The 119,672-nt window shown below is 44.7% G+C and overlaps 2 protein-coding genes and 1 long non-coding RNA gene across 11 annotated transcripts; 2 read left to right on the forward strand and 1 right to left on the reverse strand.

Annotated features, from left to right (window-relative positions):
* Positions 1 to 1,198: 1,198 nt before the first annotated feature.
* On the forward strand, positions 1,199 to 89,659 carry AMN1 (antagonist of mitotic exit network 1 homolog). Of its 9 annotated transcripts, none has more exons than XM_065566395.1 (9): positions 1,199 to 1,507; positions 7,035 to 7,154; positions 9,487 to 9,585; positions 39,665 to 39,797; positions 45,189 to 45,333; positions 57,845 to 58,062; positions 77,960 to 78,016; positions 85,893 to 86,004; positions 89,363 to 89,659. In XM_065566395.1, the coding sequence occupies exons 4-9, from the start codon at positions 39,756 to 39,758 to the stop codon at positions 89,434 to 89,436; spliced, it is 648 nt and encodes a 215-aa protein (XP_065422467.1). In that variant the 5' UTR covers positions 1,199 to 1,507; positions 7,035 to 7,154; positions 9,487 to 9,585; positions 39,665 to 39,755; the 3' UTR covers positions 89,437 to 89,659. The 9 variants fall into 9 exon arrangements, 8 of the variants coding, with proteins under 8 accessions (XP_065422467.1, XP_042702500.2, XP_065422445.1 ...); XM_065566373.1 differs by having other exon boundaries at positions 1,200 to 1,507; positions 9,487 to 9,745; XM_042846566.2 differs by lacking the exon at positions 7,035 to 7,154.
* Positions 16,771 to 27,369, forward strand: LOC122173029 (uncharacterized). The gene is made up of 2 exons (XR_010592415.1): positions 16,771 to 20,233; positions 24,921 to 27,369. It is a non-coding gene; the product is annotated as an uncharacterized LOC122173029 (long non-coding RNA).
* A 9,405-nt stretch (positions 89,660 to 99,064) lies between the features above and the next one.
* Positions 99,065 to 116,682, reverse strand: ETFBKMT (electron transfer flavoprotein subunit beta lysine methyltransferase). The gene is made up of 4 exons (XM_005313030.5): positions 116,455 to 116,682; positions 110,455 to 110,908; positions 104,384 to 104,514; positions 99,065 to 101,334 (listed from the first exon to the last, which is right to left on the reverse strand). The coding sequence occupies exons 1-4, from the start codon at positions 116,645 to 116,647 to the stop codon at positions 100,991 to 100,993; spliced, it is 1,122 nt and encodes a 373-aa protein (XP_005313087.2). The 5' UTR covers positions 116,648 to 116,682; the 3' UTR covers positions 99,065 to 100,990.
* Between the last annotated feature and the right edge of the window lie 2,990 nt (positions 116,683 to 119,672).

Below are 119,672 nucleotides of genomic sequence, written 5' to 3' on the forward strand. Positions count from 1 at the left end.
ATATATGAACATATAGCAAGACAATCAATCAAAGAGGCTCAACAAATGTATCCTATTTACGGCCCCAACAGATGTATTCTATTTACCCCTAAAAAGGAATTTAAAAATTCCATAGGTCAGCAGAATGTATGCACGTTAAGTCATTTGTTACTGGGTATAAAAAGGCTTGCTCTACGCTTGTAAGGTGTGTTCCTCCCTCTGGCATGAGTCGAGGGGGACACCCGCTCAGCTGACTGATCAATAAAGAACTTGAAGCCGTCTTCTAGACTCCCGTGCCTCCTTGGGGTAATTGGGCAGCTCCAGGGGGAAACGAGCCCATTTGGCTAACAATGTGCCGCCCCTTTCCGGATTGGCCGCCCCAAGCACCTGCTTGCCATGCTGATGCCTGGAGCCGGCTCTGCTGTGGGCTGGTCTAGACATAGTTTTGGCACTGATTCAACTAAATTAATATAGCAACCAATGTAGTTAAATTAATGAAATCCCCTGATGTGGATGCAGTTATCTTCTTTTCTGATTTATTTAAGTGTTTATATTAGTTTATACTGCATTAATACATTTAGTTAAATTAAGGCAAAAACAATGTATAGACCAGTCTTAACCCTCAGTGGAGTCAGACTTCGGGGATGGGGAGGACATTCTTGCCAAATCTCATGAGTTTCACAATATTTACTCTTTTTCTTGAAGCACCAACTCTTGCAGCTGAGAATCTTAGCTTCCCCCCCCCTTTTTTTTTAAAGCAAGTTTCTAATCCTCACGATTGTGGAGAAAAGCGTTGAAAGGTGACCTGCATGAACCTTAGAAACTAAGACAACAAAAGGAACCCGAAACTATTTATTATTTATTATGGAATCCCTGTTGCATGGAGGTTTTTAGGAACCGGTTAGACAGACACCTGGCAGGGATGGTCCAGGTTTCTGAGCCTACATTAGCGCAGGGGCCTGGATTTGATGACCTCTCAAAGGTCCCTTCCAGAGCCACATTTCTATGACTCTATTATTTCTACAAAGCTCATTATTACTAAACCAATCTCATGATTTTGGGGGGCTTGGCTCATTGTTTTTGACCCCTGGGGGTTGGCAATATTGGGCTGAGCCGCAGCTGCGGGTCTGAGTCTGGCTTTCCCCGGGGCTCTGGGAAAACCCCTGCCATTCAGGGAAGAAGCAGCTCCCTGACAAGACTACATTTCCCATCATCCCTCAGCCCCACTCAGGGGATCGCTACAAACTCGTCGCCTTCTTGAAAAATGCGGCGCCGCGATTTCACAGCGAGGCAGTGACCGCACGGAAAGCTCCGCGCGTTGGGGGCCTCGGTAGCCCGACAACCGCTGGACACGTGAGGGGCGGGAGTGAAAAGCGGCCCGGTTCGGCACTGTGCGTCCTACGGAAATGGCGGATGGTCCCTAAAGAGCAGCTGGGCTGCAGGGCCGGGAGCGAGCGGCCTGGGCCATGAATGCTCCGGGCGGGGGCTGGGACGGGGCCTGCGGGGGCGTCCGGCTCCTCCTGGACCTGTGAGTGGCTCGGATCGCGCCCCCTCCCCCGCCTGTTATACCTTCCACCTCCTCACTGCCCCTGGACCCGTGTGTTATATCCCCCTTATTGCACTTGCCCCCCCCCCGCGTTATAACCTCCTCCCCTTATTGCCCCCTGTGCGTTATAACCACCCCCAGCTCTTATTGCCCCTCCCCCCTGCCTGTTATACCTCCCACCTCCTCACTGCCCCTGGACCTGTGTGTTATACCGCCTCCCTTATTGTCCTCCCTCCCCCCCCCCGGCGTTATACCCTCCTCCCCTTATTGCCCCTGTGTGTTATAACCACCCCCAGCTCTTATTGCCCCTCCCCCCTGCCTGTTATACCTCCCACCTCCTCACTGCCCTGGGACCCGTGTGTTATACCGCCTCCCTTATTGTCCTCCCCCCCCCCCCCCAGGCGTTATACCCTCCTCCCCTTATTGCCCCTGTGCATTATACCCTCCTCCCCTTAATTCCCTCTGCACTTTATATCCCCTGCCCCTTATTGCCCCCCATGCTATAACCCCCCAGCCTCTTCATGTCCCCTGCACTTTATACCCCCAGATCCTTAATGCTCTCCCGCATGTTATATCTACCCCCAGCTCTTATTGCCCCAGACCTCCTTCATGTTATATCTCCCCTAGCCCCTTATTGCCCTCCCCCATGTTATATTCCTCAGCCCTTATTGTCTTCCAGTGACCTAGCATTGGCCACACCCAGGTTTAGGTCGGTTTAACTGTGTTGCTCGGGGGGTGGATTTTCATACCCCAGAGCGACATAGTTATATCAACCTAGTTTCCCAGTGTAGACCAACCCTTAGTTACATACCATACCTTATCCAGTTATGCTTGTAGTGATAGCAACAAATCAGTTTACATATTTTTTCTTACTACATCTGTTTGCAAGAGCCAATCGCACAGCTCTTCATACCATTCCCTTTCTTACATGTAAAACGACCACTGCCAGGTCTGCATTATATCTAACTGTGGCTTCCCAAGCAGTAATTTACCACTTCACCTTTGACCTAGCCAAAGAGCCTTATGAGACTCTGATTCCGTTTGGTCAGCTTGCTGAGTGAACATAGCATAACATCTTGTGCTTCCTCAATATGTTAGCATCATTACCAGTTCAGCATACTGAGCACTGGTCTACTCTAGAATTTGCCAGTACAGTAATGTTTCTTAGGGGTGTGATATATATTTGTCCTGGTAAAAGCCTAATTTAGATACAGTTATACCATCAAAAAAGTGTTTTTGCTGGTATATTATATTTTGTTTGGGGAACTGATATAAGCACACTCTTGCGGGTGTGACATTGTGCAGTCTATATGGTTTTATAAAAACATGATAATAAGTGAATATAATGTAACTGGGATAGTTTTAGAAAAATATGGTAATAAGTGAATATAACGAAACTGGGATATGCTTCATGCAAAAGGTCTCTTGTAAGGTATCATTACAAAGCTTATAATCTACTGAGTGTGATCATCCTATTTGTATAAATGTACCACTCTTGTATCTAAAACTAGAAATATGAAATATAACTCTGAGGGCCTATTGTAATTATGTGAAGTGTGGGCCATTAATGGTGGTTTGGAATCTTGATGACTCCCATTAACAAGGACCATTATCCGTAGATGGCTGTGTTTACCTGTGAGTCTTCCTGTACATGTGTGTGCTGGCAAGTGGGTAATGAAGTCTTGCAATGACATGTGATCATGTCACCTGACCTGGAATCCATCTTTAACCTGGTGCTTTTCCAGTGAGGGGGGTGGAAACCCTGAGGGACAAAGGGTTCCCGCCTTATGCAAAAGATCTATAAAGGGGTGGAAGAGAACAAGGGGGAGAGGCGCCATCATGAAGAATCCCCTAGCTATCACCTGAGCTGGAACAAGAGCTGTACTAGGGGAAAGCATTGTGCCCAGGCCTGGAAGGTGTCCAGCCTGAGAAAAAACTTACTGAAGCATCTCTGAGGGTGAGATTATCTGTATTCAGTTTGATTAGACATAGATTTGCGCATTTTATTTTATTTTGCTTGGTGACTTGCTTTGTTCTGTCTGTTACTACTTGGAACCACGTAAATCCTACTTTCTGTATTTAATAAAATAACTTTTTATTTAGTAATTTACTCAGCGTATGTATTAATACCTGGGGGAGCAAACAACTGTGCATATCTCTCTATCAGTGTTATAGAGGGCGAACAATTTGAGTTTGTCCTGCATAAGCTTTATGCAGGGTAAAACGGATTTATTTGGGTTTAGACCCCATTGGGAGTTGGGCATCTGAGTGCTAAAGACAAGCAAACTTCTGTGAGCTGTTCTCAGGTAAACTTGCAGTTTGGGACAAGTGATTCAGACCTGGGTCTGTGTTGGAGCAGACGGGAGTGTCTGGCTCAGCAAGACAGGGTGCTGGAGTCCTGAGCTGGCAGGGAAAACAGAAGCAGGGGTAGTCTTTGCACATCGGGTGGCAGCTCCCAAAGGGGTTTCTGTGATCCAACCCGTCACAGCGGGTATAAGCTATGTCCATGCTATGAGGACTTGCTGGTACAGCTCTTCCAACAAGGCCTGTCTAGTATAGGCAAAGGCTTAGGCCTGGTCTACGCTACACAGTTTTGTTAGCAAAAGGCAGCTTTTGTCATCAAAACAGCAGAGGTATCCACACTACAACGCTCCTCCTGCTGACAAAACTCTCCTGCTTTGCTGACAAAAGAAAACCACGTCGACAAGAGGCATAGAGCTTTTTGCGGCAAAGTTAGACCCACAAAGCATCAGTGTAGATGCTGCGTTCGTTACACTGCAGTAACTGACCTCCAGGAGATATCTCAAAATACCCACTGTGACCTCTCTGCTCACTGTTTTGAACTCCGCTGCCCTGCATCCAGCTACATGGTCATGCACCCGTCCCATTTCAAAGCCTCAGGAAGTTCTGAAACTGCTCAGCATGGAAAGCTCACATAGGACCACAGCAGCAGGCAGGGCAGACTGCTGTTACAGGGGTTGGGGGGAAGACTGTTGTGCAGAGCGTAGCTGGGGCGGGAGGCTAATGTCAGGATTTCCCCCTCCCACTGCCGGTGTACCGATCTCTGCTGAGCTGGGATGGGGGACAGGGGAACACCAGCTATCTGTGCACCAGCTTCTGCCTCAGGATTGGTTACTTCTGGTTGCAGTCTGAACTTAGAGACGGCATGCCGGCATAGTCACTCTCCCCCAACATACTCACTCTTTCTTTCTCTCTCATGTACACACTCCCCCTCTACAGTCTCTCACACTCCCCCAACACTCTCTCTCTCTCTCTCTCACAGACTCTCTCTCTCTCACACACGCACACGCTCACTTCAGTGGGCTTCTTGTGTTACTGTTCAGTTATATTACCGAGTGCTACTTTAAAATGTGTTACTTTTTGGGTGCACACAGCAATCATTACAAGCTTCATAGTGTTAGCCAAATGGGCTCGTTTCCCCCTGGAGCTATCCAAGGAGGCACGGGAGTCTAGAAGACGGCTTCAAGTTCTTTGTTGATCAGTCAGCTGAGTGGGTGCTTCCCTTGACTAATGCCAGAGGGAGAAGCACACCTTACAAGCGCAGAGCAGGCCTTTATATACCCAGTAACAAACAACTTAGCGTGCATACATTCTGCTAACCTATGGAATTTTTAAATTCCTTTCTAGGGGTAAACAGGATACATCTGTTGGACTTCCTTGATTGATTATCCTTCTGGGGGTCGTCAGGATACATATGTCTGACTTCCTTGACTGATTGTTTTGTATATGTGTATGCGGAAAGCAGCTTCGTGCATGTGGGGAGCAGCTGGGATAATAGGCAAATAGTTGACCTTTGCTCTAACAAGGTTTTCCCCCCTTAAAAGCATTTTGAGAGCTCTATGGCCCCCAATCCTCAGTTTTCACCGGCTGGTATAGTGCCATCATTTGTCGATATATAATTTTGATTGGTCATTTGTCAGACTAACGCAACTAAACAGGGAGCAAAGCAAGCTAGGATTAGTAGGGTTGTAATAAAGAGTACAAAGAAGAGGAAACCTTTTCGGAGCCATCCTAGTTGCGGTAACCAGGAAGTAAACCAGTCCATATCCCACCCTCCCCATGTCTGAACTGGGACATGGGCTAATTTCCTCATTTCTTTCGTTAACTGTTTTACCGCTTTTCCATTATCATCGATTTGTAAACAGCAATTAAGACTCATTTAATTTTGCACAGACTCCTCCTTCCTCCGCCAGTAAATAATCGAGGACTATATGATGCTGATAGATTGCATTCCTCATCTGGGTTGATTGATCGGCCAAAAGGTCAAGAGCCGCGGCTGTTTGGTTGGTTAAGATTTCCAAGTCAGCCTGTAACCTAATTATTCGATTTAGGTTATAAATAGGTTCTCTGGCCCCGGATATTAATTCATTGGGATTCCAAGTGGCCGCTCCATAGTGTTGGATTATCCTCTTGGGGGGCCACTCCTGAGCTCCCCATGTTTGGGAGCTTCCGGCGGCCAAGGTGGAGTCCACGAACCGCCTTTCTCTGATCAAATCGTCATATACTTTAACTCCCAACTTATTTCCCTGAATCTGGGGTAATAGAAAGAACAAGGGTCTAATATAGCCAACGTAACATACCCCTGACCAATTTGGAGGCAATCTGCGGTAGGCATAGGATCCGCAGATCCAATAATGGCCTTTCAGGGCCCAGGTTCCATTAGCAAAGGGACCATCCCAGGCCTCAGAGTCCTCTGGTTGTTCGAAATATAAATAATTATCGGTCCCTAAAGGTCCCCCAACGGTTGAGTCACCGTACGAATCGCAGTAACTACACTTCCACGCCCCAGCTCCTGCCTTCCAGACACAATCGCAGCCCCATCTTCGCTGATTGGTGCTAGACCAGAACTGGCTGAAACCCCATACTCGAGTTCCATTATGATGCTGCTATGCCCATTGAAACCACCATACCACGTGGTCCTTTCTAGTGGTATTATCTCGCTGGCAAGTTAAAGATAGGGCATCAAAGAACCTATCCTGTCCTACCGCCTTGCAACCTTTAGGTTGTTGGTAGGAACATTTTACCCAACTATTATTGGTAAATTTCACATGGGTGTGGTTCCATCGCCCTTGATATTTAAAACAGTCATACGGGCGACAGTGGGGATCCCAGCAATCAAATCCTGGGGATAGAGTCCAATCACATTTGCTTTCTTCCACATACACTCCCTCCCGCCTTGTCCGATTAAGGCAAAGAATCCCCATTCCAGAAGAATAAAGTCGCCAGGGACTACTATCCTCAGTCCAAACTCCCGTTCCATCGTGCACTATGCTTAAATTACTGAGCCACCATTTGGGCTGTACCGGCTGGGCTACCCAAGGCCATTCATTCAGTTCTCCTGGGCCTCCACACACCCAACAGTTACTGAGATTAAAGGAGTTTGCTATTGTCTCCCCCAGTTGTAAAAACCTATTTTCCCAACCACAATTGTGATGGAAGTACATAAGCAGAAATATTAACAATAATTTCATTATCTTTTTCTAAACAGTCCCTTTAGTCCGTCCAGCTGCTGGTATTCCCAGGTGGAGTCTTCATCTGTGCCATCCCGGGCGTCCGGAGCCAGGGCAGGCAGAGGGCTGGTGTCCTCTTCCGCTGATTCAGTCTCCAGGTTAGGGCTCAGAAACCGCTTTACCCGCATATGGTGCGTCCATTTGTCACTCCCAAGAATTTTAACTGCAGCTTGGCTGATGAGCGAAACAGTATATGGGCCGTCCCACCGTGGTTTGAGGAGGTCCCGTTTCCACTTCTTGACAAGGACCTGATCACCGATCTGGAACGGGTGCACGGGCTGATCCAAGGGAGGGGCCTGAAAAGGCACCGCGTATCGATGTAACTGTAACAAGACAGATTGCAGTCCAGAGACCTGTTTCCATAAGGAGTCCTTCCCCATTTCCCAGTTTACATCCTCCTGGAACCCCGGGATAAGGATTCGGGGAGGGAACCCGAAGACCAGTTCAAAGGGTGAAAGCTTAAGACCCTTACGCGGGGCCCTTCGAATGCGGGTAAGGGCGAGCGGTAGCGCATCAAGCCACTTTAAACTAGATTCTGTGCATAGTTTAGTGAGGGTATCCTTAAGAGTTCTATTCATTCTTTCTACCTGACCCGAGCTCTGCGGCCTCCAGGGTGTATGCAACTTGCATTGTAAACCGAGTGCCTGGGACACCTGTTGGACCACTTGTGAAGTAAAGTGACTTCCTTGATCAGACTCAGTCGTTTCGGGGAGATGGAATCGGGGAAGTATTTCATGCAACAGGGCCTTAGTAACAGCCCGGGCCTGACAATGCCGGGTGGGGTAACACTCTACCCATCCAGTAAGCTGATCCATAAATACAAGTAGGTATTTATAGCCCCTGCAAGGGGGCATTTCTGCAAAGTCAACTTGCCATTTTTGGAAAGGGAATGTGGCCCAGGGCTGGCCTCCCATTGGGGCGGGAGGGCCACATCCCTTTCGATTGGTTCGTTGACACACAGGGCAATTACTAACAATTCTCTGGGCTTCCATGTGCATGCCCAGCCCCTTAAGGGATCGGGTGGCCAAATCAACCATTGCCCCCGACCCCATATGTCCCTCTTTGTGCATGAACCGAAGAATTTCCTAAAGCACTGGTCGAGGGACAAAAATCTACACCCCCCCAGTAATTTCCACCATCCAGAGGGAACCTGCCGGGCTCCCGCAGCCTGTGCATGGCATACTTCCTCAGCTGTGTATTGGGGGGGGGGGGTGGTTTAACTTCTGTATCTTGAACCAAGAGGAGCCATGAGGCCTCTTCTCATGCGGCCTCCTTTGCGGCCTGATCAGCCAATTGATTATACCTACGCTGTTCGGCCTCCGGGGCCCTTCCATGGGCACGCACATGTATTACGGCAACCCGGAGGGGAAGCATCAGGGCCTCAAGAAGTGTTTTGATGAGGCTCCCATGTGCGATTCTTTGGCCTGAAGCTGTGATAAAATCCCCTTTCTTTCCACAGGGTCCCGTGAGCCTGTACCCCATGTAGGCATAGCGACTATCAGTATACAGGTTAATAGTTTTCCCGGTCCCCAACCGGAGAGCCTCAATAAGAGCCACTAGCTCCACTGCTTGGGCGGACAAATTAGGGCTAAGTTTAAACTTGTGTACTCCTTTGTTCTTAATTATTACCGCTGCTCCGGTAAACCGCTTGCCATCTATCACATAGCTGGACCCGTCAACGTACCCTTCAATTTCAGGGTTGGGCCAAGGCAAGTCCGAGAGGTCAGGGCGGGGTTTGGTTTCCTGTTGCAAGACTTCAATACAGTCATGAGTGGGGCTGGTCTTATGGGAGACCCGAGGATCGGGCAATAGGGTAGCTGGGTTGAGGGAGCTAACTGTCCTAAAGGTTAGGTTGGGGGCTAGCAAGAGCCCCACTTCATATCTGGTATGTCGACTGGGATTTAGGTGCTTTTCCCCGGCGCCTGTCCCCAGTATTTGAGGCACCCTGTGGGGGACCACAACCTCAGTGTCCCCTCCCAAGGTCAACTTTTCGGCCTCCTGGAAAAGGAGAGCGGTTGCTGCAACGGCCCGTAAAGAGGCAGGCCACCCCTTGGCGACAGGGTCCAACACCTTTGAGTAATATCCAATGAGTCGCCAGGTTGGTCCCGACCTTTGGCACAGAACTCCAGCAGCCATCCCTCCCCTCTCGTGAACGTATAGGGTGAATGGTCTCCGGGGGCCTGGGAGGGGTAGAGCGGGAGGCTGAACCAAGGCTTCTTTTAGCTCTCAAAATGCTTTTTCCATCTCTCTGGTCCACGTCCAGTGGAGCAGATCTTCTTTAGTTAAGGACTCATATAATGGTTTGGCTCTTCCCCCGTAGTCAGGGATCCAGAGCCGACAAAAGCCAGTCAATCCCAGAAAAGCCCTTAATTCTCGGCGGTTCCGGGGTTGGGGGCTATCAAGTATAACCTGGATTCTTTCTTTACCCAGACTACGACTTCCCTGGCAAAGATGATATCCAAGAAAAGTGACCTGCTGCTTAACCAGCTGAGCTTTCTCCTTTGAGACTTTATACCCCTGTGCCCCAAGGTAATTAAGGAGCTCTATAGTTTGCTCTTTACAGGCTGCCTCTGTTTCAGTACTTAAGAGCAAATCATCGCAATACTGGACTATGTTGCATGAAGAGTGTCTCGCCAGGAATGGGGCGAGGTCTCTTTTTAACTGGCTGCCAAAGATCTCGGGTGCACAGGTAAGTCCTTGTGGGACAACGGTTCAAAGGTATTGAGCTTCGTAGTGGGTATCTGGGTCCTCCCATTCAAAGGCAAACAGTCTTTGAGACTCCAGATCAAGGGGGATGGAAAAGAAGGCATCTTTTAAATCTACAACAGAGAACCAACTGTGGTTCTTGGGAACCTGACCCAGAATAGTATGAGGATTCGGGACAACTGGATAGGGGGCTTCTATTAACTTGTAATTTTCCAAAACTGTAGTTTGTCCCTCAATCCCCTGGACTATGGCACATCCCTGAGCTCTACCTCGGGGAGCCTTATTAAGGGGGAGCAAACTAAGAGTGGCCCCAGTATCAATAAGGGCTTCAATTGGGCAGCCCTCCACTTTATTTTTTACCGTGGGATCCAGGCTGGCAGCTTGCGCTGCCAGGAGGGGCCGCTGGGTCCCCCGGCCCCCCTATGGGGAAGATCCCTCCCCCAAAAGTCCTGTACTGTTGTAGAGGATGGGAAGGGAAGGGTTCCATTTTTACATTCCTTTCCCATGGCCTGTCGCCGGGGGCATTCATTCTTCCAGTGTCCCTCTTCCCTACAGATGGCGCACTGATTTCGACCCAGGCGGGGGCCCCGCCCCTTCCTCGGTGGCCCTGGCCGTCCCTTAACTTTGTCCCCCCTTTCTTCATATCCTTCCCTTAGGGCCATGGCTAAAACGCGGGCCCCTTTCTTCCGCTCCTCATCGTCCCTCCGATCATAAACCTTCATGGCAATTTCTAAAAGTTCCTCAATATTCTTGCCCGACGCCCCCTCCAACTTCTGCAACTTCTTCCTAATGTGCTCATAGGACTGTCCAATGAAAAGGGGGATTAGTACCCGTTTCCCGTTGGTGTCCTCAGGATTGAGGTCTGTGTATCTTTTACGGGTATTACAAAGCCGCTCATAAAAAGCAGCTGGGTTTTCATTTCTTTCCTGTCTTATATTATATAACTTAGCCCAATTTGGGGTTTTTCTAATGCAGCGTTTCATCCCCTGTACTATAGCCGTGGCATATCGGCCGTGGCGGGCTCGGCCGGCCGTGTCATGTGACCAGTTGGGAGGGCTTTCAGGCATCTGCTCAGCCACCACGTTTGGGTCTCTCTCTGTTTCAGCTGGGATAATAGGCAAATAGTTGACCTTTGCTCTAACACATAGCATGGTGCAAACAAATAATAACAGGCTCAGCACACTACAGCCACACACATAACTGTGGCTCAGTGTTAATATGCTCCTTTAAGGCATCCCCGAGCCGCATAGAGCCCCCCAGTTGGGTTCCTCTTACAGCTTTGTGTTCATAATGCACAGCACAATACTGAACAGCAGTGCAGGATACATGCTTTCTGACCGAGATGGTTGGGTTGCAGGTTACCAGGGCAGTTGAAAAGTGGCTGGCAATCTAGTAGGATGCCCATGGAATGATGGGATTGAGAAACCTTCATCATGTGATGCTGTACCTGCCCCCATGAGGCATTGCAAACCCTTTCCAAAGAACCCTGCGGCCAGTTGCACAGTGGTATAGTTACCCACAGTGCACTGCTCTCTGTGTCAATGCAAGAGCTGCTCTTGTGGGTGGAGCTCCACTGACACAAGGAGCATAGTGTGGACATGCTACGGTGGTGGTTGTATGTCAACGTAACTTGCGTCGACAAAGCTCTGTAGTGTAGATGAGGCCTAAGTGTGGACGCTCAGGCTATGTCTGCACTTAAAATGCTAGTGGCATGGCTTCAGGATAGATACTTACTACAGTGACAGGAAGGGTTCTCCCATTGCTGTAGTAAATCCATCTCCCTGAGAGGCAATAGCTATATCGGTGGAAGAATTCTTCCGTTGATGTACCGCTGTGTACATTAGGACTTAGGTCAACTTAACTACATCGCTCCGGGGTATCGATTTCTTTTTTTTCTCCAGGCTGTTCCTGGAGCTCCACTGTTCCCTGTACCACCATAGATTGTTGATTCAGTAGACCTTGATGTTCAGAATAAAGAAAGACCGCAGCTTGGTTTGGTGGCAAAGGCTTGGCTAGGTTTATTGTCAACAAAGCACCATCTCAGCATCCCGTATAGCAGGGTTACGAGTATGCTGACACATGTATGCTAGTGATAAGGTATCAGCTCAATCAACATAGTATTATCCCTTAGGAGGAGTAGCTTTGTATTAGCCTGTTACTCTCCTGTTATGCATTGATACAAACAAGTTACATATTACGTTCCAGATGTTATTAGTTACCATCCTTGTACGCGATAATTTGAACAAAATCTCCTCATCCATTATCCCAGTGGTTCTCAAACTTATTTGGTCGTGGCTCCCTTCTTTGTGTCTTTAGTAGCTTACGTCTCTCCGCCCCTCCCCCCGGCATCCGGCCAACAGCCGTTGCTCTCTGGCTATCCAGCTCTGAATGAGTGCAGTAAGCTTTCCCTCTTCCCCCCTCCCCCCACAAGCTTCTCATGCTCCCCCAGAATACATTCCGCGCCACCCATTTTGAAAACCTCTGCATTATCCTGTCATTCCATTCTTATCTTACAAGGGGTCTGTGTGTTTCTGTACCATCCTCTTAGGAATGTATTTGTGGTTACCTGATTAATTACCATTCTCTTAGGAATGTAGTCATGTGGTTAGCTGGTACTTAGTGCTATTATTCTAAAAAGGCCTACTTTGGTTCACACCTTACTTTGTTTCATACTTTTAGCCATGCCTAGGGCCCCAGCAAGGCGTATAGGTCGAAGTAATTTTCTAGTGTAGACCAGCTTTGCCCACAGGTATGTGTCTATCTGGGTATGCTTGCACAGTCTTTGAGTCAACTCTCCTGGCACACTATAGACACCCTTTACCAGACCCATTACATTAGTTAATGGGTTTTGTTTAAAGTGTTTTGAAGATGAAAAATGCTATAGAAATGCTGGATATTACTACTGGCCACATCTAGTAAAAAAAAAAAAAAACACCTTTGCCATTGGCAGCTCTGACTATTGTTGTCATGCTTCTTCCCAGTCTAGGGAAAGAGGGCTCCTTGTCCTACAGCATGAATGATTCAGTAATGTGGAAGATTAAAACATTTAAAGATTATAATGAAAGGTGTTTCATGATTCAGAGTTTGAGAGAAAAAAGTTCTTGCACCTTTGCTTCCTTTTCATGTTGTTGTTTATATCTTTTTATGCTGTCATCTAAAGGACTTGGTATAACAGATCAAAATGTTTTCATATATGAAAACAATTAAAAAACATGACTAGGTCCTGCCTCCTGTCCATGTTGCTCACTTTTTGTTTCTGGTAAGATTTCAGATGTAAATTGGACCCTGCTCTCACCACAGCCCACACCTTGTCGACTCCAAGAACCATACACATTGCAATTGTATTCCTCCCTTCTTCAAATAATCCAGCCTCCTTCAAAGAGGCTTCCCCCCCCCCCCCATTATTGTAGCTGATGTTTCACAAAACATGCAAGAAGAGCATTGTTTCACAAAACATGCAAGAAGTGTCATGTCATTGTGTATAACAAGTCTACAGGCCAAATTCTTTTTCTCAGCTATACAAATACTTCAGGGGAGTTAGCCTATATTTATATTGGCATACATGGGAGCATTATTTGGCCTTATTTGTTTACATCTTATGCTAAATATCTGCAAAGGCTTTGTTCATCAGTTCGCTTGTTAAGTAGCATCAGTGCCCAGCAAGTCCTACTGACCTTTGTCTAAAATTTCATATTTTGCACACCCTTTATGGTGCAGTACAAATTAAATATGGATAGAAATTGTAATATAATTGATGCTGCTTCAGATGTGTTTATTTGAATATGCAGTGTCTAGAAGGACTACTTAATGTATGTGTATTTGCTTGTGTATTCTCAAATTTCTGCCACCTGATTATGCAACTGTCACATCAGAACAGATCCAGTGAGATTTGCTTGTATGCAGAGGGTTTATAATGAAGCCCAGGGTTTTTTTTGTTGTTGTTCAGTTTTTTTTAAGAAAATTAAGTGCAGGAAACTATTAATTAATTCAGCTTTGCAAAAATCAATTTGCCCTTATCTTGTGCAAGAAAATATTTTTAATGGGGAGGTAAAATATCTTTTATTATTTTATTTATTATAACTTTTGCCTTACTTTAGGGAGCATGATGAGATTTTAATGTTGGGGCTGGTAATTTTCATGAAAGCTGAGTTAATACAGTCTTATTAAGGCTTCTGTCCTGTAAACACGTAAGACCTGATTCTACAGTTACTCCTGAGGGCATTTTGCGCCAAATAATTGAAAATTCTGCGCACAATATTTTAAAATTCTGCAAAATTTTCTTTGTCAAATAAATGTGGAGGCTCCAGCATGGCACTGGGGAGCAGAGGCCACTAGCTGCACAGAGGTGGGAGATCACTGCGTAGCTCCCCCCAGGACACAGACTCAGCGGTGAGGCTACACACAACCCTGACACACAAGGACCAGGCCTGCCCCAGAAACACCCCAGGGTCCTCCCCAACCCAGCTGGGGCTAGCAGCTGAGCCCAGCACAGGGTTAAGAGCCACCAGCTGGGTCTTTCCCAGCCCTGCCCCCTACCCCACAGTGATTTACCTCTCTGGATACCCAAAATGTACTGCTGGGAAGGGTCGTATGACCGCTCTTGTGAAAGTCATTTTTCTGCAGGGAAGCAAAGAAATCTTCAGGGGACATAAATTCTGCACATGTGCAGTGGCGCAGAATTCCCTCAGAAGTATACAGTGAGCTCTATCTGTACGTCTACACTACAAATAAAAACCTGCAACTGGTCCATGTCAGCTGACTCAAGCTCGCTGGGCTTGGGCTAAGGAACTGTTTAATTTCAATGTAGACATTCAGGCTTGGGCTGGAGCCTGGGTTTGAGCTGGAGCTGAGGATCTAGGACCCTGCAAGGTAGGAGGGTCCTAGATCTTAGACAGCAGCCTGAGCTGCAACGACTACACCACCGCTAAACAGCCCCTTTGCCCATGCCCCACTAGCCTGAGTCAGCTGGCACAGGCCAGCCATGGATTCTTAATTGCAGTGTAGACATGCCCTCCATTGGCAGACTCCTAGAGCCAAGGATCTTCACAGGTGCTGGCAGGGCCGGCTCTAGGTTTTTTGCCACCCCAAGCAAAAAAATTTTTGGCTTCCCCCCACCCCAGCCCTGGGCTTCCGCCCCCCTCCCCCCCGCCCACCAGTGCCCCCCATACCCACACCCCCTGCCACCCCAGCACTGGGATCTCTCTTCCCCCCCCCCCATACCTCCTGCCGCCCCAGCACTGGGCTCCCCCCACGCCCCAAACGTGGGATCCGCTACCAGCACACGACGTCCGAGCCCATGCCCAGCTGTGACTCCGTCCCCATGCAGGTGGAGCTGCTGGGCAGCGTGGAGCGGGAGTACTTCCAGGTGGCGGTGCAGCTGCGGGGCGGCACGGAGAACACGGCCCACTCCCTGGGTTTCGTGGCGCTGCTGGTGGCCGAGGTGGATCAGTTCGTGCTCACCGCCCCCATCCCTGACATGCTGGTGGCCGAGGACCTGGAGAGCCGCCCAGACCTGCTGCCCTTCAGCCACCGTGCCCTGGCCCAGCCCCAGCAGGCGGGAAGGCGAGGATCTCCTGCTGCGGGGCTACCTGCTCAGCACCGACGAGCCCAGCCTACCACTCACCTCCTCACACGCTCCGGGAGCCCCTCTTGCCGCTGCAGCCCGGGCTCGGCTCCAGGGGACCCCGCTTCCCTCTCTCCCCGCTCCTCACATGCTCCAGGAGCCCCTCGCCACCGCAGCACGGGCTCGGCTCCAGGGGACCCCGCTTCCCTCCCTCCCCGGCTCCTCACACACTCTGGGAGCCCCTCTTGCCACCGCAGCCCGGGCCCTGGAGCAGAGCCCGGGCTGCGGCGGCGAGAGGGGCTCCTGGAGTGCATGAGGAGCCGGGGAGGGAGGGAAGTGGGCCCCGGGATGCAGGGAGGGAGGAGGGGTCCTGCTGCTGCTGCCACTCCGAGTCTCCCCAGGGTGGCGCAGTGTTTCCTTGCCCGAATGGGCTGTGCAGGGTGCCGCCAGCCTGGGCAGGGGGCGCGGATCCCGGCTCGCGTGCTGACAGGGCAAGTGGCTTTTTGCCGCCCCAACCAAAAAAAAAGGGGGGGGGCTCGGAGTGCCGCCCCTTAGAAAGTGCCGCCCCAAGCACATGCTTGGAGGGCTGGTGCCTAGAGCCGGTGCTGGGGTCTGTCTGTGTGGCGCTTGTTGTAGGCTCAAAACCTTTAAAAGCTGATTAAGTTTACTCATGCATTAAGAAGTCTGAGGTAAGGTGTCTGAGTTAATTCAAGTGAATTTCATAGCCTGAGAGCCATGGAGACAGAAGTCTTCTATTAATCTGTAGAACAGGAATAGGTAATAGCAGAGCAATTTCCTCTCCATGGTCCTGTCTATGTCCCTCACTCCTGATCAGGGTAATATTGTCTCTCACTGTTGATGGCCCGTTGAAGCCTTAGCTTCTCTGCTGTGACTGCCAATAAGACTGTCAGTTAAGTTCCACATATGGTAGTGATATTTGTGTTGTGAAAAAATTTACCACACGTTGTGTTTGGATCAGAACAGCCTGAGGCTCCTTTATTACAAGCATGCAAGAAGAGACAGCCAGCCTGGCTGCTCTGCCCCCAAAAGGATCGCAGAAGCTCATATAGCTCAAAGGCAACATTAAATCAAGCCCACTTCCTTATTAATATTTTTCCCTTATTAGGAATACAGGAAAAACAAGCTTTCGTGTATATTAACAGGTTGTTCTTTTACAGTTAACGGCTTTACTAACATTTGCTGTTGCAACTACATGTTTCTTAAGATTGGCTGTTGCAATTACTTTGCTTCGCAATTTTCCTCACTCTCTCCTTCTGCCCTTTGACCACATACACCTCTACCGTGATATAATGCAACCCAACATAACACGAAATCAGATACAACGCGGTAAAGCAGCGCTCCGGGGAGGGACGGGGACTACGTGCTCCGGGGGATCAAAGCAAGTTCAATATAATGCGGTTTCACCTATAATGCGGTAAGATTTTTTGGCTCCCAAGGACAGCGTTATATTGGGGTAGAGGTGTATAAGTTTTCTTGACCAGAGATTAGGCCTACTCTTATTTTTCCTTTACGTTTGTAATGTGGACAGTTGTTCAATGGTAACCCAGACTGTAATCACCAAAAAACTATTAGAAGGTGACTTTTGATTGCTGCTACTAGAACCAGGGGGAGGGATAGCTCAGTGGTTTGAGCATTGGCCTGCTAAACCCAGGGTTGTGAGTTCAATCCTTAAGGGGGCCACTTGGGGATCTGGGGCAAAATCAGTACTTGGTCCTGCTAGTGAAGGCAGGGGGCTGGACTCGATGACCTTTCAAGGTCCTTTCCAGTTCTAGGAGATGGGATATCTCCATTAATTAATTAATTAATTAACGTGGGCTTGACAGCAATTGATGACCTAAGGATGACTGCTTGGAAAGAGGCAACAGAGTCTAGAGAGGAATGAATATAGGGATAAAAATCAAGTACCTCGGAGTTCTTTCTAACACTCGCTCTGGTTCCAAATGATAACAGAATTTCCTCACTGTTGATGTTAATAAATATGTTGCCTTGTCGTTTCATGTCCTTGGGCATTTGTCCTGCATAGCAACAATGGGTATATAATTGCACTCAACATGTATACTTATCTTGCCAGGGGCACTGATTACTTGTTTGAGACTGAAGATTGACTTGACAACAAAGTTTTTGGATAATATTCACTGAATTTTGAAAATTATATATTTAAACGTATCCTTCTGTTTCCAAGGAAATGTAATGTTTATTGTGCCTAGATATCACATTTTGTGTTACGGGAGCTGGCCATTTCCAGGGAGTCAGGGACTAGCCTACCTGTGACAGGCTCCGCTAAGGAGAATGAGCCAACCCAGATCCACCTGTCAGTAGTTAATTACCCAGGTGGCTGAGCTGCAGTTAATTAGCTATAGAACACCAGGGCCTCATAGAGACTTATGAGGGCTCAGGCAGGGAGCTCCACAATACTAAGGCCTTGGCTACACTTGCAGCTGTACAGCGCTGTAAGTTAAACCTGTCTTCGTACAGCTGAGTAGGGAAAAGCGCTGCAGTCTGTCCACACTGACAGCTGCAACTGTGGCCACACTTGCAACGTTTGCAGCTGTGTTGGGAGCGGTGCATTATGGGCAGCTATCCCAGCATTCATGTGGCTGCAACGTGCTTTTCAAAACGGGGGTGGGAGGGTGGATTGTGACAGGGAGTGTGGAGGGAGAGAGAGTGCTTTTTGGAGCATGTCAGCTCTCTATTTTGCAAGTTCCGAACTCCCGGCCCCCTGCTCATTCATTTACTCACTCAAAGCAAGCTGCAAACTGTTTGCTTTTCTCTGTGGTAAGAGCTTTGAAACCGGCACTTCCGCATTCCTGCAGCTGGTCACAACAATGGAGAGGATTGGCCACTTGACAAGGTGATTAGTACAGCGCTGCAAGCGTTTACACTCGCACCCGTGAGTCGTAGCCACTCCGCTGCAGCTGTTGTTCCTCTCGGGGAGGTAGAGTGCCTGCAGCGGTGTACCCAGGGAGATACAGCGCTGTAAGTGCCCTGCCAGTGTGAACGGGGAGTGAGTTACAGCACTGTAACTTGCAAGTGTAGCCAAGGCTTTAAAGAGGAAGCTCCTGAGGAAAGAGGCTTGTCAGGAGAGCTGGTTAGAGAGCTCAGCAGAAAAGGGAATCTAAGAGAGATGTTGCTGGGGCAGGGAGCAGATTCCAAAATATGCTACTCCAGAGAATAGCTGCAATAGTTTGACCCCTGCAGGGATGCTGAGACAAGTGAAGGAACCCTTCCCCTGGTGATGGCAGCAGGCCTGACTCCAGAAGGGGTGTCACAATAAAGAGGCAAAGAGCCTGGGCAGAGGAGACAGGTGGACTTAGATGGGGAATACAGACTAATATTAACTTGCTCCTTCCAGCTAGGATGCTGGATCTGAAGACTTGCTTGCATGTGTGTTGGGCCTTGGATTAAATAAATTACATCCCTGAAGGGGCACTGTTGGCTACAGACAAGCCTAATTGAATTGCGTTTTAGAAGCCTGGCTGGAATGGTGCAAGAAGAGATGAGGGAGCAGAACAGTTGAAAAAAATGTAATGAGGGATTTCATAACTTACCAGGTCATTGCAGTTGTAGATTGTGTCCTAGGAAAATGAGGGGAAAGGTTAATATTTTCCTTCAGAAAGTTGTACTGGGACAGAATTTTACACACACACACACACACACACACACACACACACACACACACACACACACACACACACACACACACACACACACACACACACACACACAGCGTTGGTTGTTGCCATGTTTACCGGTCCAAGTTTGTTTGGAAACAAAATACGGAGGAGGGGCAAATAAGTATGTCACACGTAGGCAATGTGTATCCAAAAAGCCACAACTCTTTTATCTTACTGACCATAACCACTGTTAGAGGAAGCGTTAGACAGCAACTCAGTGGAAGTAACAATAAGAAATTAGCAAAGAGGAGAAGATACTTGAATTTTGCAACCTCTCCATACAGAATAATAGTATTTTCACTCTTTATTAAGAAGTTTATGAAAACATGGCAAGTACTGAATGTATTATTGTATCAGAGCTGCCCTCACTCCAAAAGAGCAGAGCAAATTGGCTATCAAAGAGATAGGGGAGAGAGAGAAATGAGAGATAATGAAGTCATGGTAACAATATTCTCTGGCCTTGGCTACACTTGCAGCTGGACAGCGCTGTGAGGTAAACCTGTCTTCGTACAGCTGAGTAGGGAAAAGCGCTGCAGTCTGTCCACACTGACAGCGCAGTGGTGTGTTAGAACAAAGGCCAAATACTCGCCTATTATCCCAGCTGTTCCCCATGGCCATAGCCCCATTTCCCGTATATATGTATAGCAAGACAATCAATCAAGGAGGCCCAACAGATGTATCCCATTTACCCCTACCCCTAGAAAGTAATCAATCAAGGAGGCCCCAACAGATGTATCCTATTTACCCCTAGAAAGGAATTTAAAAATTCCATAGGTCAGCAGAATGTATGCACGCTAAGTCGTTTGTTACTGGGTATAAAAAGGCTTGCTCTACGCTTGTAAGGGGTGTTCCTCCCTCTGGCATGAGTCGAGGGGGACACCCGCTCAGCTGACTGATCAATAAAGAACTTGAAGCCGTCTTCTAGACTCCCGTGCCTCCTTGGGGTAATTGGGCAGCTCCAGGGGGAAACGAGCCCATTTGGCTAACAAATGGCACCCCAGATGGGACTTCTCTCCCTGTAGAGAGCACTGACCGACGGCCGAGGGCGATTCCGAGGAGTGGCCACCTCGAGCGGTTGGTTTGCTCGGGCCTCGGATCGTCACAATCGGCCGGGTCGGCTGCGTCCTCTCTAAAGAGAACTCTGAAAGACACGGAAGCAAGACGGCTTCAGAAGAAGGGGAAGTCTGACTGCCGGACGCGGCCACTTCGGGCGGTAAGTGCGTTTACCTCCTGGGTTTGAGGAACAACGCCCCCAAGGTGTGGGTTGGACGGTGGAAATCCCCTAGGCAGCCCATATAAGGGAAGGTATATTAGCACTGTCGTAGTATTATAAGTGTATTGTCGTCATGTTTGTGAGTAAAGGGAAAGCAACCAACGGCCAATGAGTAACGTCACTAACTCCACTAGTCCATGGGCCGTTCTTAACAACTATTGGGACTTGGAGCAGCCTCAGGGATTGCTCTTGTTTGTGGGAGGGGTAATCTTGTTTCTCCTCTTGATGGTGTGTTGGAAGCCAAGATTGTGACTGATTAAGGGATCTGTGTAGAATGAGTGAGTGCCGCTGACAGGTCTGAGGCTTAAGCTGACTTCAGCCGCCCCAAGACTCCTGCGAGGGGAAACCCGGTGACCAGGATATCTTGATTGCAAGGGGGGGTCAGCCGAACCTCGTGACCTAGCGGATATCTGGGTTAAAACTGAATCCCTAAAAGCCCCTTGATATCTCCGTCTTGAACAAACCCCTGGGTAAAGTGTAATGGGGTCCGGACAAAGTACCTTCTCCAGTACGCCCCTGGGGTGTATGCTGGATAACTGGAAGGCGTTTAGACGCCAGGCTGATTATGGAACTGTATTATGTAAAGACAATCTTGTAAGATTCTGTACTCTTGAATGGACAACCTTCGGGGTGGAATGGCCCGAGGGGGGGACACTCAAGCCAGAAATTGTACAAGCAGTACATAACATTGTGACCCGGGATGGGCATTGGGACCAATATCCCTATATAGATATTTGGCAGGGCCTCGTAGCCAATCCTCCCCCATGGTTACGGAAATGTAAAGTACAAACTATTAAGACCTTAATGGCCCGTGCCCGTATTAGGAAACCCTATCCCCCTGTTAAGAAATCTTGTCCTCCGACTGTGATTCCTTCAGCCCCTGATCCTATGCCCCCTCCCCCTTTGTATCCTGGCCTCCCAGTTCTGGCACCCTCAACTGAAAACCTCCCCCCCCTCTCTGAGGATAATGCCTCAGCTGGAAGGGGTGAGCCAAGCCACCAGGGCTCTTCCAAACCAGAGTCCCCTCCAACCTCTCTGAGCTCCTCAGAGTCTGATCGCACCAGGAGCACGACTGGCCCCACGACAGATCAGGACTCCGAAAAGCGGTGGAACGTGTCATCTGAATACCACCCTGGGGATACTAAGCTTACCCTTATTCGCTCATCAAACAAGGGTGGCCCGGTACTCCAAGGGCCCCTGCAACGGAATTATTTGTGTCCACTGCGGGAAACTATAGCCCCTGAGGGCAATCTCACTATGGTATATGTTCCCTTTACCACTAGTGATCTATATAATTGGAAACAACAGAATCCCCCGTTCTCGGAAGATCCCACCCCGCTGACAGCAGTGTTTGAGACCTTAATTACGGCCCACAACCCTACTTGGGGTGACATGAGGGTCGCTCTTAACACTCTATTAACCGCGGAAGAGAGGCGCTTAGTCCTCTCAAGGGCCCGCGAGTGGGTAGCTGAGACGGAGGGAGACTCGGCCGCGGTGGCTGCGCGGCTGCCTGAAAGCCCTCCCAACTGGTCGCATGATGCGGCTGGCCGGGCCCACCATAGCCAATACGCTACGGCTATAGTGCAGGGAATGAAACGCTGCATTAGGAAAACCCCAAATTGGGCCAAATTGTATAAGACAGGAAAGGAATGAGAACCCAGCTGCTTTTTATGAGCGGCTTTGTAATATTTGTAAAAGATACACAGACCTCGATCCTGAGGATATCAACGGAAAATGGGTGCTAATCCCCCTTTTCATTGGCCAGTCCTACGAGGACATTAGAAAGAAGTTGCAAAAATTGCAGGGGGCATCGGGCAAGAATATAGAGGAACTTTTAGAAATAGCCATGAAGGTTTATGATCGGAGGGATGATGAGGAGCGAAAGAAAGGGGCCCGCGTTCTGGCCATGGCCCTGAGAGAAGGATATGTAGAAACGGGGGACAAGGTTAAGGAGAGGCCAGGGCCACCAGGGAAGGGGCGGGGCCCCCGCCTGGGCCGGAACCAGTGCGCTATCTGTAGGGAAGAGGGGCACTGGAAGAATGAATGCCCCCGGCGACAGGCCATGGGAAAGGAACGTAAAAACAAAACCCCGTCCCTTCCCATCCTTTACAACAGCACGGGACGTTCAGGGGAGGGATCTTCCCCATAGGGAAGCCGGGGGACCCAACGGCCTCTCCTGGCGGCGCAAGCTGCCAGCCTGGATCCCACGGTAAAAATTAATGTGGAGGGCCGCCCAATTGAAGCCCTTATTGATACTGGGGCCACCCTTAGCTTGCTCCCCCTTAGTAAGGCTCCCCGAGATAGAGCTCGGGAACGTGCCATGGTACAGGGGATAGAGGGGCGAACTACAGCTTCGGAAAAAACTTTGCCTCTCCTAGTAAAAATAGGGGACCGTCAAATTTCCCTCCAATTCGTTTGCAGCCCCTCTTGCCCCATCGCACTGCTCGGACGAGATATTCTTACTAAACTGCAGGTAGAAATCTCGTTCGATGAAGGGACTATGGAAGTTAGACTCCCTAAGCAGCAGTCCTCCAATTACCAGATGGCCCTGATAAGCGCTGGAAATCACTTCCAGGAATGCCGGGGGAGGAATGAAGAGAACCAGCTGTCAGGTGTTAACCTTGAGGTTTGGGCAGAGGAGGGAGGCGTCGCTCGGGCCCGGAATGCTTCACCAGTCCATATTTCCCTTAATGAAGGAAGCAGCCCGGTCCGAATTCAACAATACCCTCTTAAGCTGACCACTAGAATCGGGTTAAAACCTCTAGCCCTCCCAGATTCCCGGAAACCATTCACCCTATATGTTCATGAAAGAGGAGGGGTGGCAGCTGGGGTCCTGTGCCAAAGGTCAGGACCAACCTGGCGACCCATTGGATACTATTCAAAGGTCTTGGACCCTGTCGCCAAGGGGTGGCCCGCCCGCTTACGGGCCGTAGCAGCGACCGCCCTCCTCGTTCAGGAAGCCGAAAAGTTAACCCTGGGTGGAGACACTGAAGTTGTGGTCCCCCACGGGGTGCCTCAGATACTGGGAACGGGCGCTGGGGAAAAGCATCTAAACCCCAGCCGACATACTAGATACGAAGTAGGGCTCTTGTTGGCCTCCAATCTGACCTTTAAGACAGTCAGTTCCCTTAACCCGGCCACCCTACTGCCTGACCCCCAGGTTTCCCCAGAGACTGGTCCTACTCATGACTGTATTGAAGTCTTGCAACAAGAAACCAAACCCCGACCTGATCTTTCAGATTTGCCCTGGCCCGACCCCGATGTTGAGGGGTATGTTGATGGGTCCAGCTATGTAGTGGATGGCAAGCGATATACTGGCGCGGCAGTAGTAATTAAGGATGAAGGGGCATACAAATTTAAACTCAGTCCCAATTTGTCCGCTCAGGCAGCGGAACTGGTGGCTCTTATTGAGGCTCTTCGCTTGGGGGCTGGGAAAACCCCTAACCTATATATGGACAGTCGTTATGCCTACATGGTGGTACGTGCACACGGGACCCTGTGGAAAGAAAGAGGATTCATTACGGCCTCAGGTCAAAAGATTGCACATGGGAGCCTCATTAAAGCCCTGCTTGAGGCCCTGATGCTTCCACTCCGGGTCACCGTGATACATGTGCGTGCCCATGGGAGGGCTCCCGAGGCCGAACAGCGAAAGTATAATCAACTGGCTGACCAGGCCGCGAAGGAGGCCGCCCGAGACGGGGCCTCGCGGCTTCTTATGGTTCAAGATACTGAGACTAAAACCCCTCCTCCCCAATACACAACCGAGGAAATGGGTCATGCCCAGGCTGCAGGAGGCCGGCAGGATTCCTCCGGATGGTGGAGATTGCCTGGGGGAGAGGTTTTTGTCCCCAGGCCAGTACTCCAGGAGATTTTCCAGCTCCAGCATAAAGGGGGACATCTGGGATCTGGGGCAATGGTTGATTTGGCTACCAGGTCCCTTAAAGGACTGGGTATGCACATGGAAGCCCAGAGAGTTGTTAATAATTGCTCCATTTGTCAACGAACGAACCAGAAGGGATGCGGCCCTCCTGCCCCGATGGGAGGCCGACCAGGGGCTATATTCCCTTTTCAAAGATGGCAAGTTGACTTTGCTGAGGTACCCCCTTGCAGGGGCTATAAATATCTGCTCGTGTTTGTTGATCAACTCACCGGGTGGGTGGAGTGTTACCCCAGCCGGCATTGCCAGGCCCGAGCGGTTACCAAAGCCCTGTTACATGAAATACTTCCTCGTTTCCAGCTCCCCGAGGTAATTGAGTCTGATAGGGGAAGCCACTTTGTCTCACAAGTGGTCCAGCAGGTATCCCAGGCCCTCAGTATACAATGGAAACTACATACACCCTAGAGGCTGCAAAGCTCGGGTCAAGTAGAAAGGATGAATAGAACTCTCAAAGATACTCTGACTAAAATATGCACAGAATCTAGCTTAAAGTGGCTTGATGCCTTACCACTCGCCCTCACCCGCATTCAAAGGGCCCCACGTAAGGGTCTTAAACTCTCACCCTTTGAACTAGTCTTTGGATTTCCACCCCGAATACTTATCCCAGGATTCCAGGAGGATGTAACCTGGGAAGTGGGAAATGACTTACTATGGAAACAGGTTTCCGGGTTGCAATCTGTCTTGTTGCAGCTTCATCGATACGCGGCGCCATTCCAGGCCCTTCCCTTGGACCAGACCGTGCATCCGTTCCGGATCGGTGACCAGGTCCTTGTCAAGAAGTGGAAACGCGACCCCCTTACGCCAAGGTGGGACGGTCCACACACCGTTTCGCTCATCAGCCAGGCCGCAGTTAAAATTCTCGGGAGCGACAAATCGACCCCCTGGGGCTGCCCAATTCCACGGAAGAGGACACCAGCCCTCTGCCCGCCCCGGCCCCGGAAGACCGGGGTGGCACGGGCAAAGACACCGCCTGGGAGTATCAAGGACTCGATGGACTAAAAGGACCGTTTAGGAAAAAACAATAATGAACTCATTATTGATATTTCTGTTCATAGGTGTCTATTACGGCTATGGTTGGGAGAATAGGTTTGTACAACTGAGAGAAACAATAGCGAGTTCCTTCAATCTTAGTAGCTGCTGGGTTTGTGGAGGTCCAGGGGATTGGAATGAGTGGCCTTGGGTAGCCCAGCCAGTGCAAGCTAAATGGTGGATCAGTAATTTAAGTATAGTCCACAAAGGAACAGAAGTTTGGACTGAGGATAGTAGCCCTTGGCGACTCTATTCCTCTGAAGTAGGGATCCTTTGTCTAAACCGAACAAAACAAGAAGGGGTATATGTGGGCAAAAGCCGATGTGACTGGACTCTATCTCTAGGCTTTGACTGCTATGATCACCCTAGTTGCCATACGTATGACTGTTCTAAATATCAAGGACGATGGAACCATACCCACGTGAAACTCACTAATCATAGCTGGGTAAGCTGTTCCTACCAACAGCATACCGGCGAAGGCTGTAAGGCAGTTGGACAAGATGGGTTCTTTGATGCCCTCTTTCTAAGTTGCCAGCGAGATAATACCGCCAGTAAGGATCACGTGGTACGCTGGTATCAGTGGGCATGGCAACATTCTAATGGAACTCAGGTAACCCATTTTAACCATTTTTGGTCTACTACCAATAGCCCTAAATTTGGTTGTAATTGTGCTTGGAGGGAAGGGGTTGGGGCATGGAAATGTGACTATTGTAATCCTGACGGTACATCTATTGTATTAGAGGGGCCCCTGGAGATGGGTAACTCTTTGTATTATGAAGAACCGGGCCCCGAGGACTACCCCGAAACCTGGGATGGCCCCTTTGCGAATGGACAATGGGCCCTAAAAGGCCATTACTGGATATGTGGGCAATACGCTTATCGAAGATTGCTTCCAAATTGGTCAGGAATATGTTATGTTGGGTACATTAGGCCCTTATTCTTTCTATTACCCCAAATTCAGGGAAATAAATTAGGAATTAAGGTATATGACGACTTGATTAGGGAGAGGCGGTCCGTTGATTCCACATTGACCGCTGGAAGCTCCCAAACGTGGGGAGCTCAAGAGTGGCCCCCTGAAAGAATTATAAAACATTATGGTCCAGCCACATGGAATCCTAATGAGTGGATCTCAGGGGCAAGGGAGCCCATTTACAACTTGAATCGGATAATTAGGCTGCAAGCCATTTTAGAAATAATAACTAATCAGACGGCTGCAGCTCTTGATCTTTTGGCCGATCAGTCCACTCAGATGAGGAATGTGCTCTACCAGCACCATCTAGTTCTTGATTATTTGCTGGCAGAAGAAGGGGGAATCTGTGCAAAATTAAACTAATCTAATTGCTGTTTACAAATAGATGATAATGGAAAGGCAGTAAAACAGCTAACAAAAGAAATGAGGAAGTTAGCCCATGTCCCGGTCCAAACATGGGGTGGGTGGAATATGGACTGGTTTATGTCCTGGTTACCGCAACTGGGATGGCTCCGAGAAGGCCTTCTTCTCTTTATACTCTTTACTACAACCCTATTAACCCTAGCTTGCTTTGCTCCCTGTGTAGTTGCATTAGTCCGACGAATGGCTAATCAAATTGTACGCCAACGCATGATGGCACTGTATCAGCCGGTGAAAGCTGAGGATTGGGGGCTGTAAAGCTCTCAAAATGCTTTTAAGGGGGGAGAACCTTGTTAGAACAAAGGCCAAATACTCGCCTATTATCCCAGCTGTTCCCCCATGGCCATAGCCCCGTTTCCCGTATATATGTATAGCAAGACAATCAATCAAGGAGGCCCAACAGCAAGGAGGCCCAACAGATGTATCCCATTTACCCCTACCCCTAGAAAGTAATCAATCAAGGAGGCCCCAACAGATGTATCCCATTTACCCCTACCCCTAGAAAGTAATCAATCAAGGAGGCCCCAACAGATGTATCCTATTTATCCCTAGAAAGGAATTTAAAAATTCCATAGGTCAGCAGAATGTATGCACGCTAAGTCGTTTGTTACTGGGTATAAAAAGGCTTGCTCTACGCTTGTAAGGGGTGTTCCTCCCTCTGGCATGAGTCGAGGGGGACACCCGCTCAGCTGACTGATCAATAAAGAACTTGAAGCCGTCTTCTAGACTCCCGTGCCTCCTTGGGGTAATTGGGCAGCTCCAGGGGGAAACGAGCCCATTTGGCTAACAGGTGTGGCCACACTTGTAACATTTGCAGCTGTGTTGGGAGCGGTGCATTATTGGCAGCTATCCCAGCATTCATGTGGCTGCAACGTGCTTTTCAAAATGGGGTGGGGGGAGAGGGAGTGGATTGTGACAGGGAGTGTAGCCAAGGAAACTCCATACTGTGTTTTTGTCTTTGTGGAGTTCCTCTTAGCTGAAGTAGAACACAACTATCCCTGTAAAACACTTCAGTTACAAAAAACAAACAAAGGCCTTGGCGACACTTGCAAGTTAAAGCGCTGTAAAGCCTCCCCCAGCGCTGTAACTCACTCCCCGTTCACACTGGCAGGGCATTTACAGTGCTGTATCTCCCTGGGTACACCGCTGCAGGTACTCCACATCTCCGAGAGGAATAACAGCTGCAGCGGAGTGGCTACGACTCACGGGTGTGAGTGTAAACGCTTGCAGCGCTGTACTAATCACCTTGTCAAGTGGCCAATCCTCTCCATTGTTGTGACCAGCTGCAGGAATGCGGAAGTGCCGGTTTCAAAGCTCGTACCACAGAGAAAAGCAAACAGTTTGCAGCTTGCTTTAAGTGAGTGAATGAATGAGCAGGGGGCCGGGAGTTCGGAGTTTGCAAAATAGAGAGCTGCCATGCTCCAAAAAGCACTCTCTCTCCCCCCACACTCCCTGTCACAATCCACCCCCCCACCCCACCCCCGTTTTGAAAAGCACGTTGCAGCCACATGAATGCTGGGATAGCTGCTCATAATGCACCACTCCCAACACAGCTGCAAATGTTGCAAGTGTGGCCACACCACTGCGCTGGCAGCTATCAGTGTGGACAGACTGCAGCGCTTTTCCCTACTCAGCTGTACAAAGACAGGTTTACCTCACAGCGCTGTACAGCTGCAAGTGTAGCCAAGGCCAAAGAAACTAGTATTTAGCAGGATAGAGCCCAAGGGAAGATCAAGAATTTGAAGAATGTACAGGATAGAATAAGGTGGTGATGTGCTGCCAAATTTTTTAACAAGGGTGAAGGAATATAGATAGTACAAAATGGAGCCTGATGTAAAAATAAGGAGGAAGGTAGTTGTTAGGTAAAATTGGTTATAATTAGCTTTGCTGTTGTTAGGCAAATTTAAAGTTGTTTTTATAAGATTAAAGGGAGAGAGATTTGTAGGCTTGTAACCAATGAGAGAGGATGTATCAGAGACAAGTGGAACACTGATTCATACATAGGTAGAGAATATGAAAGGGGGATTTGAACAATGAGTTTTCGCTTAGAGGGCCCATTTGACAGCCAAGACCATGGGACACGTCCTAAATGATGTGGTAGGTCCTCCTTCTAGCTCTGCAGTAAGTAACTAGCCGTAAAAATCTTATAGTCTTATTTTATAATCTTATATAGTAAAAATCTTAAATGAATCAAACTGTACCATTGAATCTCTATGGATAGAAATTCCATGCTTGAATAATGAGTATAGCAGAAGGAATATACTACCAGCTATCTGACCAGAATGGTGATTGTGAAATGCTCACAGAGATTAGAGAGGCTACAAAAATAGAAAAATCAATAACAATGGGGGATTTCAACCATACCCATATTGACTGGCTGCATGTCCCCTCAGGACAGGATGCTGAGACAAATTTCTAGACACCATAAATTACTGCTTCTTGGATCAGCTAGTCCTGGACTCCACCGGGGAGAGGCAATTCTTGATTTACCCCTAAATGGAGCACAGGATCTGGTCCAAGAGGTGAATATATCTGAATCAGCTTGTTAATAGCAACCATAATGTAATTAAATTTAACATCCTTGTTCGGGAGGAAATACCCAAGAAATCCACCACCGTTGCGTTTAACTTCAGAAAGGGAACTATACAAAAAGGCTGAGTCATGCAAGCATCCATGATGATAATTTATTTGCTCAGATAATGGAGAATAAAAATTAATTTGTAGGCCTGTGGCATGATTAAAAAAAAAGTGTGGGATTAAAAAAAATTAATTGTGCAATTAATCGCGTTGTTAAACAACAATAGAATACCATTTCTTTTAAATATTTCTGGATGTTTACTACATTTTCAAATATATTAATTTCAGTTACAACACAGAATACAAAGTGTGCAGTGCTCACTTTATATTTATTTTGTATTACAAATATTTGCACTGTAAAAAACAAAAAAAAAATTTTCAATTCAATTAGAAGTACTGTAGTGCAATCTCTTTATCATGAAATGTAAACTTACAAATGTAGAATTATGTGCAAAAAATAACTGCATTCAAAAATAAAACAATGTAAAACTTTAGAGCCTACAAGTCCACTCAGTCCTACTTCTTGGTCAGCCAATCACTCAGACAAACAAGGTTGGTTACAATTTGCTGGAGATAATGCTGCCTGCTTCTTGATTACAATGTCACCTGAAAGTGGGAACAGGTATTTACATGGCACTGTTGTAGGTGGCGACGCAAGATATTTACATGCCAGATGCGGTAAAGATTCATATGTCCCTTCATGCTTCAACCACCATTCCAGAGGACATGCATCCATGATGATGATGGGGGTCTGCTCGATAACAATCCAAAGCAGTGCGGACTGATGCATGTTCATTTTCATCATCTGAGTCAGATGCCATCAGCAGAAGGTTGATTTCTTTTTTGATGTTTCGGGTTCTGTAGTTTCCGCATCAAAATGTAGCTCTTTTAAGACTTCTGAAAGCCTGCTCCATACCTGTCAGATTTTGAAAGACACTTCAGATTCTTAAACCTTGAGTCGAGTGCTGTAGCTGTTTTTAGAAATCTCATGTTGGTACCTTTTTTGCGTTTTGTCAAATCTGCTGTGAAAGTGTTCTTAAAACGAACATGGGTCATTATCCGAGACTGCTATAATTCTATGCAGAGTGCAAGTAAAACAGAGCAGGAGACATACAATTCTCCCTGTCAAGGAGTACAGTCATAAATTTAATTGATGCATTATTTTTTTTTAATGAGCATCATCAGACTGGAAGCATGTCCTCAAGGAATGGTGGCCGAAGCATGAAGGGATATACGAATGTTTAGCATATCTGGCATGTAAATACCTTGCAACGCCGGCTACAAAAGTGCCATGCAAATGCCTGTTCTCACTTTCAGGTGACATTGTAAATAAGGGTATGTCTATACTACGAAATTAGGTCTAATTTATAGAAGTTGATTTTTTAGGAAGCGATTTTATACAGTCGATTGTGTGTGTCCTCACTAAGCGCATTAAGTCGAATTAAGTCGGCACACTACGAAGGCTAGCGTTGACTTTCAGAGCGTTGCACTGTGGGTAGCTATCCCGAAGTTCCCGCAGTCTCCACCACCCATTGGAATTCTGGGTTGAACTCCCACTGCCTGATGGGGCAAAAACATTGTCGCGGGTGGTTTTGGGTACATGTCGTCAGTCGCCCCTCCCTCTGTGACAGCAACGGCAGACAACTGTTTCACGCCATACCATGCCAAGCGTGCAGCCTGCTCAGCTCAGCTGCCGCTGTTGTGTCCTGGGTACTGCTGGCAGCAGACGGTACAATAGGACTGCAAACCATCGGCACGCTGCCACTCTGCTCTGGCAGCAGATGGTACAATAGGGCTGAAAACCATTGTCACGCTTCCGCTGCCACTCTGCTCTCCTGCAGACGCCATACCAAGGCAAGCATGGAGCCTGCTCAGATCACCATGGCAGTTATGAGCACTGTAAACACCTTGTGCATTATCCTGCAGTATATGCAGCACCAGAACCTGCAAAAGCAGGCGAGGAGGTGACGGCAGCACGGTGACGAGAGTGATGAGGACATGGACACAGACTTCTCTCAAAGTACAGGCCCTGGCAATTCAGACATCATGGTGGTAATGGGGCAGGTTCATACCATGGAACGCCGATTCTGGGCCCGGGAAACAAGCACAGACTGGTAGGACCGCATAACGTTGCAGGTCTGGGATGATTCCCAGTGGCGGTGAAACTTTTGCATGCATAAGGACACTTTCATGGAACTTTGTGACTTGCTTTCCCCTGCCCTGAAGCGCAAGAATACCAAGATGAGAGCAGCCCTCACAGTTGAGAAGCGAGTAGCGATAGCCCTGTGGAAGCTTGCAATGCCAGACAGCTACCGGTCAGTCAGGAATCAATTTGGAGTGGGTAAATCTACTGTGGGGGCTGCTGTGATCCAAGTAGCCAACGCGATCACTGAGCTGCTGCTATCAAGGATAGTGACTCTGGGAAATGTGCAGGTCAGAGTGGATGGCTTTGCTGCAATGGGATTCCCTAACTGTGGTGGGGCGATAGGGATATGCGGTCTATCTTGGGACCGGAGCACCAAGGCAGCCAGTACATGAACCGCAAGGGGTACTTTTCAAAGGTGCTGCAAGCACTGGTGGATCACAAGGGACGTTTCACCAACATCAACGTGGGATGGCTGGGAAAGGTACATGACGCTCGCATTTTCAGGAACTCTGGTCTGTCTGAACAGCTGCAGCAAGGGACTTACTTCTGTTGGGAAAAAAAACTAGGTGGCCTTCTTTATGGCAGCCAAAGTAACACCGAAGGCCCAAATTCAGGCCCTCTGACAGAGGCTGACTATATAGACGGCCTTTACATAGAACAGTACAGGCCAGGGCCTGAACAAAACTAAGCTGTACAATTCCCTGCCAAATACGGTCATGGGCTATGACCAGAGGAGGGAGGGGAAGGAAGCAATGCGAAAGGCAGCAATGCGAAAGGCAGCAATGCGAAAGGCCTTAACAACATGATGACCGCTTGTTGATGAAAAACATAACCACTTGTTGACAAAACATAATAACGGCTTATATGAAGAAATTGCTTCTAGTAAAGGCCAACTTCTCCTATAGTTCCAGCTATCTGCCAACCAGCTAATCATATATCATTTTTGGGCATCCCGTAATAAACCCCTATGACCCCGGAAAAAAACAATATGTACCCTGACGAGAACAACACTCCAACTGGTGCCAAGTACCACCCATGTCGGAAACCACCAAGAAACCCCCCACCCAATAGGCACCCAATTCTCATAAATAATGAGGAAGCTGCCAGGAAAAAGGGACAGACCCCACTCTTATTTTCGCATAAATGACTTATTATTTGTACTATGCTTGCGGTTTGACGGAATAAAAGCAGCCTGTGTGCTGTGCTAGGAAGGACAAGGCCACACTGCACTTCAAAACTTATTGAATCCAGCCTTCTGTTGCTTGGGCAGTCCTCTAGGGTGGAGTGGTTGGGTACCTGGAGCCCCCCACCCCCACATTCTTGGGCATCTGGGTGAGGAGGCTATGGACCTTGGGGAGGAGGGCAGTTGGTTACACAGGGGCTGCAGCAGCAGTCTGTGCTCCTGCTGCCTTTCCTGCACCTCAACCATACGCCGGAGCATATCAGTTTGATCCTCCAGTAGCCTCATCATTGCCTCCTGCCTCCTCTCATCACGCTACCACCACCGCTCCTCTTGCTCCCGCCACCTCTCCTCTTGATCCCGCCACCTCTCATCTCGCACGTCCCTCCTGTCCTCATGTTCATTTTGTGCTTTCCTGGACACTGACATTGTTTGCTTCCATGCATTCTGCTGGGCTCTTTCAGTGCAGGAGGACTGCATGAGCTCAGAGAACATTTCATTGCAAGTGCTTTTTTTTTAACCTTCTTATCTGTGCTAGCCTCTGGGACGGAGATGATAGTGGTAGCGTTGAAACATTTGCAGCTGCGGAAGGAAAAAAAGGGAGAGTTGGGTTGACCATTTAAAATGCGTTGGCCATTTAAAAGGAGGGGCTGCGGTTTTCGGGTTAATGTGCAGGACAAACCCAACTAAACCCCCTCTCACACCCAATTTTCTGGGATGATCACTTCACCCCTTCCCCCACCACGTGGCTAACAGCAGGGATGATTTCTTTTCAGCCACAGGCACACAGCCCAGCAGGAATGGCCACCTCTGAATGTCCCCTTAATAAAATTCCCCTATTTCAATCAGGTGACCATAAATGATATCATTCTCCTGAGGTTAACACGGAGAGATAAAGAATGGATGTTGCTTGACTGCATTCCAGTAGCTTTACTCGCCACGAATACATCCCAAGTCTTCAGGGCAAATTAATCATTGAACACGCTTGCTTTTAAACCATGTATTATATTTACAAAGGTAAACTCACCAGAGGTCCCTTCTCCGCCTTCAAGGTCCGGGAGCCCAGGTTGGGAGGGTGATAAACAGTTCCTGGATGTCAGGGAGAACGGTTTCTCCGCTTGCCTGCTGTGCGCTATCTTCGACTTCCTCGTCCCCAAATCCTCATCCCTGTTGTGTGAGACTCCCTTGCAGGAGTCCACATACAGGGCTGGGGTAGTTGTAGGGGCACCCCCTAGAATTGCATGCAGCTCATGATAGAAGCGGCAAGTCTGGGGGTCTGACCCAGAGTGGCCATTTGGCTCTTTGTTTTTTTGGTAGGCTTGCCTGAGCTCCTTAAGTTTCACGCGGCACTGCTGCAGGTCCCTGTTACAGCTTCTGTCCTTCATGCCCTTGGAGATTTTTTCAAATATTTTGGCATTTCATCTTTTGGAACGGAGTTCTGACAGCACGGATTCAGTAGGACTGAGTGGACTTGTAGGCGCTAAAGTTTTACACTGTTTTGTTTTTGAGTGCAGTTATGTAACAAAAATCTGCATTTTTAAGTTGCACTTTCACAATAAAAAGATTGCACTTCATTACTTGTTTGAGGTGAATTGAAAAATACAATTTGTTTTATCATTTTTACCGTACATATTTGTAATAAAAAATAAATATAAAGTGAGCACTGAGCACTTTGTATTCTGTGTTGTAATTGAAATCAATATTAAAAATGTAGAAAAACATCCAAAAATATTTAATAAATTTTAATTGATATTCTATTGTTAAGTGTGAATAATTGTTTAAATTAATCGTGTGAGTTGACTGCGATTAATTGACAGACCTATTAATTTGTAATACTTTGTCAGTGGATGTCAAATATTTAGGTTTCATTAGTTACTACTGTATTATGTTGTAATGGCTGGTGTTCTGTGTCTGAGTTAATGACTCAAGACTGTCAAAATAACAGGGTCAATTGGAATTTTTTAATCTAAAATTATCAGAGATTAATACACCACTATGCAGAAAGAATAGAATCATTGTTGTCGGACTAAGAGCTGGATGTGTGTCTCCTGCTTCTGGAAGGGACTCTGTTTTCATTCCCCCAACTAAGTTTCCATACCAGTATCGTTATATAGGGGTTCCGACAAAGGAAACCTCATTGCCAAGAATGTTCTCCCAGAAACATATGTTGTGATGTTCTTTCTATACATTCTCAGTTTACCTGGTTTGTGTGAAGGCATGATTATTTACAGCTGAGAGGACTAATAATTCTTCGAGATAATCTCTCAGTGGGTCCTTGTTACCGCACAATCATTCTTCCTTGTTGATTCCCCAACAGAAAACATCTGCTGTAACAATCATCCCTTATTAATTTCCCAAGGCTATATATGCACATAGTGTCTGGGCCTTAGAATTCAGACATACTCTTTGTTGAAGATAAAGAGTCTAAAGAATAGTTAATATATAAATGAATCAAATATACAGAAAGAAAGAACTAATACAGCATTAATATTTACTAACAGGTACTAACATTGGAGAACCAGGAACTCCTCCTAATAATAGAGCACCGCTCTTCTCCTTCCTTCCCCATATTCTTATGCCTCCATCTGTGGCCTGAGACAAGTTTGTTCTTCAGATACTTATCTATGAAATGGGGGTATTGACTTTGACTTCATGGTTTACTGTCATTACTGAGTTGATGTGGTTGAAAATCTTTGTTGGAACAGTTTTGTCGCTGATTGGCCAGCAGCTAAACATTTTCTGGGAGCATATTGATTTTGTCAGAATTGTAGACAGTAAATTAAGGGATTTGATAGGGTTGAAACGTTTAATTTTATCATTTTAACTTTTGGTAATTATAATAATCAAAATGGTAAAGTTGAAAAATGCTCTGATAAGATCAAAACAAATATTTCAAAATATTTCATGAACAACTCTGACATTTTGACTTTTTGGCTCAATTTGGCAATAAATGAAATTTCAAAATCGCAGAATTTCATGCGGGATGGAAATTCCTTTTTAATTTTTTTTTTTTTTTTTTTTGGCCAGTTGGATTCATCCCTGGTTTACAGTGACACACTGGACCTGAGAGAAGGAGTTGTGGTGATGCAAATTACTTACAACCTCTACTGGGGTCTGCAGTCACCTGCTACATTCCAAGCATTGGGTGCTGCTAGCTCTGGAGGAGGGCATGGCCAAGATGTTCCAGAGACACGGGCGGCTCTAGGCACCAGCTGGGAGGGTGGCCGTCAGGCGGCCTTTGGCGGCATGCCTGCAGGAGGTCCGCCAGTCCCACGGTTTCAGCGGCAATTCGGCAGCGGGTGCGGACCGCCCACAGGCGTGCCGCTGAAGGCCGCCTGACTGCAGTCCTTGGGGCGGCAAAAAACATAGAGCCGCCCCTGTCCAGAGATGTGCTAAATCTACACATGCCTAGACAGTCTCTGCTGAAGGGATTCCTAAAGGGCCTTGACTGCAATTTAAAATAACCTCTGAGGAAGTTGGTGTGCAAATGCTGCCTGAACTGAACCAGGTGTGAAGCACTCCCTGGACATGTGGTTGAAAGTCTCCATCTGCAAAATGAGGTTTTGTACAGTTTCATGTACAGTTGGTGTGGAACAGCATCACTGAAGTATTCCCTCTGGACACCATTCTAAAGGTATCTGGATAAGTGTCATCTGTTTGTTTCCTCTATGTGAGGGGACTGTTTTAAGAGAATTTTCCAGAAGATCCATCTCATTTGGAGTCAAGTATCAGGGGTTAGCCGTGTTAGTCTGTATCTACAAAAACAAGGAGTCTGGTGGCACCTTAAAGACTAACAGATTTATTTGGGCATAAGCTTTCGTGAGTAAAAACCTCACTTCTTCGGATGCATAGAGTGAAAGTTACAGATGCAGGCATTATATACTGACACATGGAGAGCAGGGAGTTACTTCGCAAGTGGAGAACCAGTGTTGACAGGGCCAATTCAATCAGGGTGGATGTAGTCCACTCCCAATAATAGATGAGGAGGTGTCAATTCCAGGAGAGGAAAAGCTGCTTCTGTAATGAGCCAGCCACTCCCAGTCCCTATTCAAGCCCAGATTAATGGTGTTGAATTTGCAAATGAATTTTAGTTCTGCTAAATCTCATTTGGAGACTCTTATTTTGCTGCATGTTTGAACTAAACTTGTCTTATTTAAAAGAGGGAGAAGCAATCCTGCCAAAATATAGGAGCATTTTGGGATTTAAAGCCTTCCTGATTTAAGACACTATTGAATTTTGTGCACTTGTAGCAGAATTAAATACTCAAGTGTACATTTATTAATAAAGATGTGTTACACATTTTTGGATTTGATTGTTCTCTGGTCCTTCTATTCCAAGTAAGTATTTACCGGTGTGAATGTATGGGATTAATTTGCACAAGCACCATTATTCCTCACCCAGCACTATTTCATAGATATTTCAAAAAGCAAATATAAGTCTACTCTGATTAAGACATGAATCTGGAGCAAGGTAAATTCATAAGTATTTGAGAAACGATGAAATTTATAACCGTAAATCTCTCAAAACAGAAAGCTATTGTGAGACGTGGGTGGTGGGAAAGATAGGGAGCAGTGAATTTGCAACATAGAGAAAAGTATCTCAAACAGGACGTGTTGATATTGTTACTAGTACAAATATGCACTACAATGTGCTGCCTTCAGATTAAGAACAACCAGCTGCAAGGACAAACTCTTTCTTCAGGCTTGAATAATAATTCTGAGAAGTATGCATCATGAATAATGCCCCCTTCGCACTTCTATCAAATGGAAAAGGACTATATCAAGAGCAACATCCGTTATATTTTCAGGCCTCAAACTGGGCATTGCAGAGTAGAAGTTTAAAAAAAAAAAAAAAGCTGTAAAAAGATTCCTTTTAATGTTTTTAATTAGTGCTGTCAAGAGATTAAAAAAATAAATCACAATTAATTGTGCAATTTAAAAAAATTAATCATGATTAATCATGTGATTAATCGCACTATTGAACAATAATAGAATACAATTTATTTCAATATTTTTGGATGTTTTCTACATTTTCAAATATATTGATTTCAATTATAACACAAAATACAAAGTGCACAGTGCTCACTTTATATTTATTTTTGATTAAAAATATTTGCACTATAAAAAAACAAAAGAAATAGTATTTTTCAATTCAACTAATAGAAGTACTGTAGTGCAATCTCTTTATCGTGAAATTTAAACTTGCAAATGTAGAATTATGTGCATAAAAACCTGCATTCAGAAATAAAACAATGCAAAACTTTAGAGCCTACAATTTTAGAGCCACTCAATCCTATTTCTTGTTCAGCCAATTGCTCAGACAAAAAAGTTTGTTTACATTTGCAGGAGATAATGCTGCCCACTTCTTGTGCACAATGTCACTTGAAAGTGAGAACAGGTGTTCTCATGGCACTGTTGTAGCTAGCGTTGCAAGATACTTAAGTGCCCGATGTGGTAAAGATTCATATGTCCCTTCATGCTTCAGTCACCATTCCAGAGGACATGCGTCCATGTTGATGACACGTTCTGCTTGATAACAATCCAAAGCAGTGCAGATTGACTCATGTTCATTTTCATCATCTGAGTCAGATGCCATCAGCAGAAGGTTGATTTTCTCTTTTGGTAGTTCAGGTTCTGTAGTTTCCGCATCGAAGTGTTGCTCTTTTAAGTCTTCTGAAAGCATGCACCATACCTCATGCCTATCAGATTTTGAAAGGCACATCAGATTCTTAAATCTTGGGTCGAGTGCTGTAACAATCTTTTGAAATCACACATTGGTACCTTCTTTGCATTTTGTCAAATCTACTGTGAAAGTGTTCTTACAATGAACATGTGCTGAGTCATCATCCGAGACTGCTATAACACGAAATGTATGGCAGAATGCGAGTAAAACAGAGCAGGAGACATACAATTTTCCCCCAAAGAGTTCAGTCACAAATGTAATGTATTATTTTTTAACGAGCATCATCAGAATGGAAGCATGTCCTCTGGAATGGTGGTCGAAGCATGAAGGGGCATGTTGTGGAAAATCGACCACATAATTGATTTTGGATCAGATCAGCCTGAGGCTCCTGTATTGATTAATCAAACATGCATGCATGGGGGAGTCAGCCAAGGCAGCCGAACCCCCCAAATAGACAAAATACAAAAGCTTATATAGGATAAAACCACAAAAAGTACATGTATTTCCTTAACGTTTAACATCCATATAAGGAATAAAACAAAATAAGTTTTCCTGTTTTTCTTAGTTTTGCCCTTTGTGGTTTCTTGCTCTGTCACCGAGCAGCTATTAATCACAAGCTGTTACAAATGGTTAGTTCTGCTTTTATAGTTTCTGCCCTTTTTCTACCTTCCCCCCCACCCCTTTCCTGCCTCCAGGCCATACACACAGTTTATTGGACCAAAGTTTAGGCCCCAGACCTTTTTCCCCCCTACAAGCATATGAATGTTTACCATATCTGCCACGTAAATACTTTGCAATACTGGCTACAACAGTGCCATGCAAACTCCTGTTGTCACTTTCAGGTGACATTGTAAGTAAAATGTGGGCAGCCTTATTTCCTGTAAATGTAAACAAACATGTTTGTCTTAGCGATTGGCTGAACAAGAAGTAGGACTGAGTAGACTTGTAGGCTATAAAGTTTTGCATTGTTTTGTTTTTGAGTGCAGTTATGTAACAAAAAATTTCTATATTTGTAAGTTGCACTTTCACGACAAAGAGATTGCACTACAGTACTTATGTGAGGTGAATTGAAAAATACTGTTTCTTTTATCATTTTACAGTGCAAATATTTGTAATAATAATTGTATAAAGTGAGCACTGTACACTTTGTATTCTCTGTTGTAATTGAAATCAATATATTTGAAAATGTAGAAAAGCATCCAAAATATTTAATAAATTTCAATGGGTATTCTATTGTTTAACAATGCGATTAAAACTGCGATTAATCACAATTAATATTTTTAATCGCAATTCATTTTTTTTAGTTAATTGCATGAGTTAACCGCGAGTAATCAACAGCCCTATTTTAAATTAATAATTGTATTTAATTCAGTGTAGTACCAGTACATTGTGCCTCTGTATAACTGAATTTTAACTTACATTTATTTCAGGTGTCTTCAGTGCTTGACAAAGAACATTTCCAGATATGTTGCAGATATTAAGCCTTTGCCTCCCAACATAAAAGATAAGCTGATAAAATTAATGAGTATGCAAGGGCGGATAACTGATTCAAATATCAGTGAGGTAAGAACCCATTCAAAATTCACTTCTGCCTGTCTCTCCACATTCATGCCAGTTTATTACACAGCAAAATATAAAATAATGAGCTCAACTAAAATTATGTATGCAGATCAAGAAGTGAGCCAAGGACCTCGTACTATGTAAACTTCCCCTCCTTCCTAATGCCGTTTCTTGCTATTTCATGTCATGCCATGCCTAACCTTGATTGAAGGGATTGTGTCTTTTATCTGTCTGTAAAGCTTCATAAATGCCTACAACCCTGCATAAAAATCAAGATGATGAATATGGACACAAGTCAATGAAAAAGTTTTCTAGTTGACTTGTATGTCATCCTGTTTTGGATAAGTTTAATCTGGGGGAATCCTGTTGTTCAGTGTACACACTTGAGTATAAGATCCTGTGCAATTTATGAAGCAATTCAGAAACAGTAGCACTTTGCACTTCATGTTGCTATCAGTTTCTAATTAAGTTGTCTAACTTACATAAATAAGTGTGTAACATGCACATTATTCGCCATTGCAAACTCAATGGCCTAATAGCCAAGCAGCATTTTTTTAAAACTTTTCTGCAGAATATCCCTAGCAGGAGTAGTGGATTGTGTCTGTTTCCTGAGGCTGCTGCACAGAATGCTTCCTTTACAATACAGCAGGATCAGCAGATTGACTCTAAGGCTACGTCTACACTATGGGGGGGATCGATTTCAGATAAGCAAATTCAGCTACACGAATAGCGTAGCTGAATTAGACGTATCTGATCCAACTTACCCCGCTGTGAGGACTGCGGCAAATCAACCGCCGCGGCTCCCCCGTCGACGGCGCTTACTCCTACTTGGGCTGGTGGAGTACGCGCGTCAATTCGGGGATCGATTATCGCGTCCCCATGAGACGCGATAAATCGATCCCCGAGAGATCGATTTTCTACCGCCGATCCGGGCGGGTAGTGAAGACCAGCCCTAAGTGTTGGACCACACTGCTGTTTCTTCTGGTAGCAATGGGAAAGCACTATGACAGGAGCAGTTGCCAAAATGGGCTTCTACCAGCTGGTATTTAAATAATGTAAGGTTCTCAAGGAAAATCTGAGATTCTTATAATCTTACGTGGGCTTTAGGTCTATGATTTATTCCATTAAATCCTGATTTTCTTTGAAATATGATGGTGAGGTGAGGTCTATGAGCTCAGTGATTCAAAATTCTCTCATCCCAATTGCTCATTAATGCTTGTCAGTGTTCCAGGATGAAATTTTTTATTGACTTGGCCTCAGTTGTAAATTGAGATGTTTTGACATTTGTATCCTTTTATATCAACTCAGTCTCGAAGGACGGTGTAAGAATTATGGAAAACTAAAGGTTGACCTTGGTGAAATAGGAGGAATGAACAACTCCCCAGTTTGTTCTTGCTTTGATCTGTGACTCATGACGGGCAAATACTATCAGTGCCTGAAAGTCAGAATAATGAGACCATGAGGTGAGGGGCAGCACACCAGAACTGTTGTGAAAAACTGAACAACAAAAACTTCACATTTAACACGCTACATTTATTGAACTGTAATAAAAAAGTGAGACAAAATTAAAATGGAGTCAATCTGATACATACAGTTTCTTTTAACGAGCCTGTTGAATTGCTTTGAGCCATGCAAGGGTCATTTTTGCAATGAACAAACATTTCTAAGCATCATAAGGGCTTTGCATAATTTTTTCATATGTGATCTGTGCATACATATGAGTAAAAGCAGTTTACAAAAATTCAAGCTCCCTCTTTTTTTTTACCCCCATATTCTCTAACAGAGTGTCTCCTCCTTTGCCTCTTTCTGTTCTCAGCCTTAATCTGCTTTCAATAGCTTATCACTGCCTTCTCTTGGAATCTCTTTTCTCCTTATACTTTCAGTACTACTGTTCTCTTCCTTCAGCAGTTCCTGTTTCCTTCTCCTGCTCTGTTAATGTCCCCAGGGTTCTGTCTTTGGTCCTACCCTCCTTGTCATGTAAAGTGCACATTAACCCTCAATGCTGACAGCTTCTGAATCTACCATTCCCTGTCTGTTGAGTGTTGTATCTTTGGTCTCTCTCTTCTTGGATATCCAAATGCCAGTTCAAATTCCCACAACCCCTCTCTCTCCATCCTCTATTTTTCTTCTCAAATCTTTCTCACTCTGATAATTCGAGTATTTTCTCTATTATTACCCAGAGTCTCAACTATGGCTTATATTTGACTCCTCTCATTTTCTCCTTCCCCCCACATCCAGGATGTCACAAAATCCTGCCTTTTCTTAATTTACAACATTTCTATGAGCTGGTCTCCTTTCTTTGTTTCTACTTCTACATTTTTTTGCCCATAACTTGATAACTTTTTTCTTCACTCCTATATCCCCCTTTCTGCCTGTTGCCTTGCTCCCCTATAGGACATCCAAAATGTTGCTGCTCAGCATCTTCTCCCACCTCCGCTCCAAGCATGTCATTATCCTTCCTCCTGTTCCAATCCTTCGCTGGCTTCTCATCTTCTACATCAAGTTTAGACTTCTTGTCCTGGCATTTAAAGCCCTTCAGTTTCACTTCTGTGAATTTTCTCTTTTCTCTCTGCTCTTCCTCAAGATTGGCTAAAACTGCCCTCATTGTGTCATCCTTCTGCTTTTGATTTAATCCATCCATGTTGCCGCCTGTGCTTGGAACAGTCTCCCAATCTCTTCTTTCAGTCCCACCTTTCCAGTACACTTCTGTGAAGCCTTTTAGTTGCTTTATAAAATTAAAAATCTGCATTGCCTCAAGAATGAATCTTCATCTAGTGTATTATGTAGCTGAACTATTTCTGTCTAGCTTAGACCAGAAACTGCCTGAAGGGAAAAGTGGTCCTCATGCATGGTATAGTGCTGAGCATACTGATATTCAGTAAATATTACTTAGTAAAGCTGAGTGGAAAGCAGAAACTAAAATAAAAAAACCCAGACAATTAAAAATAAGTGACTAGGGAAATGTTCTTTATTAGTGTGGGTAGCACTTTACTATATGAGTATTTGTTTTCTTTCAGATCTTCTTGAGTTTTACAGTTTTTTTTTTAAAAGTCTTGATGATCTATAGGATTTACTGTGTTGTTACAGAACTAGCAGCTTGTTGAAAACGCCATGTCGCTCTTTTTGTTTGTATAATACATTCTGGCCCCAGATCCCATCATAGTTATTTTTGAAGGAAAGCTAATGATCAAAGAGCAGTCATGATTTTGAATATACTGATATTATATGGTTAAATTTAAACATGCTTTACATGCAGAATTTTTCACAAAAATAACCCACAATGACTTTTTGGTTTTCATTATTTCTTATGTGAATTGAAATGTCGCCTATTGCATTTATCACTTCTCCAAAAATATGTCTATACATGTATGTACCTACAGTGCAGGTTTCTCAGAAAAAACTGTAGTTGTAGTGCAAAGCTATAACTTTTGTTTCAAGCAGCAAAATAAATAATGCAACCAAAGAGGGCAGGGAGTGGCAGGGGACTGAAAGAGGAGAGATACTTTGGGTATAATTGAGAAATATTAATGATACAAGACTTTAATGTGAGTTATGTTAAAGATTGTTCATACTGCTTATGTATGAAGAGCTGAAAAAGTAAATGAAAATTGTTACCAATTTGTTGCCACATTTAGTAAAGTTTGAACTTGGTAATCAAAGAGACCTGAGGATCAGTCAGCTTGATTGGATTTTTTAGATAATTAGTTAGCACATAACAGAGTAAATTACCACAGTCTGTGAGAACCAATCCAGTGACAGGTAGCTTGCGCTCTTTGTCTGCTTCTGAATTTGGATGAGGGCTTAGCATGCTTATAGAGGAGCTGGGTAGAGTTTCATTTTCAGTATTTCCATATTTTTATTTTATAGACAGACATTTTCAGCACATTTTCCAATCAGATATGTTATTTAAACTTGCATCTTTTTGGTCAATCCATCAAATTTTGCTAATGTAAGCACCTGTACTTCTTTTTTTAGTACAGTATGTTGCTAAAAGTACTTATTCCTTCTAAGAGGCTAACATTGTCTCATCTTAGCATGACTCCCAAGGCATCATGGGGAGATGTAGCTCAGAGACAAAATATAGGTCTTATAAAGTCTCTGGTTCAGAGGTCAACAAAACTACAGTAGTGGTATGATTATAGATGTTGTAATCTAATACCCAGTTTAGCATGGTGGCCTACTACTAAAGTGTATCCTGTCCATGTTTGGGGATCAGAATTCGCTTATACCAGAGTTATCATACATGTCTATGCCTTATCACTACAGATTGAAGAAAGAATAAGTTGATGGAAAAGGTGGGGTAATACCTTCTTTTTGTCTTTTCCCAGTTTGAGTATTGGTCTGGATGACATCTCAGCTTAGGTGCTGATTGTGTGTGTGTGTGGTGAGGACATTCTGATTGGAAGACCAGTGGTATATCTAGTTCAATAGAGATAAAAACCTCTCTTGTCTGGCACTCTCTGGTCCGGCAACATCCATGGTCCGGCATGATTTTATTTTATGTTTTTTATGCTTTATTCACTTATTTCCTTGTGCCAATACAGTAAAATTGTGTAACAACACTAACACTTTGTTATGGAGAGAGCCGGTAAGCTTCGGCAAGATAAAAATGAAAAGAGATCAGCTCATTACAATATTGACATCCCGTGGGTCGGCAAATTCTCTGGTTCGGCACCGGTCAGGTCCCAGGTGTGCCGGACTAGAGAGGTTCAACCAGTAGTGATTTTCTGGGGGGGGGGGGGGGGGGGGTGTGAAATTTAAAAAGGTGGTATATGTAATGCCCTCCCTCCCATGAAGTATCAGACCTTCCATTGCCTTGGATCTTATTTTTATAAGACCTCTGCTTGGGGCCCCACAAGAAAGCCAACCTACAGTCTTGTGGGATTGAGGAGGCTTAGTTAATAAGGAATGAATGCCTTTTGGTCACAAAAATGTTAGCAGTTGTGTGTGTTTCTGAATGCATGTGAGTCTGCGTGCAAGAGAGTAAGACAGTAAGATCAAATGGGGTCAAGTATTTTGAGATTTTATTGGCATCTGTTAAACAAAGGGACTTATGTGTTTGGGAGCCAAGGAGTGGAAATGTTGTAGCTGGTTGTTTCCAGAAGTGCCTGTAATGGGCTTTTGTGTGTGATTAGATTCATTTCTTATTGGCAGGATAAGAATTGATCATACATAGAAACTGGACTGCTCTCCAACCCCAAGAGGTAGTTCGTCATCTCAGAGTTGTGTACATTTGTAGAGAGAATTTCATTCCCTGGGCTGTTAACCTGGCACCTTTCAAAAGAACATTTTAAAAAGTCATATGTAATTTCTAATGCAATAATCACAGATTCAATGTGCATATTTGTGGTACACCATGTATAAATTGATGGAAATACTGTGCTTGCATTACAGGTGCTGCACCCAGCAGTGGAGACGCTAGATCTTAGAGATTGTGATATTTCAGATACTGCCCTGCTGCAACTTTGTAATTGCAAGCAACTGAAAAAAATTAACTTAAATTCCTGTAAAGAAAACAGACTAGCCATCACTTCAGAAGGTATGTTTCCTGTATGGATACAATTTGAATCTACCTTCTGTTTTCTTTCTTTTCGTTGGGAGAGTTGGAGTAAATTGTGAAAGCAATAGAGTAAATATTATATTAAATACACATGTTGGCAAAGTCATTTTAATCAATTACACACACACACTACATTCTTCAGGAATTTCCTGTTGCTTGGTTAATGTAAATCTTAGTAGAGCTAGTCAAAACATTTTTAGCAGACTGTTTCGATCAGAAATTGCAGTTTTGTCAAAATCCAAATATTTTGCGGGAAAGTGTCAATTTTAACAAACTTTTCCATAGCATTGAACTGTTTTGACTCATTTTATATTGATAACATCAAAATGTTTAATTTTGACTTTTTTTGTTTTATTTAAACTTTTATTTTATCATATTTATATTGGTTTGACATTATCAAAACAATTCAGTTTTTCCTACCAAAAAAAAATTGTTTTTTGCTGTAAATTTCAACCATTTATTATAATTTGAAATGAAAACATATTTTGAAATGTCAGAATTTCCTGCATAATTGAATTTCTGTTTTCTGACCAGCTCTGATATTTTAAAAAATGTATAAAGTGGTAAGGTGAAATTCTGGTTCCACCGAAGTCCATGGCAAAACCCCCATTGTCTTCAATGGAGTCAGGATTTCACCTGTATATTGTGTTAATAAAAACAGAATTTGAAGATAGATAAGAAATTATAGAAAGTAGAACAAAGATAGTTATATGATATGCTGACTGATGTTTTAAAGGCATTAATTTAACATACCTGGTTAAAATTTATCAAGAAATTGTACTTCAAATTGCAGTATACCAAAGTCATCCCAAATCATAGAGCGTATACAGTCATGGCTAACTTTTTCCTTTGATACAGCAGATACTTTATTTTGCCTATAGTCTCCCTCTGGTTCATATGACAGACAGTCCAGAAATCACAGCTGCCTGTTTTTCAGTTGATTTAGAAAATATGGTTGCCCCAAGTTGCTGCCAGATATGATTATTAGCAGTTTATTTTACTGCTTGTTTTCCTGGATTTCAGCTACAGAAGAATCTGGCATCCACCACATGGTTTTGTTTTGATAAGAGACTTTTATCAGAGGATGTGTTCCTGACCAGGTTGTTCTTCCCCTTTAAGATTCTTTGCTGTCCGAAAGCCCAGTATAAACTGTATAACATTTTAACATTTTGTTTAAGTTTAAAATATAGTATTAGGGTTTAAGTATTAAGTTTAAAATGTAGCCCTGAAATTGCTTCTGCATAATGGGTCCCTGTGCCTGTGTGGGCCCCAGCATCTATTGTGGCTAAGCCCTACCAAATAACATCACAATTTTGTACTTTGGTTGATGTATTGCAGGGTGACCCTGTAACAATTGAGGAATAAGTGATGTTTTCTTGAGTTTGAATTCATTCAGTAATTAGAGAGACCTCATATAACTCAACTAGATTGAGTTTATTAACAATTGTTAGTCATCGCATAACAGATATCCCTTATCAAAATCTGGAAGACTAATCCTTGTAGCCTATGACAGTCTGATTTTTTTGATACTGTCTGGTTCCATTATGTGCGTACAGCTTTGCATACTTGATAGTCTGCTCTTCAGCCTAGCAGAGAAAGGTATAACACGATTCAGTGGCTGGAAGCCAAAGCTAGACACATTCAGTCTGGTGTACATTTTTAACAGTGAGGATACTTAACCATTGCAACAATTTACCAAGGGTCGTGGTGGATTCTCCATCACTGGCAGTTTTTAAATCCAATACTGAATGTTTTCTAAAAGATCTGTTCTAGGGGGTTATTTTGAGGAAGGACTATGGCTAGTGTTACACAGATCAGACTACATGTTCACAATGGTCCCTTCTGGCTTTGGAATCTATGAATGTTATTTCTACCTTAGCTGTTTATATTCTTACTATTCCCACTTTTCAACATATACTTTCATTATATTTAGTAAATATACTGTTTACTTATGTCCTTTTGGTGGTCACATTACATTTTGCTAACTCAAACATTGGTTTGATTTGTGGTTTATACAATTTTTATAAAATTGATTACTAAAAATATTCTATTCTGCACATAACAATTCTTACAAAAATATTGTAAAGGCATAGACAACACATTGGGGGGGCGGCATGTGGAGATGCTCGGGGGGGGCTGGGAAGCCCAGAGGAGGCAATGGAGGCCTGGGGCAGTTGGAGGTGGGGTAGGGAGCCCAGGGGAGGAGGCAGCAGGGGCCAAGGATGATGGCCGGGGGGGCATCTGGGGGAAGCAGCAGGGGCGAGGTGGGAATACAAGTGCAGTTCCCCTGAAACTTTACAATGATATTTTATTTCATTTTTTATAAAGTGCCTACAGTGTTCTTAAGTCCAAGCACTCGAGCTGTTGCTTGAACATAGGAGCTGACTCCGTGGGTGCTCTGGGGCTGGAGCACCCAGGGGAAAAATTAGTGGCTGCTCTGAACCCACCGGCAGCCAAGCCACATACTGCCCCTCCTACAACTCCGCCGTCTCCTTCCTTGGGCCGCTTCCCCACAGCCCCAGCATCTCCTCTGCCCTGAAGAAGTGGGTTTTTTACCCATGAAAGCTTATGCCCAAATAAATCTGTTAGTCTTTAAGGTGCCACCAGACTCCTCGTTGTTTTTGTGGATACAGACTAACATGGCTACCCCCTGATACTTGGTCCTCTGCCCTTGTATCAGGACCCCAGTTTGGCAGCTGTCAGCCTGGAGCTTTCTCATACTCTGCTGATCCTGCCCAACACTGCTCTGTCCATGATGCTCCAGTCCTCTAAGCAGCCAATCCGCTTCCCCGAACTCCAGGGAGTGACTGTCTCTGCTCTGCTCAGCAGCCCCTTCTTATATGAGCCTGGCCCTGACTGGCTCTTCCAATAAACCTTCCCCTAATTGGTTGGCACGACAAGCCTTTTCCTTATCTGCTGCCTCCCGTGGAGCCTCCCCATGGTTGCTTTAACCCCTTACTTACTAGTGAGGGGCAAACGCCCCATCACAGTCTAGATTCCACATACATTCCTACTGTTTCAATATTAAGAGCAATGTTAGCCTTAACAAAATGAAAACCTATATAAAGAGCAGATATTAACAATATACAATTTAAAAACAAACAAAAAACCTGAACCAAATGGACTATAGATGGGGGGAAATGTATGTGAAGTTGGAAATGGGCATAGGGTGGTCAAAACTGGATTGTTGATTTTTTTAAAAATTATAAAGAATCTGGAGTTCCTGGGCAATGGATCCTGCTTTTTCGCGAGACCCCGGAAATTTAGTCCAGACTATGGTAGATTTTTGCATATATTTCATTCCCCCAAGCACACACTCTATTGCCACATTATTCCAAATTGCGAGAGGTGGAAAATGAAAGAGTTGCATGTTTCCAATTAAAGGTAAATTTTCCACACTCAGATGTCCAACGAGAGTCAAGGCAGGGACTAAGCAAAGAAGCAGAGGGCAATATTTAAAAAAAGAAAAAAGAAAAAGCTTTAGGACTTTTATATCGATTATCTTCATAAGTGTTTCGAACTGTTGAAAAAAAAGCATGGAAGCTGGGGGTTCAACCACCACAGTTGAGACAACAAGTCATCGTGACCACAGCAGTTAGGAGACAAGACTGGATTAACTGCATGAAGTCAATTCGGGGAAGACTGATATCCAGTACAAGGTTTTAATCGGGCTATCAGTAATAGAATTAGAAATAGAGCATGTCTTCCTAAATATTTTAAAAGAAATTGTATCTGTTTCAGTGACTATAATTGTGAGCTTTCAGATATAATACATGTATAATTGATTTATAGTACTAGTACTCTTCTGCCTTCACTTTCCCCAACATGTTCTGCTGTCAAGTGGCAATGGAATGGCCTTCTGCTCAAAGAAGCAGCCTCCTTAAATAAAGTCTCTTCACTTCAAACAAACCAAGAAATTGGTTATCTACAGCCAGGCACTCGGGTACCATGGAATATGATCCGAGGAGAAAGTCCAGGATACACACCTAAACGCACTTAAAAACTGCCTTCACCAAACAAGGACGCTCCACCAGAGAGGTAGATCACATCATGGAATGGGTCACCCAAATACCCCAAGAGAATCTGCTTCAGTACAGAAATAAATCTTCCTTCAACCGCACACCCCTAGTTGTCATCTACCACCCAGCACTGGAACCCAGACAAGGCATCATTAAAAAATTACAGCCCATACTCGATGGGGACCACAACCTGAAAGAAATCTTTCTTGAACCCCTTCTTCTGGCCTTCAGAAAACACCCTAGCTTACTACTCCATGTTCATTAGCAGAAGCAAGCTACCCACAAATGAGGATGCACCAATCAAAGCAGCACCAGACCTTGCCAGAATAACAGATACAAAACCAGTGTAGACAAATCTCCACTGCTAAGATGATCAACCCCCCTCCCACACCCAACACACTGTGCAAGATCCATGGGTCTTACATATGCCTGTCACAACATGTAGTGTACCTCATTCAGTGCACTAAATACTCCAGTAATAACTGTGGGTGAAACAAGACAATCAGTACATTCTTGAATGAACTCACGTAGCAAAATGATAAAGACAAAAACACCATCCTTCCTCTAGATGAACACTTTTCACTGTATATCCAACTGTAGAGAGGTTAGCTGGGACTTGTCTCCCTCCGGGGCAGCAGGGAACCACACCGTCTCACTAAATTGGGGAATAGATCTTGCGGGGAATTAGTCCAACCACAGAAGTCGTCCTTTGCGAAGGAAGAAATAACACAGGAAGCCCAGGCCCTAGGGCAGGGCAATGGTGAGTCAGGTGCGCAGGCCCTCAGGCAGGGGCTGAGCAGTAACTGGATATAATAGCAAGTCCAGGCCCTAGGTTCCAAAAGGTCTGGGAGAGGGGGAGACTTCCACCCACGAGTTGGGTGGCAGGGGGGACGCAGGCCCTCCCACTCCACTGCGTCCCAGCCCGGGGCCCTAGCAGTGGCAGAAGACCTGTTGCTGTGTCAGTGGGGATCCTGGCCGCAACACGCTGACATGGGTTCTGGCAGAGCTGCAGCCAGACTAGGGTTGGCTGCCCCCCGGGCCACTTCCAGACTCCCGCTCTTGCGGTACCTGGGTCAGAGTGGTGTCCTCGGGGGGATGTCCAGCACCATGGGTTCCTCGGGATAGCTGGAAAGAGCGAGGCTTGGCCACTCCTCTGGGTAGCTGGCGCGGGGCAGGCTCGGCCACTCCTTGGGTTTACTGCAGGCCGAAGGGGTTTCCCAATCATGAGCTAGGCCAGAGGCATCTGGCCTCCCCGGCAACTGCTCTCTCGGTGAGCCCTGCGGTCAGGTCTTTATACTTCTGGGGCAAAGCCTGACACTCTGGGGGGTGGGTTCAGAGAGTTTACTGGCTCGGCCCACTCTGGTGTTCGTCTTTCTCCGGGGTGGCGGGGAACCATGCCACCTCACTACACTGACCCATCAGTCCTCATTCTCAAAGGATATCTGCAAAAAATGAGCTTGGGAGCTTAAATTCATAACTTTGCTAGACACTAAAAATCATGGACTGAATAGACACACTGGCTTTATGGCTTATTTCAGCAATCTGTAACCTACTAACAACCCCCCTCCGCTGCCTTCCCACTCCCTGTCCCTACCTTTCCCCTCTATGACTTGAGGGATGTAAATGGGCCACTTCACCTTGAATAGTCCCTTGAAATATGTGTTAACTATTGATGCTAAACAATTTGTTCCACCTTGTATTTTAGCTCTGACATTTGAGTATGTTTCCCAGACCTGAAGAAGAGCTCTGTAAGCTCGAGGGCTTGTCTGTCTCACCAAGACAAAAATTTGGTTCAGTAAAAGATAATCTCACCCATTATTTCCCTCTCCTCTTCAATCAGGTTGTCAAATGTAGAATCTGCATCTCTCCCAGCCATATGCTTATGCGGGGGATGCTAGCCCACTCCTCCTTAGACTAGTTTCTGCATAAATTCCATTCAAAGTCATCTGTTAGTCTTTAAGGTGCCACCAGACTCCTTGTTGTTTTTGTAGATACAGACTAACACGGCTACCCCCTGATATTCAAAGTCAAAGCCTGTTGGTAGAAAACCCATTGTTCCAGTTGAGAAGAGTCATTTGGTATTGATGGGTGATAATGGCTTGCTCATTCTTAGCCTTCTCCTCCCATCCCTTAGCATGATCACACAGCATCCAGAATAGACTGACCCTCCCAACACCACCTAGATATTTTAACCCAAGATGGAGGTGACAATGCGAAGTGGAGGTTACAGTCACTTGATGACATTCTCAAAACAACATGTCCCAGACAACTCCCCTCCCCCAGCTGTGTCACTAAACTAATTGGATTATGTTACATTCAGTGAGATCGGCAAGGAGATCTTTTGCTCAGCCAGAGACTTTCTGTGATCATGCTAACTAAAGGGAGTGAATAGGGAGAGGCACTGGGGAAGATAGGTTTCAGAGTAGCAGCCGTGTTAGTCTGTATCTGCAAAAAGAACAAAGAACAGGAGTACTTGTTGCACCTTAGAGACTAACAATTTGGTCATAAATCAATTTGATAACAAACTGTCTGTACTGGGCTATCTTGATTATCACTTCAAAAGTTTTTTTTTCTCTTACTTAATTGGCCTCTCAGAGTTGGTAAGACAACTCCCACCTGTTCATGCTCTGTGTGTGTGTGTGTATATATCTCCTCAATATATGTTCCACTCTGTATGCATCCGAAGAAGTGGGCTGTAGCCCACGAAAGCTTATGCTCTAATAAATTTGTTAGTCTCTAAGGTGCCACAAGTACTCCTGTTCTTTAAACTAATAAGATTACAGCAGGGTTTGCAAAAATGAAGGTTGCAGCAAGCCCTTACAAAATGGAGTAAGCGTTTTAAAATGGGGTTTGAATTACAATATGGCAAACAGTGAACAGAAGTTACACTATAGGCAAGTGTAATAAATGGTGAACAGAAGTTACAATACTGAAACAAGAACAGGAGTACTTGTGGCACCTTAGAGACTAACAAATTTATTAGAGCATACTGAAACAGTGCAAGTCTCAGTGATTTAAGCAGGAATTGGATTGATAGTGAAACTTACAAAGGCAGCTGACCCACTGAACAGCTATGGCTCTTAACAAGCATCTTAACTGTTAATTAGCCAGTTATTGGGGTAACCGGTTTTAAGAATGAATATTGTTTCATTCATAAAACTTTACTTATGAAGTTACATTAATAAAGTGAACCATTAAAAACAATTTCATTCATCAGTTCTACAAAATTGAATGTTTTATACAGTGCTCTAGTAGTTTCCCAGGTGCTGAGGTCAGGTGGACTGGTCTTTAGTTCCCCAGCACCTCCTTTTCCCCTTTTTAAGAAGGGCATAAAAGTTAGCTCTTTTCTAGTCTTCTGAAACCTCATCAATCATCTATGAGTTTTCAGATATTATTGCCAGTGGTTCTGAGATTTCTTCAGCTAATTCCTCCAGCCCTTGGGATGAATAGCATCCGCCCCTGCTGATTGAATTCATTCAAATTAGTCAGAAGATCTCTGACACATTCTTTACTTACATGGTGTCAAGTATCAGGGGGTAGCCGTGTTAGTCTGTATCTACAAAAACAACAAGGAGTCTGGTGGCACCTTAAAGACTAACAGATTTATTTGGGCATAAGCTTTCGTGAGTAAAAACCTCACTTCTTCGGCATGCCCTGGTCCCCAGGCTTTAAGCCCTGCGATCGCTGTAAACGACCTATGCCCGTCAGCGATCCACATACCAGCTGCCTACGGTGCTTAGACGAGGGGCACATAAGTGACAAGTGCCATATCTGCAAATCCTTTAAATCTAGGACGAAGAAGGCACACAAAACTCATCAAAGGGTGCTCCTAATGGAGTCGGCACTCACTCCGGCACCGGAGCAGCGGTCCGACTCTGCACCGAGCACAATGGCCTCCATGCGCAGTGCTCCACTGGCGCCGTCCATGAGCTGGCTCCGGTCATGAAGGCAAAGAAGAACGTGAAGGGATCATCTCCTACATCCTGCAAGGGAAAGGATGAGCCATGACCTGTGCCAGGCAGCTCAACGCACCCCCCAGCTCAAGTCAAGCGGTGCAGCCCATCCTGTACTTCACCTGCAACTCCAGATAGCAGTGCAGGTAACGACCGGCTTCAGGTGCCATCAACGCTTGAAGCCCTTCAAGCAGCTCAGGAGATCCTGACACTTCTGGTGCCGCTCTCACCGGCTCCAGTGGTACCCCGGTCTTGGGAAAAACCCACTTTGGGACCTATGTGTGTGTCCCCACCTCAGTGGCACCATTTCCCATCGAGAGGGATGTCCCACCTACGCTTGCCTGCGCGAAGCCGTCAACCCATGGGACGAGAGAGGCAGGCTCAGCGGAGCCCCCTTCAGCACAACAGCATGGAAAAGATTGTTATCATTCCTCAGGCGATACTTACCTCTCTGCGATAGTGGACTGACCACAGGACAGTCCTGGAAGGGGTTCCGTTCAACTCGACAACCCCCCTCACTCCATTGAATTGGTGTTGGATGCCTCAGAGCTCATCTCGGCGACCTCCAGACACAGGGGACGTGGTCCCCGGAGGAGGTGAAGTTGCACATAAACATCAAAGAGCTCTGAGCAGTCCGGCTGGCGTACAGAGTCTTCCTGCCCCACCTGTCGGGCAAGGTGGTATGAGTCCTGACAGACAACACAGCCTCGATGTTCTACATCTGCAGGCAAAGGGGAGCGTGCTCGTTGGCTCTCTGTCAAGAGGAACTCAAAATCCATCTGGAAGCTTATCACCTTCCCGTTGTCAAGAATATGCTGGCAGACCAGCTCAGCAGGGATTTCTCTCACCACGAGTGGTCGTTCCATCCAGAGTTAGCCTGCATGATCTTCCAAAGGTGGGGAACTTCCCAAGTGGACCCGTTCGCCACCAGACAGAACAAGAAATGCCACCGGTTCTGTTCTTGGCAAGGTCTGAGCAAAGGCTCCCTCTCCGAAGCCTTTCTCCTGCATGTGACATTCCCCTCTGGTGTTGTCTAGACTGGTGATCTGCTAGGTCACTCCAGTCCTTGCTTATGTTTTATTTATTTTGGTAACTAACTCTGACTTTTTGCCTGTCACTTAAAATCTACCTTTTATAGTCAATACATTTGTTTAACTGTTTATCTTTACCAGTAAGGTAGTATGAAGTGTGTGGCAAATCTACTCAGGTTTCGCAAAGGCTGTTGTATATCCACTTTCCATTGATGAAGTGGTGAACCAATTGATAAATCTGCACTGCCTGTCTTGAGCAGTGCAAGATGGTATATTCCTGAGGTACAGTGCTAGGAGCTGGGGGGGATTGGGCTCTGGTGCCTTTCTCTGTGTGATTCATGGGTGGCTCTGGGAGCATTCATGCAATCTAGCTGAGTGTGGGGTCTCCACATGCTGTTGTGCTGAGTGATGATAGCACCTGGAGGGGTATGCTGCTGGTCACTAGCAAGGCATTGTGAGAGACAGCCCAGGACGGAGAGAGTTAAGGGGTGGTCCCACAGTCCCAGGCTGCACGCCAGGGATCCCATCAGAGGATGTCTAAAGCAATGGTTCTCAACTAGGGATACGCGTATCCTTGGGCGTACACAGAGGTCTTCCAGGGGGTACATCAACTCATCTAGATATTTGCCTAAAGAAGTCAGTTCAAACTAAAATTTTGTACAGACAATGACTTGTTCTATATAACATACATTGATATGTAAATACAATATTTGTATTCCAATTGATTTATTTTATAATTATGTGGTAAAAAGGAGAAAGTAAGCAATTTTTTCAGTAATAGTATGCTGTTACACTTGTATTTTTGTGTGTGGTTTTTAAGCAAGTAGTTTTTAAGTGAGGTGTAATTTGGGGGTATGCAAGACAAATCAGACTCCTGAAAGGGGTATAGTAGTCTGGAAAGCTTCAGAGCCACTGATCTAAAGCAAAATTGCAGTGATCATGATATCAGCAAGTCACACGCAATTAATAGAAACCAGACTTCTGGGTTCACTTTTAGCCATAAACTTAAACTGGGCTTTTTAAATGCATTAGCAGGGGAGATCTCCCCATCCCTGTATTTTTATATGAAGAAAAATAAACTTTTTCTACCTATTATTTTGGATTGGAATGCTTGCGTGGTTAAAGTATGGTTGCCTGAAGCAGACCATATTACTCTTTCTAGGTAACCCAGAGTCCTTGTTCATTTAATACGCTTATTGATTCCCCTAATTTTTTGGGAAACCAACCAGACTTGAGCTATCTGAAAAGAAGATCTTGTGCTTTGAGGAAAACAACATATCTTAGCTGGATATCTCAGCTCTACACAAAGTTATTATCTCCACCTATGTTTCCCATTTTTCTTTGAGACCAGGGCCGGCTCCAGGCACCAGCCGAGTAAGCTGGTGCTTGGGGCGGGAGATTGAACGAGGCGGCATTCCACCCAATCTTAGGACCAGCTGCACGGCCGCTTTTTTTTTTTTTAGTGTGTGTTCCGCTCTGGCTGCCCTGTAGGGGGCAGCGCAGAGGATAGGAGCGCCCTGCAGCAAGTCCGGCAGGGCAGCCCGCGTCCTTCCCTCCCAGCCTACGGGAGCAGCGCGGAGCCCCCGAGCAGGGGGCGGGGCCGGAGGGGCCAAGTGGCAGCGCCCCACATAAGCCCTGGCCGCCCCCCTTCTTTCTCTCCCTCCGCTCCCTCCCCCTCCCCCACATCTGCAGCGCAGGGAGTCCCCCTGCACCGAGTCTGCGGCCACGCCGCAGGGTTTTTTTTTTGTTTTTTGCTTTGCCGTTTTTTGTCGCCCCTGGGTTGTGGTGTTTTTTTGGTGTTTTTTTTTTTGCTGGGGCAGCAATAAAGCCAGAGCCGGTCCTGTTTGAGACCACAGTCAGATTTCTCACCCATACTCCAAAACGACAAATACTGTAATACACACTAACAAAAGAGAAAAGATCGCTGTAAACCTTAGGAAAATTGCATTATTGGCACTTCCTCAAGAAAAAGAAAAAACCTCTTTCATCTACAACCGAGGACATACCCACTGATTTTATTTATAGAGAGTAATTAATTTCTCTCTATAAATTAAAGAGTGAATTTGAAGACACAAGTTGATTGTGTGTTTGAATTTAATAATACATAACATAATGAATGTATTAGTCTAATAACTCAGTTGAAGTTTTATTTAGGTACAACAATCAAGCAGTTCTTAATAGTGCACTATACATAATATAGAAATGAAACATACGTTCCAATCTGAGGCTGGGAAAATGATGGGCTGCTCACTTCACTAATAACTAACTTCCCCACACTCATCTCTTATACAGTGGTTTAGAAAAGAGAAAGTCCTTTCTCATACTTTGATTTTATTTTGAATCAATAAGACAGTAACATTTATAACTAATTTATCACTACAGGGACCATCTGTGATCAGAATTACTTCTTAATTCTTAGACATTAATTAATACATTAATCATTTGCTGTTACATTGATTATAGAACACACTTGCTATACCAAATGTTCCTGGTTCATTTGATCAATTACTAATCTTATCAATTACATTGCATTTTGAACATCCCCTATCAATTACACCATTTTGTCCATTACAACACCCATCTTAATAACAGGCCTCCCTTTATATACAATGAGTATTTACAGAAAAGAGACAAAGAAAATAACCTATTGACTGTGAAGCTCTTTTCTTGTATCTACTTTACAGTTGATAAACTAAAGACTTCAACCATCCATTGTTTTATGAATTACAAAAATATCTGTAACTGAGTCATTATGACAGAAATAATCTGTTAGAGTAATTCCTGATAAGCTAAAAGCATCTCTTGATAGATCATTATCTTATTAATCTTAGAAAACAACTGCCACATATTGGTTAACAGTAGTCTCTTTCTGGGCATATGGACTAGATCATTTAAAGTTCTGTTTAGGTTCAGCTCGAATACAAAGAATTATAAATACAAGGCATGCTGGGACTTTGGTTCACCTACAAAGAATAAAAAGGGTTATGGTCATTTGGTTCATTTACTAAGAAGTTAAATCAGTATAACCAGTTTTAAACCAATATAAGAGAGTTCAAACTCAAAAGTTGCAGTGGTTTAGCCAAACTGATTTGCTAAACCAGTGCAACTTCTGTGTGTACACATGCCCTTAGCTAAACCAATTTAACCCCAGAGTTATCTGATTTAATTGTGTGTTCTGGGGGCTTGCAGAGATTTAACCACTTAAAAATCAGTTCAGTTAAATCAGTGCAACTTTGCGAATGTAGACTAAGCCAAAAGCCCACACAGACACTAAGGGAAATAGGTAAACCAACTGTATGCAAAGTAAATACATTGGAAAATATTCTCTATTTGTGTTGTTTGTAAAAATAGTATGTAAAAATAATTCAGGCAGACTGTGACTTTTGAATTGACAGACTCATTTTTATAAAGAAGTGTTACACAATAAAATATTTTTGTAGATGAAAGCTTATTTACACAAGAATGACTTGCTTTATTTCTTCAATAGGAGTCAGAGCTCTGGCCTTGTCTTGCCCTTATTTACGTGAAGCCTCATTTAAAAGATGCTGCAATGTATCAGACAGTGGAGTTCTGGCTCTGGCGCTCAATTGCCATCTTCTACAAATAGTGAACTTAGGCAGCTGCTCAGGCATCACCGATGCATCCCTGCACGCGCTTGGACAGAACTGCAGATTTCTACACAGTGTGGATTTTTCATCTACTCAGGTAACTAAACGGCACCAATCAAAATATAAATGACAGTGACATAAATAAAATGAAGAGGTGAGTTTTATTAACTGCATTTTTGTTTTGCTGTGTTTTAGCAGGTTTTTAAGATTCAAAACGCCAAAGGCACATCTAGGTCCAAACACTATTTCCCAATGGAATGATATTAAATATCTTCTGTCTTTTGATAATATAAACATATTTTCTCCAAATATGAGTTACTACTAATGATATTGAGCCTGGAGTACAGCTGCATATTTTTCATTAAAGCCTAGCAGGTTTTTTATCTGCTGTTGGTGTTACTCTGTGCCATAGGAATATAACAGGGGTGGCCAACCTGTGGCTCCAGAGCCGCATGCGGCTCTTCAGAAGTTAATATGCGGCTCCTTACCTAGGCACTGATTCCGGGGCTGGAGCTATAGATGCTAACTTCCAATGTGCGCGGAGGTGCTCACTGCTCAACCCCCTGCTTTGCCCCAAGCCCTGCCCCCACTCCACCCCTTCCCCCAAGGCCCCTACCCCTTCCCCTGAGTCTGCCATGCCCTCGCTCCTCTCCCCCCCCCCATAGCTTCCTGCGCATGTGAAACAGCTGATTGCGGTGGGAGGGGGGAGTAGGCACTGATTGGTTGGGGGATGCTGGTAGGTGGGAGGAGCTGGGGCTGGGGAGCGGATGGGGGGCTGCTGACGAATTACTGTGGCTCTTTGGCAATGTACATTGGTAAATTCTGGCTTTTTCTCAGGCTCAGGTTGGCCACCCCTGGAATATAATCTTACACCAGTTAATTAAATTCCTGTGGCTAGAAGGACTAATTGGCCTGTGTGGGGGATAACATGCTGTATTGTATGAGTCATACAACCCATAAAAGCATAAGACAAACTATAAACTCCTGATAACTAATTTTTCATCTCTCAAGGTTCAGTCACCCTTGAAAGAAAGCGTAGTGTGCAAAACCAAAGGTCTGAGTGGCATTGTACACTGAGTCATCTGCTCGGGGTTTATGCATTATTAATAATATGATCAAGACAACGCTTAATCCTTGCCAGAGCTCGGCACGTCTAGGTTTGGCAGTTCATAGCCCCAGCACCTCTGGACTTGCTGCATCAGTTATGAAAGTAAAAAAATTCCTTAAGCCTCGGCACCTCTTTCATTACAAATTAAGCACTGGATTAAGCTGGGATTTTGGTCCTGTTTTGTGACTTTTTTTCTTCAAAATAATAAGTGTCCTGGCATTTTATGTTCCATGTAAAGCTAGTTTTTTCTTTTTTTCTTTTTCCTTTTTGAGAAGCTTCTTAGTGTCCTGAATCGTACAAGGCGTAGAGGAAGGCACTGTCTCAGACCCATGGAATTAACTCTCTAATTTAGACAGACCTCACCGTTGAAATGGTTCCTTTGGTGATTTTTTTCATTTAAAGGCTTGTGAAAGAAGTATGTGTTAAGGACAGGATTTGAAGGAGAAGAGGGTATTTGTCTGCTGCACAAGGAGGAGGAAATTTCCAATCGGGGGGAGCATGGAAAAATGCATGAAAACCCGAGTGGGAGAAGGAGTGGTTGGGATGGTGCCTTGGATGGATTTGTGGGAGAGAAGTGGGGATGAGGAAGAAATAAGGGTAGAGCTGTATGCAGGAATAGTGGAGAGCAGAGGTTTGCAAACTACAATGGGGTTCAGCTCTCCTGTGCGGCAAGGGAAGTGTCAGTTCCCTGATTTCCTGTCCTTCACCCTCTGCTGGAGCGAAGGGGAGAGAGCATCTCCTGGTCTGGCAATCAGACCAGTCCACCTCGCGCCTTAATTTGGTGGGCATGGTGCAGCTGCCAATCAGGGGGGAGAGAGAAGGAGTGGGAATCCACTGCTTCCTCCCCTCCCTCCCTCTGAGAGAGTCACCACATGAAAATAATTGGGTGAAGGCAGGGGAATACACTGTGCTGTCTGGGGAGTCGGGTGGGAAGCCTACACTGGGGGCTGCCTCAGAGACCGGGGGGGAAGGAGAGTGGTGACAGTTGACCCCTAATCTAAACTTAACTATAATTCATATGCTAGTAGGGTGACCAGATGTCCCAATTTTATAGGGACAGTCCCGATTTTTGGGTCTTTTTCTTATATAGGCTCCTATTACCCCCCACCCCCATCCCGATTTTTTACACTTGCTGTCTGGTCACAATATATGCTAGCGTGCTTAAGATAGTGGTAATAATAAAAGCCATTAAAGCTGTAATGCAATTAGGGATACACAAAACATATTTTATTTGAATAGGTTTTGCAAAACAAGTCCAAAGTAGTAGGTTTGGGGGGATTTTTGGTCTGTGTAACAGCATTGACTTATCGAGACCATTGGGAAATGTATTGACGCAAATAGCTTATGTAAGAAATAGGAACACTAATTATGGCCCCTCTGGAATACCAGATACAGGCAGGGAGCTGAGAGCTAACACAGATATGGACCTGGCTGTGTGGGGGATGAAAGGAAAAGGTGTATAAAAAGGATGTTTGCCCAACCTTCACTGGGCACTTTGGGTTGACAGGATAGTGTAAACTGGATCCTCATATCCCACTTGTGATGTACTCCACTGGCTATTTCCTTCTGTCTTTGTTTTCAGTGGTCTCCGGGGGCTTGCGAGTATGACAACACTAGGGACTGTTGTGTTATATGTATCACTTTTTGTGCAACTGGGTTAATACTCTTGCTTATTTGGATTTTAAATCAAGTCTTCATGTCTCTATTTATGTGACTCACCAGTCTCACTCTTAAAAGTTTCATGTAGCTGTCTGAGAAAAGGACCTGTTAGTGATTTATGCAGTTTGCACCCAAATTAATCAAAAGGCTACAGGACCCTGCTCTGGGGGCTGCCTCAGAGAGGAAGGTGGAAGACCTGCCTCAAATCAGTGAAGAGGGACAGCTACCCCTGGGGGAAGGAGGGGAATGTAAACACTTTCGCATGAGCTGTAGTCCACGAAAGCTTATGCTCTAATAAATTTGTTAGTCTCTAAGGTGCCACAAGTACTCCTGTTCTTTTCACGGGCTTGTGTGCAGGATAGAGGGGTAGCCTGTACTAGTAGATGGGGCCAGGTGGGTTGCCTCTTTGCAGGAGAGGGAAGGAGCCTGCACTGAGAGCGGAGGACATTTGCCAGACCCGTGGGGAAAGGAGGTGGCGGCATGGGAGTCAGAAAACCCATGCTAGGTAAATCATGGGAGGCCTGGGCATGCTTCTGATAGAACAGTCCGGTCAGCCTGAGAGAGAAAGAGAACATGTAGCGAGGAGAAGGGGCTGGGAGGAGGGAGAGATTCTGCCAAGGCACCCTGCTGCCTCAGAGAGAGCAGTGGATGGAGGGATCCTGTGCTTTGGGGAGGGGGAATCATTTGCTAGATCTGAATAAGAGGTGAGGCAAGGAGCCTGCAGTGGTTTTACAGTACAAGTTGCCATGTGATTTCCATTCCAAGGGGAGGGTGGGGGAGCCTTGTTATATCCAGATCATATTATACAAGTCAGATTGGTGTCCTAGTTGGCTGCTCACATCTAGGTTTGGAAAGTGTGAATTTCAGTTTGTGTTGTCTTTAGTAAACTATGGGGAGGCACAATTGGTTTTTGTTTTTCCTTAGCTTAAGAAGACTCACTATGACAAAGTTTGAGAACGCCTAGTGTAGAGCAAAGCCATAGACCAGAGACTTGAAAGTAAGAGGAAGTCACTGAAGGATTTAAAATAGGGGAGTGACATAGTCTGGGCAATGAAAGGGAGAGAGCTGCTTTTTGCTGCAGCATTTAGTGTGCAGACTGAAGGTGAAAACTGGAAATCTGAGTATGAGAAGTTGCAAGAGATGAGCAAACAATGCACAGGGTTTTAGTGGAAAGAATGGACAAGAAAGGTTGAAGAGGTTGTGGAGGAAGAATCAACAGGGTTTGTCAAAAGCCTGGATTTGGAGGGAGAAGAAAAGAGAGGAGTCAGACATGACAGCAAGATTTCAAGCCTTAGTGACTGGGGGATAGTGGAATTATGGACTGTGATAGGGCATGGAGGGGGAGGGGAGGATGTTGGGGGCAGAGAAAGATATGGAGTTCAGTCAACACTAATGTAAGGATTTCTTTATGTTGAGTTTGAGCAAGTCATGGAGTTGAAATCTGGGGGTAGGTCTACGCTACAGGGCTAAGTTGACCTAAGTAATGCTGCTCCAGCTATATGAATAACTGGAGTCGGCGTAGCTTAGGTCAACTTATTGCAGTGTCTACACCACGCTGGATCAATGGAAGAAACTCTCCCGTCGACTTATCTTATGCTTCTTGTTCCGGTAGAGTACTGGAGTTGAGAGGAGAGCGATCAGCACTCAATTTAGCGGGTCTTCACTAGACCTGCTAAATCAACCCCCGGTGGATTGATCTCTCTGTGTCGATCCACCGGTAAGTGGAGATAAGCCCTGAGATTTGAGACTAATCACAACAGGTTTTTATTTTAAATACCATTCTTATCTCCTTCAGTTTCACCAGAAGTAGAAAATCAGAAATCCTTCTGAACGTCTCTTCTAGTATCTTTATTAATATTGTTAGTGCCTGTTAGTAGATATTAACCATTTTAGTCCCCTTTTCCTTTTTGTGTTTTTAATTCTTGACATATTAACTATTCTCCCAAAATCTTTATGGTGTTAGCAAAAAGTGTGTTTGAACAATAAGGCAAGAGTGTTGGTTTATAACCTGAGAGTGACCTGTGTTTAGGAATTTCACATGATTATTAGACTGTACTTCGTTAAGACTGGTGCCTCCAAGTATGTGGTAAAATAGATGTCCAGGGAAGAAGTACCCTCAAACTAGTAAAAGTGTCAGCAGAAATAGAGAAAGAGAGAAGGTGGGTGAGGTAATAATCTTTAATTGGACCAACTTCTGTTGGTGAGAGAGACCAGCTTTTCTTCAGGTCTGGGAAATGTTTCTCCTCATCTCTCTAATATCCTGGGACTGACATGGCTACAACTCCTCTTCCTCTTTAACGTTCATTGACTCAGTATAAGGAAACAATTAGCTTTCGTTTATCACAGGTCAAAACTGTTAAAGAGGATAGTTCTTGGGAATGGTTTCGATAACTTTTAAAATAATATAGACACTTTCAGATCTGAAATTCTTTCACAAGCTTTCAAAGTGCTGAATCATTTCTGGGTTTGTCTTCACATGTAGCTCTTTAGAAGAAGACTACTATACCAATGGGAGTCAGTGTAGTTAATCCACCTCCTCAAGAGGCAGTTGCTATGTTGATGAAAGAAGCTCTCCTGTTGACATAACCTCCCATGTACACAGTGCTAAGCTGGTATAACTAAATTGTTCAGTGATGTGGATTTTTCATACCCCTGAGCAACATAGTTATACTGATATATGTCTGAAGTGTAAACCTGGCCTCAATCTTGGGAAAGCTGTGACAGAAAAAAATGTGTCAGTGGAGCTCCCTCACAAATGCTGCTGCCATGAAAGCTAGGGATTTGTGCTTTCTCTGGCTTCTCTTCAAGTTTCTGCCAAGCAAAGGTAATTCAAAAAGGCTAACAAGCCTGCAGTTGCATGGGACCCTGAGTCAGAGACAAGTTGAAATATGAGACTGTTTGTGTTCCAGTGCTGTGTGATATTAAGTAGGAGCTGAGCCCTACTGATTGAGAGCTGTCTGAAGATAATAATTTGTCCCATCAGGTATAAGGAGAATTACCAGCAATTTTCCCACTATTTGTCTAGCATAAGTGCAGCTCCATTCATTTCTCAGTGATGGAAGCACTAACAAAGACTAGAACTACTAGTGCAGGAAGTGAAACCAGATATTCTAGGGGTAACAGAAACAGGGCGGAATAGTAACCGTGACTGGAGTATATAGGTATTGAAGGGTACGTGCTGTTCAGGAAAGACAGTGGTGAAGGTAAAGGCAGTGGTGAGCTGGAGCCGGTTCCCACCAGTTCGCAAGAACCGGTTGTTAAATTTAGAAGCCGGTGTAGAACCAGCTGTTAAAGGTGCGGGTGGGTGGGCAAACAACTCCGGTCCGTGGGCCACATCCAGCCTGCAGGACCGTCCTGTCCCCTGCCTGAGCTCCCAGCTGGGGAGGCCGACGCTCCCCTGGCCCCTCCCCCGCTTCCCCTTTTCCCCCCCCCCCCCGCCACAAAGCCTCAGAGTGCCGAGCCGCTGGTGCCAGCACTCTGGGCAGCTCAGCTCCTGCCGCTTTGAGCGGCAAGGTAAGGGGAGAGGGCTGCGAGCTCCAGCGGGCCGCGCGGCATGACCCAACATCCTTACATGCTGCCCTGAGCAGCATGGTAAGGGGGCAGGCCGGGGCTGGGAGGAGGGGTTGGATAAGGCAAGGGCCGGGCAGGGAGCAGTTGGAGAGGGCGGAGATTCTGTGGGGGCGGTCAGGGACTGGGGAAGGAGGGGGTTGGGTAGGCGTGGGAGTTCCGGGGGTCTGTCAGGGTGGTGGTGGATGGGGTCGGGGCAGTCAGGGGACAGGGAGCGGGGCGAGTTGGGTAGGGGCAGAGGTGAAAGTACGCCGGTACGCCCCGGTTCGGCGTACCGGCAAGAGCCAATGCGCCATACTGGGGTGGCCTGGCTTCCCAAGGGGGCAATTTAAAGGGCCTGGGGCTCCCAGCAGGGGCTGGAGCCCCAGGCCCTTTAAATTGCCACCAGAGTCCCACTGCTGGAGCCCTGGGGTAGGGCTGCGGGGCCCTGGGAGCTATTTAAAAAGTCCGGGGCTCCCACTGCTTCTACCGTCCTGGCCCTTTAAATAGCTGCCAGAGCCCCGCCGCCACTACTCCAGGGCTCCGGCGGCTATTTAAAGGGCTGGGGCTCCAGCTGCCTCTGCCGCCCCGGTCCTTTAAATAGCCGCTGGAGCCCCGCCGCTTCCCCAGGGCTCCGGCAGCTATTTAAAGGGCCGGGGCGGTAGAAAGGGGAGCCGCGGGCCCTTTAAATAGCCCCCAGAGCCCCGGGCTGCTGCTGCTACCCCAGTGGCGGAGGGGGAGGAGAAACTTGCGGGTTCTGAGGGGGGCAGTTGGGGGCAGGACGTGGGTTGGAGTCGGACAGGTGGGTGGGTGGGTGGGGAGACAAGTACGTGGGGCTTGTACTCACCACGCGGTTCCCTACCAGGTCTTCGGCGGCACTTTGGCGGCGAGTCCTTCATCCTGAGCGAGTGAAGGACCCGCCGCTGAAAACCCGAAGCGAGTGGACCCGGTAGGGAACCGGTTCTTAGGATTTTGGGAGCTCAGCACTGAGTAAAGATGATGCAGTAACTTTGTATATTAATGATGAGGTAGACTGTAAAGAAAGAAGAAGTGATGGAATGGATAAAAAGGAACTCTATTTGGATCAAAATTACTTTGGGGAGACAGGTAACAGAGGTTGCACTGGGATAGTGCTTGTGGTCTGCTAAAGGCCCCTAGGATCCAATTTGGATATGAAGAGAGACCTAGTTAATATTTTTATGAAATAAATACAGCTGGGAATTGTGTGATTATGGGAGATTAATTTCTCAGATATAGACTGGAGGGCAAGTGCTACTTCTAATGGTAGGGCCCAGATAGTCCTGCATGTGATAGTTGACAGATTTCTTCACCACATAGTCACTGAACCTATTTTAGATTTAGTATTGATAAGTAGTGAGGACTTCATAAAAGATGGGACACTAGATGGGAAAGGCTCCAAGTTACTACAGATAATTCTTTCCCAGGTGTCTGGCTGGTGGGTCTTGCCCATGTGCTCAGGGACTAATTGATCACCATATTTGGGATCAGAAAGGAATTTTCCCCCAGACTGCAGAGACCCTGGGGGTTTTTCACTTTCCTCTGCAGCACGTAGCATGGGTCACTTGCTGGTTTGAACTAGAGTAAATGGTGCATTCTCCGTACCTTGAATAGATTATGGGCCTATTGCAGGAGTGGGTGGGTGAGGTTCTGTGGCCTGCAATGTGAAGGAGGTCACACTAGATAATCATGATGGACCCTTCCAGCTTTAAAGTCTGAGTCTATTTGTTCTTGACAAATCCATTCTGGCTATTACTTATAACCCTATTATCCTGTAGGTGCTTACAGATTGATAGTTTAATACTTTGTTTATCTTTCCAGGAATCAAAGTTAGGTCTATAACTCCCCAGGTCCTCTTTGTTCCCCTTTGTAAAGACAGGTACTGTCTTTGCCCTTCTCCAGTCATCTCACTTGTCTTCCAGGAGTTCTCAAAGATAATTACTAATGGTTCCGAGATTGCTTCAGCTGGGTCCTTAAGAACCTTAGGATGAACTTCATCAGGCCCTGCTGACTTGATTATATCTAACCTATCTGAATATTCTTTAACCTCTTCTTTCCCTATTTTGGCAAGAGGCACACCTTCCCTCTTGTTGTTAATATTAATTGTGTTCGGTGCCTAGTCACCAATAACCTTTTTAGTGAGGACTGGAGCAGGACAGATATTAGCACCTCAGTGAAGTTCTGGAACAGCCTTCTCGGGGGAAGAGTGTGGGCAAAAAGCCTAATTGACTTCAAGACTGAGCTTGATAAGTTTATGGAGGGAAACTGCATATGATGAGACTGTCTACGATGGCACTTAGCGAATCTGTGACTGCTGGTGATGGGACACTAGATGGGGAGGGCTCTGAGTTACTACAGAGAATTTTCTCCCAGCTGTCTGGCTGGTGGGTCTTGCTCACATGTTCAGGGTCTAACTGATAGTCATATTTGGGGTCGGGAAGGAATTTTCCCCTGGGTTACTTGCAGGTTTAAACTAGTGTAAATGGTGGATTCTCTGTAACTTTAAGTCTTTAAACCATGATTTGAGAACTTCATGAACTCAGCCAGAGGTTGTGGGTCTTTTACAGGAGTGGGTGGGTGAGGTTCTGTCTGCCTGTAATGTGCAGGAGGTCAGACTAGATCAGGGGTTCTCAAACTTCATTGTACCATGACCCCCTTCTGACAACAAAAATTACTTCACTTATTAGTTTTTTATAAGCTTAATTCTTTTCCTTTGCTGTCCCCTCAGAGAACTAAAGATATTCTTCAGTCCTCATATTGTGTATTTGCTGCCTACCATGTTATACATTGTGGATAAGAGTGTTCAAGCCCTTATATGGGCGCATATAGGGAGGGAGAGCATACAAAGACCTTCCTCCCACCTACACGCAGCCTACTGGACGAGAGGAGCTGGGATAATCTTAAAGGATGGTTCAGGATGTAAAGTTCCCATGTATGTCATGCCACTTAGATTGGGGTGGGACTGTGTTTCCCTGAGCCTAACTCTGCATGGAGTGGGACATTTCTGAATCCTTCCTATGCAGGCCAGAGACTAAAGCCACAGTTTTGCCCTGTGTTATATGGGAAGTTTTTCTTTACTTCTGGTGGGTGGCTCACTCGTGGACTATCTGTGTTGCCCTTGTGCCTAATTGCTCGATTTCAGTTAGCTTTATATTTGTGTTGGTGTGTCTTCATTTATTATTTTAATCATAGAATCATAGGACTGGAAGGGACCTCGAGAGGTCATCTACTCCTGTCCCCTGCACACATGGCAGGACTAAGTATTATCTAGACCATCCCTGACAGGTGTTTATCTAACCTGCTCTTAAAAATCGCCAGTGATGGAGATTCCAGAACCTCCCCAGGAAATTTATTCCAGTGCTTAACTGCCCTGACAATTAGGAAGTTTTTTCTAATGTCCAACCTAAACCTCCCTGCTACAATTTAAACCCATTGCTTCTTGTCCTATCCTCAGAGGTTAAGGACAATTTTTCTCCCTCCTCCTTGTAACAACCTTTTATGTACTTGAAGACTATTATCATGTCCCCTCTCAGTCTTCTCTTTTCCAGACTAAACAGACCCAGTTTTTCCAATCTTCCTTCATAGGTCATGTTTTCTAGACCTTTAATCATTTTTGTTACTCTCATCTGGACTTTCTCCAGTTTGTCCACATCTTTCCTGAAATGTGGCACCCAGAACTGGATACAATACTCCAGTTGAGGCCTAATCAGCGCGGAGTAGAGTGGAAGAATTACTTCTTGTGTCTTGCTTACATCACTCCTTCTAATACATCCCAGAATGATGTTTGGGTTTTTTGCAACAGTGTTACACTGTTGATTCATATTTAGCTTGTGGTCCACTATGACCTCCAGATCCCTTTCCACAGTACTCCTTCCTAGGCAGTCATTTCCCATTTTGTATGTGTGCAACTGATTGTTTCTTCCTAAGTGGAGTACTTTGCATTTGGCCTTATTGAATTTCATCCTGTTTACTTCAAATCATTTCTCCAGTTTATCCAGATCATTTTGAATTATAATCCTATTCTCCAAAGCACTTGCAACCCATCCCAGCTTGGTATTGTCCACAAACTTTATAAGTGTACTGTCTATGCCATTATCTAAATAATTGATGAAGATATTGATCAGAACCGGACCCAGAACTGATCTCTGCGGGACCCCACTCGTTGTGCCCTTCCAGCATGACTGTGAACCACTGGTAACTACTCTCTGGGAACAGTTTTCAAACCAATTATGCACCCTCCTTATAGTAGCTCCATCTAGGTTGCATTTCTCTAGTTTGTTTATGAGAAGGTCATGCGAGACAGTATCAAAAGCCTTACTAAAGTCTAGATATACCACATCTTCCGCTTCGCCCTGTCCACACGGCTTGTTACCCTGTCAAAGAAAGCTATCAGGTTGGTTTGACAAGATTTGTTCTTGACAAATCCATCATCATCTTATTATTTTCTAGGTGTTTGCAAATTGATTGCTTAATTATTTGCTCCATTATCTTTCCGGGTACAGAAGTTAAGCTGACTGGTCTGCAGTTCCCCAGGTTGTCCTTATTTCCCTTTTTATAGATGGGCACTATATTTGCCCTTTTCCAGTCTTGTGGAATCTCTCCAGTCTTCCACGACTTTTCAAAGATAATCGCTAATGGCTCAGAGATTTCTTCAGTCATCTCCTTGAGTATTCTAGGATGCATTTCATCAGGCCCTGGTGACTTGAAGACATCTAACTTGTCTAAGTAATTTTTAACTTGTTCTTTCCCTAATGTTTTGTATTCATTTCATTGTATGGCAGTTTCATGTCTGTTGATTTTTGTGACATATAAATGTTTCAAAGAAATGATATCACACTTTGAGAGTCTAACGGACAAATTCTGTGATCTTTGCTATTTCCTTCCTCAGGCAAAACTTCCAGTAAAAATAAATTCTCATACTACAAAAGCAGCTAAATGTCAGCTGAGCTAGATTTACTGTTTAAATGGCAAAACACTTAGTGTTATTTGTAGACAAGCAAAAAAGAACATATTAATTTAACATACACAGAATGCAACGTTATTGAATATTTCCATGAGAAAAATTCACGGCGTTATAAATTGGGTTAAGCCTAATTTACACCTGGTGGGTCTTACCCCTGCACTTCTTTTAAGATAGTTGCAACAGTTCAGCTCCTTGATGAAATAATAGCAGTCCCTGCCCAAAACAAAGGCATATCCAAGGCCACTGAACAATGTAGGCATTGTTAGGCTGAGGAGCCTTGCTAGATAATCTCTGAGTGCGAAGAGAGTGGGTGAGAGACAAGCAGAGAGGCACACAGAAACAAAGGAGGAAACTCCAGATGCAGCATGGAAAAAACCCACTGTGTGGCCTGAGAGAAGCATGGAAGGGTGCCTTTGGGTTGGATGCTGGCTAAATGAGGTTGGGGGCTGTGAGCAAGGAAATAACCTCCTGTTATTTGGTTCCTCTTGTATTCAGGGAAACAGGACTTTGTACAGTTTTGTAAATAAACAAAATTGCATTAAAGTAGTACCTGGCTCCATCACCAAGGTATCCTCCCAACAGAAACAATCTACAAGTTCTCGTATTTTTGGTTAGTCAGTTGAGTGAAAGGGGGGTAACATTAGGTTAATTGGGAATCAACAAAGCAAAATTTACCATTTTTATAAATATGTCTTTATCTCACTTCTGGTTTATGATGAAATAAACAAACTATTCAAAGCGCATTTCTGTGGTTCTTGTGGTTCATGTGTGGCAGATTTTTGCTACCAATTTGCTTGAGGCGTTAGGTGATTAGGCTCAGGCCACAGGATTGTTTGCGGAGGAGATGACGAAACAAGTGTTTAAGTTTTAAAGCTTTATTAATAAAATAACAAAATAACAGTGGTGAGTGATGGGAGCTTTCATGTAACTCAGAGGAAGGAAGAAAGCATTAGTGCCCCAAGCCCTAACCCACTTTTATACTTACACACACTTTCCCGGAGGCTGGCCAAGCCTAGGGGTAACATATGAAGAAGAGGGGGAAGGGTGGATGGGAGTTTTGTTCTGGGCCCAGGTTGTTTGAGTTCCACTGCTGATCTCCAAATTGCTTCAGCTTTTAGGAGGGTTTTAAGTTTTGGGGTTTTATGGGGGTGTTTTGTTTAGGGACCTTTGTTTTTGATGCTTTTTGTGCTAGTTTAAAACGGCTTTTTGTGGTCTCCTTGACTTTCCAAAACACACTGGCTAGACTTTGTTGTTGTTGTTTTTTTGCGGGGGAGGAGGGGTTGTGATGGCTTTTGTTAGCCTTGCTTGTTATGGGCTGTCTTTGCAGGTTTGTTTACCTGATTTTTTTTTTTTTTTTACGGCTGGTTGGTGGATTTTGGGCGCCCTTCTTTCTTGGCAGGCAGCCGAGAGTTAGATGTGTTCTGTGGCCTTGAGCTGGCTGGAGTTAGCGTTTTATTTTTGGGCCTAGCAGGAGCGTGGTGTTAACCCATATTTTTCCCTTTGGCCTTTTGCGACCTGCAAAGGAATTTTTCATTTTACACTTATTTACACCTTTGACCCATCCCAAAATGTTTTGCGATGCTTGCAATAGCGTTAGCCCTATACAGTGCTGATTTGCCTTTTCCAGGGGATCCCTGGGGGGCAGAAGTCATTGGGGTGTAACAGTGCCCCCCCCTTGACCCCGAATCAACATTTTGTTGGGAGGGGTCACCACTTAGGTTTTTATCCTTTCTCTGAGACACTTGCATACACTAGCCAATAATGACTTTTGGCTTTATTAGTAACATAGCATAACATATTTCCCTGTTGACATAGATGCCCCCTCTGGATGGCTGTGGCAAAGGCAGCTTTTTTGAGGTTAAATGTGTGCTGCAACACCGCGAAGGAGGCATTTGTCTGGAATACGGAAAGTTGCTCTCGGGTGTGCGCCAATGGGAGGAACACATTGGGCGTTATTTATGAAAAATTAAACACAACCATAGTTAGAAACATCAACAGTCTGTTGCATAATGGCGGGCCAGTGCACTGAAAAATTTTGTGTTTGTGATTTTAACAGCAAGTTGAGAAGCACGCTGGGATCGGTAGTTCTCCAAACACACGCTGAGGTATTGGTAAACAGATGTGTTGCAGTGGGGGCATATTCCGATGCCTCCCCTTCCCAACAGATGTCCTGACCCTTGCAGCCTGCAAGGTGGGCCTATATGACGAGTCTTCGCCGATGTTCTGGTCGGTGCAAGGGAGGCTAGCCAGGCCTATTCCCCCACAGTGGCGATGGGACATAATGTTGTTTCATGGGGTGTTGCCTGGGGAGGTGCGGGGCCCTTCTGGGTTGATTTCATTTGGGATTTAGTTGGGGAGGGACACGCAGGGCTGGGGGACCTGAGGCTCTTGGCCGCCCCTGGAAAAATACCCAGGTAATACGTGATGCCACATTTTCAGGATGCTAAACCACAATTGCACCCCCTGCCAATGGATAATTGACCCTATTTTTTTTTTATGGCTAATTTTGAACAATGGTAAAATTAACAAAGGAGGATAAAAGCGTCGGAAACCCGAGGATTCCCATAGATATGTGCCATTATACATATATTGTATTACACTAATACATTTTGCAGGCCTGAAGCAGCAAGAGCGGTCCCACCACTCCTGTTTAAGGTGTTTCTGGGCTTTTGCTATTCTGCTTGGTTTTGTTAACAAAGCAAAAAGAAGGAAAAGAACGAACATTATAAATGTTTTTATTGGGGAAACTGAGGCACAGAGGATAAATTTTGTACATTAGTTTTTTTGCTTTTGCCCTTCCTGGCTTTTGTTATGGATGTTGTTTGCCTGGTTTAGGAGGTCGCAACAACAATATTGCGTTCAGGGGCTGCTATTGCTTGCCAAAGGGCCTTCCATTTTGCTTCAGGCCACCACATGAGGAACAGAGTATGTTTTTTGGGGATTTAAGGGAGGATTGAGGCCACCCACCAGGTATTTTGCTGTGGCCCTACTGTTTTGATCTGGACTATGCATTGCCTTCATGGCTCCTCCCCTCCAGCCTTATGCCACACTGTGGCTTGGGCCCTATCGGCAGCTTGAACCATGGAGAGCTTTTGGAGGTACTTATTTTTTTTAATAATTGTAATTATTTAGATAATTCCATAGATAGCCGAAAACCCGGATGGTTCAGACAGGTGGCTGGTCCACAATTGAGGCCCACGATGCCATGACCAGACACCTAGGAAGAAACATATGTTTTGAATTGATTGGCATGTGCCCATTTTAATTTGCTGGGTAGCTGAAGCTGGTGCACTACTGGGGAGATGCGACTTACAATGGGGTACGGACCCACCCACTTTATGTTTAGAGTAAAATTTTTTTTTAAATTACCCCACATTATTGGACGACCAAACAGGATGTGGTAGGGGAATTATTCTTAGCCAGGGGATTCTTAGGCAGTGGGGTTCCCCAACATATTTTCCCCAAAATATCCTTATATTGAGGTTTTATGGGTTTGGAGGTAGTAGTGATTGAGCAGCATTTTAAGTTTTGAATTTTAGGAGGGTTTTTTTGTAAAAAATTTAAGACATTATTAATTACGCAAAAGGTTTAATTTGTGAAACGTACTTATTTTAATTTTTTATTGTTTTTATTATGGTATACCAGTGGGCTGAGGCGGTTTATTATGGCACAAGGTTTTGTTTATTTTGATTTTAGGGAGTGGCCCCTTTTTTTTTAATTTGTTTTTGTATTAGGCTGTTTTGTAGCTGGGACAGGGAGCTTAACTTATTTTTAATTACCTTTAGGTTTATAGTTTATATAATTTTTGCTTTAAAACCATTTTTTTTAACATGTTGTTTGCTGCCTGAGGATTTTTTTTTTTTGCAGCATTTAATACACAACAGTGCTAGGAACAACACAAAACAAAACATTGAACACAAAACACAATTTCTATTGTGACTGTAGATTTATGGTATTTTGGGTTGCTCTTTAGCTGATATTAGCTTTTTTGATTTTTTTGAAAGACAAAAAGAACACCCTTTGGGGGTGGCAGATTTTTGCTTAAAATATTTTTTTTATAAATACCCCTTGCTGATGGCAGGCAAAATCGAGGAATTACCCCCATATTTTTTTGTGTTTGTTTTATAGGCAGGCCAGGTTTTAATGGTTTTTACCTTTTTTTAGTTAGATAATTTGTATTAACACAGACGCTTTTTGGCTTGCTTTTGGATTCAAAGCTATTAGTAGCTCAGAGACTCTGTCTTAAAAGGGACACAATTAACTTTTACCAGGGTTTTGATTACCTTTAATTTTTAATTTTTGTTTTTAAAACACACAATGATTTGAAAAAGGAAAACATAACCTATTGTGGCTTCCTTTGGAGCCCTAATAGGATTTTAATTAAGTAGTATGGTATGCTTGTATTTTTTATTTTTTTTTATAATATACACATGTTTTGGGGAAAATGTACATTTTGTTTACACTGCTTTGTTTTTACATAGCTGTATATAGATTACATTCCCTTTATACATTTGGGGCAGTTAAGTTTTAATAGAACCCCCTTAGGTTCTTTTAGCAAATTTGACTACTAAATTGTTTATAATTAAATGATTTTAATTAGATAGGGTTTTTTTTTGCTTGGGTCATTTATAGACATTCTCCTGAAAAAGGGCCCATTTTTCCTTCAGAATGGCTTCAAAGAAACCAAGAATTTTTTTTAATAATATTTTTACAACTTTAACTGCTCAGTTTCCTCCAGCATTTACAGAGTTAACTTTTTTTCCTTAATTACTTGCTTATTTTTTAAAATGATACTTCAATTTACTTAGATTTTATTATTTTAAGGACTGTTTTAGGGATTTGAATTCCCCATATTTGCACTTACTCCTTTCCTTACTCCTGCCACTATGCCCTTAAGGCTTCCAACCTGTTTTTTATTTTTTTTATTTATTGCCTGCCTGCTTGTTTGGGCCCGATCCTGTTTTTTTATGGGCACAGGCTTTGTTCCACTACCAATTTAGCAAGGACAGTGGGCTTCTTAACTAGCCCCCCACCCCTTCTGGTTCTTGTCCCTTTCCTTTTTGTAATTACCCCAAGGGGTGCTTTTCTTGTAGTTGGGGGTGCCGTACATATGACCTTCTCCCCCTTCACCCGCTGGACCTCTCCTCGGTCTTAATGAGGGCCACTATAGGGGTGCAACAAGGTTTCGCCCAAAATTGAGGATTCTTACAAAGGGAGAGATCAAAGCCCTCACAAGGGTTACCTGAATTATCCCCCGTGAGCCTCGCCATCTGGACAGAACGCACGGCCAATTGATGTTTTAACTGTTCAATTTTTTTTTTATGGTGAGCACAGTGCCGTTGCAGCGTATGCTGAGCACAAATAGTCAAGTCTTTGATTAGTTCCTGAAGGACCAGTACTTGCTTAGCTAGTGCTTTTAGGCAGGTGCGTTCCTCCTTTTCCACCTGGAAGTTCTGTTTTAAGGCCTGCGATTTGTCCTGGGCATAGGCTTGGGTTGCAACCTGGTTAGTAATTTGCACTTTTAGTTGCTTAATTTTTACCAGCTGTTGAGTACACACCTCTTCCCTTCTCCCCAACTCCTCTTTTTCTCCCGACAACATTTGATACCGCCTGGCTGCTGCAGTCCAAATTAATTCCACAGCTGCCCCTAGGTTTTTGCCCTTTACCTTTTTATACTTGGCATAAGGGTCTAATAAATCCTGCCAAGTCTGCACTCTTTTTTGAAGATTTGCCACGAAACCCCATGGATTGTATCTCACCTTGGTGAGAACTCTCTCCAGCCGGGAGAGGTCTTCACCCCCCCTTTGAAAGAGGCAGCAGGGTCCCGTCCCTTTTTGCTGCCTCTCCTGTGGCTTGGGCATCAGGTTCACCTGCCTCCTGTGACACCAGCTGACCGGGCAGCCGACTACCGTGTCCGCGCTCCCTAATGCCCATACTTCCGACATTGAACCCATCACTGATGCCATCGCCCACGACTGCAGGACTCCTGAGTCCGCAGCGGTACCCTTCTGTTTCCTGAACATGTTGTCACAATCCGCTAGTACAACTCTTAAGATTTCTTTATTACTTGAGATTATACGTAGCTCACGCCAGCACCGGGGCTTCCAATGTTACCCCACTGGGCCAGAGGGAGAGACGCTAAGCCTCCCTCCATATTACACGGTGGTTCTTTAACACCGAGGGTCCATACACCAAATGCCCCCCTGAGCTCAGCGAGAAACCCAAAGCTCTCCTCTGCAAGTGCCCCTTTCAGGCTGAGCAAGAAACCCAAAGCTTCCCCCTTCTACTTAGTTACACTACGACTGAGGGTGTATGCACCGAGGATTGTCCCTGTTACTTGGAACGAGGATCTTTAAGTCCTTCTTCTATTGCCCAGCACTTCTACAACAGGGGGAAGACCCACCTGCTCCCTTCCCCCGCCAATCGGGGTGGAGAGCGGAATGCTAAACCTCCCTCCGGTTCTCAGCCATGCTACGACTGCGGGTGGGGCACACCTGTAATTATAAAATCCTCAACATGAAATACCAACAGTGCCGGCAGATCAAACATGAAATACCAAGGGCAGAACAGTTGGTGCACTCCGCAGGGCTCCCCTCCGCCCTCTGCAATTCTCCACCAAACTGTGGCAGATTTCTGTTACCAATCTGCCTGAGATGTCAGGTGATCAGGCTGAGGCCACAGCATTGTTTGGGGAGGAGATGATGTGAAACATCAAGTGTTTACGTTTTAAAGCTCTATTAATAAAATAACAGTGGTGAGTGACGGGAGCTTCCACGTCACTCAGAGGAAGGAAGAAAGCGTTAGTGCCCCAAGCCCTAACCCATTTTCATACTCACACATGCTCTACCCAAGGCTGGCTAAGCCTGGGTGTAAAGTACGAAGAAGAGGGGGAAGGGTGGACCGGAGTTTTGTTCTGGGCCCAGGTTGTTCGAGGTCCGCTGCTGATCTCTGAATTGCTTCAGCTTTTAAGAGGGTTTTAAGTTTTGGGTTTTTTGGAGGGTGTTTGCTTTTGATGCTTTTTGTGCCAGTTAAAACTGGCTTTTTGTGATCTCCTTGACTTTCCCAAAACACACCGGCTAGACTTTGTTGGTTTTTTTGCTTTTCATTGTGCTGGCGTTCGTTTGCCTTGCTTGTTATGGGCTGTCTTTGCAGGTTTGTTTAGCTGAATTTTTTTATTTTTTTTTTAAGACTGGTTGGTGGATTTTGGGCCCCCCTCTTCCTTGGCAGGCAGTCGAGAGTCAGATGTGTGCTGTGGCCTTGAACTGTCTGGAGTTAGCGTTTTATTTTTGGACCTAACAGGAGCGAGGAGTTAACCCGTTCTTTGCTCTCTTCCTTTTCCCCTCTCTGGCCTCTTGCAACCTGCAAAGGAATCTTCCATTCCACACTCACTCACACCTTTGACCTTTCCCAAAATGTCCTGCGATGTTTGCAATAGCATTAGCCATATACAATGCTGATTTGCCTTTCCCAAGGGACCCCTTGAGGGGGGGGCATTGGGGTGTGACACATGTCATCAAAACGTTCTGATTTTAATGTATTACATTTTACAAACTTCAAATTCTCATTAAAGGTCTGAAGATTTACATTACACTGTCTTTCTAGTAAACGTCTGCTTATCTGGATGTAAAGAACTACATGGGCATGTATGTCTGCATTGGAGACATTTTCTAACCAGTTCTAAAACTGATTAAAATTACAGTGTACTCCTGGTTTGGGCAGCTGAAAGCAGCCTGACCCATTTAAAAAGATTGTTGGATGCAGTGTTGTAGCCGTGTCGGTCCCATGATATTAGAGAGACAAGGTGGATCTTTTATTGGATCAACTTCTGTTGGTGAAAGGGACAAACTTTCAAACCTAGAAGAGTTTTGTGAAGCTTGAAAACTTTTCTCTCTCACCAACAGAAGTTGGTCCAATAAAAGCTATTACCTCACCCACCTTGTCCCCCCCATTTTAAAAGAGCCAGTTTCAAAACCACAGTGAGTCAAATTCACCTTTGGTGTAAATGTCAGTGAAGTTGTGCTTACTTACACTAGCCATGAATTTGGCTCTATATTTTTAAAAAGTATGTATTTCATTTGAATTTTATGTGTAGTTCAAGGTTAGCAGAAATAAAATTTTAAGCCGAGAGAAGACTGCCAAAAGTTGCCTACACTACCCTTTTTCAGAAAATCTCCCTGTGGCACAATTCAGTCATTTTAGAAACAGGCATGTCATTTTTCAACACCTTGTATTAAAAATGCCCATGCTGTATCTATACTAGTGCTCCATTGTTGCTACCTCTGATAGAACTGCACCGGTGGCAATGCAATAGTTGACGATTTCTCAACAGAAAGCTAGTGTAGATCCAGCCCAAGTGTGGCAGTCTATACTGGATCATACAGCAAGAACATGCTACAACAGGATGCCTTTATCGTTTAGATTTTAAACTACTAAGTAGAGTAAAAATATATATTTGCATAACTCTCCTGTGTCAGTTCAGAGGAAAACTAAATGATTTTGTCTAAAGCACAGGGCATGTAAAAAGTGTGTAAGTTTAATGACTGAAAATACATGCCTTGCTTCTCTGGGATCAGTTGCATTACCGCACTGGATGCGTCATTGCACCCTCTCTGGTTGTTCTTCCAAAATTACTGCTTTTTAAAAAGATATGTACGTGCCATTCTTTAATCCAATATGCCAATAACAGATTTTTTTTTCTAGGTGACTGATAATGGTGTCATAGCACTAGTTAGTGGGATGTGTTCAAAGAATTTAAAGGTAACTCATCTAACCTGTTCTATGTACAAAGCAATGTTAAAAGCAAATACAGTTGTACATTTTTAAAATTCCAGAGGAAAAATATTATTTATATTATCAAGTTACGCATTTACATTTGCATGTACAATTACCATGACTGTGGGCGGGGCAGTCCTTAGGATTTATGGGGCCCCACGCACAGGGCTGGCTTTAGGCCAATTCCACCAATTCCCCCGAATCGGGCCCCGCACCTAAGAGGGCCCCCCGCCCAGTGGCAGGGCTGCCGGGGTGGGGGCAAGTGGTCGAGAATCCCTTCCCTGGCTAGAGGCTCCTTGTTAATTTTTACTCACCAGGCAGCGCTCCAGGTCTTCGGCGGCACTTCAGCGGCGGGTCCTTCACTCGCTCTGGGTCTTCGGCAGCACTTCAGCGGCAGGTCCTTCAGTGCCACTGAAGACCCAGAGTGAGTGAAGGACCCACCACCAAAGACTAGGAGTGCCGACCAGTGAGTACAAGCCCCACGTGTTTTTTTACGGTTTTTTTTTTTTCAGTCATCCCTGCCGGGGCCCCGTCAAAACTGTTAGAATCGGGCCCCGCACTTCCTAAAGCCGGCCCTGCCCACGCAGTATTATTAAACCGGTGCCCCATGCCCGAGTTGCTCTTAGTAATGCAAACATAAGCTTACAGTATTGGAAAACTTGACACATGCACCTTACTAAACACAGTTTAATTGTGCCGCCTTCACCCCAACCCCTGCACTTCCCTCCCACCTGCGCCCCCAAACCCAGCCCAGCACTGCCAGCATCCCCCGCCACACACACCCCTGCCCAGTACCCCACGCCCCCTTATGCCCAGCAACCCCCATGCCCAGTGGCCCCTCGCCCAGAGATCTCCACCACAGGTCCCTATGCCCAGCGATCTCCCCCCCACTGTCCAGCGCCCTCTCACAGCTCCCCCACCCCAACTGCTCAGCACCCATATTCCTGAGGGAATTTGGCACCAAAAAATTAAATTCTGTGCACAATATTTTAAAATTCTGTAAACTTTGTCAATAAATAAACGTGGAGGCTCCAGCATGGCAGTGGCAAGCATAGGCCACTGGCTACATGGAGGTGGGAGATCACCCTGCAGCCTTCCCCCCCACCCCCTCCCACCCTCCCGTCCTAGGATAGGGACTTGGCGGTGAGATATCTCTGTGTGCATGTCAGAAGGCCACAGGGAAGCATTTTACGTGATGGCTGGGATGTCAGCCATGACCCAAAATCCATTTGAATGACAAAAAAGAAATTGCTGATACCGATGGTGGAGTCCAGCCCTCATCCAGGCCCTTGCCTGCCACTGCTCTGGGCCATCAACTCCCAAATGGCCTTTCATTCTCCCTAAAATAGAGCATTTCCCTCTAAACCTGAAAAGTAAAGAGGTGCTTGGGATGTGCAGTTTAATAAGAAAAGGAATTATATTCAGGCACCAGTCTTTTTTTCTGCCCTGATTTACATACCTGGTTCCACACCTGGCTCAGTGGGATTGTACTGGGTATAACTCAGCACGCAGTTTCAACAATGCTTCAACGGTGGAGTGGAGCCATAAGCAGCCAGCTCTCATTTGAACCGTGGCTCTTGTTTTGGATTATTTAAGGCTGTTTTTAAAGGTCTTTCCCATGGGTGAGGAAGAAGGTGCTGCATTCTTGAAGGGACCTTTAAAATCCCACTCAATGCTGCACTGTTTAGAACTCTCCCTCGTTCAAAATGCTACCAACTTAAGAGACGGCCCTGGAGATCTTGGGATCCACAAGAAAAAAAATTCTGTCCCTTTTCCCTAAATAAAAGTTTTCAGCTATTCCGGCCTTGTCAAGTGCAAGTCCATCTTCCTGCCCAGCTACGAGGTTGCTCCCTCCCTTCCATTCTGCAGCCGATTGCTGCTTTTCTGCTCCAGGTACATCCCCCTCCTCCCATTGTTTTAGTGTCAGTTACCTCTTCTTGACACTGGAATATTGTGAATGGGCAGAAAAAGCAAAGGCCACCTTTTATTTTCCTTTAACTTTCCATCCTCCCCAGCCTGGTTGTGTGTGTGCCTCTCTCCCTCCTCCCAGCCTGCTTCTGTTGCTGATCCCTGCTGGGGAAGGGAGGAGAGGAAAGGTGACAGTCCAAAGGGGATGCTGGCGTCTGGGCGTGGCGTGAAAAGGAGACTAGGCGAGAGATTGCAGGGAGTTGCCAATGGGGCAGGGCATGTGGGCAGAAGAGGGGAGAGGTGCAGGTACAGTGTGGGGCTGCTCAGAACAGCTGCTCTCCCCTGGGGCCACCAGCCTGCTCCCCAGGAGGCCCTAGTGCATTCGCTGCTCACTCACTGAGCCAGACAAAGACACCTCCCCGCTCTTTTCCCTTCCCAGCCCGGTTCCTCCTCTCCCCCCCGCTCCCCAAAGTCCCATGCCCAGCTTACCCCTTCCCCCGCCCGAGCTCAGCTCCCTCATCTCTTCCCAGCCTCTGGGTATTCCCTCACCCCCACCCCCTGGCTCCCCCTGCTCACTCACATGCAAACTTTCGCTCCTGACCCCATGATGCCCTGCCCAAGCCGGAGCCCTCAGCCGGCCAGCTGAGGAGTGAGTGGGCGGAGGGGCAAGGCCAAGGGGTTGGGTCGGCCCAGCATGGGGGAGGGGCCAATGAGGAGAGGAGTCTGCGTCGCAGCCAGCGAGGGTGGTGCCCCAAATTTTTGGGTGCCGTACGCAGCCGCGTATGCTGTGTATGCCTAAGGACGTCCCTGACTGTGGGCATGAATCAAGTATTAGGCAGCCTTCAAGTCACCAGCTTTTGTCAGAGGCATAGTTTGACTGCTATATTTGTGGGAGGCAATGCACACGCGTGGCTCACTGACTCTCTCCCCCGGCCTGGAGTGATACCTGGTGCGGGACAGGACAGCTTAACAGGGGAGCCTCAGCGGCTGCTGGCAGCCCCTCCAGCACCGGCTGCTGCAGTGATGTCACTGCTCTGGTGCTGCTGCGGCCGCCTCCCTGCTGGGGCTGCTGCCACTGCCGAGGGGACGTCACATGCCGTGCTCCTGCTTCCCTCCTCCCATTCCCATATCCCCTTCTCTTCCCCACCCCCTCCCACTTCCTCTCCCCACTATCCCGTGTCCCATCCTCCTCCCCCATCCCCGCCGTTCTCCACTGTCTCTTCCTCCACCTCCTCGGAGGGGTTCTCCCATCGCTGTAGTTAATCCACCTCCCCAAGAGGCAGTAGCTAGGTCAACGGAAGGAAGAATTCTTCCGTTGACCTAGCACTGTCTGCACTGGGGGGTTAGATTGGCATAGCTACATCTCTCAGGATTGTGGCTTTTTCACACCCTTGAGAGACCGTTATGCTGATGTAAGTTTTCAGAGCAGAGCGGAAAGTGGAATATGCCAAAGTGGAATAAAAAAAGCAAGTCATATAGAAAAAATCGTTCTTAAAGACTAAAGCCCTTTGAAGAGTGGTCTTTCTCACATCAGTGTAGCTGCAGTAAGGTAGCTGCGCCAGTGCAAATAGCAATCTGCAGCAACACAAGGGTCAGCAGAGCAGGAAGAGTTGAATTCATAGGAATACATTCAAAACTTAAAAATCAGTTTCTTCTTTTTAATTAACAGTTCTAAGAGGCTGTGTCACAGGGTGGCTGGCCCTTTAAGGGGAGTTGGGCCCAGCCTCATCTGTGACTGTTCAAGGGGAAAGACCTGTCAGCCCCTGCAGTCTGCTTTGGTTAGGAGGGGATAGCTTTGTTTAGGTGTTACCTTGTGAGTCTTATGTTTGAAGAATAAAACTGTGCCCTGAAAGAAGGGCCCGAACAGACTTTGAGGTAGCGGTAGTCCTTTCTGATATTGCATATTTGAATTTTAATAATGATAATAGGAGATGCCAAATAATTAGTTTAATTGGAATATATTTAATCAGAGATTATAGAATAGAGAGTAATACAGCAGAACTCAGAGATTAATGTATATGTCATGTTGTCTGGAGTGGCTCGCAACTGTGAGTGCCTACCTCAGGCAGACTGTCAAAAGCAGGGCAGACACCCCAGTCTGGTGGTATGTTTTATAATTAGATTTCACCAACCCAGTGAAATCCCAAAGTACTACAGTAGTCTTATATACTATGTTGCCACCCAGGCAAGTTGGACTATGTGATAAATGGTTACTTACCCCAAAAATCATAAATATTCCAGGTTACCCTCAGTCCCATGAGTCCCGAGTTGCATCCTAGATCTCACACCAAAGACAACACTGGTAGCCAATCCTAAAGGTTTATTAGCTAAGAAAAAGAAAATAGAGCTATTGAAAGGTTAAAGCAGGTAAAATATATGTACAGGTCAGTCACAGTCTATAATTTCAAATGGTAGCTGAGATGTAATAATCTGCCAGTTTCCCAAAAGTCTTTTAGGGCTACCGAGAATAATTCTGGGGATCTCTGTTGTCCTGTTCAGTTATTCTCCCCTGTTTGAATCCAAACAGTCCAGAGATGAAGGATTTTCCTTTCTATCCAGATTTATATTTGTTCTCCTAGAGCAATCTGACTTGACAGCTATCCTGTGCCGTGATTTTTTCTTAGATAGCAGTGAGAGAAGAATGCTTTTAGAGTCTTTGAACTCTGAATGCCCTCACAATAACTAATTGCTTTGAAGTGCGGAGATGCATTACCTTTCTGATAAGAGTACTTTATTTGCATTATACAAGGCTTTTTCCATGTTTGGAGGGTTATTTAGATATTGGGTGTCATATACAATGCAAAACAGTACATGCAAAATCTCATTAATTTTATGAAGTTTAAACACCAAATATATACACTGACATTTAACAGCCTCCTTTGATTATCTGCTAATACACAAGTGAACTGGCCTAACTTCCTGCTGTGAGTTTGTCTGTTTTCAGCTGAGCCAACAGTTCTGACCAAAGCTGGCATCAGTGTCATATTATACTTTACCAAACCGATCTGACAACTGAAGAAGTAAGTGCAGCATAATTCACTCCAAATTCAACTGCCTCAAAACTCTTTTCCTATGTAGGGTTTTGAACAAAGAAATTATTTGCTCATGATTGATTTAACTGTGAGTTCTATCTTAAGGTGTCTCTATTTACTTAATTGTAAAAGACATCTGTAACTAATACATTATTACCAAAACTATCCATGAAAACAAATGACTCTTATTGACTTAGAAATCAATCAATGGTTCATTATCCCATAAATTAGAGAACATGTGGCTGATAGGAGAACCTTGTCGATCACCAGCATCTGTCAATCACAGCACACATCTTTGGTAATAGGTAAGGCTGTGAGTCTGTCATGGAGGTCACAGAAGTCACGGATTCTTCTGCAGCGACAGTGTGGCTGACCCCAGGGCTGCCCTAGCAGCTGGGGCAGCCCTGGGGCCAGCCGCACCGGCCGCTGTTTGGGTGGCCCCAAGCAGCTTGCCCCGGGAGATGCCAGAAAAGCCACAGCACCCTGGGCCGCTCCCTCAACCCCCAGAACAGTCGTGGCACCCCACCCTCAAGCAGCAGCAGTGCCCTGGAGTTCCCATCCCAAAAGCAGTAGCAGCACTCGAGAGCCCCCCAGAGCACCTAAGATTTAGTCAGGGGTGTTTATAGTACAAGTCACGTACAGGTCCAGGCTGTGAATTTTTGTTCATTGCCCATGACCTGTCCATGACTTTTACTAAAAATACCCGTGACTAAAACATAGCCTTAGTAATAGGCACCCTTTGTTAATCACCAGTGTTTCATTAATCACAGAACACGTGTGATAATCATTTTTTGTCAATTACCAGTATTCCCTCTTTGGACATCTGGACACAATTCTTCACAGGTCAGTAGATTCAGAGAATAAGATTATACTAATTCCTTTTTGACTACATACATTTCCTCATTTAATTACCGTGACGTTTTGGCGATCGTCCAGACCAGTAAGAGGTTATGTCACTGCCTGCCTGTAACATTGCGTATCCTAATGCTGTGCTGCTTTGTCACAAAGCCCTAACACCAGTCTCCAGCCCACAAGCATACAGGTCTCATGCTGCCTTCCACCAGTCTAGTTACCCCTTGCAGGGTGTTGTAGAAAATCAGCCACACGATTGATTTTGGATCAGATCAGCCTGAGGCACCTTTATTGATTACAAGCGCGCCGGGGGGGGTAACAGCTCTGAGTAGCTGCCCCCTGATTCAAGGAACACACAAGCCTTTTAAAGCTTAAAACCACGGACAAATTACACATACTTCCGTATCAATTACCGTATTTGGAATACATTGCAAAATTAATAAAGGTCAAAAGCAAAAAGAAACAATCATCTCCCTTATTTGGCTTTTCCTGTTATTCCTATTCCCAATCTAGCTCTTCTGTGGTTTGACTTTTCTAATGCTTCCATTGCGGTTATACGAAAACAAGCTTGGCTATTGCAAATTGTGTTTGGGTACTTTCCACTTTGCCTCCCCATGTCCCTTACACACAGAAACAAGCTCAGCTAATACTTCAGGCCTACTAGCTTGACCAAAGCCTGAGGCCCTCTGTAAATTTTCCTCCACAAGGGTGATCCAAGCAGCCTGTCCAATCCCAAGCGTCCCCAAATCCATCCACCCCAAGCTCTCAACTACTCAGACACCAAAGGCATGAAACCAGCCCCCCAGACACCAGCTTGCTTTGGCACATACATTCCATACACTTTGCACACCAGAGACCTGTTCGAGATAAAAATAAACAGTTTATTTAATAGAAAAAAATCACAGATTAAAAAATGAAACAGCAAGGGAAACAAATATAAAAGAACAGAAAATAAACATAAAAATGCAACTTTAAGCTTTACACTTTTAAATTACATTAATAATTCCTTTTCTAATACAAGTTACCTATTGGCTTTGAACAGTTTTCCAGCGTACTGCCTAACTGTAGGGAGGATCCAGCGTTTCACAGACCACTTACAGCCTAGATGTCATCCCTCAATTTCTGGATACTCTTCTGTTCAAACCCCTTCCACTTTTAATGGTTTGCAAGGGGGGGGGGGGGGGGGTTCTTCAGCCACTATAGATACTCAAAGTGGGGAAAACTCCCTCCTTCTTAGGCCTGGTCTACACTCGGAATTTACATCTGATATAGTGAAAAATCCAGCGGTAGGTCAACAGAAGGTGGATTAACTATGCCAATGGGAGAAGTCCTCCCGTTGGCGTAGGTAGTGTCTACATTGCACTGCTGTAGCATTTTAAGTGTAAACATACCCTTAGTGTAAACGTACCCTTAGTTTTCCAAGACTGGAGTTTTCTTTTCAGTTTCAAGTTGTTTCAGTGTTTTCCCATTAACTTGAATAGCCCCTCATTTGTCTTTTCCTGGGTTGTACAATGTTTGGTGCTTAGAGCTAGTCTCATCTGGCTGGGGAGGAAGCCCCTCCCTACTGACTTGCCTGACAGTGAGAACGCACTGAACATTGCAGCACAAATTATGAGCTCAGTTTTTATATGTACACAACTACATAGCCACAGTCTGTATACATACCTCATAATGATCATTAAGTTCAAAACATTACAAACTTTCATAAAAGACCTTGCTCAATACATTTCTATAGCACAATAATACAGTATGTGATCAGTTGGTTCAGGTGCTCATTTTTGGAGTTTAAACCTTCTGTTCCCCTCTTGGGGTGTCTGGATCCTGACTGTCAGTTCCCCACCAAGATTCAACCTAAGTACCAAGAATTTCTTAGAAATCTTTGTGCATATATGTTTGCTCAGAAATCTTTGTGCATAAAAAAGGACTTCATTTTCATAGTTAGTTTACAGAGCTGGATATTTAACCTAAAAATCACCATCTGTGCAGATCTATGACATTAGAATGGACAACATAAAAGTTGTGCTTTAGAAGTTACGGATGTGGTTACCAGGTTTTTGTTTTCATAATAGGAGATCCACATGGAATGCTGTGTGACTCTGACAGATGTAGCTGTGGAAGCTGTCCTTACCTGCTGTCCGGAGATCTATATTCTGCTGTTTCATGGATGCCCACTGATAACAGGTTAGTCAAATCAAGCAGATAGCCAGCAAAGTATTCACGCCAAAGTCAGCCCAAAATATGGTGCAGGGAGTGTGCCTTTTTTCTGTCTTGAAAGCACTTACCAAGTTGTGGATGCTCCTGAAAACAAATAACAAATTATTATTAATGATAGTGATGTAAATATACAAGGGTTTTTCCAAAACAGCAAGGCAAGGTTCCTGCCTCCAAGAGTTGGCAGTTGTACAGAGACAAAACCAAGACACAACAGGTCAGGCACATGTTGGTGTAGACACAGCATTGGTGGAGAGGTTGCAAAAGTAATAGGTTTTAAAGTGCCATTCTGCTCTGAAAATTTACTGTGTAAAATTGATACCTTATTTAAAAAGGCTTTCGTGTTTAATGGGTTTCTCTTTGATTTGTCTGAGCTGTTTCCAATCCTTATATGCAGCTGAAACTATATTGGTGTCAATAGTGGTTTATATCCCCCTAGTGACTTTTTTTGATCCCCAAGCAGGCCAGGGAATAGGACCTGCTATCCACCTGACTATGCCACCTCCCATTTGTTCTTAGTTTTCATAAGTGACCTATCTGGTGTGTCCATGTACCACCCACCTCACACAGTGGTTGGCTCTGTAGAAACTGGTAAATAAATGCATTGCACGGAACCGGGTTCTAATTTCACACAGATGCAAATCAGGAGGAACTCCATTGAAGTCAGGGGAGTTATGCTAGTGTGAGAGGAGATTCAGGCTGCTCAAGAGGACTGTTACAGCTGCTTTGGGAACCCAGAACTTTATCTTTCCTGAGTCTTTTGTGATTATTAAAATGCCAGTTTTTAACTGTGCATTAATATAGTGGCTTTGCAGTTGGTAAAACTAATATCAAGAGTAAACACATAGCAAGCTATGAATAAACTCAGTTGGTATTGATGGTGCAAGTAGGGGTGCATTGAGGGGTGGGCAGCCTCTCCCCTTGTCCCATGACCGGAGCTGGAAATTTGGCCCAGCCACACTTCTGTCATGACCAAGGAGGGGTGGCTAGACCAAAGCTGAGTATCACTGTGCCCCCATGCTCCTGCTTTTCATCCTCCACATCCCACCCACCAACACCTTTGCCATCCTTCCAGCACCCATGGGCACTGCGAACCCCCAGTCTCCTGAAGGGTAGGCAGATTGGATCAGGACTTTTGGCACTTGGGGAAGTGGAGATGCACAAGGAGGAAGGGATCTGGGGATCTCAGACCTTTGGCCCCTGCTGCAGATGGTGTTCTTCAGCCTGACCATCTCTCTGACTAAGAGCTCAGTGCCTGGTGTGGGGCAGGGAGAGGCAACAACGAGGTTCATTGCCCGGTGTGCACCACGCCAATAAACACACCAGGGTGGAGAAGCAATCAAAGTTTATTTGAGATCTCAAAGCGGTGCAAGGAGACTGGCACGTCTCAGATCAAGCACACCAACATAAGCAATTTTTCTCTTTTTATACTTTACTTTAGCTAAGCTCTTCCCTTCCCCCCTCCCTCCCCCTATAGCAGTTACATTAAGCAGTTAAGTCATCTCAGCGGCTATAAGTCTCTAGCTCGTTAGTAACTTTTCTTTTGAACCGTTATCTTGTCCTTTTTCCCTTTGATCTGTTATCTTGCCCTTCAGCCAGAAGCATGCAGGCCTTATTACCCCGCCCCCCCAGCGCGGCAGGGGAGGGCGCCGAGCCCGGCCGCGGGCCCGCAATCCCCGACCGGCCAGAGTGCCGGGAGGAGGGCGGAGAGCGCGGCCGGGGCTCTCCGCTTTCCCCGGCGGCCAGAGCGCCGGGAGCAGGGCGGAGAGCCCCCGACCGGCCGGAGCGCCGGGGGGAGGGCGGCAAGCCCGGCCAGGGCCCCGCTCTCCCCGACCGCCAGGGGGAGGGCGGCGAGCCCACTGCGGCTCCGCTCTCCCCAACGGCCGGAGCACCGTGGGGAGGCCGGTGAGCCCAGTCGCGGCCCCGCTCTCGGGCCGGAGTACCCCGCCGCGCCGCCCCCCTCCAGGCGCCACCCCAAGCACATGCTTGGTGGGCTGGTGCCTGGAGCCGGCCCTGATTACTCTGCTTTATTCCGGTTTGAGCGGTGTTGCAACTGATAACTGACTGTTACACATTCCATTTTCTGTTGCTGGCTTTTTAGGTCGATTAAAGTTCAAACATGGAGGAGCTTTGATTCATTTAGGCCTAGAGCAGGAAGGCGTCATCGACACTCATGGTCTTCCACCCTCCCGAGTTACCTAGGGTTATGCCTAGAGACTCAAACAAAGTGAATTGAGTCAATGAAAAGATGGAAAAAGCAGTTTTCTTTGGGGATCAGACACAAAGTATCTTAGTCCCCATTCAGGAAAGCGCTTAAACAGATGCTTTAAAATGAAACACCGGCTTAAGTGTTCTCTTTTATCCAGGCCTTAGTTAGGATTTACCCTGGAGGTGGTTCAGCTGGATTTAATTTATAATTGTTTTGTTGGTCCTTTCATTTTCTTTTTGAGTTTCTACCTTAAACATTAGAAGGCGGTGCTCTTTTCTTAGTGCCTGGAACAATGAAGCCCTGACCTGCCACCACAATATAAATGTTAAATAGGGATATAATGTTGGCCTTAGCCCAGGAATTACTTAAACTTTAAGCATAGAAAAAAGCAGATTGCCTGCAAAAATCTGTTGATCTTTTTTTTATTAGTGCACCAGAAAAGCCTCTTAAGAAGGTGCTAAGGTTATCATCTTTGCCCGTCATTCTGACCCTGTCATTCCCATCCCCACCCTCTTCAATCTTCCACTGGTTCCTCTTTTTCTTCTTCATCAAGCTCAAGCTTCTATAACTATCTTCACACCATCTGCCGCGCTGCCCTTTGTATGTGGAATGCTATTCTTGAATTGATCTATAGGCCACTACCCTCTTCTCTTTCAAACCACCTCAAGACCCACAGCTTTTCGGATGCCTACCAAAAAAAAAAGAGAGAGAGACCAACTAGTACTGAATAGGTTGAGGGCTTGTTGAGTGTATTTATTAAATAATAAAAGAAAAAAACCCTACCTTGCCAACATCTGTCCTTGTAATCTAGTGTCTGGTTGCTTGATGGTGCTTTATTATTATAGGTATAAAGAAGAAACAGCACAATTTTGAACTATTACAGATATAAAAGTATCTGAAATGTGATTTTTTTTTTCAAATGTCCATTCCCAGAATATGAAGCAAACAAAAAAAATCCATATTCTGTGCTAATGGCAAATTAAACAAATATGAAGAAATAAATTATTCCTGTATCTTATTGTATTACAAAATTAGTTTGTTTGCACAGTATCTGTATTCATTATAAACAATTAATAATGTTTGTTTTTCTTGTGTTTTGTTTTTGGGTTTTTTTGGCAGATCGTTCCCGAGAAGCCTTGGAGCAATTAGTTGGACCAAACAAAATTAAGCAAGTGACATGGACTGTTTATTGATTTTTATATAAAGTTCCCGGATGGTAAAGCTTTTTCAGGAAACAACCATCTCTGGGGAACAGCTTTCTCTCTGGTAACCACTGTCTTTTGTAATACCAGATTCCTTCATTCTTTGTTTCTACTAGAGTTCTCTGTCAGTATCCAAGTCCTTTCATGTCTTAGGTGTGCCTGCCAATACCCTGTTAAATGATATTTCTTGTAATTAAAGCAATGCCTCTCTTTACATCACAAGTCTGATAATCTTTTTGTGTGAAAAACACAGTTCACACCAGTTTAACAAGAATAATTAATTTTAAAGCTTTATGAAAAAAATTTAGGGCAGTATATTGCCACCTTAATTATAGCACAAAGCATATGTAAAACAGATAAAGCAGGAGAGGATCAGAGAGTGTTCAGTTACCCACCATAGTAGGATGTTTCTTTCATCAGCAGGGCCAGACAAGTTTGGTCTTTTGGGCAGGGTTCTGTGTTGCTCCAATTATTCTTAACAATACACATCTTTTATACGCTTACATAACCCCTACATCACGCATGCCCATATCTAATCAGTCTTTTCCTTTGTCCATATTTAATATATTTCATGCTATGTACATGCTTCATTTTATACAAAACACTGTTCTAATTGGTTCCTTCAAATCAATCACATGCAGTTCATGCTTAATAAACACGTTATCTTGCCCATTCATCTTATCCAGACTTTTCCTGTTAATCTCAATGTATCTGCTCTTGCGCCCTTGATGATTTGGGTGCACAGTAGTTTGTTTTTCTCACGCATCCTATTATTTGATATTTTGCGAGCATCCATTTTTCTTTACTTTTAGTTAAGACACACTGACAATTTAAAACAAATGTTCTAGTAAACTAAATCTTATGCTAACATTAAACAACTAAATTATCCACTCTTAATAAAGGCCACACAACTTAACATTATTATTACATATTATTCTTTAACCTTGCCAAGGGATTGGTTCACTTAACAATAGATCTTATCTTAGCAATAGGCCCTTTGTCCTAGTGGTCAGCAGGTTTGGGCTTGACCTTAACTCTTACTTAATATAGGTAGTTAATATGACCCTCCAATGTTTTGATTCTCCAACAGTATTTCATTAAGAAAATAGTTTATCATTATTATTATTTGTAGTACAGTAATGCCTAGCACCCCATTGCATGAGATATTGTACAGACATGGTAAAAAGGCAGTTTCTACCCTAGAGAACTTGCCTGCAAACACTTAGCTTTATGCACTTCTAGTTCCATTTGAAGTCCCAAGCATAAAGTTAAGCCAATGCATAAGTGTTTTCAGGATTGGGATCCAAGTCTATGACTAGATATAGCAGGTGGATGGAACAGGTGATGGTAGGGGAGAGTAATAGTAAAACAAACATGTTCTGCATAATATACAGTAGTCGCAGTTTGCCACCTGCTTAGCTGCTGTTTTCCACAGGCCCAGCTATGTTTACCTTGAGGTGTTATTCCTTAAGATATATTTCATGCTGCTCTTTTTGGCATTGATTTGAGCTTATTTGGGTTTTTATAAATCCAAAAGCACAGCACGTATGCTATTAAATGTGAAGTTGGCTTGAATCAAGAATAACTCCACTGAGGATCAATGGAGTTATTCTGGTAAAAAACTGCTGAGAGATCAGGCTCGGGCTCCAGTAGTATGTATGTTTGAATGAAATGTGCTGAACTATCAAAGTAGTATCCTTAGGACAGGGTGGTGTCCTCTAAGGAGACGTTGCTCATCTTGGCACGCAGGCATTTGTATACAGTACAAGTTGACAATATATCACTAAGTCGAACAGTAGAAGTGGTTGATAGAAGACCAGAACAGATCTGCATGCAAAACTTAAAAGTGAATATAAGTTGCATCTTCCTTTAACATGACTCCATGGCTCACTATGATAACAAAGAATGGTGAGTAATTTCAAATCAAATCTATTGTGAGATTCGCACCATTTCTGTCCCACTGGTAAGGAATGTTTTCCCCCCTTTGCAGATTGCTCCTCCTCCGTTTGAAGCTTTGAGGAGCTCCCATCTTTGGTGGCTTTTCACTGCCATCCTGGGGTTCTATATAACAGTTTTCTTCCCTGGCTCAATAGCTGGAAGAATAGTAGCCTCACAGCAGTTAGTGCTCCTTATGGCAGCTGCTCATTCTTCTAGGGTGCACCGCTTTATGCAGGCAGAGACGGACCGATCCTTGTGCCTTACTGGTTCTCATGACTGCTGAGCCTCTAAATCAGTGGTGGGCAACCTACGGCCCATGGGCCGCACGCAGCCCGTCAGGGTAATCTGCTGGCCGGCCGCGAGACAGTTTGTTTACATTGACTGTCTGCAGGCACGGCCACCCACAGCTCCCAGTAGCTGCGGTTCACTGCTCTAAATGCTGCAACCTAATCCGTTGGAGGGGTCACACCGGATGTATTGCAAGGCAACTCTAGTGCACATCCCTCCCCATCAGAGAGTATGGTGCCCAGACCAATACCAGGAATCCCCGCATGTGGCAGGGCAATAAACTATCAGCAGGCCCCAAAATGGGAAGAAACCAATTTTCAAGGTTGGATTCTTAAAATTATGTGCCTATAGGGCCCTAAATGTAGACGTCATGTTATACCAATAGAATAAAAACCAGCAGGATCTTATTAAGAGGGATAAGGCAAAGATGCCACATTTATTGTAAATATACTGATAAAGCAAAAGATAAAAGTAAACAACGTTGTTTGACTACTTATTTCTTATACATACACACATATATATATATATAGAGAGAGAGAGAGAGAGAGAGATTCATTCACACAATCATTTATTCAAGTTCTGTATAGGTGTTATAGTTACCAGCCTAGAAGTTGCTCATGCCAAGTTACTGGCCAGGTATCTTGGTCATGAGGATGGAGCCGAGTCTGTGTCAGGTGCACCTGATGCTCCTGGAGGCTGGCAGCAGAACCAGAGACTCAAAGTCATCAGTCTTTAGAGTCCATTCTTATAGGAATTAGTTCCTATGTTAGTCTATGGGAGCTGTTTCATCCTGCTGTTGCTGACTCAATCAGCAGATGGCACATTCCTGTCCAAAGTGGCACATTCCTGGTGGCTCCACACTGTCCAAAGTTTGTGTTTCTCATCCTTCCAGGTGATGGGGTGGGTCCCAGTTTACCCTCCGGGGGTTTCTGGTCATCAACTTGACACATTCTTCGGCAGATGGATACTTCTTTTCTAGGCTGGCACCTCCCTAACCATCCATGTATATCAAGCATTCATCAGCATACATTCCATATCTTAACCATATTTTAATTTACTGTCCACCACTTTCAGAGTGTATGCTAATTCATTTGAGACTCCCGGCCCTTTAATCACAGAGGGTGGGGGTCTGTCCTAGGAGCCATTGAATGAAGTGAAAGTCACTTAACAGCTTATAGTGTTTGTTTACATTGTATCAATTACTTCAAGAACAAAGTCAGTTAACTTGTTTGTAAGTTTTACATAGTAGTAAAATATCTTTCACAGGATAGATATAATCAATGGTTTCTACAGACAGTAGCTTACAAGTTTTAACAGAAGACCCAAGAGATTTTTGTACTTGGTGAAACTGTTGGATTTTAAAGTGTGGGGGCCAAATTATGAGGGGGTCACTGTCACTTGGGGGAATCACTTTAGTACCTTCTTTAATATCCCTACAGTCAAAGGACTTAGCTAGAGTGGAGATTTGCTCCAATTATAGCCATCAGTGTCCAGCCAAGGGTATAGCTGCACTAGTGCAAATAGCAGTTTTACCTGCTGTGACAGACTCAGACCAGTGGGGTACAGGAGTCTGGTAGAGGGCAAATATACTGGTCACTGGATGAGTAGTTTTCTGTTCCCTGAGTGACCAGAGAAGGGGCTGCACTAGAGTAACCAGGAACCTGCTAGAACCAGTTAAGGCAGGCAGGCTAATTAGGACACCTGGAGCCAATTAAGAAGAAGCTGCTAGAATCAATTAAGGCAGGCTAATCAGGGCACCTGGGTTTTAAAAAGGAGCTCACTTCAGTTTGTGGTGTGAGTGTGAGGAGCTGGGAGCAAGAGGCGCAAGGAGCTGAGAGGGTGTGCTGCTGCTGGAGGACTGAGGAGCACAAGCGTTATCAGACACCAGGAGGAAGGTCCTGTGGTGAGACTAAGGAAGGTGTTTGGAGGAGGCCATGGGGAAGTAGCCCAGGGAGTTGTAGCTGTCATGCAGCTGTTACAGGAGGCACTATAGACAGCTGCAGTCCACAGGGCCCTGGGCTGGAACCCGGAGTAGAGGGCGGGCCGGGTTCCCCCCAAACCTCCCAATTGACCTGGACTGTGGGTTCTTCCAGAGGGGAAGGTCTCTGGGCTGTTCCCCAACCCACATGGTGAATCTCTGAGGCAAGAAAATCTACCAATAAGTGCAGGATCCACCAAGATAGAGGAGGAACTTTGTCACACTGCTTACACTAGCAGTTTGCACCTGTGCAGCTTTGTCAATGGCTGTAATTAGAGCAAATCCCCACTCTTCACAAGGCCTTAGTGCTGATTTTGGTGAATAAATAGGGATTTAAGCGACAAAGTTAGAAAATTGTTCTCTCAGTTACATATAAGCGAGTTATTGAACTGAACATAGTTTTCCATAACTTGTGTAACTAACACATTACATAGGAACAGAGATCAGTGATTACACTATAAAATACTTGTGTGTACAAATTTTGGTGCTTTGTGGGAGGGAATGGAAATTTAGCCTATTGTCTGCAGTTATATGAAGGTTTGCTTTATTTCTTCAGATTCTATTTTGTCTCTAGTTGTTGTTACTTATGGTAAGTTTTGTTGGGTTATGCACTTTGGAGAGGAGCACTGCAAAAGAAATTGTGTTGTACTGAAAACTAAATCCTTTAAATTAGATGGCCTGGATATTTTTTTAAAAGTTTGCTTAAATGTATTGACATCGTTGTATACTTCCAAGCTGTTGAAAGCAGTTCAGAATCATAGAAATGTAGGGCTGGAAGGGAGGGACCTTGAGAGTTCATCAAGTCCAGCCCCTTGTGCTGTGGCAGGACCAAACCTACACTATCCCTGACAGGTGTTTGTCCAACCTGTTTGTAAAAACCTCCAGTGATGGGGATTCCACAACTCCTCTTGGAAGCCTGTTCCAGAGCTTAACTACCCTTATAGTTAGAAAGTTTTCCCTAATACCAAACCTAAATCTGCCTTGCTGCAGGTTAAGCCCATTCTCTCTTGTCTTGCCTTCAGTGGACATAGAGAACAATTGATTATTGTCCTCTTTATAGCAGCCCTTAACATATTTGGAGCATGTTATCAGGTCGCCCCTCAGTCTTCTTTTCTCAAGACTAAGCGTGGTCTTTCTTCCATTTTTTTCATCCCTTTGTCATAAACCTTCTATCATTTTTGTCACTCTGCTCTGGACTCTCTCCAATTTGTCCACATCTTTTGTTAAGTGTGGCGCCCAGAATTGGACACAGTGCTCCAGCTGAGGTCTCACCAGTGCTGAGTAGAGCAGGCCAATTACCAACCGTGTCTTACCTACAACACTCCTGTTGCTACACCCCAGCCTTTTTGGCAGCTGCATCAGATTGTTGACTCTCATTCAATTTGTGATCCATTATAACCCCAGAAGTTAAAATCTCCCATTACCATCGGGTCTTGAGTTTTGAATATTTCTGTTATTTGTTCTACAACAGCCTCGTCCATCTCCTCTTCCTCATTTGGTCGTCTATTGACAACCCTACCATGACATCTATTTTTTACCTCTTTTTATCTTTAACCAGAGACTCTCAATGGGCCTGCCTCCAACCTTCTTCTGGACCTCAACACAAGTGTATATGTTCTTGATGTACAATGCTACACCTGCTGCCTTTTTACTCTGCCTGTCCTTCTTGAACAAGCTCTACCCCTTTATACAGTAACTTGTCACTTAAAGTCGTCCCGGTTAACGTTGTTTCGTTGTTACGTTGCTGATCAATTAGGGAACATGCTCGTTTAAAGTTGTGCAATGCTCCCTTCTAACATCGTTTGGCAGCCGCCTGCTTTGTCCACTGCTTGCAGGATGAGCAGCCCGTTGCAGATAGCTGGTGGGGGCTTGGAACCAGGGTGGACCAGCAGCCCCCTATCAGCTCCCTGTTCCCCTAAGTTCCCTGTGCTGCAGGTTATCAATTGGCAGTTCAGCTGTCCTTCCTCCCACTGCCATGTGCTGCTCCTGCTCTCTGCCTTGGAGCTGCTCCCAGAGACTCCTGCTTGCTGTGCAGGGCAGGAAGGAGGGGCTAATGTCTCCCTCCCCCCTGCTCCTGCACCCTGCTTACCCCTTCTCCAGATAGAGCGGGGAGGGGACACGGACAGAGAGAGACAGAGATAGCTTGGGGCAGCAGCTGCTGTCTCAACTTCCTGATCCACTTAAAAATGCACTTAAGAGTGGGTCAGCTTACTTAAAGGGGCAGTGTGCATCTCTCTCTCTCCCACACACACGGTGTCTCTCTGTCTGCTATGCTGTCTCCCCTCCCTCCTGTTCATGCTGCCTTGATGAGAGGCTACATTAACAACAATGTGTTAACCCTTGAGGGCTCAGCCGAGTGCTAGTTCATCCTTTAGCAGGAAGGCATTCCCTGGTGTTGCCGGCACAGAGGCCCGAGGACAGCAACAGCGGGGTTCGTTGCCCAGCGTGCTTCGCGCCAATAAACATACCCGGGTGGAGAAGCAAACAAAGTTTATTTGAGATCTCAAAGTGGTGCAAGGAGACAGGCAAGTCTCAGATCAAGCACACCAACAGAAACAGTTTTTCTTCTTTTATACATTTTTGCAGTCAAGCCTCATCTTCCCCCCCCCCCCCATTCCTTTCTCTCTACCCCTCCCGTCCCTGGTAATAGTTACTAAGCAAATAGCAATTACATTTAAGCAGTTAGATTATTTTGGCAGCTATAAATTTAGCTCGTTAGTAGCACTTCTTGGATTACTATCTTGTCCCTTTCCTTTGATTTATTATCTCCCCTTTCAGCCAGAGGTATGCAGGCCTCATTATTACCGCCTGGTACCGGTAAGGGGGGTTACCACTGATAGCTGGCTGCTTACACATTCCAATTGCACCTGGCTTTTGAGGTCGATTAGAGTTTAAACATGGAAGGATAGAGTTTAGTTCACTTAGGCCTAGTGCAGGAAGGCTTCATTGACACTTGTGGTCGTCTACCCTCCCGAGTTACCTAGGGTGATGCCTACTGACGTCAACACTGGGAAATATCCCTCCCTCTTCCACCCTCTAACTTCACCACCTCAACCAAGCTTCACAATCATCATAGCTGTGAACAGTATTAAATTGTTTGTTTAAAACGTATACTGTGTGTACATCTATATAATATATAGTTTTCTGTCTGGTGAAAAAAATTTCCCTGGAACCTAACCCCCCCTATTTACATTAATTCTTATGGGGAAATTGGATTTGCTTAACATTTTCGCTTAAAGTCACATTTTTCAGGAACATAACTACAACGTTAAGCGAGGAGTTACTGTACCAATATTCCAGTCCTGAGATTTATCCCACTAAGTCTCTGTGATGCCAGTTAAATCATAATTTAGCTTATGTACACTAATTCTTCCAGTTCTTCCCATTTATTCTCCATACTCCTTGCATTTGTGTATGGACATCCAAGATGTTGAGCAGCTTCCCCCACTGATTTCCCTCTTGTTCTCCTATGACCTTATTGTAATTTTCCATGTCCCACCAACATCTAACCCTCCATTAACATCACCCTTTTTTTATATTTACTTGTGGGCTTTTGTCATCTGCCCCCTTTGAACCTAGTTTAAAGCTCTTACGAGGTTGGTGAGTCAGTGCACAAAGATGCTCTTCCCATTTCTTCCCAGAACAGCACTGCATGGTCGAGGAAGCCGTAACCCTCCTTTTGACACCAGCTACACAGCCATGCGTTCATCTTCAGGATGTGTGTGTCTTTGCCTGGACCCTTACCCTCACCTGGGAGGATGGACAAGAATACAACCTGCTCCCAAAGGCCTGTAGTCACTGGTGATCTGCTTAGGGACAGACCTGGCAGTATCATTAGTACTCAGGTGGATGAGCAGCCGTGGGTAGCAATGGGTGAGCCTCAGCAATCTTTCCATAATCGCTCAGACACAGGCTCCTGGCAGGCAGCACGCCTCCCGGAACAGCATGTCGGGTTGGCAGATGCTCCCACCGCAGATAGCCTGGTTATCAAAATGACAAGTATTTTCAACACTTTTTTTTTAAACTTGCAGTAATCACTGTGTGGAAACTGGAAACAGAAGTCCATTTCCTGCTCCAATCGTCGTTCCTCCACTGCACTTGCACAATAGTTCTATTAAATTAAGGTTGCTAGGCTTTCTTTGAAAATATCAGATTCCCCTTCTAGTTGGTATGTCTACTGAATCTTTACTCATTGATCAGGTCCCATCCTTGGAGACACTGAAGACACCTAGGGGCTAGTCTACACTACCGCATTATATCCACACAGCTGCACCGATGCTGCTGTGCCACTGTAACACATCTAGTGAAGACGTGCTATGCTGATGGGAGAAAGCTTCTGCCTCTCGCTGAGGTGGAGTAACTATGCCCACAGGAGAGCAATGTCAGCGGAAGAGTGTCTACCACTGATATGGCACAGTGTGAACACCACTTTATGTTGGTGTAACTTGCGTCACTCGGGGGGGTCGCTTTTTTACACCTCTGAGCAACTTAAGTTACATCTACTTCAGAGGTAGAGTAGACAAGCCCCTAGAGCTGTCAGGAAGGGGTGTAGCCTATAGGTTTAAGCTGCTGGCTTGCTTTATAGGGTTAATTTGCTGGCTTGCTTTATTATATTTTGCCTTCATTTATTAATTTGATGTTTATTATATTTGGCTTGTATTTTTGTATTGAATTATTCTGTTTGTCTGAATGCAAGGAACTTACAGGCCTGTATCCTGCATGATTAGCTTAAGAAAGTATCAGAGGAGTAGCTGTGTTAGTCTGAATCTGTAAAAAGCAACAGAGGGTCCTGTGGCACCTTTGAGGTTAACAGAAGTATTGGGAGCATAAGCTTTCATGGGTAAGAACCTCACTTCTTCAGATGCAAGAAGTGAGGTTCTTACCCACGAAAGCTTATGCTCCCAATACTTCTGTTAGTCTCAAAGGTGCCACAGGACCCTCTGTTGCCTTTTAGCTTAAGGAAATTAACATAAGTATGGTTAAGGAGGCTTGTGACCTTTGGCATATATAAATGGCCTAACAGTCACCCTTGTAGATTTGGGGAAACTAGACATGTTTCCCTAAGAAAGTCGAGGCTTAACAGTGACCACAGTTCTATTATTCACCATCAATCTCGAGCATTGAGGAACCTGGACCATCAGACTGTTGGCATGCCAGGGATGAGGCTGGTCCTTTGTCTCTTACCACCAGTTCCCCAAGGAAGGGTATGAGTATGCTGATCTAGGAACTTCTGTAAGGGGTGATACTATAGGTACTCCCAGAACTGTATATTCCCTTTTGGTTCTGTGGTTTGGAACTTTGATAACCTTTTCACTTATTTTAATAAAAGTCTCTAAGGCTGCTTTGTCCTCAGCGCGAGTGTTCTTGCCATAAACCCCAAGGGTCCTTACAAGATACAGAACGCAGTGTACCGGATTCTAGAACAAGACCCTTATTATCTGACCAGAAGATCAATTGGAGAGCTTATAACAATATACTAACCTCTAAAAATCAGGCAACGGGGGACAGACGTGGTCCTGGAACCTGCCCCTTTATCTCTGGCCAGAAGTTCCTGCCTCTGCAGGATCTTTGCAAGGCAGCACTTGTATGCTGACAAAGCGATTCTTCTGACATAAGAATTTGCCAGCTCCTCACCAGTAAAAGAGGGAAAACATAAGTTCTTACCAGTTGCAGAATTATCGCTTTAAATTTGGCAAACCCATGCAGCTGCAGACTTCAAAGGCTCAATCTAGAAAGGCAGGCTGGGAAAAAAGTTTCTAGGAAAGAAGTGTGATGCCAAGATACAGTAAGATTAAAAGGCACAGTTTATACAATGGTGGCTTGTCCTGGCAATGAGTGTTGAGCAACAAAGAAGAAATGTGAATGTTGAGAAGGATGAGTGGGGAAAGCAAGAAAGACCATGTGAGGAATATATATGTGAGAGACATGCTCAAAGTAATATCCATAAATGAAAAAATGAGGGGGCTGCAGGCTCAGTAGGTTTGGTCATGCAAAGTGCAGCAGTGACAACTACATAGGTGAGAGACTCCAAAAGATCAAGACTGAAAGAAAAAGACAGAGGCCTACCCAAGAAGAAGTGGTGGCTGGCATAAAGGAAGTCTGGATACCATGCAGTATGATACACGATATGGCACTGAACAGAGCACTTCAGAGGGAGAGGACTCATAAAGTAGACCCCATTTGATGGGATTAATGCACGGAAGAAGTAGTAGTGATGTCCTGCCTAAAGCCACTTTACCACAGGTCAATGGGAAAGTTCATTTAAAAGAGGAATACAATATACCAACGCTCCCAAGACCTGGTGCTCTCATTTTTCTATTTTCACCCCAAGCGCCATCCAGAAGACAGATGTGTGACTAGGCCAGTCTTCTCCCCAGCTTGTTTGGGATCCACTGCCATACCCACAGTCTCTTTTGAGACAGTTTTATTGACCAAACTTAAACAAAAATCAAGCAAGCCCAATTCCGCAATTCACCCTGGGCTACAATCCCCAGGGGACTTTTCCCCTTTACTACTCAGGCTTTCACTGTCTCTCCTCCCAGGGGACTCTGGCAGTCCTGCTGCTTCCTGCAGCTTTTTTAGCTCTGACTTACCTAGTGTCGCTCTGCCTCAGGCCCAAGTGGCTGCTTTTAAAGCCTAATATGGGCCAATTGATGCAGCACAGACGCACTGGTTTTAAAAGGGCTAGCACCACACTGTTTGTACATGTACATCAACAGGACTAAGCTATTTTTATTCTGGTGAATACATCCTAGTTGCAGGGGTCAGAAAGCTCACAAGAATGCTATATCCACCTGGATATGCATAACTGAATTACACACAGGAAGGAGATTTAAATCCCCCAGAGGAACTGCAGGCACATGCTGCTGGATAAAACTGTCACTTCTTGGGACAAAATAGCCTCATAATTAGCAAAGGAAATTTGTGAAGCAGCCAGATAGTTCAACACACTTATCTTCACCAGACATTGAAAACTAGATTCTTAACAACTGGTGCAGCAGTGAGCAGGAACATTCTGTGGTAACCCACTAAGCTGCACGCCGCTACACTGAATTTCTATTATCCTCTCCCTGTTTATCTTGATATTTTATTTGGTTACATCCTGTTCAGCCTTTGAACACACACACTTAACTTTCATTGGCATCAATAGGGCAGGGGGTATCTGCACATCTGAGGGTGGAATTTACCTGTAAGACTTCTCCCAAACTATGGACCAGATTCTCAGCCCCATTTTCCAATGTTCCATTTTCATACTTTATAAACAGAGAACACACACTTCTTTTTTTAAAGACCACACTTCTTCTAAATCCAGCATTAGCAGCTTTTGGAGAAATGGAAAGGTCAGGGCTGGTAACTCCAGACAATGCTTGAGGTTAATCCATTGTTTTCTTGCCTAGTGGATTCAGGAAGTGAATATTCTACCACTTTGTGCAATTGACTGTGAATGCGGTGGCCTAAGAACTGAGGCCTCCCAGGGTCACCAATTAGCACTTTAGTTCCATGAGTCCTGCTGCATTTCCTCAACCAGTGATGAAGACTGTTTGCAAGTTGTTCATCATAAAACATATCCCCCAAAACAATGAGGTCCCACTTGTCCAGCTCTGTATCAATGATGTTCTTAGTTAGAATAGGGAAGGGGTTCACATTGTTCAGCTCGCAATTTAATACCATGGCCATTCCTGCAACTGAGAACAAGCACAAAGTACGTGAGAAGTGATTTAGAATTCTATACTTAAATGCCATCTGTAGTGGTAAACTCTTCTAATATTTTCACAAATTCTTTGTTTGGATAATCTCTTAAATATCAGTGTTATTCTATTAGGTATCTAGATAGCCTTCATTAAGGTAGTAATTTAGTACCTCCCAATCACTGATGGATTTGATTCTCATACCATCCCTGTTAGGTATTATCCCCATTTTACAGATTGGAACTGAGGCACAGTGCAGATGAAGTGACTTGCCCAAAGTCACACAGGAAATCTGTGGCAGAGCCAAGAATTGAACCCACTAGTGCAAATCCCAGTTCAGTGCCTTTTTCACTAGACCATACTTCCTCCCCAGTCAACAAAGAATGTTAAGTAAATTAATAAGAATAAATCAAATGTAAAGGGTGCCAAGGGGAAAACAAGTAAAAATAACATGTAAATTGCTGTTAGCCACATAATCAGAAAATAATTATTAAAACATGTAAACAAGGGACAAATCGTTCTTGGTGTAACTTCCCAGAAGTCAGAGTTACCCCAGGGATGGAGACAATATCAGTGTGGTTTATTCAAAAATAAAATCCATAAAATAAAGCTCATTAGTCTCCTTCCCTAAGTAAGGCAACTAAAACCACAGGCTAGTTGTCAAAATTGTGGGTGTGCAACCCCTTAGAAAATCAGGTCACTCACTTAAGTGCTGAAATATGGATAAAATGCATAAAAGTTAGGAATCAGGAACTAAATGCTCAAAGGTAACAGGGCCTAATTTCAGAGGATGGGTACTCAGATCAGTCCTTTAAGGTGTCTCAAATTGGGCACCCCAAAACTGAGACACTCAAAATCAATCACTTTGAAAATAAATCAAGCCTTAAAGTATAAAAATGTAGTTCTACGTTTCCTATGGAAAAAGTGTTAATTTTTAAATTCCTCTAGAAGTTGTGTGTGTTTGGGGGAAGAGGAGTATGTGTGTTTGTAATCTTGCTTTAACTTTAATTTCTTGATGATTGAACTTTCTTTTGTTACAAGTCCAAAGCAGTGTAATCTAGCAGACTGAAGAGTGTGGGGAACGCTTTAGTAGTCATAATCAACAGTCATCTTTCAAATATTAACTTGGATTATTTGCACATACTTTAGAAATCGAGTCTGGGTTTCTTTGACCTAAGTATGAAGAACAAATTGTTAAGGACGAGACTTATCCCATCCTAGAGGTGATAAGCTGTTTCAAAACAGATACAGAAAATATTTGATTAAGATAGTATAGCGATAAATACCGAATAGACTGTGTTTTCAATAGAAATTGGAGAGAATAGATCTATTTCTTTACCAAAATGTATCAGCAAAGAAAGGTTCATAAATGCAAGTTAACCTGTTGACTGACCACCTAGGTGAAGTCATTTAGCCGCTAATCAATGGTGTATACTGAGTGTTACACAATATTGAGTTCAGATACAGGACTGCTGCTACATGGAAGGTGTGGTTAAAAAGCTGCATACACAAGTTACCAAGGGAACGCAGACATTTAGGCAAGATCGCCAGAAAAGAGAAGCAGAGACTTGCCAAGGTATGCAAGGCAGGCAGGGAGGATTTTTGGCATCTTTATAAAAGAAATCACCATCCAAGTATCTGTCAGGTTTGAAGGTGACTCTGTGAGATATCTGAAAAAATATATTAAGTCTGACGTTTTTATTGTTACAAGAGGCCTTGAGCAAATTCACAGAGCCGGTTTTGCATCAAGTTGTAATGCTGCAGAAGACATTAAAGGCATCACCAGTTTTGACGTGATCCAGGCTGTTAATGACTTATACTTGTTATCCCATGACAGATGGTTGGTAGTAAGGGCCATTGTGGAAAAAAATAAGGTGTGTGTAAAATTACTGTGCACTTTTGGCCAGAGAACCCAAGGTCAATACGCAAGTCATGCTACTGCTGGAAATTGAACCAAGTTCTCCTACCAATCCTATGATCTATCACTAGACAGGCCTCCACTGCAGTCCAGTTCCTAGTGACTTGGTGCCCACAACACAAAAAGCACCACTAAAATTGGCAGGCTTGGCAAAGAGGTCAAGGCCTGATTCAGCATAGAGACTAAACGACCCACTTCCCCTGGAGAGTCTTCCAAAACCAGAAGACATCTTGCTAGGGACAGTACATTAGGAAATGTGCTCTCCCATTCATTTCAATGGGCATGATCACAGAGTGAGGTACTACTTAGGCCATGTCTACACTACCACTTATGTCAGCAAAACTTATGTCGCTCGGGAGTGTGAATATTCCACCCCCTTGAATGACATAAATTACGCTGGCATGAGTGGTCGTGGGCACAGCGCTAGGTCGGCGGGAGACGCTATCACCGCTCATTGGAGGTGATTTAATGATGCTGAGGGGAGAGCTCTCAGCATAGAGCTCTACATGAGAGAGCTTACGGTGGCGCAGCTGCATCAGTACAGCTGTGCCACTGTAAGCTCTGTAGTGTAGACATGGCCTTAGTCACGTGAGTAAGAATGACAGAATCTAGTCCTTAATTTTTGCCAAAGGTGCAAGACTGATAGTCAGGGCCTTTCCTATGGGGGTGCGGGGCCCGGGGCGGAAGTGACATCACTTTCGGGACTGACCGCACTGAGGGCAGGTAGGGGAGGCTGAGGGAGGTGGTGCCTCCCCAAACAGCAAGGCGTGGCCCCCCCCTGCACTCCATCCCCCCAGGGCCCCACCTTCCCGGGGCTGGGGAGGCTGTGGCACCACCACGCGCTCTCACTCGGGCGGAAGGGGCGGGGCTGGGGGAGGCAGTTCACACCAACCCGCGGGGTCCCCCAAAGCGTGGGGCCCGGAGTGGTCACCCCCATTTGCCGTCCCCTAGGGACAGCTCTGCTGATAGTGCTGTTAACTGAAGCACTGGGCAGGACCTGTGTAACTTTTTTGCTTCCTTCTAATTTTATTTGAAATCATGAATTTCTCCAAACAACTGAAAGAAATGCTACTCCTCAAATGTGCTTGAAAAATGGCCTTTTGCAGGGCTTGGAAAGAAGTGTCTTACTGGGGTCGATGTCATTAGCATGGACCTGGGATGCACCGCTCATCACAGCAGCGATTGCTGTTGCTCCACATCCACTTCCGAGGTCTAGTACTGATCCCATTCTGACAGCATCCGGGTTATCTAAGATATACCTGAGTATAAAATGAAAACTGTGTGAGAGTCCACTTCATAGATGTAATGATACATGATATTAATTCAGAAGATATTCCATGTATACCTTTGCACACAGTCTCTCATGCAAACCAGCGTGTCTGTGCTAATACCAAAAACCACCAGAGGGTGCACGCAGTGAGATAATAGCAACAAGCTACATCCTTCGTTTCAATCAATCAGATCATTCTCTCAGTTTAAAACATGGAATGAATGGGTTAAAACTGGATGGTGGTTATGAAGCTTGACACTAAAAGCAGGAAATGGAACAACTGTAGCTGAAATTACAGTTACAACGATCAGTACAAATATGAACGTTTTAACAGCAATGTCTGGATAGTTTGATGCAGCACTCAGCCTCTGAGAGATGTAAGTTCTATAACTGCAAAGCAACTCGCTCACTCAAGTCTTGCCACATGATTTATCTGACAACTTGCAACAAGAGCTCCTTTTCTGGTTTTTAAGAGCCACATGCTCCTATTCCACTGAAATACTACACAGGAGTGACTGGAAAAATAAGACTGACTGACTAACAATGAATGTGAGATTATGCTAGGCACCATGACAGCCAGAACCATCCTGCTGTGAAGAATCAGCAAACAAAGAAATACCTCTAACCTGGAACTGAGGAGGAAAAGCCTAAAGGCTATATAAGAGCCAGGTATTATTATTAAATAAAGTGTGTAATTTTCTCCCCTATGTGGGGGGGTGGGATGAAAGTTGTCCTAGCTTCATAGGATCTATGACAATATACACCAGGTGAGAATCTTCCCCATAGGTTTTTTCACACTATTCTGCCATAGGGATGGGGTTTACCAATCATCCTTCCCTTATTCCATATGATAGATAGGCAGCATCACCCTCCTAATGTGCAGATGTTCTGAGATCCACAGGGATATTCTGTAGATCAGAGGGCACCAACAAAAAGGGCAATGGAATTTATATGGTGGCCCAGTAGCACTATTGCCTGCAGGAGTGGTGTCAGGGTTTTTGCCGCCCTAGGCGGCAGCACTCCTCCTCTGAGCATTCAGGGGGCCTGGGGTCTTCGGCGGGGGTCCTTCCGCTCCGCGTCTTTGGGGCACTTCGGCGGTGGGTCCCGGAGCGAGTGAAGGATCCGCCGCCGAATTTCCGCCACCGATCCGGAGTGGAAGGATCCCCCCCCATGCCAAATTTCCCCCGAGGGTGGCAAAATGCCGCCCCCAAATCCTGCCACCCTAGGCAGTCGCCTAGTGGAAACGCTGGCCCTGATTGCCAGGCACCCTGGGCTGGCTTAACCCATAGGCTAAGAAGGCTATAGCCTTAGGCCCTCCTATTTTTAGGCCCTACTTTAGGCCCTAATTTTTAGGCCCTCCATTCCATATTGAAGTAACAGCTGAGCGACGGAAGCGGGGCCATCAGAAATTTTTTTCTCATTCGATATTGCTCTGTACAAATTGATCTCTCAAGACTGTGAATTTAATTTATGGTGGTTGTGATTTTTGTCTTTGTGGGCTAAGTAATTGTTTGTGGGCCCAAGCAATATTGAACTTTGTACACAGTAGGCCTACACTGGACAATAGAAACCATGTCGAAGAAAGGAGGATGGCAGAAATTGAAGAAGGGCAAAGAAAGACGGCAAAGACAAGATGTAGTACTGAAAGGTATTCCTTCACTGTTTTTTCCTCCTACTAAGTCTGGTGGTGAGGAAGTCCAGGCGATTACCAGCCCAAGTGAACCTGCTGGGCTTGCGCTTGATGAAAAGGAGCAGCCTCCTGTGACTTCTCTAGCTGGAGTCTCACCCCACCCCTCTCAAGACTTTCCCAGTGATAGTAATACAAAAAAATCCTTCTCCAGCCATCCAGGCGCATGGGACATGACCTCTCAAGATCTCATTGCATATTGGACTGAGAGAGGCTCACAGACATGCCAGAATCTAGATACTGACTTGTCACTGACAAATTGAGAGTACACCATGAGAATAGTTATCTGACCAAATCAATGTTTGAATATGTGAAGCCTAACGAACAGATTGGCGAGCGAGAATGGCTCATCTATTCGCCTTCTAAGAAGAAAGTGTAATGTTTTTATTGCCGCCTGTTTTCTGATACCAAAAAGTGGGGAATGTTCTTCAAAGGCTTCAGTGTTTGGAAGAATACTGCACACATTACCAATCATGCAATGAGTGAGCAGCATACATTGTCAGCAGCTACCTTGCCCAAAAGAAAATTAGTGGCAGAATTGATACCCAAATGGAAAACCAGTTTTTGGAAGCTCATGCTTATTGGAAGAACCTTCTCAGATGCATAAGTGAAACCTAGTTTTTCTTGCTGAGAGTGGTCTGCCATTCTATGGCTCAGATGAGACTGCTGGATTGAAACACAATGGCCATTACCTTGGTGTTCTAGAGCTAATTGCTATGTTCAACCCTTTCTTAGCTCAGCACGTCAATGAAAACGCAAATTGTGGAAAAGACCATGCATCATATCTATCAAAGGCTTTGTGATGAATTCGTTGCACTACTGGCAAAGAAGAGTCTATCAGCTATTGTAGATGAGATCAAAGATGTGGGATATTTTTCAGTGTCTGTCGACTCAACACCAGATATGTCACATGTAGATCACCTGACTGTCATCTTGCATTATGTGCTACCCAGCGGACCAGTTGAGCTTTTCATGACCTTCATAAACATCACCAGCCACACAGGGGAGAAACTTGCTCAGACCTAGTCAATTTCCTCACCGAAAATGGGATTGACATCAGCATTTGTCGTGGCCAAGGCTATGACAATGCAAGTAATGTAAGTGGCAAATATTTAGGGATGCAGGCAAAGATAAAAGAGCACAATGCTTTTGTTGATTACATACCATGTGCTGCTCACCAACTCAGCCTTGTTGGCCAGTCTGCCATAGATTGTTGTGTTGAAGTAGTTTCTTTTTTCGGATTTGTCCAAGAATTGTACAATTTTTTTTCTCTGCATCAACCAGTCGTTGGATGATTCTTAGAGATTCACTACCAAAGGGCTGCCCTGTGTCCAAATCACTCTCAGGGACACGGTGGAGTGCCAACGCTGAAGCTGTGAATGTAGTTGTTTTGGGAAACCCTAACATCCTTGAAGTGCTAGAGAGCGTCAAGGATGATGAATCTCAAAAATCAGCAACAAGAAAAGATGCGAAGATCCTGAGTGATGCAGTGCTCACTTTGGAAACTGGTATTTTGTGTGAGGTCTGGAATGATATACTTCAGCCATTCAGCAGGTGCAGTCTAAGCTTGCAAAGTGCTCAAATTGACCTTTCCACGGCTGTAAGCCTAATGAGGAGTCTTGGAACTGTTCTTCAACAAATGTGGGATAGTTTTAATGAGTATGACATTCAGGGGGCTGCAAGGACTGCTAACCATGAGTATAATTCAGCCAAATGCCACAAAAGACAGAAGACCTACAACGATGCAACTGCCCACTCATTCAGTGACAAGGAGGCCTTCATCACAATCATTGACAAACTGAAGACTGCACTAGAACATCGGATCGAGGTTTACGAAAATATTGACAAAAACTTTAGTGTACTGACAATTTTTTTGCCTAACATTTCAAGTTCCGAAGTAAGTGAAGGTATCAAACGTCTGTGTCAGAAGTATCCAGATGATCTCCCAATAGATTTTACTAAAGAATTTCTTCAATTTGTTGAATTCGCATCACTCTCAGATATAGAGAGAAAAGATGATGAAAGCAAATCTATTTGGATGTACCGAGTTGTCACTGAACCAATATGATAGAATGTTTCCTAAATGTTGAAAATGCATTATGGCTATATGTGTCACTAATGATCACTAACTGTAGTGAAGAATGTTCCTTCTCTCTTCTGACCAGGGTCAAAAATGTCCTCCGATCCACCATGACTCAAGAGCATCTCAGTGCTTTGTCCCTCTTGAACACTGAGAATGAAATCGTCAGGTCTTTGAATTGCGATGACATCATTCATGACTTTGCCACAGCTAAAGCTGAGGGGGGGATTGTTTGTTTAAAGAATTGAGTGGTGTGAGTAGAGTAGAATAAACTTGTTAATTTTACATAAATAATATGTAAATACATATGTAGATAAATGTTTGATGACTTCATAATTGTTTTTGCAATATGCAATTCATACTTAGGCCCTTCCCTCCCATTAGCCTTAGACCCCTTATAACCTTAATCCAGCCCTGCTGGCACCCTCTCCCCTATGGCAGCCTTGCTCTCTCTCAGATGAACCCATAACTTATATATGGAAGGGCTTCATAGAAAAGGAGGAGCATACAGCAGAACCCTGCTTGGCTCTGAAGTAATGCAAGTAGAGAGGAAGAACAGGAGGACTTGTGGCACCTTAGAGACTAACAAATTTATTAGAGCATAAGCTTTCGTGGACTACAGCCCTGTTCTTCTTTTTGCGGATACAGACTAACACGGCTGCTACTCTGAAACAAGTAGAGAGGGTGATTGTGCCCAGAATATGTTTAAGTACCTTGATTCCAACTCAGTGTTTCTCAGATTGGCTGTAATATTGATGTTCGCTTCAGAAGTTCAGAAAACAGTTGGGGCCTAAATGCTAGCCCAGCCTGGAAATAGATTGCCTTAGTGCTGGAGACAGTTGTCTGCAAGGCTAGGTTAATAAGGTATCTCAGGTTACATTATGAAGGGTACTCTGAAACTTTGTCATAAGAGAACTCAGATGTTGTGGAAAACAGTAATTGTGGAAAGAGCATTTTTTCCTGTATGCACCATCCATTTTTCACTTTTTCAGATTATGCAATTAATTACTGAAGTTCTCAAGTCAGCAAAACAGCAAATAGTTGTTAAATCAACTGGTGAAATGCCAGAGAATTAACTAATGTTGCTAACCGAATGGTTAGTTGGAAAAGGCACCATTTGATAACAAAACATGGAGATGAGATTAACTACAGTACCTAATTGACTTACTGTTTTTAGCAGCACTTTAATTGTGTTGAATGTCAGTTTAATCAACTCTCATAATTTAGCTGAGACTCTTATTTTTTCCAATTTAAAAAAAGCCTGACTTTTGCTTTCTTGTAGACAAAAATAAATAAAATGATAAAAATTTAAAATATTAAAACCCCAAGCCAACCCCAAATCAAACCTTTCCCTTTTAACTCAATGGGAGATGGCTGAAGGTTGGCTGTTTGCAGTAATGACTCATGACTTTTTATGCGATTAGGTATGAGAAGATACTTCTGGGTGATGTAAGAACATCAACAGCCCCGGGGAATCAGAGACCGCATCTGCATTTTGACAGCATACTGTCAGAAAAAACAAAATATGGCACACAGTTTGTAAACGAGTGCAACACTGTCAGATGAATATAAAAGAATCCTGTCTATGTACATCTCCACCCCCTTTTTTAGGATTTTAGAACCAATCTGGATATAGCTTAGGCCTTGTCTACACTCAAAGGTTGCACCAGTAGAATTCTACCTTTTTCAGTGGACACCGATGTGCTTCCATGAGTATGTTTGTCTCCTCCTGGAATAACCCTGAGTTACTGTGAACTAAGTATTCCCCTCTTAAAGTGACACTAAATGATGTGATTAAATACCCTGCAATATTTTTGTGGAAAATGCAAAACTTTCCCACGCATCCAAATTCAGCCCTGGCGTAAACACACGCTACTCCATTGAAGTCAACAGATTTAACAGCCAACAGTTATTCTACATACAGCACCTGCATAGACTTCATAGTCATTAGCAGAGATAGTACTTGGGACCTTCTATTCCAAAACCATAGGCTTCTCTCACTTGAGCTAAAGGAGAATCTGTGTTAGATGTAGTTGTACTAGGGCTTATATACTGCTTTGGCTGCAGCCACTAGAGAGCAGTACTATCACAAGCAAATCTGGTATTCTATGCAGCTGGGGGTGATAGTACATATTTACTCTAGTGATCACTGTGCACTGTACCTGGACAGGGCTTGGCCTCCTGGCCAGTAGATTGCCCAGAAGGGGTCACCATAGGGCCACAAGTCAGCTCTTTCCTGCCAGAATCTGCAGCGAGGTGTCAGAAGTCGCAGTCGTATCTCTGGTGTGAGGTGCCCGCTGCTACTGACTTCAGTGTTCTCCTCCAGAAACGCTCTCATCTCAGGATCCAGGAAGCTTCCCGGAGTCCTGTGATAGCAGCATCTCCATATCAAAGAGGTGCTTCTGTTACTGCTCCTTGAAGCTTTTGTGAGGACATCCCTACTGCCAAAGCCTATAAACCACTTCAAGTGGCAGAACACCATGCCACCCCTTTGGTAAAATCCTTCCTGATCTGAATTCAAACCAGCTGCACAGCGAAGGTTTATCTTGTGTAGGGGGAGACGTGTTTGAAACCAACTCAGAAGCGGTTTTGTTTGGTAGCAATGGATGGCAATTCCTGAAAGCAAGAGCAACATATTAATGATAAAATATCTAGTTCAGGGTTAACAACCATCAATGCTGTAAGAGGAGGCAGCTGGATGGGAGTTGCTGTATGTTGATGAAAGGTCTCAAGTTTGTCAGGCTCATATTTCCCCAGGTCACAGGTCTACAATGTTGTTCCAGAAAAGGCAAATCCTACACTGGGATGGAGAAACTTGGAGGCTAGTGAGGTGGGGAAGGGGTGGTTTTTTTGGTTGGGAAGCAACAGTTCATGTGACAGCTCATTACTCTAGTTCTGTTATGGCAAGAGGAGATAAAGTCAACACAATGGGCCAAACCATGGCTCCACTAAAGTCCAGGGCAAAACTCTTATTGACTTCAGTGGGACTAAGTTGTGGCCCTAAGGAAACATAAACACGCACTGTGCATAAATTACACCACATACTGTTACTGCTGGGCTTGCCGTTTAGATGGATTTGATTTCTAATTTCAACTTTAGACCTTGGCTGGCAACTGGTACAGGCATGTGAGTTGTGTCTCTAAATCTAAGGCCAGGTCTATGCTACAAACTTTTACTGGCATAGCTACATCAGGCAGGGGTGTGATGGTATAATCTCTGACCGAAAAGTGTAAAAGTGTAGCTGCAGTTATACCAATAAAACTGTGGTTTTGCCAGCATAGTTTATTTTACTTGGAGGGTGCAAGTGGGGGGAGCTGTGTCCAGTATAGTATGCTAGAGTAGCTATATTTGCCATGTGCTCTTAGCATAGACCTGGTCTAAGGCTCGGCTACTAATCTCACATTCTGCAGTAGGTATTTCCATTGGGAAGGAGAGAAGCAAAGAGGAAGCGGAGGATGACACAGAGAGTGAACATTAAATGGCACCTTTGCCTGAAAAGGTTTGGGGAAGGGTATTACTTTTAATTGTGCTCTACAGTGCCTTTGGATACTTAAAATAAAAGCCAGGACAGTGGTGGTCGTGTTCAAGGGAATGAGCCATTAAAGTCAACAAGTCAGGGAACTGCATATGGGGAAATGTCTCAAACACTTCCAAGGACATACAATGCCAGTGGTTGAATTGACAGATTTGAAGATTAAATGCACACATTTTTTAGTGTCTGCCTCCCTGCTCCCCACAGATAAACACAACAGCAGGATGTTCACACTTATTGCTTTCCAGTGAATGTTTAATCTAAGCAATTATGCACAGGCATAGCAGAGAGCCCACGTTGTTGTTATATGTGGCGTGAACTTTAAAGTGGCTATAGAAATGCTAATTAAAGGTCCAATGGCTGCTTTGAATTTCTTTACGATATTTATAGTGCAGTACTTAACTAATCTACTCTCCAGGGGTGAGTAAGAAGTATCCCTGGCAAGGGGGGGGGCATTAAACCATCAATTTCTGGGGACTTTAAGCTTTCACTAAAACAAGAGCAGGTTCCAACCCCTAGGGTTGTGGAGATAACCATATGTGAGCTGAATGTAAACCACTGTAGTGTGGTCTGCAAAGGGAGGGCTTCAGCACCTGTGCTGAGACTCATAGCTTTGCCAAGCAGTAGCAGAGTGCAATTAACAACACTGGGCAGCTTCATTGCTGCCAATCAAAACACTGTGGGTAGCAACAAAACTGTCATGACTCCAATCAATTTCACACTGCTCCTGGGGGGGACAGATATGAGCTACTCTTTGGGAGGTGGACCCTAACAAAGAGACTGTGGCCCCAATTCATTGATGCCCCACAACCACCTTACACCATCTCTGCCAGCAAAAAGTGGCCAAAAAGCTGCCTTACTGTCCCCTGTGGAATTTCCCCAATGTAGAGGAAGTCCCTGGCAGGCATGGAATAGGCATTAATTGACCCAAAAAGTACACGTAGGGCAGGATTATGCATTTCTTGTGCACCCAGAACACTAACTGAGCCAAGGGGTGCCACTGGAGTGCAGGACTGGGCCCCTGGTGCATCCTAAGGCATGCCTTAAGCTTTTTTAACCTCTGGTCAAAATCAAATCCGGACACTAAGGAGCAATGACTAAGCTGTTATCACTTAGCTCACACCTCTGCTGAAAATTTTTGCTGCCTTTGAAGTTGATGGAAATATAAAGTCTCTCTTTCCTCTAATTTTTTTCATTCAAGAAGAGCTCTATTATTGAATCTCCTGTAGATTTTGATGTAAATGTTGCTTAAAATCCTGCACTGAGTGGGCTGTCAAACTGTGGGAACAATCTGAATGAGCGAGACATTTAAAAATCTCTTAGTTTTAAAATTATCAGTGTAACACAGGCCAAAAGTTTAATTATTAAAGCAGTGGTTCTCAAACTTTTGTACTGGTGACCCCTTTCACATAGCAAGCCTCTGAGTGCAACCCCCGTCATAAATTAAAAAACACTTTTTTGTATATTTAACACCATTATAAATGCTGGAGGCAAAGCAGGGTTTGGGGTGGCGGCTGACAGCTCGTGACCCCCCATGTAATAACCTCACGACTCCCTGAGGGGTCCCGACCCCCAGTTTGAGAACCCCTGCATTAAAGGCACATTGTTAACTTAAAAATCACACTCCTAAAATATGTTATACACACAGTATTGCAAGTTACAGCTAATATTATTACACGTGGGATGACCTGGGTAACTATAGGCCAGTGTAAAGGAAAATTAAGTAGGCCTAAACACAATTGCAACGGCCAATCTTGCTTAATGTAATGTGTTAGGAAAGCCATTAACCACAAAAGAACAAGCTGTGAATAACAGGAAAAGCTTGTTTTGCTGTATTCCTAACAAGGGAAAATATTAATAAGGAAGTATGTGTAACTAAATGTGGTTTTGCTCTATATAAGCTGCTGTGTTCCCTTTTTTAGGAGAGGAGCCAGACTGGAATTAAATATAAAATCACTGCTGATAAAATTTGCAGATGACACACAAATTAGTGGAGTGCTAAATGATGACAACAGGACAATTCTACAGAGCCATCTGGATCACTTGATAACCTGGGCCCATTCAAACAAAATATCCTTTAATACAGTCAAATGCAAAGTTATATATCTAGGAACAAGGGATGCAGGTGATGCTACAGAATGGGGGACCTTGTCCTGGAAAGCAGTAACTCTGAAAAGGATTATTATGGGATAGTAGTGGACAAGCCACTGAACATGAACGAGAAGCTGTGGCAAAAACAGCTAATGCAATCCTCGGATGTATAGATAGGGGAGTACCAGCATTGCCAACCCCAAATGGTCCAATATCGTAAGTCAGGCTCACCAAAAATCATGCGATTGGCTTTAAAATAATGAGATTATGTAACAATAATAGATTTTATGTTCTTTTTATTTGCCTTCTGTTTTTTGAGCCTTTAGGATGCAGTGCACTGGGGTCACATTTTGAAGCTCTCTCCATAGCCACGAGGGCTAGAAATGTCCTTTTTCATTAAGAATGGAGGCTGAAATCATCATATATCCACTTGAACCCAGGAGCTGGGGCTTTAAGGAAAACAATTACTATCATGAGACCCATGACAAAATCATGGGAGTTGGCAACACTGGCCAGTACTGAGATCTAGGGAGGTAACTTTACCTCAGTATAGACAAGGAAGTAGTGAGAAGTAGGAAAGTGATTTTACTTGTGTATACAGCAGGGACAGGCAAACTTTTTGGCATGAGGGCCACATCGCATTTCGGAAATTGTATGGAGGGCCGGTTAGGGGAAGGGGTCATGGCCTGGACCCCACCTCCTATCTTCCCCCCCGCCCCCAGGTCTCCTGCCCATCCAACCCCCCGGTACCCTGACGGCCCCCCCGGGACCCTGCCCCATCCACACATCCCTCTCCCTATCCCCTGACCACCCCAGGACCCGCCCCCGCCGCATCCAACCCCTCCTCTCATTCCTGACTGCCCCCAGAACCCCTGCCCCTGACTGCCCCTTGCCACCCCATCCAAACCCCCCTCCTTCCTGACTGCCCCCTTGGGACTCCTACCCCCATTCAACCCCCTATTCACCCCGACCCCTAGCCACACCCCCGCCCCCGACCACCACCCCAAACTCCTCTGCCCTCTATCCAACCCCTCCCGCCCCGCTCCCTGCCCCATTACCACGCTGCCTGGAGTACTGGTGGCTGGCGGCACTACAGCCGCGCCGACATGCAGCACAGAGACCGTTTCAGGCCGGGCTCTGCAGCTGTGTTGCCCCAGGAGTCTCAGCCCCGCTGCCCAGCGCATTGTGCCAGCGGTGGAGTGAACGAGCTGAGGCTGCGGGAGAGGAGGGACAGCAGGGGAGGGGCCGGGGCGAGCCTCCCGGGCCAGGAGCTCAGGGGCCAGGCAGGATGGGCCGTAGTTTGCCCACCCCTGGTATACAGCATAAGTGAGACACATACTGTGTACATGTCCAGTGTTCACATTTAAAAAAGAAGGTAACAAAATTGAAGAAGATTCTGAAAAGAGCTGCAAAAATGATTTGGGGGCTAGAGACTTAAATAACCCAATCCGTTAAGAATATCAAAAAGATGATTGAGAAGTGAGTTGATTACAGTGTGTAAGTATCTTCCTGGAGAGAAAATACCAGGTACCAAATCAAGAGGAGAAAGACATAACACGAACCAGTGTCTGGAAGCTGAAGCCAGGCAGATTCAAATGAGATATTAGACATATTTTTAATAGTGTGTGTGATTAACCACTGGAACTAACTACTAGGGGAAGTGGTGTATCCTCCATCTCTTGATGTCTTCAGACCAAGACAGGATGCCCTTTTGGAAGATATTCTTTAGTCAAACACAGCTTAAGCTTTAGTCAGACAAGTTACTGGGCTCAGGATAAGGGTAACTGGGTGAAAGTTAATGGCTCATATACTGGAGGTCAGACCACACGACCGTATGGTTCCTTTTGGCTCTAAACTCTATGAATCTATGAAGCTGAGAGACATTACAGAACTATGGGAAATTCTGTGGTCTGTGTTGTACAGATGGTCAGACTCACTAGATGATCTAATGGTCACTTCTGTCTTTAAAATCTTTGAATCTATCAAAAAGAGGGGGGCGGGATTTCAGTTTGTTTGTACAGTGCATTTGATAGCACTTTGTTTTATGGTCAGTTTCATGACTTTCCTTGTTTAGTCAGTTTTCCTAGTTGTATGGGTTTTTCCTAGAGCAACAGGGGAGGAAACAATCTGTTTTTAAAAATAAGAAATGTGAGTGGAAAAATACATCCACGGATAGGAGGACTCAAATGCAGGTATAGCACTACCTTTTTATGTAGATTGCAAATTAATTGTGTTCTTTGGATAAAATTAATCCAAACATAAGGGATTCTTAACACTGCATTAAAATTAATCCAAAAGAGTGAGACTTGCCAGGTCTGCATCACTGACCATGTACCTCTCTTCCCAGCCTCTCTTCAAAAACTCATGGCTTCAGCTGGCTAGTCAGCATAGCTTTGTACAATGTTCTAACAGTTCCATCCCTGCCTTCGTTGGCCAGGGGAGCAGTGACTGAGCTAGTAAAAGCAGACTTTGATAGGAAAGTGCTGCTAACGCTAGTGCCGAAAAGATTTGAACTTTTAATCATTTTTTTAAAACCTACCTTGTTTATTACTCTGACAGCTTAACCTGGAGTCTGTCTGCACAGTGAATTTGTCCTTCTCCGTTATTTTTTTGCAATTTGTGTTGTTGCTGTAGATAGCAAATGGCATTTGCCTGGCTTCTGTTTCCTGTTTCACGTGCACCAGCACGATGAGATCATCAGGCTCGTGCTCTGCTCTGGAAGCCACGTGCATGCTTTTTCCTTTACATCCCTTAAAGGGGGCAGTGTTTGATATAGTAGGACTGCTGCTGGATTTGCTTTGAGATGCCAGTGTAAAGGAAAAATCCTGCAATGGCAGGAAGACAGCTCAGACAGGCCTCTTGCCATCTCTAAACTTCTGTGATTCTTGGTGAGGTTAGACTGGGATTATATATAGGAATAGTCTGGCTAAAACATATTTTTTTTAAAAGCCAAATGTTCTTCCTTATGTGAAAGAGAGCAACTCAGATTACAAAATCAGAAACAATCCTTGCAGTCTAATTTACTTTTCACTCCTTACACTGATGGTTCACACTTAGTGTTTCACTCAGCCAGGACAGTGAAAATAAACGAGTCAGTTTCATTTTCAGGTTCTCATGCCCTAGCACAATGTCTGGGGTGCCCATATTTTGTTGGTTTTTTGAGTCTGAAATTCTTAGAATTCCATGGCCCTTCATACTAACAGATAACAAATTTTTCCCACACTGGTGTTCTAATTGGTTTTTAGTTCTGCATTTGAAAGTAAAGAACAAAATGAAACAAAAATAATTAGTGTGATCCAATTTATAGTTGATATGTTCCTGTAGGGAAAAACCATCAACTATTAGTTATCAGTTATGTGGAAGAAATTCAAGATGTTAGATAAAAACAAAGATAGAATTTGGTAACTGAAAACCATATTATTTTGAGATTGTTTTGCTATTGGCTTCTAGGAAGTAAAACTCTAAAGCTCCAATCCTGCACTTGCTACAACAGAACTACTCACAGGGTGAAAACCTGGCCCCATCAAAGTTATTGGGGTTTTTTGCCATTGACTTCGGAGCAGGGAGGGGCAGGATTTCAACCACAGTGCATCAAATTAAGCATGTGGATAAATCTTTACAAGACCAGGGCCTGAATCTTCAATGGCTGGTACAGGCTTTAATCACACTCTCATTGACTGTAATAGGAGTTAACATCTAAATTCTACCAAACTCTGAAAGTGGAGTGGAAAGTGTAACCTAAATTAATGCATATGAAATATCTCGTTGTTTAATGATATTGTATTTATTTTTGTTGCTATTACTGTGTTCTTATAGATATAAGATATCTATATTCATAAAACTCAAACTCAGCAGCACCAAATTCAATAAAATATAGTATCATTTTCTTAAAAATCTGACCACCTGTCATACAGATATGAGATGAAACTTCTAGAATGGACCTAACATTAAAAAAAGATTTGGGAAAAACTCTTACAAACTGGGGTAAACTAACCCTAAATTTAAAAATGTAAATAAAAGCAATCCAGATGGGAAATGGATTTACACCTTGTACCTATTTTTAACAATAGTGAAGTTTTTTTTTTCCTTCACTCACTAGTAGAGCCTCTGTGAAATAAAGTTAACTCAGCCTAGATCAGGGTTTCCCAGCCTTTCTGTAACAGCCCCTTTCAAAAGGATTTACTGGGACCATTCCCTCCCCTTGCAAACAGATACTGTATCTGTCTCTCAAGCAAATTTTTAGTATGTTTCCCTCTCACAGATCCTTTCTGTCTGTCTCCTCCACAAGGTCACCGTTGTCTCTCCCACCCATGTGTTTCCCTCCTGATGGATTTCCTCTGCCCCAACACCAATTTTCCCTCAAATCCCCTCATCTGATCCTCTCTGTCCTCCCTCACCTCTCTCCCAGAACTGCCTTTACACTTTGAGACTGGGAAGAGGGTGGTGTCAGGAATCAGGGTCTGCAGCAGAGCCAGTCTCCAGGCCACCTAATGGGCACAGCTGGCCTGCAGTAGGCTGCCTGATTGGCTACACCACCCGACTGGAGGAAATAGTCAGCAGATCAGCTTTTCAGCCCAGCAGCAAGCTAGCAGCTGCTCATAGCATTTACCCATGTCTGTGATAGTGCCTGTGTTGTGACACAGCCCTGCTCCTGCCTTGCTTCACTCCAGGTAACCTTGCTCTGACTCCTGATTTCTTACTTCAGTTCTGACTCTGGGCTCCTATTCCTAGCTGGTTTCAGAGTAGCAGCCGTGTTAGTCTGTATCCGCAAAAAGAACAGGAGTACTTGTGGCACCTTAGAGACTAACAAATTTATTAGAGCATAAGCTTTTGTGGGCTACAGCCCACTTCTTCGGATGCATATAGAGTGGAACATATATTGAGGATATATATATATATATATACACACACACACACACACACATACAGAGAGCATGAACAGGTGGGAGTTGTCTTACCAACTCTGAGAGGCCAATTAAGTAAGAGAGAAAAAAAAAATTTGAAGTGATAATCAAGCTAGCCCAGTACAGACAGTTTGATAAGAAGTGGGAGAATACTTACAAGGGGAGATAGATTCAATGTTTGTAATGGCTCAGCCATTCCCAGTCCTTATTCAATCCTGAGCTGATTGTGTCTAGTTTGCATATCAATTACAGCTCAGCAGTCTCTCCTTGGAATCTGTTTTTGAAGTTTTTCTGTTGTAAGATTGGCCATTCAGCGATAGACCTGCGGGTGGCTATCTTACAACAGAAAAACTGTAAGTATTCTCCCACTTCTTATCAAACTGTCTGTACTGGGCTAGCTTGATTATCACTTCAAAAGTTTTTTTTCTCTCTTACTTTAATTGGCCTCTCAGAGTTGGTAAGACAACTCCCACCTGTTCATGCTTTCTCTGTGTGTGTGTGTGTGTGTGTGTGTATATATATATATATATATATATATATCCTCAATATTTATTCCACTCTATATGCATCCGAAGAAGTGGGCTGCAGTCCACGAAAGCTTATGCTCTAATAAATTTGTTAGTCTCTAAGGTGCCACAAGTACTCCTGTTCTTATTCCTAGCTGCTGACTCCTGCTCTACCCACAAGGCCCAACTGCCCCCATCCTAGTTACTAACAGGCAGCAGGCCGCCTCTCTTCCTTCCCCAGTCAGTCCAGGCATGTGGTAGAGTGGAAGCTTCCATTTACCAATCCCCTTGTGTGCAACCAGAAGGGTGAAAGTTGGACTCTTGTCTCTTGTTCCCCCTGCTGGCTG

Source organism: Chrysemys picta, chromosome 1 (assembly GCF_011386835.1).
Source record: "Chrysemys picta bellii isolate R12L10 chromosome 1, ASM1138683v2, whole genome shotgun sequence".
Taxonomy (NCBI): domain Eukaryota; kingdom Metazoa; phylum Chordata; order Testudines; family Emydidae; genus Chrysemys; species Chrysemys picta.

Bases quoted from the DNA above. Each gene is read 5' to 3' on its own strand.
- AMN1 (XM_065566365.1), top strand. From the start codon at position 16,636: ATGCAACCCAACATAACACGAAATCAGATACAACGCGGTAAAGCAGCG. The intron at 45,334-57,844 runs GTATGTTTCCTG...TTTCTTCAATAG, and splicing joins ACTAGCCATCACTTCAGAAG to GAGTCAGAGCTCTGGCCTTG. The intron at 86,005-89,362 runs GTTAGTCAAATC...TTTTTTTGGCAG, and splicing joins TGGATGCCCACTGATAACAG to ATCGTTCCCGAGAAGCCTTG.
- ETFBKMT (XM_005313030.5), bottom strand. From the start codon at position 116,647: ATGCACGTGGCTTCCAGAGCAGAGCACGAGCCTGATGATCTCATCGTG. The intron at 110,909-116,454 runs GTAGGTTTTAAA...TCTTGCTTTCAG, and splicing joins CTGTCAGAGTAATAAACAAG to GAATTGCCATCCATTGCTAC. The intron at 104,515-110,454 runs GTACAGTGCACA...TTTTATACTCAG, and splicing joins GGAGGCCAAGCCCTGTCCAG to GTATATCTTAGATAACCCGG.